The sequence below is a fragment of the Salvelinus alpinus genome, chromosome 26, assembly GCF_045679555.1.
Source record: "Salvelinus alpinus chromosome 26, SLU_Salpinus.1, whole genome shotgun sequence".
NCBI classification, from domain to species: Eukaryota; Metazoa; Chordata; class Actinopteri; order Salmoniformes; family Salmonidae; genus Salvelinus; species Salvelinus alpinus.
Genome location: NC_092111.1, coordinates 40,684,542 through 40,818,063, shown reverse-complemented (window position 1 = coordinate 40,818,063; position 133,522 = coordinate 40,684,542). Strand labels below are relative to the sequence as shown.

Below are 133,522 nucleotides of genomic sequence, written 5' to 3'. Positions count from 1 at the left end.
TGAGCACATCATAAACCTACTGCTGGGATATTCATAGTAGTGTTTTGTGTTGAGCACATCGTTAACCTACTGATATTCATAGTAGTGTTTTGTGTTGAGCACATCATAAACCTACTGATATTCATAGTAGTGTTTTGTGTTGAGCACATCATAAACCTACTGATATTCATAGTAGTGTTTTGTGTTGAGCACATCATAAACCTACTGATATTCATAGTAGTGTTTTGTGTTGAGCACATCATAAACCTACTGATATTCATAGTAGTGGTTTGTGTTGAGCACATCGTTAACCTACTGATATTCATAGTAGTGTTTTGTGTTGAGCACATCATAACCTACTGATATTCATAGTAGTGTTTTGTGTTGAGCACATCATAAACCTACTGATATTCATAGTAGTGTTTTGTGTTGAGCACATCATAAACCTACTGATATTCATAGTAGTGTTTTGTGTTGAGCACATCATAAACCTACTGATATTCATAGTAGTGTTTTGTGTTGAGCACATCATAAACCTACTGATATTCATAGTAGTGTTTTGTGTTGAGCACATCATAAACCTACTGATATTCATAGTAGTGTTTTGTGTTGAGCACATCATAAACCTACTGATATTCATAGTAGTGTTTTGTGTTGAGCACATCATAAACCTACTGATATTCATAGTAGTGTTTTGTGTTGAGCACATCATAAACCTACTGATATTCATAGTAGTGTTTTGTGTTGAGCACATCATAAACCTACTGATATTCATAGTAGTGTTTTGTGTTGAGCACATCATAAACCTACTGATATTCATAGTAGTGTTTTGTGTTGAGCACATCATAAACCTACTGATATTCATAGTAGTGTTTTGTGTTGAGCACATCATAAACCTACTGATATTCATAGTAGTGTTTTGTGTTGAGCACATCATAAACCTACTGATATTCATAGTAGTGTTTTGTGTTGAGCACATCATAAACCTACTGATATTCATAGTAGTGTTTTGTGTTGAGCACATCATAAACCTACTGATATTCATAGTAGTGTTTTGTGTTGAGCACATCATAAACCTACTGATATTCATAGTAGTGTTTTGTGTTGAGCACATCATAAACCTACTGATATTCATAGTAGTGTTTTGTGTTGAGCACATCATAAACCTACTGATATTCATAGTAGTGTTTTGTGTTGAGCACATCATAAACCTACTGATATTCATAGTAGTGTTTTGTGTTGAGCACATCATAACCTACTGATATTCATAGTAGTGTTTTGTGTTGAGCACATCGTAAACCTACTGATATTCATAGTAGTGTTTTGTGTTGAGCACATCGTAAACCTACTGATATTCATAGTAGTGTTTTGTGTTGAGCACATCATAAACCTACTGATATTCATAGTAGTGTTTTGTGTTGAGCACATCATAAACCTACTGATATTCATAGTAGTGTTTTGTGTTGAGCACATCATAAACCTACTGATATTCATAGTAGTGTTTTGTGTTGAGCACATCATAAACCTACTGATATTCATAGTAGTGTTTTGTGTTGAGCACATCATAAACCTACTGATATTCATAGTAGTGTTTTGTGTTGAGCACATCATAAACCTACTGATATTCATAGTAGTGTTTTGTGTTGAGCACATCATAAACCTACTGATATTCATAGTAGTGTTTTGTGTTGAGCACATCATAAACCTACTGATATTCATAGTAGTGTTTTGTGTTGAGCACATCATAAACCTACTGATATTCATAGTAGTGTTTTGTGTTGAGCACATCATAAACCTACTGATATTCATAGTAGTGTTTTGTGTTGAGCACATCATAAACCTACTGATATTCATAGTAGTGTTTTGTGTTGAGCACATCATAAACCTACTGATATTCATAGTAGTGTTTTGTGTTGAGCACATCATAAACCTACTGATATTCATAGTAGTGTTTTGTGTTGAGCACATCATAAACCTACTGATATTCATAGTAGTGTTTTGTGTTGAGCACATCATAAACCTACTGATATTCATAGTAGTGTTTTGTGTTGAGCACATCATAAACCTACTGATATTCATAGTAGTGTTTTGTGTTGAGCACATCATAAACCTACTGATATTCATAGTAGTGTTTTGTGTTGAGCACATCATAAACCTACTGATATTCATAGTAGTGTTTTGTGTTGAGCACATCATAAACCTACTGATATTCATAGTAGTGTTTTGTGTTGAGCACATCATAAACCTACTGATATTCATAGTAGTGTTTTGTGTTGAGCACATCATAAACCTACTGATATTCATAGTAGTGTTTTGTGTTGAGCACATCATAAACCTACTGATATTCATAGTAGTGTTTTGTGTTGAGCACATCATAAACCTACTGATATTCATAGTAGTGTTTTGTGTTGAGCACATCATAAACCTACCGATATTCATAGTAGTGTTTTGTGTTGAGCACATCATAAACCTACTGATATTCATAGTAGTGTTTTGTGTTGAGCACATCATAAACCTACTGATATTCATAGTAGTGTTTTGTGTTGAGCACATCATAACCTACTGATATTCATAGTAGTGTTTTGTGTTGAGCACATCGTAAACCTACTGATATTCATAGTAGTGTTTTGTGTTGAGCACATCGTAAACCTACTGATATTCATAGTAGTGTTTTGTGTTGAGCACATCGTAAACCTACTGATATTCATAGTAGTGTTTTGTGTTGAGCACATCATAAACCTACTGATATTCATAGTAGTGTTTTGTGTTGAGCACATCATAAACCTACTGATATTCATAGTAGTGTTTTGTGTTGAGCACATCATAAACCTACTGATATTCATAGTAGTGTTTTGTGTTGAGCACATCATAAACCTACTGATATTCATAGTAGTGTTTTGTGTTGAGCACATCATAAACCTACTGATATTCATAGTAGTGTTTTGTGTTGAGCACATCATAAACCTACTGATATTCATAGTAGTGTTTTGTGTTGAGCACATCATAAACCTACTGATATTCATAGTAGTGTTTTGTGTTGAGCACATCATAAACCTACTGATATTCATAGTAGTGTTTTGTGTTGAGCACATCATAAACCTACTGATATTCATAGTAGTGTTTTGTGTTGAGCACATCATAAACCTACTGATATTCATAGTAGTGTTTTGTGTTGAGCACATCATAAACCTACTGATATTCATAGTAGTGTTTTGTGTTGAGCACATCATAAACCTACTGATATTCATAGTAGTGTTTTGTGTTGAGCACATCATAAACCTACTGATATTCATAGTAGTGTTTTGTGTTGAGCACATCATAAACCTACTGATATTCATAGTAGTGTTTTGTGTTGAGCACATCATAAACCTACTGATATTCATAGTAGTGTTTTGTGTTGAGCACATCATAAACCTACTGATATTCATAGTAGTGTTTTGTGTTGAGCACATCATAAACCTACTGATATTCATAGTAGTGTTTTGTGTTGAGCACATCATAAACCTACTGATATTCATAGTAGTGTTTTGTGTTGAGCACATCATAAACCTACTGATATTCATAGTAGTGTTTTGTGTTGAGCACATCATAACCTACTGATATTCATAGTAGTGTTTTGTGTTGAGCACATCGTAAACCTACTGATATTCATAGTAGTGTTTTGTGTTGAGCACATCGTAAACCTACTGATATTCATAGTAGTGTTTTGTGTTGAGCACATCGTAAACCTACTGATATTCATAGTAGTGTTTTGTGTTGAGCACATCGTAAACCTACTGATATTCATAGTAGTGTTTTGTGTTGAGCACATCGTAAACCTACTGATATTCATAGTAGTGTTTTGTGTTGAGCACATCGTAAACCTACTGATATTCATAGTAGTGTTTTGTGTTGAGCACATCGTAAACCTACTGATATTCATAGTAGTGTTTTGTGTTGAGCACATCGTAAACCTACTGATATTCATAGTAGTGTTTTGTGTTGAGCACATCGTAAACCTACTGATATTCATAGTAGTGTTTTGTGTTGAGCACATCGTAAACCTACTGATATTCATAGTAGTGTTTTGTGTTGAGCACATCGTAAACCTACTGATATTCATAGTAGTGTTTTGTGTTGAGCACATCGTAAACCTACTGATATTCATAGTAGTGTTTTGTGTTGAGCACATCGTAAACCTACTGATATTCATAGTAGTGTTTTGTGTTGAGCACATCGTAAACCTACTGATATTCATAGTAGTGTTTTGTGTTGAGCACATCGTAAACCTACTGATATTCATAGTAGTGTTTTGTGTTGAGCACATCGTAAACCTACTGATATTCATAGTAGTGTTTTGTGTTGAGCACATCGTAAACCTACTGATATTCATAGTAGTGTTTTGTGTTGAGCACATCGTAAACCTACTGATATTCATAGTAGTGTTTTGTGTTGAGCACATCGTAAACCTACTGATATTCATAGTAGTGTTTTGTGTTGAGCACATCGTAAACCTACTGATATTCATAGTAGTGTTTTGTGTTGAGCACATCGTAAACCTACTGATATTCATAGTAGTGTTTTGTGTTGAGCACATCGTAAACCTACTGATATTCATAGTAGTGTTTTGTGTTGAGCACATCGTAAACCTACTGATATTCATAGTAGTGTTTTGTGTTGAGCACATCGTAAACCTACTGATATTCATAGTAGTGTTTTGTGTTGAGCACATCGTAAACCTACTGATATTCATAGTAGTGTTTTGTGTTGAGCACATCGTAAACCTACTGATATTCATAGTAGTGTTTTGTGTTGAGCACATCGTAAACCTACTGATATTCATAGTAGTGTTTTGTGTTGAGCACATCGTAAACCTACTGATATTCATAGTAGTGTTTTGTGTTGAGCACATCGTAAACCTACTGATATTCATAGTAGTGTTTTGTGTTGAGCACATCGTAAACCTACTGATATTCATAGTAGTGTTTTGTGTTGAGCACATCGTAAACCTACTGATATTCATAGTAGTGTTTTGTGTTGAGCACATCGTAAACCTACTGATATTCATAGTAGTGTTTTGTGTTGAGCACATCGTAAACCTACTGATATTCATAGTAGTGTTTTGTGTTGAGCACATCGTAAACCTACTGATATTCATAGTAGTGTTTTGTGTTGAGCACATCGTAAACCTACTGATATTCATAGTAGTGTTTTGTGTTGAGCACATCGTAAACCTACTGATATTCATAGTAGTGTTTTGTGTTGAGCACATCGTAAACCTACTGATATTCATAGTAGTGTTTTGTGTTGAGCACATCGTAAACCTACTGATATTCATAGTAGTGTTTTGTGTTGAGCACATCGTAAACCTACTGATATTCATAGTAGTGTTTTGTGTTGAGCACATCGTAAACCTACTGATATTCATAGTAGTGTTTTGTGTTGAGCACATCGTAAACCTACTGATATTCATAGTAGTGTTTTGTGTTGAGCACATCGTAAACCTACTGATATTCATAGTAGTGTTTTGTGTTGAGCACATCGTAAACCTACTGATATTCATAGTAGTGTTTTGTGTTGAGCACATCGTAAACCTACTGATATTCATAGTAGTGTTTTGTGTTGAGCACATCGTAAACCTACTGATATTCATAGTAGTGTTTTGTGTTGAGCACATCGTAAACCTACTGATATTCATAGTAGTGTTTTGTGTTGAGCACATCGTAAACCTACTGATATTCATAGTAGTGTTTTGTGTTGAGCACATCGTAAACCTACTGATATTCATAGTAGTGTTTTGTGTTGAGCACATCGTAAACCTACTGATATTCATAGTAGTGTTTTGTGTTGAGCACATCGTAAACCTACTGATATTCATAGTAGTGTTTTGTGTTGAGCACATCGTAAACCTACTGATATTCATAGTAGTGTTTTGTGTTGAGCACATCGTAAACCTACTGATATTCATAGTAGTGTTTTGTGTTGAGCACATCGTAAACCTACTGATATTCATAGTAGTGTTTTGTGTTGAGCACATCGTAAACCTACTGATATTCATAGTAGTGTTTTGTGTTGAGCACATCGTAAACCTACTGATATTCATAGTAGTGTTTTGTGTTGAGCACATCGTAAACCTACTGATATTCATAGTAGTGTTTTGTGTTGAGCACATCGTAAACCTACTGATATTCATAGTAGTGTTTTGTGTTGAGCACATCGTAAACCTACTGATATTCATAGTAGTGTTTTGTGTTGAGCACATCATAAACCTACTGATATTCATAGTAGTGTTTTGTGTTGAGCACATCATAAACCTACTGATATTCATAGTAGTGTTTTGTGTTGAGCACATCATAAACCTACCGATATTCATAGTAGTGTTTTGTGTTGAGCACATCATAAACCTACTGATATTCATAGTAGTGTTTTGTGTTGAGCACATCATAAACCTACTGATATTCATAGTAGTGTTTTGTGTTGAGCACATCATAACCTACTGATATTCATAGTAGTGTTTTGTGTTGAGCACATCGTAAACCTACTGATATTCATAGTAGTGTTTTGTGTTGAGCACATCATAAACCTACTGATATTCATAGTAGTGTTTTGTGTTGAGCACATCATAAACCTACTGATATTCATAGTAGTGTTTTGTGTTGAGCACATCATAAACCTACTGATATTCATAGTAGTGTTTTGTGTTGAGCACATCGTAAACCTACTGATATTCATAGTAGTGTTTTGTGTTGAGCACATCGTAAACCTACTGATATTCATAGTAGTGTTTTGTGTTGAGCACATCGTAAACCTACTGATATTCATAGTAGTGTTTTGTGTTGAGCACATCGTAAACCTACTGATATTCATAGTAGTGTTTTGTGTTGAGCACATCGTAAACCTACTGATATTCATAGTAGTGTTTTGTGTTGAGCACATCGTAAACCTACTGATATTCATAGTAGTGTTTTGTGTTGAGCACATCGTAAACCTACTGATATTCATAGTAGTGTTTTGTGTTGAGCACATCGTAAACCTACTGATATTCATAGTAGTGTTTTGTGTTGAGCACATCGTAAACCTACTGATATTCATAGTAGTGTTTTGTGTTGAGCACATCGTAAACCTACTGATATTCATAGTAGTGTTTTGTGTTGAGCACATCGTAAACCTACTGATATTCATAGTAGTGTTTTGTGTTGAGCACATCGTAAACCTACTGATATTCATAGTAGTGTTTTGTGTTGAGCACATCGTAAACCTACTGATATTCATAGTAGTGTTTTGTGTTGAGCACATCGTAAACCTACTGATATTCATAGTAGTGTTTTGTGTTGAGCACATCGTAAACCTACTGATATTCATAGTAGTGTTTTGTGTTGAGCACATCGTAAACCTACTGATATTCATAGTAGTGTTTTGTGTTGAGCACATCATAAACCTACTGATATTCATAGTAGTGTTTTGTGTTGAGCACATCATAAACCTACTGATATTCATAGTAGTGTTTTGTGTTGAGCACATCATAAACCTACCGATATTCATAGTAGTGTTTTGTGTTGAGCACATCATAAACCTACTGATATTCATAGTAGTGTTTTGTGTTGAGCACATCATAAACCTACTGATATTCATAGTAGTGTTTTGTGTTGAGCACATCATAACCTACTGATATTCATAGTAGTGTTTTGTGTTGAGCACATCGTAAACCTACTGATATTCATAGTAGTGTTTTGTGTTGAGCACATCATAAACCTACTGATATTCATAGTAGTGTTTTGTGTTGAGCACATCATAAACCTACTGATATTCATAGTAGTGTTTTGTGTTGAGCACATCATAAACCTACTGATATTCATAGTAGTGTTTTGTGTTGAGCACATCATAAACCTACTGATATTCATAGTAGTGTTTTGTGTTGAGCACATCATAAACCTACTGATATTCATAGTAGTGTTTTGTGTTGAGCACATCATAAACCTACTGATATTCATAGTAGTGTTTTGTGTTGAGCACATCATAAACCTACTGATATTCATAGTAGTGTTTTGTGTTGAGCACATCATAAACCTACTGATATTCATAGTAGTGTTTTGTGTTGAGCACATCATAAACCTACTGATATTCATAGTAGTGTTTTGTGTTGAGCACATCATAAACCTACTGATATTCATAGTAGTGTTTTGTGTTGAGCACATCATAAACCTACTGATATTCATAGTAGTGTTTTGTGTTGAGCACATCATAAACCTACTGATATTCATAGTAGTGTTTTGTGTTGAGCACATCATAAACCTACTGATATTCATAGTAGTGTTTTGTGTTGAGCACATCATAAACCTACTGATATTCATAGTAGTGTTTTGTGTTGAGCACATCATAAACCTACTGATATTCATAGTAGTGTTTTGTGTTGAGCACATCATAAACCTACTGATATTCATAGTAGTGTTTTGTGTTGAGCACATCATAAACCTACTGATATTCATAGTAGTGTTTTGTGTTGAGCACATCATAAACCTACTGATATTCATAGTAGTGTTTTGTGTTGAGCACATCATAAACCTACTGATATTCATAGTAGTGTTTTGTGTTGAGCACATCATAAACCTACTGATATTCATAGTAGTGTTTTGTGTTGAGCACATCATAACCTACTGATATTCATAGTAGTGTTTTGTGTTGAGCACATCGTAAACCTACTGATATTCATAGTAGTGTTTTGTGTTGAGCACATCGTAAACCTACTGATATTCATAGTAGTGTTTTGTGTTGAGCACATCGTAAACCTACTGATATTCATAGTAGTGTTTTGTGTTGAGCACATCGTAAACCTACTGATATTCATAGTAGTGTTTTGTGTTGAGCACATCGTAAACCTACTGATATTCATAGTAGTGTTTTGTGTTGAGCACATCGTAAACCTACTGATATTCATAGTAGTGTTTTGTGTTGAGCACATCGTAAACCTACTGATATTCATAGTAGTGTTTTGTGTTGAGCACATCGTAAACCTACTGATATTCATAGTAGTGTTTTGTGTTGAGCACATCGTAAACCTACTGATATTCATAGTAGTGTTTTGTGTTGAGCACATCGTAAACCTACTGATATTCATAGTAGTGTTTTGTGTTGAGCACATCGTAAACCTACTGATATTCATAGTAGTGTTTTGTGTTGAGCACATCGTAAACCTACTGATATTCATAGTAGTGTTTTGTGTTGAGCACATCGTAAACCTACTGATATTCATAGTAGTGTTTTGTGTTGAGCACATCGTAAACCTACTGATATTCATAGTAGTGTTTTGTGTTGAGCACATCGTAAACCTACTGATATTCATAGTAGTGTTTTGTGTTGAGCACATCGTAAACCTACTGATATTCATAGTAGTGTTTTGTGTTGAGCACATCGTAAACCTACTGATATTCATAGTAGTGTTTTGTGTTGAGCACATCGTAAACCTACTGATATTCATAGTAGTGTTTTGTGTTGAGCACATCGTAAACCTACTGATATTCATAGTAGTGTTTTGTGTTGAGCACATCGTAAACCTACTGATATTCATAGTAGTGTTTTGTGTTGAGCACATCGTAAACCTACTGATATTCATAGTAGTGTTTTGTGTTGAGCACATCGTAAACCTACTGATATTCATAGTAGTGTTTTGTGTTGAGCACATCGTAAACCTACTGATATTCATAGTAGTGTTTTGTGTTGAGCACATCGTAAACCTACTGATATTCATAGTAGTGTTTTGTGTTGAGCACATCGTAAACCTACTGATATTCATAGTAGTGTTTTGTGTTGAGCACATCGTAAACCTACTGATATTCATAGTAGTGTTTTGTGTTGAGCACATCGTAAACCTACTGATATTCATAGTAGTGTTTTGTGTTGAGCACATCGTAAACCTACTGATATTCATAGTAGTGTTTTGTGTTGAGCACATCGTAAACCTACTGATATTCATAGTAGTGTTTTGTGTTGAGCACATCGTAAACCTACTGATATTCATAGTAGTGTTTTGTGTTGAGCACATCGTAAACCTACTGATATTCATAGTAGTGTTTTGTGTTGAGCACATCGTAAACCTACTGATATTCATAGTAGTGTTTTGTGTTGAGCACATCGTAAACCTACTGATATTCATAGTAGTGTTTTGTGTTGAGCACATCGTAAACCTACTGATATTCATAGTAGTGTTTTGTGTTGAGCACATCGTAAACCTACTGATATTCATAGTAGTGTTTTGTGTTGAGCACATCGTAAACCTACTGATATTCATAGTAGTGTTTTGTGTTGAGCACATCGTAAACCTACTGATATTCATAGTAGTGTTTTGTGTTGAGCACATCGTAAACCTACTGATATTCATAGTAGTGTTTTGTGTTGAGCACATCGTAAACCTACTGATATTCATAGTAGTGTTTTGTGTTGAGCACATCGTAAACCTACTGATATTCATAGTAGTGTTTTGTGTTGAGCACATCGTAAACCTACTGATATTCATAGTAGTGTTTTGTGTTGAGCACATCGTAAACCTACTGATATTCATAGTAGTGTTTTGTGTTGAGCACATCGTAAACCTACTGATATTCATAGTAGTGTTTTGTGTTGAGCACATCGTAAACCTACTGATATTCATAGTAGTGTTTTGTGTTGAGCACATCGTAAACCTACTGATATTCATAGTAGTGTTTTGTGTTGAGCACATCGTAAACCTACTGATATTCATAGTAGTGTTTTGTGTTGAGCACATCGTAAACCTACTGATATTCATAGTAGTGTTTTGTGTTGAGCACATCGTAAACCTACTGATATTCATAGTAGTGTTTTGTGTTGAGCACATCGTAAACCTACTGATATTCATAGTAGTGTTTTGTGTTGAGCACATCGTAAACCTACTGATATTCATAGTAGTGTTTTGTGTTGAGCACATCGTAAACCTACTGATATTCATAGTAGTGTTTTGTGTTGAGCACATCGTAAACCTACTGATATTCATAGTAGTGTTTTGTGTTGAGCACATCGTAAACCTACTGATATTCATAGTAGTGTTTTGTGTTGAGCACATCGTAAACCTACTGATATTCATAGTAGTGTTTTGTGTTGAGCACATCGTAAACCTACTGATATTCATAGTAGTGTTTTGTGTTGAGCACATCGTAAACCTACTGATATTCATAGTAGTGTTTTGTGTTGAGCACATCGTAAACCTACTGATATTCATAGTAGTGTTTTGTGTTGAGCACATCGTAAACCTACTGATATTCATAGTAGTGTTTTGTGTTGAGCACATCGTAAACCTACTGATATTCATAGTAGTGTTTTGTGTTGAGCACATCGTAAACCTACTGATATTCATAGTAGTGTTTTGTGTTGAGCACATCGTAAACCTACTGATATTCATAGTAGTGTTTTGTGTTGAGCACATCGTAAACCTACTGATATTCATAGTAGTGTTTTGTGTTGAGCACATCGTAAACCTACTGATATTCATAGTAGTGTTTTGTGTTGAGCACATCATAAACCTACTGATATTCATAGTAGTGTTTTGTGTTGAGCACATCATAAACCTACTGATATTCATAGTAGTGTTTTGTGTTGAGCACATCATAAACCTACTGATATTCATAGTAGTGTTTTGTGTTGAGCACATCATAAACCTACTGATATTCATAGTAGTGTTTTGTGTTGAGCACATCATAAACCTACTGATATTCATAGTAGTGTTTTGTGTTGAGCACATCATAAACCTACTGATATTCATAGTAGTGTTTTGTGTTGAGCACATCATAAACCTACTGATATTCATAGTAGTGTTTTGTGTTGAGCACATCATAAACCTACTGATATTCATAGTAGTGTTTTGTGTTGAGCACATCATAAACCTACTGATATTCATAGTAGTGTTTTGTGTTGAGCACATCATAAACCTACTGATATTCATAGTAGTGTTTTGTGTTGAGCACATCATAAACCTACTGATATTCATAGTAGTGTTTTGTGTTGAGCACATCATAAACCTACTGATATTCATAGTAGTGTTTTGTGTTGAGCACATCATAAACCTACTGATATTCATAGTAGTGTTTTGTGTTGAGCACATCATAAACCTACTGATATTCATAGTAGTGTTTTGTGTTGAGCACATCATAAACCTACTGATATTCATAGTAGTGTTTTGTGTTGAGCACATCATAAACCTACTGATATTCATAGTAGTGTTTTGTGTTGAGCACATCATAAACCTACCGATATTCATAGTAGTGTTTTGTGTTGAGCACATCATAACCTACTGATATTCATAGTAGTGTTTTGTGTTGAGCACATCATAAACCTACTGATATTCATAGTAGTGTTTTGTGTTGAGCACATCATAAACCTACTGATATTCATAGTAGTGTTTTGTGTTGAGCACATCATAAACCTACTGATATTCATAGTAGTGTTTTGTGTTGAGCACATCATAAACCTACTGATATTCATAGTAGTGTTTTGTGTTGAGCACATCATAAACCTACTGATATTCATAGTAGTGTTTTGTGTTGAGCACATCATAACCTACTGATATTCATAGTAGTGTTTTGTGTTGAGCACATCATAAACCTACTGATATTCATAGTAGTGTTTTGTGTTGAGCACATCATAAACCTACTGATATTCATAGTAGTGTTTTGTGTTGAGCACATCATAAACCTACTGATATTCATAGTAGTGTTTTGTGTTGAGCACATCATAAACCTACTGATATTCATAGTAGTGTTTTGTGTTGAGCACATCAGTGTGGTGTTTGGTAGACAGCTCTATTCATATGATGTCATTTTGATGCAAAAAAACAACCATTTTGGAAAGAGCTAAAACTGTTTTGAATGCAGTGTTTGTTTTGCTAAGAATTTGTAGCGTTTTGTGTGTTTAGCGTTTTGGGGAAAATGGCCCAAAGATTCAGCAAACGTGTGTGTAAACAATTGTTGAAAAACTGTAAATATCTGCCTATTTCAAATCAAATGTATTTATAAAGCCCTTCTTACATCAGCCGATGTCACAAAGTGCTGTACAGAAACCCAGCCTAAAACCCCAAACAGCAAGCAATGCAGGTGTAGATGCACGGTATTTCAGCATACTGGAACTAAACAAAAAAACTCAACAAAATATGATAAACTGAAACTCTAAAAGGTTAAATCAAAGGCAAATTGTCTATTGATGAAATAAATATAGAGTAAAACAATTATATTTCAAAACTACAGTTTCCAACATTTCATCAAGATGATCCTGTGTTGGCCTGATTCCACCTCATTTTTGAGAAATGTTTCACCTAAATGTAGCACGTGATGTATGTTAGATTTAGTTGAGTTTTCTCGTAGTGGTTAACCAACACGTCCGGCTGGAGTGGTGTAAAGCTTTTCATGTGACAACACTGAAGAAATGACACTTTGCTACAATGTAAAGTAGTTAGTGTACAGCTTGTATAACAGTGTACATTTGCTGTCCCCTCAAAATAACTCAACACACAGCCATTAATGTCTAAACCGCTGGCAACAAAAGTGAGTACACCCCTAAGTGAAAATAACTCTGGACTCTGGAGTAGTGGAAACTCGTTCTCTGGAGTGATTAATCACGCTTCACCATCGGCAGTCCGACAAACGAATATGGGTTTGGCGGCTGCCAGGAGAAACCCTACCTGCCCCAGTGCATAGGGCCAACTGTAAAGTTTGGTGGAGGAGGAATAATGTACTGGAGCTGTTTTTCATGGTTCGGCCTAGGCCCCTCAGTTCCAGTGAAGGGAAATCTTAATGCTACAGCATACAATCACATTCTAGATTATTCTGTTCTTTCAACTTTGTGATAACAGTTTGGGGAAGGCCGTTTCTTGTTTCAGCATGACAATGACCCCGAGCACAAAGCGAGGTCCATAAAGAAATGGCTGGTTGACATCGGTGTGGAAGAACTTGACTGGCCTGCACAGAGCCCTGACATCAACCCCATCAAACACCTTTGGGATGATGTTCTTGTGGCTGAATGGAAGCAAGTCCCCGCAGCAAAGTTCCAACATCTAGTGGAAAGCCTTCCCAGAAGAGTGGAGGCTGTTATAGCAGCAATGTTCCAACATCTAGTGGAAAGCCTTCCCAGAAGAGTGGATGCTGTTATAGCAGCAATGTTCCAACATCTAGTGGAAAGCCTTCCCAGAAGAGTGGAGGCTGTTATAGCAGCAAAGAGGGGACCAACTCCATATTAATGCCCATGATTTTGGAATGAGATGTTGGATGAGCAGGTGTCCACATACTGTTTTGTAGTGTATATAACGTTAGGTTTGGCTGGCAGACTGTTTTGTAGTGTATATAACGTTAGGTTTGGCTGGCAGACTGTTTTGTAGTGTATATAACGTTAGGTTTGGCTGGCAGACTGTTTTGTAGTGTATATAACGTTAGGTTTGGCTGGCAGACTGTTTTGTAGTGTATATAACGTTAGGTTTGGCTGGCAGACTGTTTTGTAGTGTATATAACGTTAGGTTTGGCTGGCAGACTGTTTTGTAGTGTATATAACGTTAGGTTTGGCTGGCAGACTGTTTTGTAGTGTATATAACGTTAGGTTTGGCTGGCAGACTGTTTTGTAGTGTATATAACGTTAGGTTTGGCTGGCAGACTGTTTTGTAGTGTATATAACGTTAGGTTTGGCTGGCAGACTGTTTTGTAGTGTATATAACGTTAGGTTTGGCTGGCAGACTGCTTCAGATGAGATGATGACTTTATGGAATGAAAAATAATAAATAAATATACAAACAAACAAATCAAAACTATAAATAAAAACCCGTTTGAAATATTCTATTATTTTATAGTAATTTCCTATTGATGTCTACCCAATGTGGACCTGCCAGAGACAAGGGAATATTTTACATGTTTTGAATGATCTCAATTTTTTTGCTTTGGAATTTACATTTGAAAAGCTTTATTTCATAATAAACCGAACCAACCTTAAAAAGCACTTATCGCTCCGCATTAGTTTTCATCCAAAAACAATGAGGGACCACCATCTTAAGTGGGAGCAGAATTTAACACAACACAGAATAATTTTGATCTGGATTAAAAGTTTTTTTTTAAACTCACGGTTTCTCTTTGGTATAATAGGCAGAACTGACAGAGCAACTTGTTTCTGTTATCTTCTTACACCCTGGCAGGGAAGTGTACAGACCAAGGGCTGCCCACCCACTGGCTTCATAAAAAAATATTCTGATAAAACAATTACATTTAAATCACAATGAATTTGGCTAAAAAATACATTGATCATACAGTCGAATTCAGTTCACAACATTTAGTCAATAAAGATTTCCGTCAAATAAAACTTTGATTGTAAAAAACGTTTAATGTCTGACTTAAAAGATAGATGTACTCTTCTCCTCTATGTTGAAGCCGGCCTCGTTGCCCTTCTGGTAGTCTGCCGCCGGTGTCTGACACCCATCCCAGTCCGGCTCAGAGCACCTCTTCTTGGGGGAGGAATGGAGGCTTCCCCGGTGGCTGAGCCTCAGCACCCGGATGGCTATCAGGTAAAATATCTCACACACGTTGAGCACTATACACACAGCCGACGCTCCTACCATGAAGTAGGTAAACACCCTCTTCTCTGTGGGCCGGCCGATGTAGCAATCCACCTGGTTAGGACAAGGCCAAAGGTCGCACACGACGCGTCGCGGCAGGTCAAAGTTGTTGTAGATGAGATGCAGGAGGTAGAGGAACGCCACCTCGATGGCCGTCTTGAAGAAGAGGTTGAGGAGATATGTCCACCAGAGTCCTCCGTGCTTCTGTCCTGTGTTGTCGTAGAGACGGGCGTTCTCACCGTGTGTGATGCGGTACTTGCGCTCGCGTTCCTCGCGGTACGCCACGTGCATCACGACCATGAAAGAGGGGCAGGTGATGAAGATGAGCTGGATTGCCCAGATCCTGGTGTGGGAGACAGGGAAGAAGTGGTCGTAACAGGCGTTGGCGCAGCCGGGTTGACGGGTGTTGCAGTCAAAGTCTTTCTGATCGTCAATCCAGACACGTTCTGCAGCCACGACGAAGACCATGACTCGGAACACGAAGACCACGGAGAGCCAGATGCGTCCGAACACAGTGGAATATTTATTGACCCCGCTAAGCAGGGCCTCTAACATCTTCCAGTCCATGGTGAGATTGGAGTGGGATGCCTTCTTTCACCGTTGAACAGTCACCTGGATGCGTGGATGAGCTTCTGTCTTTGGACTTTAATGGAAAGCTGGAGGATGAAGAGAAGGTGATGAATTAATAAGTGTGTGAAACAACCATGGTATGGATTGAGCCAGTCCATCCGCCATTTCAGGGAAAGGGAACTACTTAAAATGAAGATCCTAACCTAACACTGGCATCGACATTGCCTGCCCTACTGGATGGCTACAGATTGATAGGTAGAAAAGCTTTGTAAATAAAGTTTTAAACAGTATGAAAAGTATACCGGCTAAACAACATATAATACAACTCTTCAATGTCACATAGAAATACATTTATTCAGGGTGCTAAAGTTTTTTTTCTTTTAAAAAGATCTGTTCACAGCCTTTTATTTAAACTCTGATCAAGCTTTTCATCCAAATCCCACTGTGACTCTCTCTCCATCTTCCGAAGCTGTTTTCTTAAAGGAAGGTCTTTGTTTTTTAAAGGAACGGCTGCTTTATCAAAACAATCTTTGCCTTCCATCAAGAGTCTAATGCTCACAAAGTCACATTTTGTTGTTGCAGGATTTCATAGAACATCTTGGGCATAGAACATCTTGGGCATAGAACATCTTGGGCATAGAACATCTTGGGCATAGAACATCTTGGGCATAGAACATCTTGGGCATAGACGTCAGTTCAACATCTTGGTTGAGTTTTGGTTTGGTTGAGTTGTCAATGTAAAATCAACCCCAAAAAATGTCAGTATGTCATTGGATTTAGGTGAAGTTGAGTGAAAAAAAAATATACAAAATGCCTTCATGTTGATTACTTTTTGCAAATCCAATCAGTTTTCATCGTAGATATAACGTCATCGCATTGATTGTTGTGGTTGAAATGACGTGGAAACAACATGCAATGATATTCAAAAACAAATAAATGATAATTTGCTTGTTGCTGCTGAATGCACATCCTTCTGAGGCATTTGGAAGTCATGTTAAAATGTTGTCATTCAAACACAAAAGTGACTCGTATCAATATTATTTATTGATTTAATAGCCCTACTTACAGTTGTTTCAGATCACTGAGCTGATGTTCCGTCCATCTTAGCTTGGCCCCGTCTCTCTGTTCCAACTCCAGTCTGATTTGACTATTGAATGCCGGGGCTTAACAAGGGCCGGTCTATGTCTGGACATTGTTGTTTAAACCACACTCTGGAGGTGTGGTCTGTAACGCTTCGGAATCAGTTCAGCTCTTTGTCACTAGCCAGTTAGTGATGCAATACCCTATTCAAATCAAATGCACGAATCAACATTGGAGTTGTCATGGTGACTAAGTGTCCCCACACAGGTGAGTATGGTTTGGTATCACCTTACGTCTGCCTAGACGCCCTCCTGTATCCGGCTTTGACACAGATTTCGAGATAAACACGATTCCAAACAGGAACGCTGATCCTTTAAATGCCAGGACAGCTGGAGCCATGGTACGGAGGTACCAGGATGTAGACACAGGGCACTCCAGTCCCACAGAGAACTGATATGGTGACCACTATGGTGATTCATATTATTCTATTATATATATATTTTTTCATACTCAAACAAATCTGGCTTGTCGGTGCAGTCAACCTCCCAAAGTGGTGTTCATGCCCATTGAACAATGTACACTTGTACATTTACATTTGAGTCATTCAGCAGACAAAGACGCCTCTTATCTCGACTGACTAGACAGTTCATTCAGCTAGGGAAGGTGTCACGGACTGGGCAGACTTCACGGACTGGGCAGACTTCACGGACTGGGCAGACTCCACGGACTGGGCAAGGCTTCACGGACTGGGCAGACTTCACGGACTGGGCAGACTTCACGGACTGGGCAGACTTCACGCACTGGGCAGACTTCACGGACTGGGCAGACTTCACGGACTGGGCAGATCACTTAGGAGTGGTCATTCAAACTATATAGTACAGTCTATCACCCTCCGCTTACTGACCACTTCCATCCTAATGCTGCCAACCTGTACCTTAATTAAACTATTATTTAATTAATTTCGTTATCAAGGTGTGTCATTTTGTGGTTCTCTTTCATTGCAGGTGTTTGCAAGCTGCATGCCATGTGCACAAAGGGGGAAAAAAACGTTGTTACATTAAGATCCATATGACATTTTTTAGAGGTGTTCTTGAGCAAACTTAATTAAAAGTTTATACATCATGTATGATCATTTTGTCTGTGAGCTTGTTTCATAAAATATGTGATCCAATTAATGACATTGTGTAAAGCGTACGACTCGATTCAACACCTTCTAGTGGAGCACTGTTTCACCTTCCGTCTGTGGTAGCAGACGGTGTGTAATGTAAAATGGCCTATAAATGATTTCTGGAATGAATAAGAGGCTTTGGATCCAATCTATAATTGTTTTTGTGCCCAATAGATCCAAGTCCACATTACTTAAGTTGAAAATCATTATGATATTTTAGCTGAAATTGAAAAAAATGACATTTATATTTACAGAAGACAAAGAAAATAGTTCATAGGTCATATTAAAATGTTTTATTTCAAATTAGAACAATCTTTATGCTTGAAATTATATTACACATGGTATCAAAGAGCATATCAATAACTGAAGACTACAAATCAATCAATCGATCAATCAAATTTATTTATAAAGCCCTTCGTACATCAGCTGATGTCACAAAGTGCTGTACAGAAACCCAGCCTAAAACCGCAAACAGCAAGCAATGCTGGTGTAGAAGCACGGTGGCTAGGAAATACTCCCTAGAAAGGTCAAAACCTAGGAAGAAACCTAGAGTGGAACCAGGCTCTGAGGGCTGGCCAGTCCTCTTCTGGCTGTGCCGGGTGGAGAACAGAACATGGCCAAGATGCTCAAACATTCATAGATGACCTGCAGGGTCCGATAAGAATAATCACAGTGGTTGTAGAGGGTGCAACAGGTCAGCACCTCAGGAGTAAATGTCAGTTGGCTTTTCATAGCCGATCATTCAGAGTTAGACAGCAGGTGGACTGTCCCAGTCCAAATAACAGATAACATGTAATTCTCTAATAATGAATTACTAAACATGTCAAAAAGACCACATTTTGTCAGTGACTTTACAAACAACATTTTGGAGTATCAGACTCCTTGAAATGTATCTTTATAGTCTAAACAGTACATGTGCCTTTGACAAAGACATGACAGAATGGTGTCACAGACATGACAGAATGGTGTCACAGACATGACAGAATGGTGTCACGGACATGACAGAATGGTGTGTGTCAAGGACATGACAGAATGGTGTCACAGACATGACAGAATGGTGTGTGTCAAGGACATGACAGAATGGTGTCACAGACATGACAGAATGGTGTGTGTCAAGGACATGACAGAATGGTGTCACGGACATGACAGAATGGTGTCACAGACATGACAGAATGGTGTCACAGACATTACAGAATGGTGTCACAGACATGCCAGAATGGTGTGTGTCAAGGACATGACAGAATGGTGTCACAGACATGACAGAATGGTGTGTGTCAAGGACATGACAGAATGGTATCACGGACATGATAGAATGGTATCACAGACATGACAGAATGGTATCACAGACATGACAGAATGGTGTCACGGACATGACAGAATGGTCTCACAAACATGACAGAACGGTGTCACAGACATGACATAATGGTGTGTGTCAAGGACATGACAGAATGGTATCACGGACATGACAGAATGGTATCACGGACATGACAGAATGGTATCACGGACATGACAGAATGGTATCACGGACATGATATAATGGTATCACGGACATGACATAATTGTATCACAGACAAGACAGAATGGTGTCACGGACATGGCAGAATGGTCTCACAGACATGACAGTCACAGACATGACAGAATGGTGTCACAGACTTGACAGAATGGTATCAAGGACATAACAGAATGGTGTCACAGACATGACAAAATGGTCTCACAAACAAGACAGAACGGTGTCACGGACGTGACAGAATGGTGTCAAGGACATGACAGAATGGTGACACAAACATGACAGAATGGTATCACAGACAGAATGGTATCACAGACAAGACAGAATGGTATCACAGAAATGACAGAATGGTCTCACAGAAATGACAGAATGGTATCACAGACATGACAGAATGGACTCCCGAGTGGCGCAGCTGTCTAAGGCACTGCATCTCAGTGCTAGAGGCGTCACTACAGACCCTGGTTCGATTTCAGTCTGTATCACAACCGGCCCGTGATTGGGAGTCCCATAGGGTGGTGAACAATTGGCTCAGAGTCGTCCAGGTTAGGGTTTGGCCGGGGTAGGCCGTCATTGTAAATAAGAATTTGTTCTTATCTCACTTGCCTAGTTAAATAAAGGTTAAATTAATACAAATCAAAAAATGTAAATAAACAATGGTCTCAAAGACATGACAGAATGGTTTCACAGACATGAGAGAATGGTTTCACAGACATGAGAGAATGGTTTCACAGACATGAGAGAATGGTTTCACAGACATGAGAGAATGGTTTCACAGACATGACAGAATGGTTTCACAGACATGACAGAATGGTTTCACAGACATGGCAGAATGGTTTCACAGATATGACAGAATGGTGTCACAGACATGACAGAATGGTGTCACAGACATGACAGAATGGTTTCACAGACATGACAGAATGGTTTCACAGACATGGCAGAATGGTTTCACAGACATGGCAGAATGGTTTCACAGACATGACAGAATGGTGTCACAGACATGACAGAATGGTGTCACAGACATGGCAGAATGGTTTCACAGACATGAGAGAATGGTTTCACAGATATGACAGAATGGTTTGTAGTGCCAAACTTTCCGGAGGCTTTCCATTAGCTTTTGTTCCAGACCAGTACTAACACACAACTGATCAACTAATCGTCAACACCTTGATTAGATGCATCTAATCATGTATTAGTACTGGGTTTGAACAAAAACCTGCTAAACCAGAATTAAAGATAACAGTCTTAGGAGATAACCACACTGTAACCCCAGTGCAGAGCTCTCTGTCTTAGTCACTCCACCAACCATCTTCATCTTCTCCAGTTCAGACCACTTTCAGACCACACATCTTTCCCTTTCAGGGATATGGTAGCTGGCATGGTGAACGGGGAGGGACCTCTCCCCGACGGCACGGGGCCCTCCACCACCGATACACTCTGGCATGGTGAACGGGGAGGGACCTCTCCCCGACGGCACGGGGCCCTCCACCACGATACACTCTGGCATGGTGAACGGGGAGGGACCTCTCCCCGACGGCACGGGGCCCTCCACCACGATACACTCTGGCATGGTGAACGGGGAGGGACCTCTCCCCGACGGCACGGGGCCCTCCACCACGATACACTCTGGCATGGTGAACGGGGAGGGACCTCTCCCCGACGGCACGGGGCCCTCCACCACGATACACTCTGGCATGGTGAACGGGGAGGGACCTCTCCCCGACGGCACGGGGCCCTCCACCACGATACACTCTGGCATGGTGAACGGGGAGGGATCTCTCCCCGACGGCACGGGGCCCTCCACCACCGATACACTCCCCTGCACCTCTTCCCCAAGAGGATTCACACAAAGCTAATCACCAGCATGAAGACTGTGGATACTCGCTTCTTTGTTGGCCTGTGGAACAGAAAGATCCATAGAATAATTTTCCTCTAGAACGTGAAATGAATCAATACAGTGGCTTGCCAAAGTATTCACCTCCCTTGGCATTTTCCCTATTTTGTTGCCTTACAACCTGGAATTAAAATAGATTTTAGGGGGGGTTGTATCATTTGATTTACACAACATGCTTACCACTTTGAAGATGCAAAATATGTATTATTGTGACACAAACAAGAAATAAGACAAAAAAAATGAAAACCTGAGCGTGCATAACTATTCACCCCCTCAAAGTCAATACTTTGTAGATCCACCTTTTGCAGCAATTACAGCTGTAAGTCTCTTGGGGTATGTCTCTATAAGCTTGGCACATCTAGCCACTGGAATTTTTGCCCATTCGTCAAGGCAAATCTGCTCCAGCTCCTTTTAGTTGGATGGGCTCCGCTGGTGTACAGCAATCTTTAAGTCATACCACAGATTCTCAATTGGATTGAGGTCTGGGCTTTGACTAGGCCATTCCCAGACATTTAACTTCTCTAGGATAGGGGACAGCATTTTCACGTTTGGATGAAAAGCATACCCAAATTCAACTGCCAGCTACTCATCCCCAGAAGATAAGATATGCATATTATTAGTATATTTGGAGAGAAAACACTCTGAAGTTTCTAAAACTGTTTGAATCATGTCTGCGAGTATAACAGAACTTATTTAGCAGGCGAAACCCTGAGGACAAACCATTCAGATTTTCTTTTTTTTGCGGTCACTCTTTTCAATGGGGTTTCATTGGGAATACAGATTTCTAATTGACCTTCTTGCAGTTCCTACCGCTTCCACTGGATGTCAACAGTCTTTAGAAATTGGTTGAGGTTTTTTCCTTTGTGTAATGAAGAAGTACGGCCATCTTGAACGAGGGTCACTTGAAGTGTACTGTTTGTTAGAGGTGCGTGACCAGAAAGCTAGCTACAGTTTGTTTTAATCCTGTATTGAACACAGATCATCCCGTCTTCAATTTTATCGATTTATTTACGTAAAAAAATACCTAAAGTTGTATTACAAAAGTAGTTTGAAATGTTTTGGCAAAGTTTACAGGTAACTTTTGAGATATTTTGCAGTCACGTTGCACAGGTTGGAACCGGTGCTTTTCTGGATCAAACGCTCCAAATAAATTGACATTTTGGATATATATCGACGGAATTAATCGAACAAAGGGACCATGTGTGATGTTTATGGGACATATTGGAGTGCCAACAACAGAAGCTCGTCAAAGGTAAGGCATGAATTATATTTGTATATCTGCGTTTTGTGTCGCGCCTGCAGTGTTGAAATATGCTTCTCTCTCTTTGTTTACTCTGTTGCTATCCTCAGATAATAGCATCGGTTGCTTTCGCCGAAAAGCCTATTTGAATTCTGACATGTTGGCTGGATTCACAACAAGTGTAGCTTTAATTTGGTATCTTTCATGTGTGATTTCATGAAAGTTAGATAATAGTAATAGTAGTAGTAGTAGTAATAATAGTAGTAGTGGTAGTAGTAGACAGTAGTAGTAGTAGTAGTAGTAGCAGTAGTAGAGGTGGTAGTAGTAGTAGAGGTAGTATTAGTAGTAGTAACAGTAGTAGTAGTAGTAGACAGTAGTAGTGCTAGTAGTAGTAGTAGTAGTAGTAGTGGTGGTAGTAGTGGTGGTAGTAGTAGTGGTAGTAGTTGTAGTAGACAGTAGTAGACAGTAGTAGTACTAGTAGTAGACAGTAGTAGTAGTAGTATTAGTAGTAGACAGTAGTAGTACTAGTAGTAGTAGTAGTAGTATTAGTAGTATCAGTAGTAGTAGTATTAGTAGTAGTAGTAGTAGTACTACTAGTAGTAGTAGTAGTAGTACTAGTAGTAGTAGTAGTACTAGTAGTAGTAGTAGTAGTAGTAGTGGCACTAGTAGTATTAGTAGTAGTACTAGTAGTAGTGGTAGTAGTAGTAGACAGTAGTAGTAGTACTAGTAGTAGTATTAGTAGTATCAGTAGTAGTAGTATCAGTAGTAGTAGTATTAGTAGTATCAGTAGTAGTAGTATTATTAGTAGTAGTAGTAGTAGTAGGCCAGCTTTTCTTCAGTTCTGTTCCAGGCAAGCCTCCAAAAGAACCGACAACTGGAGCTAAGCCTCTTGACACACGTGAAGTCAAAGTTGTAACTCTTGACACAACCGCCTCTCGTTGCCTGTGGACTTCTACCCCTTGGTAGAAAATACTCAAGTCAGGAAAAGTGTCTCTTTAATAAAACTTACTCAGATGTGCCACCTAGCTTGAGGGAGGGAAGTATTGCATGCCCATACTGAGTGGACTAGTTTAGGTAAACATACCTGCAACATCTTCTGCTTAGTGTTTGAGTAGATTAGGGAGTGGCTGATAACAATTTATGACGCTGCAATCATAGCCAAGTGGAATGTGGGAACTTACCGCATATGACTGGAGAAAATCTATTTGAACAACCCTCCAACTGGTAATTACTAGTGGGAAACTAGTCCATAATCCTGAGCTCCCACTTCTCCCACCTCTGATGTCAGTCACCTACTAAGGAAATTACCTTGGAAAACAAAATTTTCAGCAGAAAAACGCAATAACAAGACAAAAGCAATCTATTAATATGTTTTTTTTAACACTATAATTTGTTTGCTTTGATAGATGTACTTTTAGTTTATGATTTTTACGCAGCTTGTTGGCCATTAGCCAATCAAACGGCGTGAATGCATCCAACTGGTGTTTACGACATCACAACTGGCAAATTCTCACCTCCCATTTGGTTTATGAACGCTGCATTATAAAACTTTCAACATAGAGCGAAGGAGACTGATTCCAACTACAAAAATGAGAGTGGTGTGTAGTTTAGAGAGGAAGAGAGAGACAGAGAGAGAGAGATTTGTTGGGTTGGAGAGTGAACGAGAAAAATGCAACTTCAGCATTGGCATGGCAATTTCAATGGTGTGTGTGTGTGTCTCTCTCTCTGTGTGTGTGTGTCTCTCTCTGTGTGTGTGTGTGTGTCTCTGTGTGTGTGTGTGTGTGTGTGTGTGTGTGTATCTCTGTGGGTGTGGGTGTGTGCGTGTGTGTGTCTGTGTGTGCGTGTGTGTGGGGGGGGATATGGGATCATGCTGTGGGAACGACTTGATTAGTGTAGTGTCAACAACGCAGCCACTGCCAGCTAGCCTACAAAGTCAACAACGCAGCCACTGCCAGCTAGCCTACTTCAGCAGTACTGTATCATCTTAATCATTCTAGTCAATAATATTCTTGCTACGTAAGCTTAACTTTCTGAACATTCGAGACGCGTAGTCCACTTGTCATTCCAATCTCCTTTGCATTAGCTTAGTCTCTTCTGTAGCCTGTCAACTATGTGTCTGTCTATCCCTGTTCTCTCCTCTCTGCACAGACCATACAAACGCTCCACACCGCGTGGCCGCGGCCACCCTAATCTGGTGGTCCCAGCACGCACGACCCACGTGGAGTTCCAGGTCTCCGGTAGCCTCTGGAACTGCCGATCTGCGGCCAACAAGGCAGAGTTCATCTCAGCCTATGCCTCCCTCCAGTCCCTCGACTTCTTGGCACTGACGGAAACATGGATCACCACAGATAACACTGCTACTCCTACTGCTCTCTCTTCGTCCGCCCACGTGTTCTCGCACACCCCGAGAGCTTCTGGTCAGCGGGGTGGTGGCACCGGGATCCTCATCTCTCCCAAGTGGTCATTCTCTCTTTCTCCCCTTACCCATCTGTCTATCGCCTCCTTTGAATTCCATGCTGTCACAGTTACCAGCCCTTTCAAGCTTAACATCCTTATCATTTATCGCCCTCCAGGTTCCCTCGGAGAGTTCATCAATGAGCTTGATGCCTTGATAAGCTCCTTTCCTGAGGACGGCTCACCTCTCACAGTTCTGGGCGACTTTAACCTCCCCACGTCTACCTTTGACTCATTCCTCTCTGCCTCCTTCTTTCCACTCCTCTCCTCTTTTGACCTCACCCTCTCACCTTCCCCCCCTACTCACAAGGCAGGCAATACGCTCGACCTCATCTTTACTAGATGCTGTTCTTCCACTAACCTCATTGCAACTCCCCTCCAAGTCTCCGACCACTACCTTGTATCCTTTTCCTTCTCGCTCTCATCCAACACTTCCCACACTGCCCCTACTCGGATGGTATCGCGCCGTCCCAACCTTCGCTCTCTCTCCCCCGCTACCCTCTCCTCTTCCATCCTATCATCTCTTCCCTCTGCTCAAACCTTCTCCAACCTATCTCCTGATTCTGCCTCCTCAACCCTCCTCTCCTCCCTTTCTGCATCCTTTGATTCTCTATGTCCCCTATCCTCCAGGCCGGCTCGGTCCTCCCCTCCCGCTCCGTGGCTCGACGACTCATTGCGAGCTCACAGAACAGGGCTCCGGGCAGCCGAGCGGAAATGGAGGAAAACTCGCCTCCCTGCGGACCTGGCATCCTTTCACTCCCTCCTCTCTACATTTTCCTCTTCTGTCTCTGCTGCTAAAGCCACTTTCTACCACTCTAAATTCCAAGCATCTGCCTCTAACCCTAGGAAGCTCTTTGCCACCTTCTCCTCCCTCCTGAATCCTCCTCCCCCTCCCCCCCCCTCCTCCCTCTCTTCAGATGACTTCGTCAACCATTTTGAAAAGAAGGTCGACGACATCCGATCCTCGTTTGCTAAGTCAAACGACACCGCTGGTTCTGCTCACACTGCCCTACCCTGTGCTCTGACCTCTTTCTCCCCTCTCTCTCCAGATGAAATCTCGCGTCTTGTGACGGTCGGCCGCCCAACAACCTGCCCGCTTGACCCTATCCCCTCCTCTCTTCTCCAGACCATTTCCGGAGACCTTCTCCCTTACCTCACCTCGCTCATCAACTCATCCCTGACCGCTGGCTACGTCCCTTCCGTCTTCAAGAGAGCGAGAGTTGCACCCCTTCTGAAAAAACCTACACTCGATCCCTCCGATGTCAACAACTACAGACCAGTATCCCTTCTTTCTTTTCTCTCCAAAACTCTTGAACGTGCCGTCCTTGGCCAGCTCTCCCGCTATCTCTCTCAGAATGACCTTCTTGATCCAAATCAGTCAGGTTTCAAGACTAGTCATTCAACTGAGACTGCTCTTCTCTGTATCACGGAGGCGCTCCGCACTGCTAAAGCTAACTCTCTCTCCTCTGCTCTCACCCTTCTAGACCTATCGGCTGCCTTCGATACTGTGAACCATCAGATCCTCCTCTCCACCCTCTCCGAGTTGGGCATCTCCGGCGCGGCCCACGCTTGGATTGCGTCCTACCTGACAGGTCACTCCTACCAGGTGGCGTGGCGAGAATCTGTCTCCTCACCACGTGCTCTCACCACTGGTGTCCCCCAGGGCTCTGTTCTAGGCCCTCTCCTATTCTCGCTATACACCAAGTCACTTGGCTCTGTCATAACCTCACATGGTCTCTCCTATCATTGCTATGCAGACGACACACAACTAATCTTCTCCTTTCCCCCTTCTGATGACCAGGTGGCGAATCGCATCTCTGCATGTCTGGCAGACATATCAGTGTGGATGACGGATCACCACCTCAAGCTGAACCTCGGCAAGACGGAGCTGCTCTTCCTCCCGGGGAAGGACTGCCCGTTCCATGATCTCGCCATCACGGTTGACAACTCCATTGTGTCCTCCTCCCAGAGCGCTAAGAACCTTGGCGTGATCCTGGACAACACCCTGTCGTTCTCAACTAACATCAAGGCGGTGGCCCGTTCCTGTAGGTTCATGCTCTACAACATCCGCAGAGTACGACCCTGCCTCACACAGGAAGCGGCGCAGGTCCTAATCCAGGCACTTGTCATCTCCCGTCTGGATTACTGCAACTCGCTGTTGGCTGGGCTCCCTGCCTGTGCCATTAAACCCCTACAACTCATCCAGAACGCCGCAGCCCGTCTGGTGTTCAACCTTCCCAAGTTCTCTCACGTCACCCCGCTCCTCCGCTCTCTCCACTGGCTTCCAGTTGAAGCTCGCATCCGCTACAAGACCATGGTGCTTGCCTACGGAGCTGTGAGGGGAACGGCACCTCAGTACCTCCAGGCTCTGATCAGGCCCTACACCCAAACAAGGGCACTGCGTTCATCCACCTCTGGCCTGCTCGCCTCCCTACCACTGAGGAAGTACAGTTCCCGCTCAGCCCAGTCAAAACTGTTCGCTGCTCTGGCCCCCCAATGGTGGAACAAACTCCCTCACGACGCCAGGACAGCGGAGTCAATCACCACCTTCCGGAGACACCTGAAACCCCACCTCTTTAAGGAATACCTAGGATAGGATAAAGTAATCCTTCTCACCCCCCCCCCCCCCTCCCCCCTTAAAAGATTTAGATGCACTATTGTAAAGTGGCTGTTCCACTGGATGTCATAAGGTGAATGCACCAATTTGTAAGTCGCTCTGGATAAGAGCGTCTGCTAAATGACTTAAATGTAAATGTAAAAATCATGGTATGGGATCATGGTATGGGATCATGCTGTGGGATCATGGTATGGGATCATGCCGATGAAAATACATAGAGACATACACAGTGGGCAGTTTATTAGGTACACCCATCTAGTACCGGGTCGGATCCAGTTTCCCCCAGAACAGCCTGAATTATTCGGGGCATGGAAACGTTGCTCAAATGGTATCAAGGGACCTAACGTGTGCCAGGAAAACATTCTCCACACCATTACACCACCAGCCTGTACCGTTGACACCAGGCAGGATGGGGCCATGGACTCATGCTGCTTACGCCAAATCAGCATGAACAGGAACCGGGATTAGTCTGACCAGGCAATGTTTTTCCACTCCTCAATTGTGGAGTGTTAGTGATGTCCTGCCCACTGGAGCTGCTTCTTCTTCTTCTTGTTTTTAGCTGATAGGAGTGGAACCCCGGTGTGGTCGTCTGTTGCAACAGCCAATCCGTGACAAGGATCGTCAAGTTGTGCGTTCCGAGATGCCGTGTTGCACACCTCTATTGTACTGCGCCGTTATTTGCCTAGGGTGTGGCCCGCCTTATAGTTTTTCCCTATTCTTGCCATTCTGCTTCAATCTCTAATCAACTCGCCCACAAGACTTCCGCTGACTGGATGTTTTTTGTTTGTCACATTATCTATAATAATTTGGCTGCTCGAAATTATTTTGACCAGCTGGTGCCACTAGTGTCAACTGTGTTGGTCAAAGCCTCGAGTAGTGTAGTGAACCTATTTTCGACACAATATGCTGGAAAACCACAACGCTTGAGGAAGCTTCATTTCTCCCCAATACATTTACATACAGAATAATGCGAAATGCACTGAGACCAGGTTTACAATATAAACGTTTTTTTCAGCACTGAATGTCTTAATAATAAATTAATAACATTTTGAGTTTACCTCCCAGATGAATAACTTCCTATATCATTCCGGGGCAGTGTGGTGGGGTGAGAGGTCAGAAACTGAGACCGACTCCCTGTTTAGCGATTCGGTTTTTCTCCGGTGCTGCTGCATCCCGGGACAATGTGACCCTGCACGGATCACCTTCATTAGCTTGTTGGAAACCATTACGAAGTGGGTCGGTCGGTCGACGTGCACGGTTGAGTGAGCGTCAGCTGGTGTAGCTTGCCACAGCAGCGGGAGGTAAGGAAGGGGGGCTGCGGGTTAGCATTAACTAGCTACCGGTATCTGCATTAGTTAGAATGACATGATCTCACATCCACAATCGATAATTTTGGTGCAAGGTTCTCTGGTTTATGCCCTACAGTAGAAAGCTTGCTAGTTAGTCCGCGCTAGCTTCTGGTGCAAGATGCATGTAATGAACTAGCTATCCAACGTAGCGAAAGTTAGCTAGTGGGAGCTATTTTTAGTAGCTTGTTAATGCATCTGTGCTATAGTATAGGCAGTTGCAAGCTAGTGTCAACACATTAACTAGCAAGCTAATAATTAGCTAGCACGATAAGCTAACCGTACCAGACTGCAGCACGTCAGTGGAAGTGATTGGCAAGTCTCATTTGGCAGATGGCTAACTTGGTAGCTAGGTAACATATATTTAGCAACAGGCCATATTTACAAACTTTGATAATATCTGAATTACAGTTACTAGCTAGCTGACAAGCTATCTATTACAGATGCTAGCATTCCCTCCCAACACCGTACCATGTAAACTGTATCCTGCCTCTCTCTCCGGCAGCTCCATCGAGCCATGCGACAGTGGTGCCTCCCGGCTGCGGTCCCGCGAACCGAACCAATGCCCACAGGGCGCCTCTCACCCCCGCTATCAGGTAGGCAAGGCAGGCTGGCACTGTAAATGCCATGGGTCAATAACACATTGTTTTGTAGTCAGTGCACAGATTCAATGAATGTACCCATATGTAAAATTATCTCGCGAAAGTTTGTCATTTCTGTCCACGAGAGATTGATGTACAGTAGCCTTCATCATGGCATTAAATATATTTTTTTGCCCAAAATACGTTTGGTGTTTTTCTCATTTTCCAGACACCTTTTGTGAGTGAACTTGACAACAAAGTCCCGCGTATACAGTATTTCAATGTAATATTTTTATATGTTAGAGACCTATGGGAAGTGAGTGTGGACAAGTCATGTCTGTTTTAACCCGTTAGATGTCAGGATGGAGTGTTGTGAGGTGGAGCCACGCTATACCATCGAGCAGATCGACCTCCTCCAGCGTCTCCGTCTCTCAGGGATGACCAAGCCACAGATCATCCAGGCCTTGGAGTCCCTAGAGCGGCTAGATCCCGACCATCGGCCCCCGTACTGCAACGACACCCACACCGCCAACCCGACCAACGACACCACCCCTATCACAGCCTCCGCCCCAGCCCCCTCCTCCTCTTCCTCCTCCTCTTCTTCCTCCCTCTCCTTGGCCTCCGCCACAACGCAGACCCCTGGGCTGGACGGAGCCTCGCTGTCGCCTAGCAACAGCTATGAGGCCTCTCCCCCGCCGATGTACCCACACGGGGTTGGAGTTCAGAAGTCGCTTAGCTATGACATCATGGCAGAGGAGGACTGGGATCTGGAGGAGAAGGTGGAGGAGTACATGAGGTGAGGGAGGGACAGTAGACTGTGACGTGGAGGAGTACATGAGGTGAGGGAGGGACAGTAGACTGTGACGTGGAGGAGTACATAAGGGAGGGACAATAGACTGACCTGGAGGAGAAGGTGGAAGAGTACATGAGGTGAATGTGAGGGGAGGGAGGTAGTAGTGAACCCTGAAGAGAAAGTAGAGGATGAGGAGGGGTATTTGTGGTGAAGAGGAGGGAGTTAACATGAACAGAAAGTAGAGGGGTATTTGAGGTGAACGTAAGAGACGGCAGAGAATCTAGCTCTGGGAGAGGAAGATCATCAGGTAACAACAGCCAGTCTCTGGTGATGCTGGCTTATTCTCCTACTGTTAGACTGACTCATTTGGGTCAGGTGTGTAGGGAGGGATGGATTAGAAAGATGATTGCAGCCAGGCTTACATACAGGACCTAAAGAAAGCAGAAAGCTTTATGACAGTTTCTGGCAATATGGCGCCTTGTGCAAGTTAGTAGACGTTCCAGAAACCACAGTTAAATCAATGCAGAGAGAAAGAAAATAGAGAATGAGAAGTAGAACATGTAATAATAGATGTACAATTGGCAATGATTACTAGTCTATATACAAGGGCTACCGGCGCCTAGTCTATATACAAGGGGTACCGGTACCTAGTCTATATGCAAGGGCTACCGGCACCTAGTCTATATACAAGGGCTACCGGCACCTAGTCTATATACAAGGGCTACCGGCACCTAGTCTATATGCAAGGGGTACCGGTACCTAGTCTATATGCAAGGGGTACCGGTACCTAGTCTATATACAAGGGCTACCGGCACCTAGTCTATATACAAGGGGTACCGGTACCTAGTCTATATGCAAGGGCTACCGGTACCTAGTCTATATGCAAGGGGTACCGGTGCCTAGTCTATATACAAGGGCTACCGGCACCTAGTCTATATACAAGGGGTACCGGTGCCTAGTCTATATACAAGGGCTACCGGCGCCTAGTCTATATACAAGGGGTACAGGCTCCTAGTCTATATACAAGGGGTACCGGCGCCTAGTCTATATGCAAGGTGTACAGGCTCCTAGTCTATATGCAAGGGGTACCGGCGCCTAGTCTATATGCAAGGGGTACCGGCGCCTAGTCTATATGCAAGGGCTACCGGCGCCTAGTCTATATGCAAGGGGTACCGGCGCCTAGTCTATATGCAAGGGGTACCGGCGCCTAGTCTATATGCAAGGGGTACCGGCGCCTAGTCTATATGCAAGGGGTACCGGCGCCTAGTCTATATGCAAGGGGTACCGGTGCCTAGTCTATATGCAAGGGGTACCGGCGCCTAGTCTATATGCAAGGGGTACCGGCGCCTAGTCTATATGCAAGGGGTACCGGCGCCTAGTCTATATGCAAGGGGTACCGGCGCCTAGTCTATATGCAAGGGGTACCGGCGCCTAGTCTATATGCAAGGGCTACAGGCGCCTAGTCTATATGCAAGGGGTGCCGCCGGCGCCTAGTCTATATGCAAGGGGTACCGGGTTAATCTGATTGTGTGTATAGGATACATTATGGATAACCAGTCAACAAATGGTGGATCTGGAGTCATGTAAGCTAGGCCGATGGCTTCCCCTCCTCGTTTCTGTCTCTCCTTCATCAGCTTATCTGAAAAAAACATATGGTGTAGAATGTTTCACTCTTTGTTTGGTTCCACCAGTATATCCACATTACTGCAGATGTGATGAAGGATTGCAGATGAAGCAGATGAAGAATCTATTGAGTTGTACAGAAGTAGTGATGTCAGTTACTCTATCCACTGCTCACACCACAAACAGGAAGTGTGTTGTCTGTTCTTACTCTATGGTGTCTGTTGTTGTTGTTGGAGGGACAGTAAGTTTTGTTGTTGGAGGGACAGGAAGTGTGTTGTCTGTTCTTACTCTATGGTGTCTGTTGTTGTTGCAGGAGGGACAGTACGTTTTGTTGTTGGAGGGACAGGAAGTGTGTTGTCTGTTCTTACTCTATGGTGTCTGTTGTTGTTGCAGGAGGGACAGTACGTTTTGTTGTTGGAGGGACAGGAAGTGTGTTGTCTGTTCTTACTCTATGGTGTCTGTTGTTGTTGCAGGAGGGACAGTACGTTTTGTTGTTGGAGGGACAGGAAGTGTGTTGTCTGTTCTTACTCTATGGTGTCTGTTGTTGGAGGGACAGTACGTTTTGTTGTTGGAGGGACAGGAAGTGTGTTGTCTGTTCTTACTCTATGGTGTCTGTTGTTGTTGTTGGAGGGACAGTAAGTTTTGTTGTTGGAGGGACAGGAAGTGTGTTGTCTGTTCTTACTCTATGGTGTCTGTTGTTGTTGTTGGAGGGACAGTAAGTTTTGTTGTTGGAGGGACAGGAAGTGTGTTGTCTGTTCTTACTCTATGGTGTCTGTTGTTGTTGTTGGAGGGACAGTACGTTTTGTTGTTGGAGGGACAGGAAGTGTGTTGTCTGTTCTTACTCTATGGTGTCTGTTGTTGGAGGGACAGTACGTTTTGTTGTTGGAGGGACAGGAAGTGTGTTGTCTGTTCTTACTCTATGGTGTCTGTTGTTGTTGTTGGAGGGACAGTAAGTTTTGTTGTTGGAGGGACAGGAAGTGTGTTGTCTGTTCTTACTCTATGGTGTCTGTTGTTGGAGGGACAGTACGTTTTGTTGTTGGAGGGACAGGAAGTGTGTTGTCTGTTCTTACTCTATGGTGTCTGTTGTTGTTGTTGGAGGGACAGGAAGTGTGTTGTCTGTTCTTACTCTATGGTGTCTGTTGTTGGAGGGACAGTACGTTTTGTTGTTGGAGGGACAGGAAGTGTGTTGTCTGTTCTTACTCTATGGTGTCTGTTGTTGTTGTTGGAGGGACAGTAAGTTTTGTTGTTGGAGGGACAGGAAGTGTGCTGTCTGTTCTTACTCTGTGGTGCCTGTTGTGTTCTTCTAGGAGGGACAGTAACCTGGTGAAGGAGGAGATTAAAACCTTCCTCAACAATCGCAGGATCTCCCAGGCCATCGTGGGACAGGTCACAGGTAAATCAGTCATATATTCTGCTGAGACAGATTTTTAGTGAACCTGTGTCATCTGTTTTTAGTGTGCGCTGTTTACATTGTTTTGTATGAATATTAGTGTCTTTCCTTCTAGGATATTTTTTTTTATAATGCTCTCATTTGGCTTGTAAGTAAGCATTTCACGGTAAGGTCTACTACACCTGTTGTATTCGGCACATGTGACAAATAAGATTTGATTTGTTCCTACTCACACTCCTTCTCCATCTGTTTCTCCTCGCCTCCCATCTTTTTCTCCCTCCCCTATCTCCTACCTTCCTCTGCTTCTTATTTACCTTCCTCCTCCTCACTCCTCTCCCTCCCCTATCTCCTACCTTCCTCTGCTTCTTATTTACCTTCCTCCTCCTCACTCCTCTCCCTCCCCTATCTCCTACCTTCCTCTGCTTCTTATTTACCTTCCTCCTCCTCACTCCTCTCCCTCCCCTATCTCCTACCTTCCTCTGCTTCTTATTTACCTTCCTCCTCCTCACTCCTCTCCCTCCCCTATCTCCTACCTTCCTCTGCTTCTTATTTACCTTCCTCCTCCTCACTCCTCTCCCTCCCCTATCTCCTACCTTCCTCTGCTTCTTATTTACCTTCCTCCTCCTCACTCCTCTCCCTCCCCTATCTCCTACCTTCCTCTGCTTCTTATTTACCTTCCTCCTCCTCACTCCTCTCCCTCCCCTATCTCCTACCTTCCTCTGCTTCTTATTTACCTTCCTCCTCCTCACTCCTCTCCCTCCCCTATCTCCTACCTTCCTCTGCTTCTTATTTACCTTCCTCCTCCTCACTCCTCTCCCTCCCCTATCTCCTACCTTCCTCTGCTTCTTATTTACCTTCCTCCTCCTCACTCCTCTCCCTCCCCTATCTCCTACCTTCCTCTGCTTCTTATTTACCTTCCTCCTCCTCACTCCTCTCCCTCCCCTATCTCCTACCTTCCTCTGCTTCTTATTTACCTTCCTCCTCCTCACTCCTCTCCCTCCCCTATCTCCTACCTTCCTCTGCTTCTTATTTACCTTCCTCCTCCTCACTCCTCTCCCTCCCCTATCTCCTACCTTCCTCTGCTTCTTATTTACCTTCCTCCTCCTCACTCCTCTCCCTCCCCTATCTCCTACCTTCCTCTGCTTCTTATTTACCTTCCTCCTCCTCACTCCTCTCCCTCCCCTATCTCCTACCTTCCTCTGCTTCTTATTTACCTTCCTCCTCCTCACTCCTCTCCCTCACTCCTCTCCTCTCCCTAGGTATCACATTTGATTGATCACATACACATATTTACAGATGTTATTGCAGGTGTAGTGAAATCAGTCACTTCTGTCTCCTCGCCCAGAGTTACAGTACCACGAGAAATATTCATACCCCTTGACTTATTCCACATTTTGTTGTTACAGCCTGAATAAAATAAAAATGGATTACATTTTTTTTTTCTTCTCACCCATCTACACACAATACCTCCATAGTGAAAACATGTTTTTTTGACATTTTTGAAAATGTATTGTATATTTAAATACAGTATTCATTCCCCTGAGTCAATACTTTGTAGAAGCACCTTTGGCAGTGATTACAGCTGTGAGTGTTTTGGGGGGGGTAAATCTCTTAAGAGCTTTCCACACCTGGATTGTGCAACGTTTCCCACTGTTATTATTTTCAAAATTCTTCTATCTCTGTCAAATTGGTTGTTGATCATAGATTTTCAATCAGATTTATGTCAAACGGTAACTTGGCCACTCAGGAACATTCACTATATTCTTGGTAAGCAACTCCAGTGTAGATTTGGCCTTGTGTTTGAGGTCATTGTCCTGCTGAAAGGTGAATGAATCTCTGTGACTGAACCAGGTTTTCCCTCTAGGATTTTGCCTGTGCTTATCTCCATTCATTTTTTTTAATGTTTATCCTGAAAAATGATGACAAGCATACCCGTAACATGATGCAGCCACCACTATGCTTGAAAATATAGAGGTACTCAGTAATGTGTTGTATGTTTGGGGCAAACCCAATAACACTTTGTACTCGGGACATAAAGTGAATTGCTTTGCCACATTTCTTGCAGTATTACTTTAGTGCCTTGTTGCAAACAGGATGAATGTTTTGGAATATTTATATTCTGTACAGGCTTCCTTCTTTTCACTCTGTCATTTAGGTTAGTATTGTGGAGTAGCTACCATGTTGTTGATCCATCCTCAGTTTAATGGCTGCGATGAGAGGAAAATGCAACTTATGTGACTTGTTAAGCATATTTGTACATCTGAACTTATGTAAATTAAATGAGGAGAAAAAACCCGACGTATATTTTCTCACCCCTTTTGCTGTGACACACCGAATTAAGAGCAGGTGCACCCGATTTTCTATCAATCATCCTTGATGTCGCTACAACTTGATTGGAGTCCACCTGTGACCAATTGTTTAGGAAATGATTCAGAAAGAATAACCCCAGTCTGTCCCACAGGTGACGGTGCGCGTCAGAGCAGAAACTATCTAGAAGAAAAAGAAACGCACACCTATTTAGGCGAGGTGCTGGCTAGCGGAGTAGAACACTTGAAAATAAAGGCGAGCCGCACACCTTGGCTGAGATGGGAGAAGCTGTCAGAAGGTCAACAGTTTCTACAGTACCAATCTGGGCTTTATGGGGGAGTGGCCAAAACAGAAGCCACTTCTGAGGAAAAATGTCTGGAGTTTACAAAAAAGACAGAGCATGAGGCAAAATATTATGTGGTCTGATGACAAAGATTTAGCCTGAATGCAAAACGCTATGTCTGGGAAAACCAGGCACAGCTCATCCCCCATCGACCACCATCCCCACCATGAAGCATGGTGGTGGCCGCATCATGCTATGGGGATGTTTTTCAGCGGCAGGGACTGGGACACTTTTTTCCCCCCTCTTCTCTTTTTTTTAATGATGGAGAGAACAATGAGTGGAACCAAATACAGGCAAATCCATGATGAGAACCTGCTTCAGAGTGCAAACAACCTTAGACTGGGGGAGACGATTTTAAGTTCCAACAGTACAATGACCCCAATCTAAAACAATGCTGGAATGTCTTCAGAACAAGAATGTGAAAGTCCTTGAGTGGGCCAGCCAAAGCCCAGATTTGAATCCCATTGAAACATTTTTAAAACCATGTTTTCACTTTGTCATTATTCGGGTATTGTGTGTAGATGGGTGAGATATAAACAATAAAAAAAAGTTGAATTCAGGTTGCAACACAACAAACTGTGGATTAAGTCCAGGAGTATAAATAATTTCTGAAGCCTCTGTATATGTATATAGTTTTTGCTTTGTCATTATGGGGTATTGTGTGTAGATTGAGAAGGGGGGGGGGTGACTTAATCCATTTTAGAATAAGGCTGTAACAAAATGTGGGAAAAGTCAAGGGGTCTGACTAGTCTCCGAATGCGCTGTATAACCCTTCCCCTAGGTATCAGTCAGAGCTATATCTCTCAGTGGTTGCTGCAGCAGGGCTTGGAGATGAGCGACTCCAAACGCAGAGCCTTCTACCGTTGGTACCTGCTTGAGCGAAACAACCCAGGTAAGAACCAGTGTAGGAGGTGGCTAAGGGGAGGGAGCGGTTCATGTTGACTCCATTCTATTAGCTGGACTGCTGCTTGTTATTGTCATCTTTACCCTCTGTCCATCCTATGTCCCGTACCTCAAATCCTGCATTGTGAATCCACACACACACACACACACCTTTTCTGGTTCTAGAGGGCTGGAGAGTTCAGTGACGTACAGAGAGCAGGAGACCTGAGAGATCTATGACTGAGAGAACGTATACAGTAGGATTTAAAAACACACGCCACATTTTATACTTGGTCTAACGACATGTCCGTAGACAATTAAGAGTGCGCCAAGTGTCGCTAGTCAAAACAGGATTTAAATGTCTGTCAAGTTTCCTTGTCGCACAGACGTGGAAAACATGTGAAGTGTCTGCAACTGTCGCAATGTCCGTTGTCGTGGTTCGCCGGGCTGCCATGGCAACTATACCAAATCCTCCTGTGACAAGATGCAGGACTTCTAAAATTCTCCGAATTTATTACAGAAGTTATTCTGTCAGCTTGCCATTACCTTGGAAATAATTATGTTGTGTGTTTATTTTCTTGTAATAATGATTTTTATAAAGTAGCTCAAGTTAAGATGTTGTCAGCTATACACTGGTCATTATTTGAACTGGCTAGCCAGCTAGCTACCTGGCTAGCCAGCTAGCTACCTACAGTGACTTCAGAAAGTATTCATACACCTTGACTTATTCCACAGTTTTGTTGTTACAGCCTAAAATCCATTTTGAATTATAAAAAAAATCTCTCACCCATCTACACACAATACCCCATAATGGCAAAGTGGAAACATGTTTATAGAAATTGATTAAAAATAAAACACTAATATACTGTTTCTTGATCAGATAAATATTCAACACCCTCAATCAATACATGTTAGAATCACCTTTGGCAGTGATTACAGCTGTGAGTGTTTCTGGGTAAGTCTCTAAGAGTTTTCCACACCTGGATTGTGCAACATTTGCCCATTTAAAAAAATATATATATATATATATATTTTAAAAATTCTTATTTTCAAAATTCTTCAAGCTCTTTTAAATTGGTTGTTGATCATTGCTAGACAACCATTTTCAGGTCTTGCCATAGATTTTCAAGTAGATTTGAGTCAAAAACTGTAATTCGACCATTCAGGAACATTCACTGTCTTCTTGGTAAGCAACTCCAGTGTAGATTTGGCCTTGTGTTTGAGGTTATTGTCCTGCTGAAAGGTGAATGAATCTCCCAGAGTCTGATGGAAAGCAGACTGAACCAGGTTTTCCTCTAGGATTTTGTCTGTGCTTAGCTCCATTCCGTTAGATATTTTTGTCCTGAAAAACTCTCCAATCCTTAATGATTACAAACATAACACTTTGTATTCAGGCCAAGAAGTTAATTGCTTTGCCAATTTTTTTGCTGTATTACTTATTTTTTTATTTAGCCTTTATTTAACTAGGCAAGTCAGTTAAGAGCAAATTCCTATTTACAATGACTGCCTACCAAAAGGCAAAAGGCCTCCTGCGGGGACAAGGGCCTGGGATTAAAATAAATACAATATAAATAGGACAAAACACACATCACAACGAGAGAGACAACAAAACACAACATAGAGAATTTAGTGCCTTGTTGCGAACAGGATGCATGTTTTGGAATCTTTTTTTTCTGTACAGGCTTCCTCCTTTTATTCTGTCAATTAGGTCAGGATTGTTTAGTAACTAAAATGTTGATCCAGCTGTTAAACTGTTTATGAAGTGACCATTGACCTAATGCTGAAATCCTTGAGTGGTTTCCTTCCTCTCCGGCAACTGAGTTAGGAAGGACGCCTGTATCTTAGTAGTGACTCGGTGTATTGATACACCATCCAAAATGTAATTAATAACTTCACCATAATAAAAGGGGTATTCAATGTCTGCTTTTTATATTTGTACCCATCTACCAATAGGTGCTCTTTTTTGCGAGGCATTGGAAAACCTCCCTGGTCTTTGTGGTTGAATCTGGGTTTAAAATTCACTGCTCGACTGAGGAACCTTACAGATAATGAGGTAGTCATTCAAAACTCATGTTAAACACTTATTGCACACAGTGAGTCCATGCAATTTATGTGACTTGTTAAACACTTTTTTTTTTTTTTTTTCTGAACTTATTTAGGCTTGCCATTACAAAGGTGTTGAATAATATTAACTCAAGACATTTTAGCGTTTTCATTTTTAATTTGTAAACATTTTTAAAAACATAATTCCACTTTGACATTGTGTGTAGGCCAGTGACGACATCTCAATTTAATCCATGTTAAATTGTAAAACAACTTAATGTGGCAAAAGTCAAGGGGAATAAATACTTTTCTGAAGGCACTGTAGCTAACTAGCTAGCAACGAACCAAAACATTGTTTAGAAAATTGCTTTTAGTTGCCTAGCTTGCTAGGTTGACATTTCCTGAAATTTTTAAACGGATGGGTTTATTGGTGTTGAAGTAGACAGTGCCGTTTGGAGCGCACCGGGCTGCTGTTTTTGGTTTATTCGTTGTCATAACGACGACGACAAGTTTGACGTCGGACGACAATAGAATGTTCATGATGTCGCTACGTAATGTCTACAGACATGTCGATAGACGACTGTAAACCAGCCTTTAATGTCGATATTAATCAATTATGTTTAAAGTCATCTGGTTTGAAGTGAAACTCTAGTGGATGAGTGTGGTGTCTGTCCATCCATCTAAACCCAGGCTACAGGAACGTCGCGATTCGTCCATCTAAACCCAGGCTACAGGAACTTCGCGATCCCTCCCTCCAAACCCAGGCTGCTGGAACGTTGCGATCCCTCCATCTAAACCCAGGCTACAGGAACATTGTAGCGCTTCAAAACCCAGGCTACAGGAACGTCGCGATTCGTCCATCTAAACCCAGGCTACAGGAACATTGTAGCGCTTCTAAACCCAGGCTACAGGAACGTCGCGATCCGTCCATCTAAACCCAGGCTACAGGAACGTCGCGATCCGTCCATCTAAACCCAGGCTACAGGAACATTGTAGAACATCTAAACCCAGGCTACAGGAACATTGTAGAACATCTAAACCCAGGCTACAGGAACATTGTAGACCATCTAAACCCAGGCTACAGGAACATTGTAGAACATCTAAACCCAGGCTACAGGAACATTGTAGAACGTCTAAACCCAGGCTACAGGAACATTGTAGAACATCTAAACCCAGGCTACAGGAACATTGTAGAACATCTAAACCCAGGCTACAGGAACATTGTAGAACATCTAAACCCAGGCTACAGGAACGTCGCGATCCGTCCATCTAAACCCAGGCTACAGGAACATTGTAGAACATCTAAACCCAGGCTACAGGAACGTCACGACCTCATAAGAAGTCAACAATAAACATCCACACAGACCAATGTATAGATGCGCTAGAAGTGTTTTGAAAATGAAACTGTTTGCTCAATTCTACATCGGCAAAGACATTAGCCTAAATATTACAATGTTTAATCTGTCACTTTAGTGCTTCACTCCTATGTCACATGAGCAAAATGCATGAAAAGAAGCCTTCATGTACAATCTACCTACCCCACCCTTCTTCATGCCATCCCACTGTCCTTTCCTCCCTTCTTCACCAAGCTTTGATGCTGCTTCTGTGTGGTTCTCAGTCCTGATCCTGGAGAGGTAGAATTCCGGTGCTGGTTTTCATTCCTACATGGCTAACAGGCTAACCATAATAACCCCATCTAATACTAACAATGATGCTAATTCTCGATCCTAATGCTAACATGTTGCCTTTCTCTATGCCTTTCTACCTGGTGGGCACTTCACTACTAAACTTTTTGACCTGTCCGCTGTTTACCTATTCAGAACAGTAATCTCAAAGTTTCTCTTGTTAACTTAACTAACACCATTGTGGCCACAAAAATGATTGGATGAAGTCAGTAAGATTCAGTTATAAAACGTATTGTTAAAAAAATAAAAATACATAAAAGTAATGTCTGGCCTGGCATTTTAATGAACTACATTCCTGTTGATAGACATACAAACAGGTGATCTGATTTTGATTGACTGCAAGACTTAAACCAATATTGCCCAAACTCTGTATGTCTACTTAGATACGTCTGTGGCCTGACCTGACCACTGGTTTGGTTTTGTCCTTAATGAAGGGCTGAGATGGAGTGAAAGCCAGCACGGCCCAGCGGGTCTGGGCCCAGGGCTCTGTGGTCTCGGCCAGGGGTTGGGTCAGAACCTGGGCTCTGGACCCGCCAGGGGAGGGGACAGAGACGTCACGGGGATGGTGGGAAACGCCGCTACGGGCGCCACGGCCGCGGCCACGGCCGCCACCACCTGGGGCAGGCAGAGAGAGCTGCTGATGCACCTCCTCCCATGGTACACTGCTGCCGCACAGCCAGGTAACAGCCAGGTAACAGCCAGGTAACGGCCAGGTAACGGCCAGGTAACAGCCAGGTAACAGCAAGCCCCCCCCCCTGCCCACCCATGCCCATAACAGGCAACCACTCTTACAGGGCTCAACCCTTCCTCTCTCTCCTCAGTTCTGTCTGTGGCTGTTCAGGAACGAGGCAGGTGACGTTTTTACTAGTCCAGGTTTTAGGTCACGCTCTGAGTTCCATTACTAAAGTCAAAAGTTTTTTTTTTTTAAAGACTGCAGCCCTCAGTGACCACTGTCTGTCTGATACATCCTGTCATCACATAGCCTGCATGCCTGTCTTTGTGCCTTCCCACTGTCAGTCCGAGGGATGTCATGTATCCTAAAAGTTACCAAATCCTTATTAAAATACAACAGTCATGTGATTGAACCATCAGTTCTTTCTCATGACTAATAGTTACAATGGGTTACTTTCTCTGATGTTTAAACTTCCTCCCTCACCTTCCCTCACTACCCTCTCTCACTCCCTCTCTCACCTCCTTCCCTCACTCACTCCCTCCCTCACCTTCCCCCTCCCTTCCTTCCTCCCCTCTCACCTTCGTCTCGCCACCTCCCCCTCTCGTCCCTTTCTCTCGCCACCTCCCCCTCTCGTCCCTTTCTCTCGCCACCTCCCCCTCTCGTCCCTTTCTCTCGCCACCTCCCCCTCTCGTCCCTTTCTCTCGCCACCTCCCCCTCCCGTCCCTTTCTCTCGCCACCTCCCCCTCCCGTCCCTTTCTCTCGCCACCTCCCCCTCTCTTCCCTTTCTCTCGCCACCTCCCCCTCTCATTACGGCCCATGTAGGTGCTACCCTGTCGATGCGCTCCCTGGTGAAGGAGGAGCCTGATTGGAGGACGGGGGTCAGCCCCGGGGAGAGGGGCGGGGTGGTGGGCGGTCCTCTGAGGCTGCGGAGGGGAAGCAGGTTCACCTGGAGGAAGGAGTGCCAGTCAATCATGGAGAGGTGAGCCAATCAAAGAGCTCTGATTGGATTGGGTATCCATTACAATAGTGGTGCATTGTTTTCCATTTGACGAGCCAACTGTCTGCTTACGTAGAAAGAGCTTTATAAATACATTTGATTGATTATCTATGTTGACACACACCTGGAAGAACAGCACACTCGGAGAGCGACTGCTATTTACTCAAATAAAGTCAATCTAAATCAAATAAAAGAGAAACTAATAATTAAGTACAAATACTGTTGTAGAGTTAAAGAGATCCCCTCCAGCTATAGATGTATAGGAACTTCTTGTCTTATTATTAATAGTGGAGAACTTTCCTTAAACTAGAGGACATCATGTTACATTTTCAACAATGTTTCAATATTCAAATCCGATGTCCCCAACTGTCCCATAGTAATGAACGAGTCGGGACGAGACAGACAGGCAGCGTTTCTCAGCCAGTCGAAATCATGAATCAGCTGGCATAATTTGTATGGATATATGCAAAGAAATGTCCAATGAAACAATGTGCAGCTAGTTTTTCCAGCTTCAGTTTGAAGCGATTGTGTTAGTTGTGTTGTTGGCTGTGTTGTTGGCTAGCTCCTCTGAACAACAGTGTCCTGACGAGAGAACACATTTTCTACGCCAGGTGAAATCGTGCATCATTAGCTCATTGTTATGGATGTATCCAAATAAATGTCACTAGAAAACAGCTTAAACAAATGCAACTACTCTTATTCTGTCTGCACTTTTTGACGTGACTGTAAGTTAGCCGTAGTTGGCTGGCTAGCAAGCAAGGGATAAGAATGTTGCCAGCCAGTTACGGCAATGGAACATTTAGAACGAATGACTCGGTCGCTTCCATAGATACAGAACAAAAAGACTGAACGACTGGGTCGCGTCTCTGGCAACCAAACCAATAAAACGAAGAGACCAGCCAGCTTGTGTAGCAACCCTAGATTTGTGTCGGGACTTTATCTTGTGGAAGGATGAAATAGTATGAATAAATCCGTCTTTTTTTTTTGTTTTTTTTTAATGAATATGTTGGTAACCCGTTGTATAAACGTGATAATGCCCTTGAAGCCGGTGTTTGGAGGATATATTGGAACGTTTGCCGGCCCGAGACGATATATCCTCCAGACACAGGCTTCTCTGGCATTATCACTTAAATAATCTACTGTAATTTATTTAGGCAGCAGTCTTGTTTGTTTCTAGCTCATTCTATAGTAATGTTGAAATGTTTTTTTTGTTTTATTTAACATTTTGTTTGACACGATTCATGTTCATTTGGACATTTTGTTTTAATCATTTCACATGGTTCTCATTTTCCTGTGTATCCCGGGGTTGAAAACAACAGACATCTGAAACAGTTGACATGGGAAATAATCACATTGTTTTACTGGCTTTGTAGTTTAGAATTTTTATGACATACGTTTATTACATGTTAACTTTTACAGTACAAAGATATTACAAGCATTTTGCTACACTCACATTAACGTCTGCTAACCATGTGTACGTGACAAATAACATTTGATTTGATATTTGATGAAAAGGTACTATTTTGTATATTTGTTATGATACAGATTTGAATCGTAGGTGAAATATTGCTTAGTTGCAAATATTGCAAGACAATATTAGTGAACAATTTTTCAGTGTAATGGGTAAGAAGGCTAATGCCTCAACTTCCTGGGACAAGATCAGCCTAGTGTATCATTCCCTGGGAAAAATAAGTGTTTTAATAAATACTCCTCTGGGAACACACTTTGTTCACACAATATTGTATGTCTTTTGCCCAAATTTAAATTCAATGAATACGAATCTGTGTCAACATGGATATCACAGTATTCGGACATGGGGTTAAATCCATCGTGCTGAGATTCCTGTTAATTTGTTACAAATGCATGTCGGGAGACCGATTTCAAAACTGGTTAATCACAATTACTGCAGTGGTCAACAAACTTTTTCCTGGAGAGCTATAGGATGTCAAGGCTTTTGTTCTACCCCTGCACTAATTATTAGTGGTTGTGTCTATTGATGTTAGTGGTGGGTGATGTCATGACAAGCTGTTTCCCATCAAGGCCTTTGTGACATATCTGTTTTAGAAACTGGTATTCTTTATAACGGATTTCTAACCGATTTTAAAAAGCCAAGTATATCCTAAGTATAAGAATGATCTTTGTCGCACTGTTTCCTGAAGCGGGCGACTCTGCTGTGATGTTTTCTAAGCAGAGGTCACTCTCAGTAATGAGAACACAACAGGCACGTAGACCAGTCACACCGTCACACAGCTCTATGGATTACGCAATGCCACTGCAATGCCGCTTCTCTTTTATGGGCTAGTTTACACTCCCGTCGCGCTGAAGGGCGATACTGTAGGTTAGTGTGATGGGGGGGGGGGGGGGGGAGTGCTCCTGCTGTTTATTTGTAAAGGGAAGTTATTATTATTCAGACAGGGAAATGGAGGGGAAGGAGGAAGATGGAGGGTGGACTAAGTGGTGCAATAAATCTTTGTTTATGTAAAATGAGGTTGTTTTTAATTATTGCAGAGAAACGGAGAGTGAAAAACAGTGCTGAATGTAATCCACCTAATGTGTCCCATTAATCTACTGTACTACTTCAATGAGAGTGTCTGATTGGTTAGCAATGCAGTCAGGGATCTTTTAAGCACTTACAGATTTGTAACCTATACAAATTGCACATTTAAAAAAAGAAAGGAAATAGATGACGTAGTACACAATTTTCAGTGACCCGTTTTAGCTCGTGAGCACTACTTTCAGAACTACTGGCTGAAATGCTACAAAACTACTGGCTGAAACGATACAAAACTACTGGCTGAAATGATACAAAACTACTGGCTGAAACGTTACAAAACTACTGGCTGAAATGCTACAAAACTACTGGCTGAAATGCTACAAAACTACTGGCTGAAATGATACAAAACTACTGGCTGAAACGCTACAAAACTACTGGCTGAAACGCTACAAAACTACTGGCTGAAACGCTACAAAACTACTGGCTGAAACGCTACAAAACTACTGGCTGAAACGCTACAAAACTACTGGCTGAAACGCTACAAAACTACTGGCTGAAACGCTACAAAACTACTGGCTGAAACGCTACAAAACTACTGGCTGAAACGCTACAAAACTACTGGCCGAAATGCTACAAAACTACTGGCTGAAATGCTACAAAACTACTGGCTGAAACGCTACAAAACTACTGGCTGAAACGCTACAAAACTACTGGCTGAAACGATACAAAACTACTGGCTGAAACGCTACAAAACTACTGGCTGAAATGCTACAAAACTACTGGCTGAAATGCTACAAAACTACTGGCCGAAATGCTACAAAACTACTGGCTGAAACGCTACAAAACTACTGGCTGAAATGCTACAAAACTACTGGCTGAAATGCTACAAAACTACTGGCCGAAATGCTACAAAACTACTGGCCGAAATGCTACAAAACTACTGGCCGAAATGCTACAAAACTACTGGCTGAAACGATACAAAACTACTGGCTGAAACGATACAAAACTACTGGCCGAAACGCTACAAAGCTCTGGAGCATCACTTTAATTGCCGTGGGTGAGGCTAATCTAGCTGGATGTTTTCTCCTTCCTTCCTCCATTAAAGTGATGCTCCAGTAGTTTTGTAGCATTTCGTCCAGTAGTTTTGTATCGTTTCAGCCAGTAGTTTTGTATCGTTTCGGCCAGTAGTTTTGTAGCGTTTCGGCCAGTAGTTTTGTATCGTTTCAGCCAGTAGTTTTGTATCATTTCAGCCAGTAGTTTTGTAGCATTTCAGCCAGTAGTTTTGTAGCGTTTCGGCCAGTAGTTTTGTATCGTTTCGGCCAGTAGTTTTGTAGCATTTCGGCCAGTAGTTTTGTAGCGTTTCGGCCAGTAGTTTTGTAGCGTTTCGGCCAGTAGTTTTGTAGCGTTTCGGCCAGTAGTTTTGTAGCGTTTCAGCCAGTAGTTTTGTAGCGTTTCAGCCAGTAGTTTTGTAGCGTTTCAGCCAGTAGTTTTGTAGCGTTTCAGCCAGTAGTTTTGTAGCGTTTCAGCCAGTAGTTTTGTAGCGTTTCAGCCAGTAGTTTTGTAGCATTTCAGCCAGTAGTTTTGTAGCATTTCAGCCAGTAGTTTTGTAGCATTTCAGCCAGTAGTTTTGTAGCATTTCAGCCAGTAGTTTTGTATCGTTTCAGCCAGTAGTTTTGTATCGTTTCAGCCAGTAGTTTTGTATCGTTTCAGCCAGTAGTTTTGTAGCGTTTCAGCCAGTAGTTTTGTAGCGTTTCAGCCAGTAGTTTTGTAGCGTTTCAGCCAGTAGCATTTCAGCCAGTAGTTTTGTAGCGTTTCGGCCAGTAGTTTTGTATCGTTTCGCCCAGTAGTTTTGTTGCGTTTCGGCCAGTAGTAGCTTCTGATTGGTTAATGCCATGGGTGGGGGCGTTGTCTAACACTGTTCTAATTGGCTGGTTGTTGTGTCTGTCAGTTTCTTCATGGAGAACCAGTACCCTGATGAAGCGAAGAGAGAGGAGATCGCTAACGCCTGTAACTCAGTCATCCAGAAACCTGGTCAGTTTGGTTCAAGCACTGCCCACCCACACACCTGTAACCAATGTCTTAATTCTTAACCCAATCATCATGAATTCATATCTACCTTTTTCTTATGCCCCTTTTAAACAAGTTATTTTATTACCAATTAAGTCCTATGTTCAAAAGGCTCACCAAATGTCACCTATTCACTTGTCCATCTCTCCTCTGTCACTATTACCCAGGATGCAAGCTGTCCGAGTTTGAGCGTGTCACGGCTCTGAAAGTGTACAACTGGTTCGCCAACCGCCGGAAAGAGATGAAGAGACGGGCTAATATAGGTGAGAATCTCTAATACCAAAACACCCCCTTAGGTGTCAGCACTATGATAAGAGTTCAACGTTAGCCATTGTTAGGCTAGCTGGAATGTCTATTTTCAGATGTAGGAGATGTATCTACTGGTAGAGGGTCTGCATGTTACTAGAGATGTAGCTGCTGGTAGAGGGGCTGCGTGTTACTAGAGATGTAGCTGCTGGTAGAGGGGCTGCATGTTACTAGAGATGTAGCTGCTGGTAGAGGGGCTGCGTGTTACTAGAGATGTAGCTGCTGGTAGAGGGGCTGCGTGTTACTAGAGATGTAGCTGCTGGTAGAGGGGCTGCGTGTTACTAGAGATGTAGCTGCTGGTAGAGGGGCTGCGTGTTACTAGAGATGTAGCTGCTGGTAGAGGGGCTGCGTGTTACTAGAGATGTAGCTGCTGGTAGAGGGGCTGCGTGTTACTAGAGATGTAGCTGCTGGTAGAGGGGCTGCGTGTTACTAGAGATGTAGCTGCTGGTAGAGGGGCTGCGTGTTACTAGAGATGTAGCTGCTGGTAGAGGGGCTGCGTGTTACTAGAGATGTAGCTGCTGGTAGAGGGGCTGCGTGTTACTAGAGATGTAGCTGCTGGTAGAGGGGCTGCGTGTTACTAGAGATGTAGCTGCTGGTAGAGGGGCTGCATGTTACTAGAGATGTAGCTGCTGGTAGAGGGGCTGCGTGTTACTAGAGATGTAGCTGCTGGTAGAGGGGCTGCGTGTTACTAGAGATGTAGCTGCTGGTAGAGGGGCTGCGTGTTACTAGAGATGTAGCTGCTGGTAGAGGGGCTGCGTGTTACTAGAGATGTAGCTGCTGGTAGAGGGGCTGCCTGTTACTAGAGATGTAGCTGCTGGTAGAGGGGCTGCCTGTTACTAGAGATGTAGCTGCTGGTAGAGGGGCTGCCTGTTACTAGAGATGTAGCTGCTGGTAGAGGGGCTGCCTGTTACTAGAGATGTAGCTGCTGGTAGAGGGGCTGCCTGTTACTAGAGATGTAGCTGCTGGTAGAGGGGCTGCGTGTTACTAGAGATGTAGCTGCTGGTAGAGGGGCTGCGTGTTACTAGAGATGTAGCTGCTGGTAGAGGGGCTGCGTGTTACTAGAGATGTAGCTGCTGGTAGAGGGGCTGCGTGTTACTAGAGATGTAGCTGCTGGTAGAGGGGCTGCGTGTTACTAGAGATGTAGCTGCTGGTAGAGGGGCTGCGTGTTACTAGAGATGTAGCTGCTGGTAGAGGGGCTGCGTGTTACTAGAGATGTAGCTGCTGGTAGAGGGGCTGCGTGTTACTAGAGATGTAGCTGCTGGTAGAGGGGCTGCGTGTTACTAGAGATGTAGCTGCTGGTAGAGGGGCTGCGTGTTACTAGAGATGTAGCTGCTGGTAGAGGGGCTGCGTGTTACTAGAGATGTAGCTGCTGGTAGAGGGGCTGCGTGTTACTAGAGATGTAGCTGCTGGTAGAGGGGCTGCGTGTTACTAGAGATGTAGCTGCTGGTAGAGGGGCTGCGTGTTACTAGAGATGTAGCTGCTGGTAGAGGGGCTGCGTGTTACTAGAGATGTAGCTGCTGGTAGAGGGGCTGCGTGTTACTAGAGATGTAGCTGCTGGTAGAGGGGCTGCGTGTTACTAGAGATGTAGCTGCTGGTAGAGGGGCTGCATGTTACTAGAGATGTAGCTGCTGGTAGAGGGGCTGCATGTTACTAGAGATGTAGCTGCTGGTAGAGGGGCTGCGTGTTACTAGAGATGTAGCTGCTGGTAGAGGGGCTGCGTGTTACTAGAGATGTAGCTGCTGGTAGAGGGGCTGCGTGTTACTAGAGATGTAGCTGCTGGTAGAGGGGCTGCGTGTTACTAGAGATGTAGCTGCTGGTAGAGGGGCTGCGTGTTACTAGAGATGTAGCTGCTGGTAGAGGGGCTGCATGTTACTAGAGATGTAGCTGCTGGTAGAGGGGCTGCATGTTACTAGAGATGTAGCTGCTGGTAGAGGGGCTACGTGTAGCTGCTGGTAGAGGGGCTACGTGTAGCTGCTGGTAGAGGGGCTACGTGTAGCTGCTGGTAGAGGGGCTACGTGTAGCTGCTGGTAGAGGGGCTACTTGGATAAAGGACAGCATTTCCCTTTCTCTATCCCTGTTTCTACCTTTTTGTCTGCTTTCTTTCTCCTCCTTCCTTCTCCCTCTCGCCTTCTCCCCGTCAGAGGCAGCCATCTTGGAGAGTCATGGTATCGAGGTTCCAAGCCCGAGCTGTCAATCCAACGGGGAGGAGTTGGAACCACAGGACTTCGCAGAGCAAGTGAATCAACGATTCATCGAGCAAGTGAGTCAGTGAATCATAGAGCAGGTGAATCAACGATTCATAGAGCAGGTGAGTCAGTGAATCATAGAGCAGGTGAGTCAGTGAATCAACAATTCAGTCAGGGATTTTATCATTGAACTTGTACAATAAACTGCAACATGATGGCCAAATGACTGTCTTTCCACACCAGACGCGTTCATGACATAGAGGTTAAAATACCAAAACCAACTGTGAACCAACTTTATTCATTTGGAGACGGGTCAAAACACATTTGAAACGTTCATGGACACTTAGCTAGCTTACATTACCACCACCAACTGGACTGGAGTGTGGACCTCAGTCCATCTTTCAATCACCCACGTGGGTATATGCTCCTAAAAACCAATGAGGAGATGGGAGAGGCGGGACTTGTAGTGCGCGCGTGTGAGCTGTTTGGATGAAATGATTGAGTAACATGTATGTTTACATTTTATTTTGCGGGACACGTAACGCGGACTGTCTGGTCAGTACAATACTATCTAATCTTTTTCCTTTTACAGGAAGAGATCTCTTCCAGGAAGGACCTTGATCTACAAGACACCTCCTCATTGGCTGCCGTCGAGGTCCTTCCCCCTCCAAGCCCCACCTCTCAGGTTCTGGAACAGAAAGCTGACGAATCGAAGAGAGAGACAGTGGACGAGGAGTGACCAATGGGAGAGCGTGGATTTGAATATATAACGGCATATTAAAATATAATATTAATAATAGATGCTCTGAATGTCTTCAAGGGTTATGACAAGTCAGTGCGTTAATTGTTGAAAAGGGTGCTATAGCTCTCGGTGCCTCTAGTGGTAGGGAGGCCACTGTCTATACAGTAATCATGCTTTATAGTAATGTCAATATTTATCTCTTATCTCCTCTATGTAGTGCATTCCAAGACAGTCTTAAACGAAAGACGACTCCTTATAAAGAATAGGGGTCTTAAGTGGTTAAATCCTCTAGAAGCTCAACAGCCTTTTAACGTTTTCTTTGCTACTTGCTTTTTTATTTTTTTAAAAGGTTTTGACGAGTGGTTGCGGAATGTTTTGAACCTGCAGGTCAGGTGTGTTCGATGATGAGGTGAAGACGGGTGTGTTTGGTTGAGGCCAGTTGATCTTTTGCTGTGACGATAAGTGTTCCCGATTTTTAATATCAGCCTTCTCTGCTAGCTTGAATGTCTTTGACCCCAATCTTAGTAAGCTTGTTAGACTTTGGGATCAACCAATCAAGTCGTCCGGTCAGTGTTAAGAGTCCAACCCTGAGGGACAAATGGAATCTCAGGTAAACCCAAAGATGGTGGATGATAACAAGTCATCACGTTTCTCTCTCTCTAATAAGCTCGTTCAAAAGGATTGTTTCATATCGAATGTTGACTGTTTCTGCAACAACAACAAAAACATCTGTATTCTGTCTTTAATTGTAATGTCAGCAAGCCAAACTTACACAGAGTTTGATTTATTACGCTTCCTTATGGTCGTCTTTCCTCAACAAATGTTGATTGATCAAATGAACATTTTATTATGCATAAGTAGCGAACTAAATAATAATAATAATAATGAATTACTCATATCCCTTTTTCTCTTATCGACATGAACCACGAGTCCTCCACCCATCGAGAAGCTAGACTGTACTCAAAAGTCTGGTTTGGGTTTTTAAAAATATATATATATCTTCTAGGCCACATAAAATCATAGTTATTATAAAGGTTGTTAATCATGACGTGTAAATGTATCTGTGTTATAAGCAGCACCTTCTTTTTAGAATAAGCTCATCGTTATATATGTACTGAGTGACTGAACGCTGTCCTTCCTGCTCATTCCTTTTTAGTTCAGATAGTTCCAAGAAGAAGAACTTTATTAAAATGTCTTTCATGTTCATTTGATGTCAGCTGTGTGCTCCCGGTCATAAAAAAATGATTGCTAGCTGATGATGTTACAAGCATGACTATATAACTGAACATGAAACCCTCTGGATTTAAATGTAAATGGAGAGTGTTTGGGGAGCACTTTATTTCACATATGGATTTTACAGTTCTGCCCTAGCCCAAGGTCTTAATGGTTGTCATTATACTCACAGGGCTGAATCGTAACTGTAGATACACATGCCGAACTCTTGTGACCTCTGCCTAAATCATGCATTGAAGTCAATGGGAGAGATATGCCTGAATATGCAAGTAAAGTGCACAGACAGACCTCAAGTCCAGGGCTCACTTAAAAGTAAAAAGTCCCATTGAGACTTCCCTGGTTAAATGAAGGATAAATAAATACAAAGTTAGGATTCAGCCCTAAGATCAGGGGTGTTAAACTCATTCCATGGAAGACCTAGTGCAGTGTTTCCCAAACTTGGTCCTTGGGGCTCCAAGGGGTGCGTTGGTTTTTACTCAAATGCTACACAGCTGATTCAAATGATCTTATGTAGGCGAGGTCCTTACTGAGACCTAGACAACCAGGTGAGGGGAGGTCCTTACTAAACCTAGACAACCAGGTGAGGGGAGGTCCTTACTGAGACCTAGACAACCAGGTGAGGGGAGGTCCTTACTGAGACCTAGACAACCAGGTGAGGGGAGGTCCTTACTGAGACCTAGACAACCAGGTGAGGGGAGGTCCTTACTAAACCTAGACAACCAGGTGAGGGGAGTTCCTTACTGTGACCTAGACAACCAGGTGAGGGGAGTTCCTTACTGAGACCTAGACAACCAGGTGAGGGGAGGTCCTTACTGAGACCTAGACAACCAGGTGAGGGGAGGTCCTTACTAAACCTAGACAACCAGGTGAGGGGAGGTCCTTACTGAGACCTAGACAACCAGGTGAGGAGAGTTCCTTACTAAGACCTAGACAACCAGGTGAAGAGAGTTCCTTACTGAGACCTAGACAACCAGGTGAAGAGAGTTCCTTACTGAGACCTAGACAACCAGGTGAAGAGTTCCTTACTGAGACCTAGACAACCAGGTGAGGGGAGGTCCTTACTGAGACCTAGACAACCAGGTGAGGGGAGGTCCTTACTAAACCTAGACAACCAGGTGAGGGGAGTTCCTTACTGTGACCTAGACAACCAGGTGAGGGGAGTTCCTTACTGAGACCTAGACAACCAGGTGAGGGGAGGTCCTTACTGAGACCTAGACAACCAGGTGAGGGGAGGTCCTTACTAAACCTAGACAACCAGGTGAGGGGAGGTCCTTACTGAGACCTAGACAACCAGGTGAGGAGAGTTCCTTACTAAGACCTAGACAACCAGGTGAAGAGAGTTCCTTACTGAGACCTAGACAACCAGGTGAAGAGAGTTCCTTACTGAGACCTAGACAACCAGGTGAAGAGTTCCTTACTGAGACCTAGACAACCAGGTGAGGAGAGTTCCTTACTGAGACCTAGACAACCAGGTGAGGGGAGGTCCTTACTGAGACCTAGACAACCAGGTGAGGGGAGGTCCTTACTGAGACCTAGACAACCAGGTGAGGAGAGTTCCTTACTAAGACCTAAACAACCAGGTGAGGGGGAGTTCCTTACTGAGACCTAGACAACCAGGTGAGGAGAGTTCCTTACTGAGACCTAGACAACCAGGTGAGGGGAGGTCCTTACTGAGACCTAGACAACCAGGTGAGGGGAGGTCCTTACTAAACCTAGACAACCAGGTGAGGAGAGTTCCTTACTAAGACCTAGACAACCAGGTGAGGAGAGTTCCTTACTAAGACCTTGACAACCAGGTGAGGAGAGTTCCTTACTAAGACCTTGACAACCAGGTGAGGAGAGTTCCTTACTAAGACCTTGACAACCAGGTGAGGAGAGTTCCTTACTAAGACCTTGACAACCAGGTGAGGGGAGTTCCTTACTAAGACCTAGACAACCATGTGAGGAGAGTTCCTTACTAAGACCTAGACAACCAGGTGAGGAGAGTTCCTTACTGACACCTAGACAACCAGGTGAGGAGAGTTCCTTACTAAGACCTAGACAACCAGGTGAGGAGAGTTCCTTACTGACACCTAGACAACCAGGTGAGGGGAGGTCCTTACTAATCAGTGACCTTAATTCCTCAATCAAGTACAAGGTAGGAGCGAAAACCCGCAGCCACTCGGCCCTCCGTGGAATGAGTTTGACACCTGTGCCCTACCTAGATGGTCATGAAATACACCGAGCTGCCCCGCGGGTCGACCCGCCCTAGTTGTGGCCACCACCATTTGACCTCCTAATGACAAAGTTATGCCACGGTAGAGACGAGCAGTGAGGTCGACCTGCTCCTATAGGAACCAGTAAACATGCAGCTTATTTCACCTAACTTACCCCCTGTTATGACACATACCACTGTTTAGGTCAGCTCGTTAGCCCGGTATAGCCAATTGTGAATTCAGGGGGTAGGCCCAACCGGGATTCAAGCACAGGTCCAACGACTGTCATCCCAACACCTTAGTCGTTACGCCAAGTGATGGTAAAACTTTGAAGAGGTCGTTAAGCGTTGGTTGCTACAATATCCATAGTAACTGTAGCTGAGTAGCTGACCTCAATATCTACAGTAACTCTAGCCAAGGAGCTGACCACAATATCTACAGTAACTCTAGCCAAGTAGCTGACCTACAATATCTACAGTAACTCTAGCCAAGTAACTGACCTCCAATATCTACAGTAACTCTAGCCAAGTAGCTGACCTCAATATCTACAGTAACTCTGACCAAGTAGCTGGCCTCAATATCTACAGTAACTCTAGCTAAGTAGCTGACCTCAATATCTACAGTAACTCTAGTCAAGTAGCTGACCTCAATATCTACAGTAACTCTAGTCAAGTAGCTGACCTCAATATCTACAGTAACTCTAGCCAAGTACCTGACCTCCAATATCTACAGTAACTCTAGCCAAGTAGATGACCTCAATATCTACAGTAACTCTAGCCAAGTAGCTGACCTCAATATCTACAGTAACTCTAGCCAAGTAGCTGACCTCAATATCTACAGTAACTCTAGCCAAGTAGCTGACCTCCAATATCTACAGTAACTCTAGCCAAGTAGCTGACCTCAATATCTACAGTAACTCTAGCCAAGGAGCTGACCTCTATCTACAGTAACTCTGACCAAGTAGCTGACCTCAATATCTACAGTAACTCTAGCCAAGTAGCTGACCTCAATATCTACAGTAACTCTAGCTAAGTAGCTGACCTCAATATCTACAGTAACTCTAGCCAAGGAGCTGACCTCAATATCTACAGTAACTCTAGCCAAGTAGCTGACCTCAATATCTACAGTAACTCTAGCTAAGTAGCTGACCTCAATATCTACAGTAACTCTAGCTAAGTAGCTGACCTCAATATCTACAGTAACTCTTACCAAGTAGCTGACCTCAATATCTACAGTAACTCTAGCCAAGTAGCTGACCTCAATATCTACAGTAACTCTTACCAAGTAGCTGACCTCAATATCTACAGTCACTCTAGCCAAGTAGCTGACCTCAATATCTACAGTAACTCTAGCTAAGTAGCTGACCTCAATATCTACAGTAACTCTGACCAAGTAGCTGACCTCAATATCTACAGTAACTCTAGCTAAGTAGCTGACCTCAATATCTACAGTAACTCTGACCAAGTAGCTGACCTCAATATCTACATTAACTCTAGCCAAGGAGCTGACCTCAATATCTACAGTAACTCTGACCAATTAGCTGACCTCAATATCTACAGTAACTCTAGCCAAGTAGCTGACCTCAATATCTACAGTAACTCTAGCTAAGTAGCTGACCTCAATATCTACAGTAACTCTAGCCAAGTCGCTGACCTCCAATATCTACAGTAACTCTAGCCAAGGAGCTGACCTCCAATATCTACAGTAACTCTAGCCAAGTAGCTGACCTCAATATCTACAGTAACTCTAGCCAAGTAGCTGACCTCAATATCTACAGTAACTCTAGCCAAGTAGCTGACCTCAATATCTACAGTAACTCTAGCCAAGTAGCTGACCTCAATATCTACAGTAACTCTAGTCAAGTAGCTGACCTCAATATCTACAGTAACTCTAGCCAAGTAGCTGACCTCAATATCTACAGTAACTCTAGCCAAGTAGCTGACCTCAATATCTACAGTAACTCTAGCCAAGTAGCTGACCACAATATCTACAGTAACTCTAGTCAAGTAGCTGACCTCAATATCTACAGTAACTCTGACCAAGGAGCTGAACTCAAATCTGGGTTTGTGTCATAACAGTAGGCTGTTAAGTCAGTGGTCCTATGACTGTCTATGAGACCTGTTATTGTTATGATAGCGCCGCGTAGACCGGATTATAGAGGGTTGGTGTTAGGGTTGCAGAATTCCAATAACTTTTCCTGTGTTTAACAGAAATCCTGGTTGGAAATATGAGGTATAAGCAGGAAATTGGGGGAATCCTTCCAACTGGGATTTCAGGGAAAGTAAACCATACTGCTAACCCAGTCCAACTGAGTAGGATGGGGTTGAAGTTGACTAGAGAATGATCTGAAGTCAGTATTGTCTTCCTCCCTAATGGTTAAGGTTTGACTAGTCTAGGCAGACGAGTGGCCTCCCACATTAACAGTGTTGCCCTAGGTCTGGGATTTCCAAGACTAAGGTTTTTTTGTTTGATAAGAGAGGAATCTGATCCTAGATCTGTGGTTAAGGGCAACTTCTACCTCAAGCTCTCAGTACGGACAGACAGGACCCCTAAAGCTGCATGCTGTCACAGACTAAAGCACTTCTTCTCTCTGCTTTTACCTGACAAAAAAAATAAAACATATATAAACAAACTTTAGTGTTGTTTGGTTTCATCAGACTGACCTTTTGTAAGGTCATTTTATATGAAGTACCATGTGTATATCAGTACAGTTTAATTCCAGTGTAGGTACACATTGTTACCATAGTTCCCATTATTATGTCACTAGGTGTCAAACTCATTCCATTGAGGGCAGAGTGTCTTCAGGTTTTAACTCCACACTTGTACTTGATTGATCACTTACTGATTGTTTTTGCTCTAATACTTCACAGCTGATTTAAAATTATCAAAGCTTGATGATTAGTTGAATCAGCTGTGTAGTAAAAAGGCCAAAAAAAACGAAATGTGCCCCCCTTGGGGTACAGAGGACCGGGTTTTAAAAACCCTTATTTAAGAAATCCCCTCACCTGGGGTGTATTCATTCATTACGTCTCGCAACGGAAACCATTTACAGTTTAAGAATCAAACAGAGCAAACGGGGAGAGACCTACCTGAATTTGTCCAATAGAAACTCTTTGTTTTTGTTGCAAAACGTTTTCCATTTAGAGTGAACGATTTCTGTTGCAAAACGTTTTCCATTTAGAGTGAACGATTTCTGTTGCAAAATGTTTTGCAACAGAATCAGCGTAATGACTACACCCCTGGTACATTAGGTCTTAATTGGACACGAACTGGAAGGAAATAACTAAAACCAGTAGATGCTTGGCCCTCCGAAGGAATGAATTGGACAACTCTGGTCTATACTCTAGGGAATGAATTGGACAGCCCTGGTCTATACTCTCAGGAATGAATTGGACAGCCCTGGTCTAGACTCTAGGGAATCAATTGGACAACCCTGGTCTAGACTCTAGGGAATGAGTTAGACAACCCTGGTCTATACTCTAGGGAATGAGTTGGACAGCCCTGGTCTATACTCTAGGGAATGAGTTGGACAGCCCCGGTCTATACTCTAGGGAATGAGTTGGACAGCCCTGGTCTATACTCTAGGGAATGAGTTGGACAACCCTGATCTATACTCTCAGGAATGAGTTGGACAGCCCTGGTCTAGACTCTAAGGAATGAATTGGACAGCCCTGATCTATACTCTAGGGAATGAGTTGGACAGCCCTGGTCTATACTCTAGGGAATGAGTTGGACAGCCCCGGTCTATACTCTAGGGAATGAGTTGGACAACCCTGATCTATACTCTCAGGAATGAGTTGGACAACCCTGATCTATACTCTCAGGAATGAGTTGGACAGCCCTGGTCTATACTCTAGGGAATGAGTTGGACAACCCTGATCTATACTCTCAGGAATGAGTTGGACAGCCCTGGTCTAGACTCTAAGGAATGAATTGGACAGCCCTGATCTATACTCTAGGGAATGAATTGGACAGCCCTGATCTATACTCTAGGGAATGAATTGGACAGCCCTGATCTAGACTCTAGGGAATGAATTGGACAACCCTAGTCTAGACTCTAGGGAATGAATTGGACAACCCTGGTCTATACTCTAGGGAGACTATTGGCTAGGTATGTATTTTACTTACAATGTCTATCAGATTCATATTAATTTAATTTGGGCAAAAGACATACAACATGTACATTGTGTTCCCAGATTTATTAAAAAACGTATTTTGATACACTAGACCAATCTTGTCCCAGGAAGTTGAGGCATTAACCTTCTTACCCATTACACTGAATAATGGTTGACTAATATTGTCTTGCCTGTAAATAAGCAATATTTGCAATTAAGCAATATTTCACCTACGATTCAAAACCCGTATCATAACAAATATACAAATGGTACCTTTATTCATTAAATATCTTCGTAGATAAAAGTTAACATACAAAAATTGTCCGAAATGTATGTAACAAAATCAAAACTACAAAGCTAGTAAAACAATGTGATTCAGATGTCTGTTGTATTCAACCCCGGGATACACAGGAAAATAAATTAAAACCATGTGAAATGTTTAAAACAAAATGTCCAATGAACATGAATCGTGTCAAACGAAACATGAAAACATGTTACATTTAAAAAAAATAACACAAACCATTCTATAGTAAACAAGACAGCTGCCTAAATAAATTACACGGTGTCGGTCACTCCTCGTTCTCTCTCGCGGTGTGCCACAGTGCTCCTTTTATGTGGCCTCCACAGCTGGTTGGCACTTTCCCCTAATTACTTCCACTTGGAGCTATCCATGTCAGGGAGCCCAGCTCACGTACTCCCAGCAGAGGGAGCCAACGTCGCATCACGTACCTCCCCTCTATTACCATCCCCCGGGATACCACACACCCCCCCTTAGCCAGGGCTAGGTTTGCATCCCTCCTGGACAGGGTGTCCGCATTGCCGTGCTGGTTCCGCGACCTGTGGATGAGAGAGAACGAGAATTGCTGTAAGGACAGGAACCAGCGGGTGACACGGTCATTCATGTCCTTACCTCTTGCCATCCACACAAGGGGGCATGGTCAGTGATCAGGGGGAACTTCCTCCCGAGGAGGTAATACTTGAGGGTGTCCAGTGCCCACTTCACGGTGAGGCACTCTTCTCGACGATCGAGTATTTCTTCTCCCTCGGGAGGAGCTTCCTGCTGACATACATGATTGGGTGCTCTTCGCCTTCCTGCTCTTGGGACAAAACGGCCCCTACCGCTGTGTGAGACGCGTCTGTCTGGACCAGGAGGTTTTTTGAGAAGTCCGGGGTGACGAATACCGGGTGGGAACTTAGCGCATCCTTCGGGGCCTGGAACGCCGCCTCTGTGTTCTCCTTCCATCGCACAGTCTGGGGTAGTCGTGCCTTCGTTAAGTCTGTGAGGGGAGAAGCTATTGCGGGAAAGTTAGGTACAAATCTACTGCAGTATCCTGTTAACCCCAGGAATGACTTCACCTGCCTCTTTTCACATTTCCCCTCCCGATCTGATAGCCCAGGTACTCCACCTATAGCCCAGTTTGCACGTGTGGGGGTTCGAGGTCAGACCTGCATCCCCTTAGCGCATCAACCACTGCCTGTAACCTACAAAGATGTGACTCCCAATTGTCACTATGCACAATTATGTCATCCAGATAAGCTGCTGCGTACTCACTGTGCGGCCACAGGACGCGGTCCATGAGTCGCTGAAAGGTTTCTGGTGCCTTGTGGAGCCTGAAAGGCAGAACCCGGTAGTGGTATAGCCCCCCGGGGTGGAGAAGGCAGTCTTCTCCCGGGAGGCCGCTGCCAGTGGTACCCTTTTGTTAGGTCCAAGGTGCTGACGTATCTCGCCATCCCCAAGCGGTCGATCAGTTCATCCACCCAGAGCATGGGGTAGGCATCGAATTTACTGACCTCGTTCAGGCCCCGGAAGTCATTGCAGAAGCGGACGGTTCCGTACGGTTTCGGAACCAGCACTATGGGGCTAGACAACTCACTATGGGACTCATCCAGTACCCCCATTTCTAGCATTGTCGTCACTTCCCACTGGACCACCACCCTCCGGGCTTCTGGTATCCGGTATGGCCGTTTAAGCACTTTTTCTCCAAAAGGGGGAGATATGATGTTCCAAGAGACCAACTCTCTGTGCTCTTGTTGTTGGGTCGGGCTGAGGTCTTCCCCCATTGCAACTTCGACAGAGGCGCCTCGCATGCGTGCCACTTCTTCAGTAAGTTCACATGGTAAAGCTGGAGGGGTTTTCTCCGCCCAGGTTGGCGGACCTTATAGTTGACGTCGCCTACCCGCTCAACAATGTCATAGGGCCCATGCCATGTAGCCAGGAATTTACTCTCTGTTGGAGGGATCAGCACCAAGACCTTATCACCTGGTTGGAACTCTCGTGGTTGGGCCCCCTGGTTGTAGACACGCTCCTGGGCATGTGCTCTCTCAACACTGGCCAAATCGCCATCATCCTCTCCCTCGTCGCCTCCACATGTTCTACTACGCTGCGAAGGGGGGCCGGCTGCTCTTCCCAGACCTCCTTGGCTAGGTCCAGTAGCCCGTGGGGCCGATGGCCATACAGGAGCTCAAAGGGGGAGAACCCAGTGGTCGCTTGGGGTACCTCACGCACTAAAAACATCAGGTGCGGCAGCAGCTGGTTCCAGTTCCTCCCGTCTCTCTCGATAACCTTCTTCAGCATCTGTTTTAGGGTCTTATGGAAGCGTTCAACTAGCCCGTCCGTTTGTGGATGGTACACACCTGTTTTATTCATAACATATTGCAGACATCTTTCATCACACGAGACATGAACGCGGTGCCCTGGTCCATCAGGATTTCCCGCGGAATACCCACCTGGCTAAATAAATGGAAGAGCTCCCGTGCGATACCTTTTGTCCCCTCGCGGTCTTCACCAACGGACCCACCAGATCCATTGCCACCCGCTCGAATGGCACTCCTATGATGGGCAAGGGAACCAAAGGGTTTCTATACTGTACCCTCGGAGCTATGATCTGGCACTCCGGGCAACTACGGCAGTAGTCCTCCACGGCGCGCTTGACTCCGGGCCAGTGGAACCGGTTCCCGATCCGCTCCCTGGTTTTCTCCATCCCCAGGTGTGCCCCAAGCAGGTGGGTGTGGGCAAGCTGCAACACAGTCCTAACATACTGTCTGGGTATGAGTAACAAGTCTTTTGTCTCCCCATTATGCTTTACTACGCGCCTTCCCAGGTGCCTGGAAGAGGGCAGTCTCGACCGAGGAGAATGGACACGGGCAGGTTAGGAACAGCTCCCACGCGCATCCTCCCTTGAGGTGGTTATCCTCACCGGCACCGTTGGGTACCTCTTCGTGTCCCCGTGGACACAGGACACTGTCAACTCCTCATCCCCCGGTTTCTCCTTCCCCTCTCGTGTGAGCCACTGCGGGTGGGCCAGGATCACCATGCACCATGCTGCCGAATTCCAGACAGCCCCCCCAACACACCATATCTCCTCAAACATCTCCACACTTTTTATCATTCTATAGAACTCAAACTCAACCCTAAGGCGCGCAGAGACCATCCCATTAAACAATAGTAAAGGGTCTGTTATCCCCCCACCTTTGACCCTGTTCCTCCTTGTTAGCCAAATAGCCAACTTCACCTGAGCAATCAGAAAATGCAACAAAACACATTTGACCTTTCCCTTATTTGAATACCTGTATCCCATTATAAACATCCCAACAGTAAACCCCACCCCCAACCTCTCACACAGACATTCCAACAGTAAACCCCACCCCCAACCTCTCACACAGACATTCCAACAGTAAAAACCACCCCAACCTCTCACAAAGACATCCCAACAGTAAAAACCACCCCAACCTCTCACACAGACATTCCAACAGTAAACCCCACCCCCAACCTCTCACACAGACATTCCAACAGTAAAAACCACCCCAACCTCTCACAAAGACATCCCAACAGTAAAAACCACCCCAACCTCTCACACAGACATTCCAACAGAGACATTAATGGCATTAACCTGGTGCACACAGAAAACACATGAATCACAGTTTCTCTCATAACACAAAAAGGACACCCCTGCCCAATTCCCGGTTCAACCCGTACCAACCAGCTGTTAGTGGCCAGGGCTCAATGAAGAACCCTCCACTAGAGGTCCCCTGACCTCTTTGGTACTGGGGGTATGTAGATCCCCCTCCATCTAAAACCCACCATACTCTCCACCCCACATACCCCCTGCCACTGATGTGCATCCACTCCTGTTAGGCTCCTAATGTTCCTTACCTTAATGCAGAGGTTGTAGAGGGCTTTACCTCCCACCCCCTCCATCTCACCCAGGCTCAGAGTGTTAAAATCTAACAAGTCCTCCAGACCCCCTTGTCAGTCTCCAGTCTCTGCCGTCACCTGCAGTGGCGGAAACATTGGTGGCCCCTCCCCCTTAGGCCGCTCAAACACCCCCTTACCGGCTCAGACAGTGCCTCCTGGACCTCCTCCAGGAATCTCTCCAGCAGCCTAAGAGACGTTATTCCTGTTTGTTGTGCCAGGACTTCCGGTGTTTAACACCCCTCTTCCAGCAGTCGCAGGTCACCCAGCCTTTGTAAACCCGCTGCCATCAGTTTCCTCTGCTGGGTGGCCGACTGAACCAATCTCAAAGGGATGGCTGGGTTGTGGAAAATAGGCTCCTCTACACCCACAGCCGAGGCTCCACACCCCCTTCTCGTGTGGGCCTTAGCAGCTGCCAGGCCCTCAGCACTGCAGAGTAAAAATCTGAGAGACCTGCTGTACTCAGCCTCTCCAGCTTCATGAGGAACAGCTGCCGGTCCAACCCTAATCCGCCAGCTCTCCTCAGCAGCGAGCATGCTGGTTCCATCCAGCCAACATCAGTATGGTACAATAGTCTCTGCACCGCCTTTAGCCGGAAAGCAGCCATCCTGCTCTCCAGTTCCACCAGGCCCTGTCCTCCTTCGTGGACGGACATGTACAACACTGCCGCCCTCAGCCAGTGATGGCCCAACCAGAAAAAGTCCACCAGCTTGCGTTGCAGGTCTGCAAGCAGACCGGCTCGGGGGTTGAGGCCAGCCAATTTATGCCACAGGGAGGATGCCACCAGGTTGTTGATTATCAGCACCCTCTCTCTATATGACACTTGGGACAGGAGCCACCTCCACCTGGCCAGTCTTGACACCACTGCCTGTGACAGCCCCTCCCAGTTCTTGCTGACCCACCTCTCCGAGCCCAGGTACACCCCCAACACTTTAAGCCCCTCACAACCCCACTGCAAACCCCCTGGAAGCAGAGGGGCCCTATCCCCCCATGCCCCACATAACAGAGCTTTGCTCTTTCCCCAGTTTACCTTAGCTGATGAAGCTCCCTCGTACACCTTCAGACTGGTCTCTAGTTCCTGCATGTCTTGCCCATCCCTGACTATCACAGAAACATCATCTGCATATGCTGACACTGCTATGCCTGTCACCACACCCATGCCTGTCCAGCAGTCTCCTGCGTAGCAGTCCCAAAAAAGGCTCAATGGCTAGTGTATATAACTGCCCAAATAGAGGGCATCCTTGTCTAATGGCCCGTCTCACGCAGATTGGCCTACTGAGCCCCCTCCCTCCTTGACCATACATGACGCCCCAGCATACAACAGCTTCACACAGGTCACAAAACTCTTCCCAAACCCAAACACAGACATCACATTAAACAGATACTCATTATCCACTCTATCAAAAGCCTTCTCTTGATCTAAAGAGACAAGTCCAAAGTTCACATTAGAACCTCTCGACAAGTCCAACATGTCCCTGATTAACAACAAGTTGTCTGTGATTGAGCGTCCCGGTACACAATATGTTTGGTCCTTATGTACTATCGAGTCCAGATGGGACTTCAGTCTGTTAGAGAGGACCTTGGCAAATGTTTTGTAGTCCGCACAGAGCAATGCCACATGCCTCCAGTTCTGAAGTTCACACAAGTCCCCATTTTTGGGCAGGAGAGTCAGAGCTGAGTTCACAAACCTGTTCTACTAACACACTGAAGCCTCAGGACTAGAACATCCAATCAATCAGAATAAAACAAATTACAACACAGTCAAAACAAAACTACATTGCTTATTGGGAAACACAAGCACAAAGCAAAATGCAGTGCTATCTGGCCCTAAATCGACAGTACTCCGTAGCTAACTATTTGACCATGGTTACTGATCAAAACCTTAGAAAACCTTGACAAAGTACAGGCTCAGTGAGCACAGCATTGCCATTGAGAAGGGTAGACACAGGAAAACCTGGCTCCCTGTAGAGGAAAGGCTGTGCAACCACTGCACAACAGCAGAACCTGAGACAGAGCTGCATTTCCTGACAAAATGTCAAAAATATAAAACAGTTAAAGAGTGTCATTTCCCAAAATTTGAAACAATTATTCAAGGTTTCAAAGACCTCTATGATGAGAGTAGGCTACCCGTCCTGTTGGGGGAGGACGCAGAGAGCTGTGGGTTGGCAGCGCACTACATTGCTGCCTGCCATAAGATGAGGGACCGTGTCTGACAGACCAACCAACCTGCACATGTCCTCTATGCTTATTGTTATTGTTCAATGTATGGTTGTTTTGACCCTTGATTATTGTTGTTACTGTTGTCCTGTTGACAATTTGGATTCTTATTATTTTAATATTGTAAATATCCAAAGTAAGCTTTGGCAATATGTACATTATTACTTCATGCCAATAAAGAGAATTGGAGAGGGAGAGAGAATGAGAACTGCTGGTAACTCAAAGATGGTGAATATTGTTCTTGGGGAACGAACAGGAAAATGGCTTCCATGCCTTATTATACATTTCCATGAATAATTTCTCGTGATATTCAGAGTATGGCTGTGATAAATTACATTTGGGTACATTAATAGGGAACCAGACTCTCCTTTTTCTTTTCTCTCGTTCTTTGTCTCTCTCTTTATCTCTCTCTCTCCCTCTTTATCTCTTTCATTATCTCTCTCTCTCTTTATCTCTATCTCCCTCTTTATCTCTCTCTCTTTATCTCCCTCTCTTTCATCTCTATCTTTATCTCTCTCCTCTCTCTTAATCTATCTCTCTCTCTCTCTCTCTTTCTTTCTCTCTCTCTCTCTTTATCTATCTCTCTATCGCTTTCTTTCTCTCTCTATCTACCCCTCTCTCTCTCTCTTTATCTATCTCTCTCTCTCTCTCTCTCTCTCACTCTCTCTTCTCTCTCTTTTTGCATTTTTTAATGTTGGCGTGTCATTAATGATGAGGCACAGCATAGATCTTTATCACACACACACACACACACACACACACACACACACACGCCACAGGCAGACACACCATGATCAAAGAGAAACCTAAAAAGCAGCTCATCCAGAGGATAGTTATTTTCCCGCTTCCTCTATGTTTTAAAGGAAGCTACACTACCGGTCAAATGTTTTAGAACACCTACTCATTCAAGGGTTTTTATTTTATTTGTACTATTTTCTACATTATGGAACCATATAGTAACCAAAAAAGTGTTAAACAAATCAAAATACATTTTAGATTTTAGATTCTTTAAAGTAGCCACCCTTGATGACAGCATTGCACACTCTTGGCATTCTCTCAACCAGCTTCATGAGGAATGCTTTTCAAATAGCCCCCCTTTGCCTTGATGACACTACTTTTGACCAGATCCCATTAAAATTGAAACATGGATCTCTCAGGGTATACTGTCCTCGTCCATACAGCCAGCTGGGTTCTCAGCACATCGCGCAGACAGGAATAAAGAACTCTCCGGGAAGAAGAAAGGTGGGGGTGTATGTTTCATGATTAGCTACTCATGGTGTGATTGTGATAACATACAGAAAACTCAAGTCCTTTTGTTCACCCAACCTAGAATACCTCACAATGAAATATCAAATCAAATTTGAGGAAAACGCTACTGAAGTTCTACCAACACATTGACTGTAGTACTCGCTCTGGAAAAACATTGTACCATTGTTACTCAACTTTTCGAAATGCCTAGAAGGCCCTCCCCCGCCCTCCCTTCGGCAAATCAGATCACGACTCCATATTGCTCCTCCCTTGCTATAGGCAGAAACTCAACCAAGAAGTACCCGTACTAAGGACTATTCAACGCTGGTCTGACCAATCGGAATCCATGTTTCAAGATTATTTTGATCACGCGGACTGGGATATGTTCCGGGTAGCCTGAGAATAATATCAACAAATACACGGATATGGTGACTGAGTTAATCCGGAAGTGTTTAGGAGATGGTGTACCCACTGTGACTATTAAAACCTACCCTAACCAGAAACCGTGGATAGATGGCAGCATTTGTGCAAAACTGAAAGCGCGAACCACCGCATTTAACCATGGCAAGGTGACTGGAAATATGGTCGAAAACAAACAGTGTAGTTACTCCCTCCGTAAGGCAATCAAACCGGCAAAACGTCAGTACAGACAAAGAGTCGCAACCAGAGAGAAGAGGAGGAGAACCGTGGATAGGAGGAGAGGAAACGGGAAGGGACGCCTGCCTGCCTGCCTGACTCTCTGTGTTTGAAGGAGCCTCCTCCATGATGAGAGGTCACTGTGAACGTCCTTGCCTGTCCATCATCCAGATACCACAGGGACCATCCACACTGCTCTCAGCAATTCGACGGCACAGACACGAGACGTATGTGACAGGGCCTACAGAAAATCACAGATTATAAAAGGAAAACCATCCACGTCGCGGACACTGACGTCTTGCTTCCGGACAAGCTAAACACCTTCTTTGCCCGCTTAGAGGATAACACCGTGCCACCGACGCGGCCCGCTACCAAGGACTGTGGGCTGGACATATATTCAATCTCTCCCTATCCCAGTCTGCTGTCCCCACATGCTTCAAGATGGCCACCATTGTTCCTGTACCCAAGAATGCAAAGGTAACTGAACTAAATGACTATCGCGCCGTAGTACTCACTTCTGTCATCATAAAGTTCTTTGAGAGGCTAGTTAAGGATCATATCACCTCCACCTTACCTGACACCCTAGAACCACTTCAATTTTCTTACCGCCCCAATAGACTCACAGGCGTTGCAATCGCCATCACACTTCACACTGCCATATCCCATCTGGACAAGAGGAACACCTATGTAAGAATGTTGTTAATTGACTAGCTCAGCATTCAACACCATAGTACCCTCCAAGCTCATCATTAAGTTTGGGGCCCTGTGCAACTGGGTCCTAGACTTCCTGACGGTCCATTCCCAGGTGGTGAAGGGAGAAAACAACACCTCCTCTTCGCTGATCCTCAACACAGGGGCCCCACAAGGGTGCGTGCTCAGTCCCCTCCTGTACTCCCTGTTCACCCACGACTGCGTGGCCATGCACGCCTCCAACTCAATCATCAAGTTTGCAGACGACACAACAGTAGTATGCCTGGTTACCAACAATGATGAGACAGCCTACAGGGAAGAGGTGAGGGTCCTGGGAGAGTGGTTCCAGGAAAATAACCTCTCACTCAACGTCAACAAAACAAAGGAGCTGATCAAGGACCACGACGGGACCACAGTGGAGAAGGTGGAAAGATTCAAGCTCCTCACCATGCACATCACTGACGATCTGAAATGGTCCACCCACACAGACAGTGTGGGGAAGGCACAACAGTGCCTTTTCAACCTCCGGAGGCTGAAGAAATTTGGCTTGGCCCCTAAGACCCTCACAAACCTTTACAGATGCACAACTGACAGCATCCTGTCAGGCTGTATCACCGCCTGGTACGGCAACTGCACCACCCACAACCGCAGGGCTTTCCAGAGGGTGGTGCGGTCTGCAAAATGCATCACCAGGGGCAAACTACCTGCCCTCCAGGACACCTACAGAACCCGATGTCACAGGAAGGTCAAAAAGATCAAGGATATCAACCACCCGAGCCACGGCTTGTTCACCCCGCTATCATCCAGAAGGCGAGGTCAGTACAGGTGCATCAAAGCTGGGACATCAGACTGTTAAATAGCCAACATTTCCACCTGGTTACTCAACCCTGCACCTTAGAGGTTGCTGCACAATATACATAGACTTGGAATCACTGGCCATTTCAACAATAGATCACTAGTCACTTTAATAATGTTCACATACTGCTTTACTCATGTCATATGTAGATACTGTATTCTATTCTACTATATTTTAGTCAATGCCACTAGCTCAATCTAATATTTATATATTTCTTAATTCCATTCTTTTACTTTTAGGTTTGTGTGTATTTGTTACGTGTACGCTGTGAGTCGGGAAGGGAGTGAATAATGGAACAAAGCAAGAAACTAGAAAAGCGTACAGATATGAAACAAGAATAGAGTCAATAACTCCCAGGGAAAGCATCAAAGGGAGTGACATATATAAGGAAGGTAATCAAGCAGGTGATTGAGTCCAGGTGAGTCTAATGAGGTGCTGATGCACGTAACGATGGTGACAGGTGTGTAATAATGAGCAGCCTGGCGACCTCGAGCGCCGGAGAGGGAGTGTACGTGACAGTACCCCCTTCCTGACACGTGGCTCCAGCCGCAGGACACCGACCAGAGGGACGATCCAGGGGACCAGGAGCAGGACGATCGCTTCTGCTGAAGCGCGGGATCCTGACGAACCAGCCGAGCCGCGGGAGCCTGTCGAGCTGGCCGAGACGCGGGAGCCTGTCGAGCAGGTGAGTCTGATGAGACGCTGATGCACATAACGATGGTGACAGGTGTGCGTAATAATGAGCACCCTGATGACCTCAAGTGCCGGAGAGGGAGTACACATGACAGTATTGTTGTGAATTGTTAGTTACTACTGCATTGTTGGAGCTAGGAACACACGCATTTCGCTACACCTGATTCTGACCAATTCTGCTACTTCGCTATTACTAGGCGCTGATGTTGACTTTTTTGAAAATGTTTCCCACATCGTTTCCTAAGAGCGAAAAAAGCTTCTGGACATCAGAACAGCGATCAATAACGTAAATTTGGATGAGCACTTCTACTTCAATAAGTCAGAGGCAAAGGACATATTGATTATCCCGGACCAGGCCCAAATCCCTGACACTCAGAGAACGAGAAGGCGGCGCTATAGAGGCCGGCGAGTGGGATACCTTACCAGACTATGTCGGATAGTGTATAAAGCACAGTTACCCTCCATTCTATTAGCTCAATCTGCAATCACTGGAGAATAAACCGGACGAGCTCCGTTCTAGACTATCCTTTTCACGTGATCTGAAGAACCGATCTCTGATATTATTAACTTGTTATGGCTGCAAGCCCGACGCCGGTACACCTATGACAACATCCAGCTCAAGTGCAGGGCGCGAAATTCAAAATCTATTTGTTTTTAATATTTAACTTTCACACATTAACAAGTCCAATACAGCATTTGAAAGATAAACATCTTGTCAATCCAGCCAACATGTCCGATGTTTTAAATGTTTTACAGAGAAAACACCACATATATTTATGTTAGCTCACCACCAAATAAAAAAGAGGACAGACATTTTTCACAGCACAAGTAGGATGCAAGTAGCATGCACAAGCCAACCTAACTAACCTAGAACCAACCTAAATAACCTAGAAAAAACTACCTCAGATGACAGTCCTATAACATGTTACACAATAAATCTATGTTTTGTTCAAAAAATGTGCATATTTTAGCTATACAATCAGTTTTACATTACTGCTACCATCATAGCTACAGTCAGAAATCGCACGGGAGTAGCCAGAGAAAATACAGACACCAACGTCAACTACTAATTACACATCATAAAACATTTCAGAACAATATATGGTGGATAGCTAATGAAAGAGAAAGATCTTGTGAATAGAGCCAATATTTCCGATTTTTGAAGTGTTTTACAGCGAAAACACCACATATATTTATGTTAGTTCACCACCAAATACAAAAGACACAGACATTTTTCACAGCAACGGTAGCATGCAAGTAGCATGCACAAAGCTAACCTAACTAACCTAGAACCAACCTAGAACCAACCTAAATAACCTAGAAAAAACTCCCTCAGATGACAGTCCTATAACATGTTACACAATAAATCTATGTTTTGTTCGAAAAATGTGCATATTTTAGCTATAAATCAGTTTTACATTACTGCTACCATCATAGCCACCATCACAGCTACAGTCAGAAATCGCACGGGAGTAGCCAGAGAAAATACAGACACCAACGTCAACTACTAATTACACATCATAAAACATTTCAGAACAATATATGGTGGATAGCTAATGAAAGAATAAGATCTTGTGAATAGAGCCAATATTTCCGATTTTTGAAGTGTTTTACAGCGAAAACACAATATATCGTTATATTAGCTTACTACAATAGCTAGCACACAGCAGCATTGATTCTAGTCAAACGGTAGCATAGCACAGTTCGACAGATATATGAAAAAGCATCCCAAATTGGGTCCTTATCTTTGTTGATCTTCCATCAGAATGTTCTCCAAGGGGTCCTTTGTTCAGAAACGTCTTTATTTCGATCCAGAACGAACAATTTCCCTCTTGAATTAGCAAGCACACTGGCAGTGCGACGCTACCTCTCCATCTTGAAAAAATTATTGCTTCGCATCACGTCTAAAGTCCAGAATAAATTTCAATAATATAATTAAACTATATTGAAAAAACATACTTTAGGATGATATTGTGACATGTATCAAATAAAATCGAAGCCAGAGATCATATTCAGCGTTAACGAGTGTTTTCCAGGAGCAGAGTCCAGGTCCTACTTCGTGCCCAGAAAAAAAAATTAAGTGCGCAAGCCTCACTCCAAGAGGTTGTGTTCAATCCCAGGACGAGATAATCAAGTGATTTCTTCTCTCACTTCCGCATGACACCCAGGGGAAGGTGTATGACGTGTTTCTACAGTCCTAAGTGACATGCCCTTTTATAGACAAGCTCTTGAAGAGCGACATCGATTTTGGAAATCTCACTTCCGGATAGGACATTGGCTGTAAAAAGAGTTCTGTTCCACTTAGAGAAATAATTCAAACGTTTTTAGAAACTAGAGACTGTTTTCTATCCAATAGTAATAATAATATGCATATTGTACGAGCAAAAATTGAGTAAGAGGCCGTTTGAAAATGGGCACATATTTTCAATTTTTCAATACGCCCCAAGCAGCCATAACAAGTTAAGGAAGTCTCAAGATACTGCTCGCCTGAGTTAGAATACCTCATGATAAGCTATAGTCCATACTATTTACCAGGAGAGTTTTCGTAGCAGTCTATGTACCACCACAAACCGCTGCTGGCACTAAGATCGCACTCAGCGAGCTGTATAAGGCCATAAGCAAATAAGAAAATGCTCCTCCAGAGGCGGCGCTGCTAGTGGCCGGTAATTTTAATGCAGATAAAACTGAAATAGGTTTTACCTCATTTCTACCAGCATGTCACCTGTGCAGCTACAGGTAAAACAACTCTAGATCATCATTTCTCCACACACAGAAACGCATACAAAGCTCACCCTCCCACGCCCTCAATTTTGGCAAATCTGACCGTAACTCTATCCTCCTGATTCCTGCGTACAAGCAAAAACTCAAACAGAAAGTTGTCTGATGAAGCAGATGGTAAGCTGCAGGACTGTTTCGCTAGCACAGACTGAAATATGTTCCAGGATTCATCCGATGGCATTGAGGAATCAGTCACCGGCTTCATTAATAAGTGCATGTCACGATCGTTATAAGGAGTGGACCAAGATGCAGCGTGGTATGTTTCCATCCTTTTATTAGGAAGAGAAAACTTAAAGCACAAAAACAATAAAGCGAATAAACGAAACGTGAAGCTACATGCAGTGCAGAAAGCAACTACACACAAACATAGTCAAGATCCTACAAAGCACAATGGGAAAATGGCTACCTAAATATGATCCCCAATCATAGACAACGATAAACAGCTGCCTCTGATTGGAAACCATACTAGGCCAACATAGAAATATAATTCACCTAGATAACCCACCCTTAAATCACACGCCAACCTAACCAACATAGAGAATAAAAGTTCTCTATGGTCAGGGCATGACAGTGCATTGAAGACGTCATCCCCAAAGTGACCGTACATACATATCCCAACCAGAAGCCATGGATTACAGGCAACAACTGTTCTAAAGGCTAGAGCTACAAGTAAGCAACACTGAACCACACATGAGAGCAAAAGCTGTTCCGGAGGACGGTGTGTTCACTCTCTCCGTAGCCAATGTTAGTAAGACCATTAAACAGTTTAACATTTACAAGGCCGCAGGGCCAGATGGATTACCAGGACGTGTACTCAGAGCATGCGTTGACCAGCTGGCAAGTGTATTCACTGACATTTTCATCCTCTCCCTGACCCAGTCTGTAATACCTACATGTTTCAATCAGATCACCATATCCCTGTGCTCTAGGAACAGCAAGGTAACATGTCTAAATTACTATCGAAGGTAATTAAATAACGTTACGAGAACATGTTTCAATAAGACTTTTAATAACACTACTATCTTATTTTGGGTTGACAGTTTTGAACTCCTAACACAGATAGGACACACGGAAATTAATTTGCTTAGGCACTAATCAAGCAAACACTTTTTTTTGTACACCGTAAGCTAAACTTTCCCTTCCGTTCACAGAACGTTTTAAAAAGCTTTCAATTTGGATGAGGACGTCAGGCTTGGTTCCCAGAATCAATGGAGAAAAAAAAAAAGAAAGTACATTCCCTCATCTTACAAGGAACCAAATGTGCTAGCTGGGACACATATACACACGCCAATACACACATCACAATCAGAGGAAACAAAGCATCCTAGATCTGGGTGAGCCCCGGTGAAAAGACGAGAGAGCATGCGATAAGCCCTCAGGGTGGCTTTCCTAGTTTCTCATACTGCAGCAGATTCATCATACACACACACACACACACACACACACAGACATTCATCATACCAGAGAAGGAGGAATATGACAATTCATGGAATGAAATGATCCTATCGCGTTGAAGATGACAGTTCATGGATTATCGGCAGACGCTGAAGACCAACATTAATTTACTGTCACTGCCAACACTAGCTCCATATACCGGCTACAGTACGTGTGTTTCATTCAAAACTAGAGGTCTGGTGTTTTCATATTCTACTTTGCTAGACTAGTGGTCTGGTGTTTTCATATTCTGCTTTCCAAGACTCGAGGTCTGGTGTTTTCATATTCTACTATCCAAGACTCGTGGTCTGGTGTTTTCATATTCTACTATCCAAGACTCGAGGTCTGGTGTTTTCATATTCTACTATCCAAGACTCGAGGTCTGGTGTTTTCATATTCTACTATCCAAGACTCGAGGTCTGGTGTTTTCATATTCTACTATCCAAGACTCGTGGTCTGGTGTTTTCATATTCTACTGTCCAAGACTCGTGGTCTGGTGTTTTCATATTCTACTATCCAAGACTCGTGGTCTGGTGTTTTCATATTCTGCTTTCTTCACTCTCACTTATTCACCCTATCACGTATTCACTATATCACTTATTCACTATATCGCTTATTCACTTATTCACTATATCACTTATTGACTATATCGCTTATTCACTTATTCACTATATCACTTATTCAATATATCACTAAATCACTTATTCACTTATTCACTTACTCACGTATTCACCATATCACTTATTCACTACATCACTTAATCACTTATTCACTATATCACTAAATCACTTATTCACTATATCACTAAATCACTTATTTACTTATTCACTATCACTTATTCACTATATAACTTATTCACTATGTCAATTATTCACTTATTCACTATCACTTGTTCACTCTATATCTTGTTCACTCAATCACTACATCTCTTAATCACTATATCACTTGTTCACTTATTCACTTATTCACTTATTCACTATATCACTTATTCAGTCAATCTCTTATTCACTCTATCACTTGTTCACTTGTTCACTTGTTCACTTGTTCACTATATCACTTATTCACTATATCACTTGTTCACTATATCACTTGTTCACTATATCACTTGTTCACTCTATCACTTGTTCACTTGTTCACTATATCACTTATTCACTATATCACTTGTTCACTTGTTCACTTGTTCACTTGTTCACTTGTTCACTTGTTCACTTGATCACTTATTCACTATATCACTTGTTCACTCTATCACATGTTCACTTATTCACTTGTTCACTTGTTCACTTGTTCACTTGTTCACTTGTTCACTTGTTCACTTGTTCACTTTTTCACTTGTTCACTCTATCACTTATTCACTTGTTTACTACATCACTTATTCACTTATTCACTATATCACTTATTCACTTATTCACTATATCACTTGTTCACTATATCACTATATCACTTGTTCACTCTATCACTTGTTCACTCTATCACTTGTTCACTTATTCACTTATTCACTTGTTCACTATATCACTTATTCACTTGTTCACTTATTCACTTGTTCACTTTTTCACTTGTTCACTCTATCACTTGTTCACTTATTCACTTATTCACTTGTTCACTATATCACTTATTCACTTGTTCACTTATTCACTTGTTTACTACATCATTTATTCACTTAATCATTCTATTTTTAACAAGTACTTAGTTTATATGGGGCGGTGCCAACTCATCTTAGATACAGCAAGGCCCTGTTTATATGGGGCGGTGCCAACTCATCTTAGATACAGCAAGGCCCTGTTTATATGGGGCGGTGCCAACTCATCTTAGATACAGCAAGGCCCTGTTTATATGGGGCGGTGCCAACTCATCTTAGATACAGCAAGGCCCTGTTTATATGGGGCGGTGCCAACTCATCTTAGATACAGCAAGGCCCTGTTTATATGGGGCGGTGCCAACTCATCTTAGATACAGCAAGGCCCTGTTTATATGGGGCGGTGCCAACTCATCTTAGATACAGCAAGGCCCTGTTTATATGGGGCGGTGCCAACTCATCTTAGATACAGCAAGGCCCTGTTTATTTGGGGCGGTGCCAACTCATCTTAGATACAGCAAGGCCCTGTTTATATGGGGCGGTGCCAACTCATCTTAGATACAGCAAGGCCCTGTTTATATGGGGCGGTGCCAACTCATCTTAGATACAGCAAGGCCCTGTTTATATGGGGCGGTGCCAACTCATCTTAGATACAGCAAGGCCCTGTTTATATGGGGCGGTGCCAACTCATCTTAGATACAGCAAGGCCCTGTTTATATGGGGCGGTGCCAACTCATCTTAGATACAGCAAGGCCCTGTTTATATGGGGCGGTGCCAACTCATCTTAGATACAGCAAGGCCCTGTTTATATGGGGCGGTGCCAACTCATCTTAGATACAGCAAGGCCCTGTTTGCATGTTCACAGGTGGGCGTGTCCTTGGGGAGACCTGAGTAAAACTCTAGTCTCCAAGCAATGGAACATTAGGACCCCTAGTAGTCTTTCAGACATTAATTCATGATGAAAGATGAGCGATTCTTCTTTCTTCACACGTATTTTGGGAGATCTTAAAAGTGGCGCATGCTAACCAAACTTTGTGCTTGCATCAACATCGTTTTTTTACTCGAACAACTCAAACAACCTTTATGTAAAACCAGGAAAATCTACAATTATTCTCCCTCTGTCTTCAGTAGCAGCTGCCTCTGACTCCTCAGCATCGTGACACAAACCAAAGAACACTCATATTCAGAGAGGGAGAGAGGGAGAGACGGAGAGAGCGAGGGGGAATACCTGACCACTGTTACTGACCCAAACGTAAGGAAAGCTTTGACTATGTACAGACTCAGTGAGCATAGCCTTGCTATTGAGAGAGGCCACCGTAGGCAGACATGGCTCTCAAGAGAAGACAGGCTATGTGCACACTGCCCAAAAAATGAGGTGGAAACTGAGGTGCACTTCCTAACCTCCTGCCAAATGTATGACCATATTAGAGACACATATTTCCCTCAGATTACACAGATCCACAAAGAATTCGAAAACAAATCCAATTTTGATAAACTCCCATATCTATTGGGTGAAATACCACAGTGTGCAATCACAGCAGCAAGATTTGTGACCTGTTGCCACAAGAAAAGGGCAACCAGTGAAGAACATACACCATTGTAAATACAACCTATATTTATGTAAACATATGTTTCCCATGCCAACAAAGCCCCTGAAATTGAAATTGAGAGAGAGAGAGATATAGATGTGCGAAACAGGAGAGAGAGAGAGAGAGATGCCGAGAGAGGGGGTAGAGACAGAGAGGTGCAGAGAGAGACAGAGAGAGAGAGACAGAGAGATGCAGAGAGAGACAGAGAGATGCAGAGAGAGGGGGTAGAGACAGAGATGCAGAGAGAGACAGAGATGCAGAGAGATGCAGAGAGAGCGAGAGAGAGAGAGAAAACAGAGAGAGAGATAGAAGCTGGGGGGTAGTGTGTGTGTTAAAGAGCTAAACAGGTGTGACAGGACAGAAAGGTTCTTGTGTCCTCGTAGCGATGCTAAACTGAGCATGACCCCTCTCCTGACCCTGGCTAGTACTCTCACTGCTATGCCTTTTTGTCCTTTTAATGGGAGGTGAAGGGGAAGACTGTGCTTATTCTTTATTTTTCATACAAATTTCAAATTCAAGAACATTCACTTTTCCGTCTGCCCTTGTTGACTCCTCCTAGCACCCTTGCTGACTTCTCTGTGAGGACCTAAAGGGAGTGAAAGGGAGCGAAAGAGGATCACTAAGGGCAGACTGAAGGCAAAGGAGAGATTTATCTGATTTGGGACTGCACCCACCTGCCAAGAAAAAGTAATTCCTTCTTTTTATGAGCCAATTGAAATTCAGTTCCAGGCAGGCCACCCGTGATACAAGGAAGACCGGACTAATAAATCATAACTCTCCCCCCCTTCACGGCACACCATGACATTCTGTAAACAAATCTGTGCACCAAAATGTATTTCGATGCGTGGTAAATTTAGCAGTTGAATATAAAGCCCCTTTATAATAAAACCATGATAACATGTGTTATGTGACATAGCATACAGTTTTTAGGATTTCCACACATGAGCGTTTTAAAGACATTAGCATTTTTTTTTTTTTTGACCACACGATAAGTGGCTATTCTGACAAACTGAGATCGATCTGGGGCCTGTTGCACAAAAGTAGAATTAAGACATCCGGGATAAATGACTCAGCTGAGCTCAATGAAGCCAAAACATGTGCGTCCAGGCTTAATTGGTTGCACAAAGACCAAGCCAGGATGAGCAGACACGGATTCATTAAGCCAGGTGAAACCAATCCTGGATAGGTGCGCGCTCACGGCTCACTCAAATAGACCCCGCCACAGATCACAGATTAACTGATTTACCATGGCAACTAGAGCCGCGTACTTTTCCCCGTCGGAAGCACAAATCCTCATGGAGGCATAGGAGGAGGTAAAAGATATAATTAAGAAGAAAGGCAACACCGCCACAGTGATAAAGCAAAGAGAAAAAGCGTGGCAAAGTATTGCAGACCGCCTGAATGCGTAAGTAGTGCACAATTACACACTCACCGCTCCGCTGAAACATCACAATTACAATTCAAATATTTAATTCACATCTCCAAAAATGCAGTTGTACTGTAATTATGAAACGGTTAAATTTTTAATTGAAATGCACTGCAGATATGAGTGAAATTGTGTAAAGTAACTCCATCACACTGTATAAAGCTATGATAAATTTTTTGATATTTTTACTGAAAACAAGACAAAAATACCAAGTAATTTTTTGCAGTGTGACTCCATTAAATGTGTGTGTGTGTGTGTGTGTGTGTAGATTAAACATGAACGGGCCAAAACGGACATGGCAGCAGGTCAAAATCAAATACAAGAACATTCTGCAGAATGGTATGGTCCCTGACTAATATTTAACAAAGCACAAGCATATATTGTACCCAGAAGGTGCCTGCTCACACATTGTCTGTACTGTTTTAGCAGTGAAAAAGAATACCCACAGACAAGGCACGGGTGGTGGGTCACCAAAGGCTGACCTTACCCCTAGCAGAGGACATGGCCTTGGAGCTAAATAAAGGCAGGCCCGTCTTAGAGGGGATCCCTGGGGGGAAAGAGACGAGCATAGGTTCCTCCCAAGATGCCACCCGCTTCATTCAAGGTATGTCCTTCCATCTCTACATGGGATACAACCACATTCATATTGAATCAATTTGGACTGTCTGACTTTGGTTTACCTATTGCCTTGCAGTGTCTGGCAGCACTGTGTTCCTGTTAGAGCCACCAGCACAAGCACCAGACGATGCTGATCCAGTGAGTACTCCATCAAAGGCATACTGTAGGTGTGGCATGTCTTGTCTACTAGCTTCAATATGAATCCGATTAAATGTGATAGGGTGAAGGCCCCAGTGCAGCAGCAACAGCACATGATGGAGACGATGATGAGGAGGAGACCATCTCTCTGGATTCCAGAAGGCATGAGGTATCATGTTAAGACTGTGAAAGTACTATTTACTCTACAATGGTGAGGAGTCCTCATCAAAATCAAAAAATCTAATTTCTTTTACAGGACCCAGATGCTATACAGTGGGAAAACCAGCCTGGCAACATAGTGCGTATTAATAAAAGGACACCACATCCTGCCAAATTCCAGCTGCGCTAATTGTATTGTGTTCACAGAGCTCACAAGCTATCAGAAAGTTGTATGGCAACCACCTCCGGCGCCAAATAGAACTGGCAGACATAGACATTCAGTACAAGAAGAAAAAGATGGAAAATCTTGCACTGGAGTCCGAAATAAAAAAGAGGACAATTAGGAAACTGGACCTTGAAATAAAAAAACTTGAGAGGGAGGTGAGATATGCCTTCAATGTACACTGTATGCTAACTGTAACACAAATGTATTAATCATTATTTTTCTTTCCTCCCCCAGCTCCAAGAAGATGACACAGCTCAAAATAAAAATTAGGTATATTCTCGTAAAGTCAAGTGAGCCATGACATATGAGCTCTTATTGTGAGCACACAGGACGGTGGCATCTTTCTAAGTTTTTTTTTATTTTCCCAGCAATCAGTACAACCAAGTCATCGTTATAAGGCATCGCCCTCTTTTGCCCACCCCCCCAGCACCAGGTGTGGCCACTAGCCTATATGAAGGCCCAAAATTGTGTGTTCCTTTCTGCTCTGACAATGGCATGCCCATTCGTGCGAGATGTGGTGGATGAAGAAGCACTTGTGCTGAGGAGAGCCTTCAGGCGAGAAAGGGTCTTCAGGGACCGGTTGGACCCACTGGCCTTCCCTGATGACCATCTATATGAAAGATACAGGTTTTCTGCAGATGGCATCAGGTATCTATGCAGACTACTGGGTCCCAGGATTAAGCACCGCACTGCACGGAGCCATGCACTGAGTGTGGAGCAAATGGTTTGTGTGGCCTTGCGCTTTTTTGCTAGTGGAGCCTTCCTGTACTCAGTGGGGGATGCAGAACAGCTGAACAAGGCCACAATTTGCCGCACAATAAGGAGTGTGTGTCTGGCTATCAAAGCATTAGCAGATGTCTTCATCTCCTTCCCTGGCCACAGAAGACTCTGTGACATCAAAGAGGAGTTCTATAGGATTGCAGGTAAGAGGATCTACAAATTACAGGACAACTGTTAACACATAGTAGGATACTCATTACTTTGTGTGACAGGTTTCCCCAATGTCATTGGTGCAGTGGACTGCACACACATAAGGATAAAAGCCCCCTCAGGTGCCCATGAGGCCGATTTTGTGAATAGGAAATCCTTTCACAGCATTAATGTTCAGGTGAACATAACTTTTTGATATTGTCCATTGACGAACACTCTGCATTGCCAGTGATGTGCATTGATTGGTGTAATATTCCTCATCTTATGATTTCAGATGGTCTGCAATGCTGACTGTGTGATCAGCAATGTTGTGGCAAAATGGCCTGGCTCAGTCCATGACTCCAGAATCTTTCGGGCCTCTGAAATCTATCAGTGCCTATCACAAGGTAAGCCACACAACCCCTATTTATAACCATCATGGCTGTGTCAAGAATATCACTGTGTTTATGAGGTAGTAATGATGAGATTTTGTGTTGACAGGTGAATGATCTCTGGTGTGTTGCTGGGAGACAGGGGGTATGGCTGCCAGCCTTTTCTCCTGACACCTTTCACAGACCCCCAGGAAGCACAGCAGGCCTACAACCATGCCCATGCCAGGACCAGGGCCAGAGTTGAAATGACCTTTGGCCTCCTGAAGGCACGCTTTCACTGCCTTCACAAATTAAGGGTCAGCCCTGTTAGGGCATGTGATATTACTGTGGCTTGTGCTGTCCTCCACAATGTGGCCTGCCTGAGGAAGGAGAGGGCCCCCAGAGTGCCACCAGCCATGGACTGGGACAATCCGGCAATCTTCCCTGATGACGACAGTGGTCGGCTGCTGAGGGACCAATATGTGTTGAATTATTTTAGTTAGTATGTGTGCTTTCAATTTTGGTTAAATATGTCCTGCGGTGGCAGAGGAATTTGGGTTTTTTTGGGTTCGTTTTTTGACGAATTTGGCCTCTTATGATGTTTGTGCGGTATACTGTGTGTAATACAAGGCTGCAGGGAGGCTACTGCATCCATTCATTTGTCTGTTCAGTTGATGTGTATGGATTTGTCCTGCATTTATTTTAGTGTGCAGACATGCAGGGTGTGTTATATACAGACCTTTGAATGTGTATGTATCATTTTGTATAATATGCTTGGATTCTGTGCTTTCCATCTTGTAGAGTCACTGTGACTTCAGTTTCGAAAGGAGCTGATGGTTTACCTGCTTTGTTTTGTCCTTATTCAATAAAGGAACATAATGTTACACATTGTGTTTTTATATTCATATGGAATGTGTATTTGTTTATATGACAGAGTACTAGGGCCACACTGAAGAAAAAGGATAAAGTCATAAATTTATGAGGCTGGTTCTTTCTGCAGAAAAGCTACATATTGTTTTTACAGTTTTGATACTTATGACAATGTGATACTTAATATTCTGGCACATCAGCATGTCTTTGTTTATGAAACCATACTGAAGTACAATTTCACGAAATGCCCCACATCTGTCATTTTAACAACTGTCCTCCTTTAAAACAACTGGTTACAATATTATGACTTGTGTTTTTTTCCCCTCTGTGGCCCTAATATTCTATCATTTTATATATAGCCTTATTTATTTATTTATTTATTTTATTTTATTTATTTAACCTTTATTTAACCAGGTAGGCAAATTGAGAACACGTTCTCATTTACAATTGCGACCTGGCCAAGATAAAGCAAAGCAGTTCGACACATACAACAACACATAGTTACACATGGAGTAAAACAAACATATAGTCAATAATACAGTGAAAAAAATAAAAAAAAATAAGTCTATATACAATGTGAGCAAGTGAGGTGAGATAAGGGAGGTGAAGGCAAACAAATATATGTATAAATAAATAAAAATATAAAAGGCCATGGAGGCGAAGTGAGTACAACACAGCAAGTAAAATAAAAACTAAAAAAAACAATGGAATGGTTGGTTTGCAGTGGAAGAAAGTGCAAAGTAGAGACAGAAATAATGGGGTGCAAAGGAGCAAAATAAATTAATAAATAAATACAGTAGGTAAAGAGGTAGTTGTTTGGGCTAAATTGTAGATGGGTTATATACAGGTGCAGTAATCTATGAGCTGCTCTGACAGCTGGTGCTTAAAGCTAGTGAGGGAGATAGGTGTTTCCAGTTTCAGAGATTTTTGTAGTTCGTTCCAGTCATTGGCAGCAGAGAACTGGAAGGAGAGGCGTCCAAAGGAAGAATTGGTTTTGGGGGTGACTAGAGAGATATACCTGCTGGAGCGCGTGCTACAGGTAGGTGCTGCTATGGTGACCAGCGAGCTGAGATAAGGGGGGACTTTACCTAGCAGGGTCTTGTAGATGACCTGGAACCAGTGGGTTTGGCGACGAGTATGAAGCGAGGGCCAGCCAACGAGAGTGTACAGGTCGCAGTGGTGGGTAGTATATGGGGCTTTGGTGACAAAACGGATGGCACTGTGATAGACTGCATCCAATTTATTGAGTAGGGTTTTGGAGGCTATTTTGTAAATGACATCACCGAAGTCGAGGATTGGTAGGATGGTCAGTTTTACAAGGGTATGTTTGGCAGCATGAGTAAAGGATGCTTTGTTGCGGAATAGGAAGCCAATTCTAGATTTGACTTTGGATTGGAGATGTTTGATGTGAGTCTGGAAGGAGAGTTTACAGTCTAACCAGACACCTAGGTATTTGTAGGTGTCCACATATTCTAAGTCAGAGCCGTCCAAAGTAGTGATGTTGGACAGGCGGGCAGGAGCAGGCAGCGATCGGTTGAAGAGCATGCATTTGGTTTTACTTGTATTTAAGAGCAGTTGGAGGCCACGGAAGGAGAGTTGTATGGCATTGAAGCTCGCCTGGAGGGTTGTTAACACAGTGTCAAAAGAAGGGCCAGAAGTATACAGAATAGTGTCGTCTGCGTAGAGGTGGATCAGAGAATCACCAGCAGCAAGAGCGACATCATTGATGTAAACAGAGAAGAGAGTCGGTCCAAGAATTGAACCCTGTGGCACCCCCATAGAGACTGCCAGAGGCCCGGACAACAGACCCTCCGATTTGACACACTGAACTCGATCAGAGAAGTAGTTGGTGAACCAGGCGAGGCAATCATTAGAGAAACCAAGGCTGTCGAGTCTGCCAATGAGGATGTGGTGATTGACAGAGTCAAAGGCCTTGGCCAGGTCAATGAATACGGCTGCACAGTATTGTTTCCTATCGATGGCGGTTACGATATCGTTTATGACCTTGAGCGTGGCTGAGGTGCACCCATGACCAGCTCTGAAACCAGATTGCATTGCGGAGAAGGTGTGGTGGGATTCGAAATGGTCGGTAATCTGTTTGTTGACTTGGCTTTCGAAGACCTTAGAAAGGCAGGGTAGGATAGATATAGGTCTGTAGCAGTTAGGGTCAAGGGTGTCCCCCCCTTTGAAGAGGGGGATAACCGCAGCTGCTTTCCAATCTTTGGGGATCTCAGACGACACGAAAGAGAGGTTGAAGAGGCTAGTAATAGGGGTGGCAACAATTTCAGCAGATAGTTTTAGAAAGAAAGGGTCCAGATTATCTAGCCCGGCTGATTTGTAAGGGTCCAGATTTTGCAGCTCATTTAGAACATCAGCTGACTGTATTTGGGAGAAAGAGAAATGGGGAAGGCTTGGGCGAGTAGCAGAGGGGAGGGCAGTGCTGTTGTCCGGGGTGGGGGTAGCCAGGTGGAAAGCATGGCCAGCCGTAGAAAAATGCTTATTGAAATTCTCAATTATAGTGGATTTGTCGGTGGTGACAGTGTTTCCTATCTTCAGAGCGGTTGGAAGCTGGGAGGAGGTGTTCTTATTCTCCATGGACTTTACGGTGTCCCAGAACTTTTTTGAATTTGTGTTGCAGGAAGCAAATTTCTGCTTGAAATAGCTAGCCTTGGCTGTTCTAACTGCCTGTGTATATTGGTTTCTGGCTTCCCTGAAAAGTTGCATATCACGGGGGCTGTTCGATGCTAATGCAGAACGCCATAGGATGTTTTTCTGTTGGTTAAGGGCAGTCAGGTCAGGAGAGAACCAAGGGCTATATCTGTTCCTGGTTCTAAATTTCTTGAATGGGGCATGCTTATTCAAGATGGTGAGGAAGGCATTTTAAAAAAATGACCAGGCATCCTCTACTGACGGGATGAGATCAATATCCTTCCAGGATACCCCGGCCAGGTCGATTAGAAAGGCCTGCTCGCTGAAGTGTTTCAGGGAGCGTTTGACAGTGATGAGTGGAGGTCGTTTGACCGCTGACCCATTACGGATGCAGGCAATGAGGCAGTGATCGCTGAGATCTTGGTTGAAAACAGCAGAGGTGTATTTGGAGGGCAAGTTTGTTAGGATGATATCTATGAGGGTACCCGTGTTTACGGAATTGGGGTGGTACCTGGTAGGTTCATTTATAATTTGTGTGAGATTGAGGGCATCAAGCTTAGATTGTAGGGTGGCTGGGGTGTTGAGCATGTTCAAATTTAGGTCGCCTAGCAGCACGAGCTCAGAAGATAGATGGGGGGCAATCAGTTCACATATAGTGTCCAGAGCACAGCTGGGGGCAGAGGGTGGTCTATAGCAGGCGGCAACGGTGAGAGACTTGTTTTTAGAGAGGTGGATTTTTAAAAGTAGAAGTTCAAATTGTTTGGGAACAGACCTGGATAGTATAACAGAACTCTGCAGGCAGTCTTTGCAGTAGATTGCAACACCGCCCCCTTTGGCCGTTCTATCTTGTCTGAAAATCTTGTAATTGGGGATGAAAATGTCTGAATTTTTGGTGGTCTTTCTAAGCCAGGATTCAGACACGGCTAAAACATCCGGGTTGGCAGAGTGTGCTAAAGCAGTGAACAAAACAAACTTAGGGAGGAGGCTTCTAATGTTAACATGCATGAAGCCAAGGCTATTACGGTTACAGAAGTCATCAAAAGAGAGCGCCTGGGGAATAGGAGTGGAGCCAGGTACTGCAGGGCCTGGATTCACCTCTACATCACCAGAGGAACAGAGGAGGAGTAGGATAAGGGTACGGCTAAAAGCTATGAGAATTGGTCGCCTAGAGCTACTAGAGCAGAGAGTAAAAGGAGGTTTCTGGGGGCGATAAAATAGTTTAAAGGAATAATGTACAGACAAAGGTATGGTAGGATGTGAATACAGTGGAGGTAAACCTAGGTATTGAGTGATGATGAGAGAGATATTGTCTCTAGAAACATCATTGAAACCAGGTGATGTCATCGCATATGTGGGTGGTGGAACTGAGAGGTTGGATATGGTATAGAGAGCAGGGCTAGAGTCTCTACAGTGAAATAAGCCAATAAACACTAACCAGAACAGCAATGGACAAGGCATATTTACATTAAGGAGAGGCATGCTAATCGAGTGATCAATAAGGGTCCAGTGAGTAGAGGTTGGTTGGGGTCGTGGCGATCCAGACAGCTGGCCGGGTATATGGCTATCGGTAGCAGCATAGGATGGAGGTCTGTTTGTAGATACCTCGTGCGTTTCCGTCGGTAGGTTAGTGGGGTTCCGTGTAGTGGGGTTCCGTGTGGTAGAGGGGATCAATCCAAATTGGCAAAATAGATATAGTGACCCAAGGAAAAAATAAAATAAATAAATAATAATAATAATAATAGTTGTCCAATATACTTGTTCAAATAGCAGCCGATAAGACAGCTAACGATTAGCGGGCCTCAGATGAGCGTTCAGGTAACGTCGGGACGGAGGTGCCAGTTGGATAAATCCCTCGGGCAGATAACGTCGGCAGTCAGTCGCGGCAGTCAGTCGTGAAGGCCCGGTGGGGTTCCGTATCTGCAGCAGCAACAAAAGAAACGGGTCCGGATGGTGATGGAACTCCTCAGCTGGCTAGCTCCAGGATGATTAGAGTTTGCTCCGGGGTCGACGTAAGCCAATAGTCACACGGTTTGCAGCTAGCTAGCTGCGAAATCAAGGTACAAGTGTCCAGAGCCTGCGGCTGGAATCCGGGGAAACTGAGAGAGAAAAAAAAAAAAAAAAAGAGTCCCGGAATGCTCCGGTCCGAGTCGCACAAAAGTGCCGGTAGATTATCGAGCTAAAGGAATAGCTGATGACCACTAAACGTGGGCAGCTGAAACACCAACGCTAGCCAGCAAACCGGCTAATTTCGGGGCAGCTACAGATTAGCTTCTGGCTAGCTATCGGAGTAGCTTCTGGTTAAGCTTTCAGGCTAGCTTCTGAATTAGCCCCTGGCTAGCTTCCACGATGGATTTTCAGATTGAGGTAAGTAATACTTTTGTAATTGGTGAAGCGGGTTGCAGGAAAGCTTTTGCAGGAAAGCTTTTGTAGTTGAGTTCTTGGATAATAATAGATAAAAGATATGCGAAGAAAGGTGTAAATATATATATATACAGGACACGAACAATACGGAACAGAAAAAGACGTCTGAACTGCTAAGCCACCTTGGATGCTACAGTCTATGGGAAACTGTAAATTATCTAATGATAGCAACATCATCTAAAAATCATTTTTTATCCAAAATCATTGAAATTAATGATCACAAACGTTTAAATAATAACAGTGGGTCTAGTTATATGTGATAACAATGTATAGTGAGCAGTGAAATAACTATTGGTTTCCATTTGTGGTGACTGCTGACTGACATTAGGGATGAGATTAAATAGATCCTGGAATTTAGCCAGGTCTGGAGCAGGCTAGCTCCACAGAATAAATCTCCATGGTAATTTATACCATAACATATCCTCCTGCCCCCTATCCATCTTTAGTGCAACCGGATTACGGATCAATTGAGCCAGGATCACCAAGATATCCTGGCTTAATCCCTTATCCTAGTTTTGTGCAACAGGCCCCCGGTCTTGAATTCAAACAAACAATAGCCCAGGATAATAAAGCGACGCACAGATTGTACAGTATCCAGAGGCAATATGCTGTGTACACAGTACCAGTCAAAAGTTTGGATACACCTACTCATTCAAGGGTTTTCCTTTATTTGGATTATTTTCTACATTGTAGAATAATAGTGAAGACATCAGAACTATGAAATAACACATATGGAATCATGTAGTAACCAAAAAAGTGTTAAACATATCAAAATATATTTTATATTTGAGATTCTTCAAAGTAGCCACCCTTTGCCTTGATGACAGCTTTGCATACTCTTGGTATTCTCTCAACCAGCTTCATGAGGTAGTCACCTGGAATGCATTTCAAATAACAGGTGTGCCTTTTTAAAAGTTAATTTGTGGAATTTCTTTCCTTAATGCGTTTGAGCCAATCAGTTGTGACCAGGTAGGGGGTGGTATACAGGAGATAACCCTATTTGGTAAAAGACCAAGGCTATATTTTTGGGCTCCCGAGTGGCGCAGCAGTCTAGAGCACTGCATATCAGTGCAAGAGATGTCCCTACAGTCCCTCGAATCCAGGCTGTGTCACATCTGGCCGTGATTGGGAGTCCCATAGGGCAGCGCACAATTGGCCCAGGGTTGTCTGGGTTTGGCCTGGTAGGCCGTCGTTGTAAATAAGAATTTGTTCTTAACTGACTTGCCTAGTTAAATAAGAAATTATGTCAAGAACAGCTTAAATAAGCAAAGAGAAACAACAGTCCATCATTACTTTAAGACATGAAGGCCAGTCAATCCAGAAAATTTCAAGAACTTTTCAAGTTTATTCAAGTGCAGTCGCAAAAACCATCAAGCGCTATGATGAAACTGGCTCTCGTGAGGACCGCCACAGGAAAGGAAGACCCAGAGTTACCTCTGCTGCAGAGGATAAGTTCATTACAGTTAACTACACCTCAGATTGCAGCCCAAATAAATGCTTCACAGAGTTCAAGTAACAGACACATCTCAACATCAACTGTTCAGAGGAGACTGCGCGAATCAGGCCTTCATTTATTTAGAATTCAATGCACACTTAACCAGCATGGCTACCACAGCATTCTGCAGCGATACGCCATCCCATCTGGTTTGTGCTTTGTGGGACTATCATTTGTTTTTCAACATGACAATGACCCAACACACCTCCAGGCTGTGTAAGGGCTATTTGACCAAGAAGGAGAGTGATGGAGTGCTGCATCAGATGACCAGTAGGCTACAATAGGTTACAGTAGACTACAGTAGGCTACAGTAGGTTACAGTAGGCTAAAGTAAGATACAGTAGGCTACAGTAGGTTACAGTAGGCTACAGTAGGTTACAGTAGGCTAAAGTAAGTTACAGTAGGCTACAGTGGGTTACAGTAGGTTACTGTAGGTTACAGGCTACAGTAGACTACAGTAGAACACAGTAGGCTACAGTAGATTACAGTAGGCTACATGAAGCTACAGTAGGTTACAGTAGGTCAGAGGCTACAGTAGGATACATTAGGTTACAGTAGAGTAGTTGCATTGCAGATGGTCCAGGAGCACAAGGAAGACAGGACAATGCCAAAGGACCAGCCATCCCTTCCCCTCTGGGGGGCTAAAATGTATCTCTCTGTTACAGTGTCCAGAGGACTGACTATTGAACAGGTGAATAATACTGCAGTATCCATGTTTAGCATCTATCCATGTTTAGCATCTATCCATGTTTAGCATCTATACATGTTTAGCATCTATCCGTATCCATGTTTAGCATCTATCCATGTTTAGCATCTATCCATGTTTAGCATCTATCCATGTTTAGCATCTATCCATCTTTAGCATCTATCCGTATCCATGTTTAGCATCTATCCATGTTTAGCATCTATCCATGTTTAGCATCTATCCATCTTTAGCATCTATCCATCTTTAGCATCTATCTGTATCCATCTTTAGCATCTATCTGTATCCATCTTTAGCATCTATCCATGTTTAGCATCTATCTGTATCCATGTTTAGCATCTATCCATCTTTAGCATCTATCCATCTTTAGCATCTATCCATGTTTGGCATCTATCTGTATCCATGTTTAGCATCTATCCATCTTTAGCATCTATCCATGTTCAGCATCTATCTGTATCCATGTTTAGCATATATCCATGTTTAGCATCTATCCATCTTTAGCATCTATTTGTATCCATGTTTAGCATCTATCCATGTTTAGCATCTATCTGTATCCATCTTTAGCATCTATCCATGTTTAGCATCTATCCATGTTTAGCATCTATCCATGTTTAGCATCTATCCATGTTTAGCATCTATCTGTATCCATCTTTAGCATCTATCTGTATCCATGTTTAGCATGTATCCATGTTTAGCATCTATCCATGTTTAGCATCTATCTGTATCCATCTTTAGCATTTATCCATGTTTAGCATCTATCTGTATCCATCATCTATCCATGTTTAGCATCTATCTGGATAACTCTGATGCTATCTACAGTATATGGATGTATGATCTCTGTGGTTACTTGTATCTGTACAGAGTGAACTCTGAATTACTATTTGCAAGATGTTTTATGGTCGTCTCAGGAATTCCGTCTTATTTACATTGGCCTCCTCCCCTACACAATCCTTTAAATGCTGTGACGCTATAGGTTTCGGTTGTGTGTCAGCAATATTTTAGCTATTTTCAGTATCATAATTATCGGCGTACTTGCAGGCATTGGTACGAAAAGGCTGGGTTTTGATGAATTAACAAGTTGTCTGTGTGTCAAGTCTTGGCCCCTCACTGGCCAATCAGAATGTGCTCCATGGCGAAAGATGTGGTTGCTTCAAGGTGTGAACTTACTTACTCTTTCATGTAATACATTGGAAGCAACTCCCATTCCAATGTTAGTCAGTTATAGTTTGTTAAATGGCTTACTGAAACAAAATAACAAATGTAGACCTATATTGGCTAAATACAATAACTTAAACCCATCTGCAGTCCACATTGTTCTTAGTTCTTAGAGATGGGCACCTTTGATGGAGGTTGGGGCCCACAAAGAAACAACCTTGTGAGCAGAACAGTTTATCAGCCCCCCCTTGTGAGAATGAAGAGAACATTTTTGAGATTTTAAAGGTCATTTCCTGTAATTCTACACATTCTTTCCATAGGGTGGAGGCAAATATTTGCAGTTTTTAATATGATGACTGGTGGATCAACGGGCCCCACCCTGGTCGGTTAATTCGACCATGCTTACTACAAGTTTAGATAGCTGGCCGCTAGTCTAACTCACCAATCAAAATATATATCTCACTGGTCATCCCCAAAGCCAACACCTCCTTTGGCCGCCTTTCCTTCCAGTTCTCTGCTGCCAGTGACTGGAACGAATTGCAAACATCGCTGAAGCTGGAGACTTACATTTCCCTCACTAACTTGAAACATCAGCTATCTGAGCAGCTAACCGATCGCTGCAGCTGTACATAGTCCACCTGTAAATAGCCCATCCAATCTACCTACCTCATCCCCATATTGTTTTTATTTACTTTGCTGCTCTTTTGCAAACCAGTATAACTACTTACACACCATCATCTGCTCATCATCATCTGCTCATCTATCACTCCAGTGTTAATCTGTTAAATTGTAATTACTTTGCTACTATGGCCTATTTATTGCCTTACCTCCTCACGCCATTTACACACACTATATGTAGACTTTCTTTTTTCTTTTTTTCTTTTTTCTATTGTGTTATTGACTGTACGCTTGTTTATTCCATGTGTAACTCTGTGTTGTTGTTTCTGTCACACTGCTTTGCTTTATCTTGGCCAGGTCTCAGTTGTAAATGAGAACTTGTTCTCAAGTGGCCTACCTGGTTAAATAAAGGTGAAATTATTTATTTATTTTTTAATAATTAAAAAATGGCCGACGGGGTAACTGAGTGACTGCTGATGCACAACCACATTTCAAAATAGCACCTTGTGTTTTCTATTATTCTGCCTCTCAACCGTACGTTGAGACCCCGACTGAGTTCCAAAAACAAAAATGCCTTGGCAGCAGCTAATGGGGATCCTTAATAAATACAAATATAAAAGGGGGTACACGGGCCGCCAGTTGCCTATCCCTGTTCTAAGTAATTGCTTGGCTTCAATAGCATTCAGTGATATAGGGGCTAGGCCTACTGTAAATTGCATTATGGCTGAGCATGGACGTGCCAAACATTGTCTATTAGCTAGATTAAATTCATTATTGATTAGGCCTAAAAAGAGGACGAATAATTCTAAACAAAACGAAACTCCAACTTCCCCCTCAAGAGACTGAAAAGATTTTGGCATGGGTCCTGAGATCCTCAAAAGGTTTTACAGCTGCACCATGGAGAGCATCCTGACGGGTTGCATCACTGGCAACTGCAGGGCCTCCGACCGCAAGCTGGACAAAGATCCAGTATAAAGAGAAAGGGAGAACATCCAGTCTGTGATATTTTTTTATTTGACCTTTATTTAACTAGGCAAGTCATTTAAGAACAAATTCTTATTTAGGAACAGTGGGTTAACTTCAGGGGCAGAACAACAGATTTTTACCTTGTCAACTCGGGGATTCACTCTAGCAACCTTTCACTTACTGGCCCAACACTCTAACTACTAGGCTGCCTGCTACCTGCTGGTTACTAGTCCAACACTCTAACCACTAGGCTGCCTGCTACCTGCTGGTTACTAGTCCAACACTCTAATCACTAGGCTGCCTGCTGGTTACTAGTCCAACACTCTAACCACTAGACTACCTGCTGGTTACTAGTCCAACACTCTAACCACTAGACTATCTGCGGGTTACTAGTCCAACACTCTAACCACTAGGATACCTGCTGGTTACTAGTCCAACACTCTAACCACTAGACTACCTGCTACCTGCTGGTTACTAGTCCAACACTCTAACCACTAGGATACCTGCTGGTTACTAGTCCAACACTCTAACTACTGGATACCTGCTGGTTACTAGTCCAACACTCTAACCACTAGACTACCTGCTACCTGCTGGTTACTAGTCCAACACTCTAACCACTAGGATACCTGCTGGTTACTAGTCCAACACTCTAACCACTAGACTATCTGCTGGTTACTAGTCCAACACTCTAACCACTAGGATACCTGCTGGTTACTAGTCCAACACTCTAACCACTAGGATACCTGCTGGTTACTGGTCCAACACTCTAACTACTAGGATACCTGCTGGTTACTAGTCCAACACTCTAACCACTAGGATACCTGCTGGTTACTAGTCCAACACTCTAACCACTATACTACCTGCTGGTTACTAGTCCAACACTCTAACCACTAGACTACCTGCTGGTTACTAGTCCAACACTCTAACCACTAGACTACCTGCTGGTTACTAGTCCAACACTCTAACCACTAGGATACCTGCTGGTTACTAGTCCAACACTCTAACCACTAGACTACCTGCTACCTGCTGGTTACTAGTCCAACACTCTAACCACTAGGCTACCTGCTACCTGCTGGTTACTAGTCCAACACTCTAACCACTAGACTACCTGCTACCTGCTGGTTACTAGTCCAAAACTCTAACCACTAGGCTGCCTGCTACCTGCTGGTTACTAGTCCAACACTCTAACCACTAGGCTGCCTGCTGCTTACTGGCCCAACACTCTAACCACTAGGCTACCTGCTGGTTACTAGTCCAACACTCTAACCACTAGGCTACCTGCTGGTTACTAGTCCAACACTCTAACCGCTAGGCTGCCTGCTGGTTACTAGTCGAACACTCTAACCACTAGGCTGCCTGCTGGTTACTAGTCCAACACTCTAACCACTAGGCTGCCTGCTGGTTACTAGTCCAACACTCTAACCACTAGGCTGCCTGCTGGTTACTAGTCCAACACTCTAACCACTAGACTATCTGCTGGTTACTAGTCCAACACTCTAACCACTAGGATACCTGCTGGTTACTAGTCCAACACTCTAACCACTAGACTACCTGCTGGTTACTAGTCCAACACTCTAACCACTAAACTATTTGCTGGTTACTAGTCCAACACTCTAACCACTAGGATACCTGCTGGTTACTAGTCCAACACTCTAACCACTAGACTACCTGCTACCTGCTGGTTACTAGTCCAACACTCTAACCACTAGGATACCTGCTGGTTACTAGTCCAACACTCTAACTACTAGGATACCTGCTGGTTACTAGTACAACACTCTAACCACTAGACTACCTGCTACCTGCTGGTTACTAGTCCAACACTCTAACCACTAGGATACCTGCTGGTTACTAGTCCAACACTCTAACCACTAGACTATCTGCTGGTTACTAGTCCAACACTCTAAACACTAGGATACCTGCTGGTTACTGGTCCAACACTCTAACTACTAGGATACCTGCTGGTTACTAGTCCAACACTCTAACCACTAGACTACCTGCTGGTTACTAGTCCAACACTCTAACCACTAGACTACCTGCTGGTTACTAGTCCAACACTCTAACTACTAGGATACCTGCTGGTTACTAGTCCAACACTCTAACCACTAGGATACCTGCTACCTGCTGGTTACTAGTCCAACACTCTAACCACTAGGATACCTGCTGGTTACTAGTCCAACACTCTAACCACTAGGCTACCTGCTACCTGCTGGTTACTAGTCCAACACTCTAACCACTAGGATACCTGCTGGTTACTAGTCCAACACTCTAACCACTAGGCTACCTGCTACCTGCTGGTTACTAGTCCAACACTCTAACCACTAGACTACCTGCTACCTGCTGGTTACTATTCCAACACTCTAACCACTAGGCTGCCTGCTACCTGCTGGTTACTAGTCCAACACTCTAACCACTAGGCTGCCTGCTGCTTACTGGCCCAACACTCTAACCACTAGGCTACCTGCTGGTTACTAGTCCAACACTCTAACCACTAGGCTACCTGCTGGTTACTAGTCCAACACTCTAACCGCTAGGCTGCCTGCTGGTTACTAGTCGAACACTCTAACCACTAGGCTGCCTGCTGGTTACTAGTCCAACACTCTAACCACTAGGCTGCCTGCTGGTTACTAGTCCAACACTCTAACCACTAGGCTGCCTGCTGGTTACTAGTCGAACACTCTAACCACTAGGCTGCCTGCTGGTTACTAGTCCAACACTCTAACCACTAGGCTGCCTGCTGGTTACTAGTCCAACACTCTAACCACTAGGCTGCCTGCTGGTTACTAGTCCAACACTCTAACCACTAGGCTGCCTGCTGGTTACTGGTCCAACACTCTAACCACTAGGCTACCTGCTACCTGCTGGTTACTGGCCCAACACTCTAACCACTAGGCTACCTGCTGGTTACTAGTCCAACACTCTAACCACTAGGCTGCCTGCTGGTTACTAGTCCAACACTCTAACCAATAGGCTACCTGCTACCTGCTGGTTACTGGCCCAACACTCTAACCACTAGGCTACCTGCTGGTTACTAGTCCAACACTCTAACCACTAGGCTGCCTGCTGGTTACTGGTCCAACACTCTAACCACTAGGCTGCCTGCTGGTTACTAGTCCAACACTCTAACCACTAGGCTGCCTGCTGGTTACTAGTCCAACGCTCTAACCACTAGGCTACCTGCTACCTGCTGGTTACTGGCCCAACACTCTAACCACTAGGCTACCTGCCGTCCCTACATTCTAACCACTAGGCTGCCTGCCGTCCCTACACTCTAACCACTAGGCTGCCTGCCGTCCCTACACTCTAACCACTAGGCTGCCTGCTGGTTACTAGTCCAACACTCTAACCACTAGGCTGCCTGCTGGTTACTGGTCCAACACTCTAACCACTAGGCTGCCTGCTGGTTACTGGTCCAACACTCTAACCACTAGGCTACCTGCTACCTGCTGGTTACTAGTCCAACACTCTAACCACTAGGCTACCTGCTACCTGCTGGTTACTGGCCCAACACTCTAACCACTAGGCTACCTGCTGGTTACTAGTCCAACACTCTAACCACTAGGCTACCTGCTGGTTACTAGTCCAACACTCTAACCACTAGGCTGCCTGCTGGTTACTGGTCCAACACTCTAACCACTAGGCTACCTGCTACCTGCTGGTTACTAGTCCAACGCTCTAACCACTAGGCTACCTGCTACCTGCTGGTTACTAGTCCAACGCTCTAACCTCTAGGCTACCTGCTACCTGCTGGTTACTAGTCCAACACTCTAACCACTAGGCTGCCTGCTGGTTACAAGTCCAACGCTCTAACCACTAGGCTACCTGCTGGTTACTAGTCCAACGCTCTAACCACTAGACTACCTGCTGGTTACTAGTCCAACGCTCTAACCACTAGACTACCTGCTGGTTACTAGTCCAACACTAACCACTAGGCTACCTGCTGGTTACTAGTCCAACACTCTAACCACTAGGCTACCTGCTGGTTACTAGTCCAACACTCTAACCACTAGGCTGCCTGATGGTTACTGGTCCAACACTCTAACCACTAGGCTACCTGCTACCTGCTGGTTACTAGTCCAACGCTCTAAACACTAGGCTACCTGCTACCTGCTGGTTACTGGCCCAACACTCTAACCACTAGGCTACCTGCCGGTTACTAGTCCAACACTCTAACCACTAGGCTGCCTGCTGGTTACTGGTCCAACACTCTAACCACTAGGCTACCTGCTACCTGCTGGTTACTAGTCCAACGCTCTAAACACTAGGCTACCTGCTACCTGCTGGTTACTGGCCCAACACTCTAACCACTAGGCTACCTGCCGGTTACTAGTCCAACACTCTAACCACTAGGCTGCCTGCTGGTTACTGGCCCAACACTCTAACCACTAGGCTGCCTGCTGGTTACTGGCCCAACACTCTAACCACTAGGCTGCCTGCTGGTTACTAGTCCAACACTCTAACCACTAGGCTGCCTGCTGGTTACTAGTCCAACACTCTAACCACTAGGCTGCCTGCTGGTTACTAGTCCAACACTCTAACCACTAGGCTGCCTGCTGGTTACTAGTCCAACACTCTAACCGCTAGGCTGCCTGCTGGTTACTGGCCCAACACTCTAACCACTAGGCTGCCTGCTACCTGCTGGTTACTAGTCCAACGCTCTAACCACTAGGCTACCTGCTGGTTACTGGTCCAACACTCTAACCACTAGGCTACCTGCTACCTGCTGGTTACTAGTCCAACGCTCTAACCACTAGGCTACCTGCTACCTGCTGGTTACTAGTCCAACGCTCTAACCTCTAGGCTACCTGCTACCTGCTGGTTACTAGTCCAACACTCTAACCACTAGGCTGCCTGCTGGTTACAAGTCCAACGCTCTAACCACTAGGCTACCTGCTGGTTACTAGTCCAACGCTCTAACCACTAGACTACCTGCTGGTTACTAGTCCAACGCTCTAACCACTAGACTACCTGCTGGTTACTAGTCCAACACTAACCACTAGGCTACCTGCTGGTTACTAGTCCAACACTCTAACCACTAGGCTACCTGCTGGTTACTAGTCCAACACTCTAACCACTAGGCTGCCTGATGGTTACTGGTCCAACACTCTAACCACTAGGCTACCTGCTACCTGCTGGTTACTAGTCCAACGCTCTAAACACTAGGCTACCTGCTACCTGCTGGTTACTGGCCCAACACTCTAACCACTAGGCTACCTGCCGGTTACTAGTCCAACACTCTAACCACTAGGCTGCCTGCTGGTTACTAGTCCAACACTCTAACCACTAGGCTGCCTGCTGGTTACTAGTCCAACACTCTAACCGCTAGGCTGCCTGCTGGTTACTGGCCCAACACTCTAACCACTAGGCTACCTGCTGGTTACTAGTCCAACACTCTAACCACTAGGCTGCCTGCTGGTTACTGGTCCAACACTCTAACCACTAGGCTACCTGCTACCTGCTGGTTACTAGTCCAACGCTCTAACCACTAGGCTACCTGCTACCTGCTGGTTACTAGTCCAACGCTCTAACCTCTAGGCTACCTGCTACCTGCTGGTTACTAGTCCAACACTCTAACCACTAGGCTGCCTGCTGGTTACAAGTCCAACGCTCTAACCACTAGGCTACCTGCTGGTTACTAGTCCAACGCTCTAACCACTAGACTACCTGCTGGTTACTAGTCCAACGCTCTAACCACTAGACTACCTGCTGGTTACTAGTCCAACACTAACCACTAGGCTACCTGCTGGTTACTAGTCCAACACTCTAACCACTAGGCTACCTGCTGGTTACTAGTCCAACACTCTAACCACTAGGCTGCCTGATGGTTACTGGTCCAACACTCTAACCACTAGGCTACCTGCTACCTGCTGGTTACTAGTCCAACGCTCTAAACACTAGGCTACCTGCTACCTGCTGGTTACTGGCCCAACACTCTAACCACTAGGCTACCTGCCGGTTACTAGTCCAACACTCTAACCACTAGGCTGCCTGCTGGTTACTGGTCCAACACTCTAACCACTAGGCTACCTGCTACCTGCTGGTTACTAGTCCAACGCTCTAAACACTAGGCTACCTGCTACCTGCTGGTTACTGGCCCAACACTCTAACCACTAGGCTACCTGCCGGTTACTAGTCCAACACTCTAACCACTAGGCTGCCTGCTGGTTACTGGCCCAACACTCTAACCACTAGGCTGCCTGCTGGTTACTGGCCCAACACTCTAACCACTAGGCTGCCTGCTGGTTACTAGTCCAACACTCTAACCACTAGGCTGCCTGCTGGTTACTAGTCCAACACTCTAACCACTAGGCTGCCTGCTGGTTACTAGTCCAACACTCTAACCACTAGGCTGCCTGCTGGTTACTGGCCCAACACTCTAACCACTAGGCTACTTGCTGGTTACTAGTCCAACACTCTAACCACTAGGCTGCCTGCTGGTTACTAGTCCAACACTCTAACCACTAGACTACCTGCTGGTTACTAGTCCAACACTCTAACCACTAGGCTGCCTGCTGGTTACTGGCCCAACACTCTAACCACTAGGCTGCCTGCCGTCCCTACACTCTAACCACTAGGCTACCTGCCGTCCCTACACTCTAACCACTAGGCTACCTGCCGTCCCTACACTCTAACCACTAGGCTACCTGCCGTCCCTACACTCTAACCACTAGGCTACCTGCCGTCCCTACACTCTAACCACTAGGCTACCTGCCGTCCCTACACACTAACCACTAGGCTACCTGCCGTCCCTACACTCTAACCACTAGGCTGCCTGCCGTCCCTACACTCTAACCACTAGGCTGCCTGCCGTCCCTACACTCTAACCACTAGGCTACCTGCCACCCCGTTTTTCTGCTCCCCAATAGGCCTGTGTTTTATATACGTAATCAGAACCATCTTGCAGATAAGATCACATTCACACTTCTCCAGACGTTGCTTTGCTCCACGGACGTTGTCACCGTAATACCAGGACGATGAATCATTCTAATTGCTCTGGTGTTGGAATTCCCTCCAAGCAGACCTCAAACTACAGGACCGGGTCGGCCGTGGCTTTTGACCCCTGGACGAGGTCAAAGGACAAATACATGAACAGGTTGTTGAGACATGTAGTTGTTTCTAGTTGTCACTAGTTTGCGTTGTCTTACGTAAGGAAGCATGTTGCTATACTTCACACCCACACACACATCCACTGTTTGTTTCCTGTTGTATTTGTGTGATTGTCTTCTGTCTGTCTTGTCCGTTTGTCTTACATTGTTTATTGTTTTGTTTTTTTTTAAATCCCAGCCCCCGTCCCCACAGTAGACCTTTTGCCTCTTGCCAGGCCGTCATCGTAAATAAGAATTTGTTTTTAATTGACTAGCCTGGTTAAATAAAGATTACATTAAAATAAATGTAACTGGGGGAGTAATGACTGTTTTGACCACACTGGGGCAGCATACATTCTAAAATGAATTCTGTCTGCGGCTTCCTGGTCAGGCCACCAGTCATCCTGTAGCCCACCTCGACAACAAGCCAGGGTTTAAATCCTGGGGGCTCCCAGGGTTGTTGGATATTCCCAGTACATATCAGGGGCGGAGCAACACTAACACTAACACTTTATATATATGTATATATATATATATAGAGAGAGAGAGAGAGAGAGAGAGAGAGAGAGAGAGAGAGAGAGAGAGAGAGAGAGAGAGAGAGAGAGAGAGAGAGAGAGAGAGAGAGAGAGAGAGAGAGAGAGAGAGAGAGAGAGAGAGAGAGAGAGAGAGAGAGAGAGAGAGAGAGAGAGAGAGAGAGAGAGAGAGAGAGAGATTCTAAATGCTGCACATACCTAAACACACCCCATTCAGAACCAAGGTGCTAGGTCCATCCTGAGGAGCTGCTCTCTGAGTTTTCCTGGACCTGACTGTGACATGAGAGTTGACCAGTGGCTTGGAGGTAGAGTTGACCAGTGGCTTAGAGGTAGAGTTGACCAGTGGCTTAGAGGTAGAGTTGACCAGTGGCTTGGAGGTAGAGTTGACCAGTGGCTTGGAGGTAGAATTAACAAGTAGCTTGGCAGTAGAGTTGACCAATGGCGTGTATTCATGCTTCCACCAACAACAAAAAATCTTTGTTTTTATCATTTTCCTTTCATTCGCAACAGGCTCAATGTATCTCACCGGAGAAAGCATCCGAGCGAGCGAGACAGCGCCCCTCTGTCTCTGTATGTGTAGGACATCTATCTGATGCTGTCTGGTCAAAAAGAGGATGACACTGTTGCCGCCCGTAGCGTTGAATGTGAGGGAAGCCAGCAAGCTTTTGGTCTCCCTTGATAAAAAAAATCAATAATTCAATGATAGCCAATTAGCATTGAGCTAAACTGAATGAGCTGATGTGAATGGTCCTGGCGCACAAAAAGAAAAGTGTAATGGGAAGCCAGTTTGAATTTGGCTTCACTCCTATCGCATTTAGAGAAATAGTCTGAAAATGTTGGAAACATTAACTTGCTTGACCACGCTGTAGGTCATGTAACTGTTTGTTACATGCAATATGCTTTCTGGACTTCACGGACAGATGTTGCTCTCCGGATTTCTGCTGAAACAAAGGTGTGGTTGAATTTATTCTGCCACTTTTTCTTCATATTGTCTCATGGTGTAAGGACAGATGCTGAGAGACGAGAAACAAGTACAGGGAGTGAACATTTAATGGATAATAGACAAGAAACGAACAAGGACAGCGTTCTGGACAGGGGAAAACATAACGACATCAATGCTGACACCGGGATGAGACACAGGAACAGACAGATATATGGAAGGCAATCAAAACGTGATGGAGTCCAGGTGAGTCCAATGAAGCGCTGATGCGCGCAACGAAAGTGACAGGTGTGCGTAATGATGAGCACAGTGCCGGGGAGCAGGCGTGACAGTACTATCCCCCCCCCTCTAGGGGCGCCACCCGGCGTACCAGTCAAAAGTTTGGACACACCAACTCATTCAAGTTATTATTATTATTATTTATTTTTTTACTATTTTCCCCATTGTAGAATAATATTGAAGATGAGGCAAAGGGTGGCAACTTTAAAGAATCTCAAATATATTTTGGATTTGTTTGAGAGAGAGAGGGGGGAGGAGGGGGGGAGAGGAGAGAGAGAGAGAGGGGGGGGAGAGAGAGAGAGAGAGAGAGGGGGGTGAGGAGAGAGAGAGACTCTTCTTCCCACCCACCTCCCTATAGGTAGACCATGAACTATATAGACTATGACTAGGCTACTTGACCATCTCCATTGGTCAGGTGTAGGTTGTACCAGACTCTAAAGCCATAAATAACCATTATCCCACAGACTCTGAAGCCACAAATAACCATTATCCCACAGCCTCTGAAGCCATAAATAACCATTATCCCACAGGCTCTGAAGCCATAAATAACCATTATCCCACAGGCTCTGAAGCCATAAATAACCATTATCCCACAGCCTCTGAAGCCATAAATAACCATTATCCCACAGGCTCTGAAGCCATAAATAACCATTATCCCACAGGCTCTGAAGCCATAAATAACCATTATCCCACAGGCTCTGAAGCCATAAATAACCATTATCCCACAGACTCTGACGCCATAAATAATCATTATCCCACAGCCTCTGAAGCCACAAATAACCATTATCCCACAGGCTCTGAAGCCATAAATAACCATTATCCCACAGCCTCTGAAGCCATAAATAACCATTATCCCACAGGCTCTGAAGCCATAAATAACCATTATCCCACAGGCTCTGACGCCATAAATAACCATTATCCCACAGGCTCTGAAGCCATAAATAACCATTATCCCACAGACTCTGACGCCATAAATAATCATTATCCCACAGGCTCTGAAGCCATAAATAACCATTATCGCACAGGCTCTGAAGCCATAAATAACCATTATCCCACAGGCTCTGAAGCCATAAATAACCATTATCCCACAGGCTCTGAAGCCATAAATAACCATTATCCCACAGGCTCTGAAGCCATAAATAACCATTATCCCACAGGCTCTGAAGCCATAAATAACCATTATCCCACAGGCTCTGAATCCACAAATAACCATTATCCCACAGACTAAAGCCATAAATAACCATTATCCCACAGACTGAATCCACAAATAACCATTATCCCACAGGCTCTGAAGCCATATATAACCATTATCCCACAGGCTCTGAAGCCATAAATAACCATTATCCCACAGACTGAATCCATAAATAACCATTATCCCATAGGCTCTGAAGCCATATATAACCATTATCCCACAGGCTCTGTGCAGAAATTACCTTTAAAAATTGGCCATGTTTAATCTAATAGAGATTCCCAAGTGGCACAGCGGTCTAAGGCACTGCATCTCAGTGCTAGAGGCATCACTACAGACCCTGGTTCGATTCCAGGCTGTATCATAACCGGCCGTGATTGGGAGTCCCATAGGACGGCGCGCAATTGGCCCAGCGTCGTACGTGTTAGGGTTTGGCCGGGGTATGCTGTCATTGTAAATAAGATTTTTTTCTTAATAACTGACTGTCCTAGTTAAATAAAGGTTAAATAAAGGTTAAATAAAATGTTTTAAATAAACAAACACCTTATTGCATACTTTGAAAATATATTAGGCTATGTAAGCTAAATATACAAACAATAAATATATTAAACAAATATCCTAAAGTATCATCTTTTCGAAAGTACTAATGTTACTGTCCCCACTACAACATAAATACATGTCATTTTGTCCTTGAAACATTGAAATGAAGCACTGTAGAAGTCCATTCATTCCTATGGGACTGTGTTTCTGAGGAGTGCCAATATGTCCGTCCAGTGGGTTTAAGGCCTCTCATTGGCCAACACATGGATTTCAGCGATCCATGGTTTATATACATCATTGGCTGCATCGCGCTGAGCTCACTTCCGTGTATTCTTTATTCGACGGGCGCATGCTTCCTTCTCCATTTTCATAAGTCAAGGCGCCGCGACAGGAGCGCTCATCCGCCGTCGTCAGTAGCCGTGCGGTATAGCAGCGAGAGCTCTACATGCGAAGAAGTGGACATTTACACACCTGCGTACATAACTGGACAAATTTTTCCTTCTGTTTATTTAATTTTTCTATCCACTCAAAGCTTGATTTTAATTGCACATTTTTGTATTACGAACTGATATAAACTCAAAATGGAGAATCAAGAAAGCAAGTATCTCCCCGAGCTTCTCGCTGAGAAGGACAGTATGGATGTGTCGTTTACGCACGCTATGAAACTTTTATCTACAGGTAAAATCACATTTTATTGTCAAATGTCCTGCCTCGAGCAAAAGTATTGATATTTTAGCCATTGTGATAAGATGTTTTTACATTTTATTTTTTTAAATCTGGCGTTTTGAAAACGACGCACCGTGGCTAGACGGGACTGCTAACGGGGGTCTGCAAACAGTAGACCCTTTCTTTTCTTCGTCTGTGCTACGACCCGTCACCCCACTGCACTTACAGGGAGACACGGTCTAGACACGGTTTAACAACCCCGTTGAATGAAACCGTGAAATATAGCTTTGTGGATTTCCATGCGCACATGGTAACCTATCCGAAATCTCGCCCTATCGCATGCTCAAAGCTGCAACCGCTCTATTGTCACAGTGGTCTTTCTGTGCGCTCAAACCAGAGGGAGAGAGACAACGATAGGACGTTCTGGCGTCTTTGTGTGGCAGATAACTCCCTTATTGTGTGGTCGTTGCCCACAGCAAACAAACACAAAATACAATTTTTTCTGTCCCCTCGGCAGGTGGTCCAGAAACCCTTTGTATTTCCAATGTGGGTGATTGCACAGAGGGGGAAAACTATTCATAGTTGCATGTAGGTCGCTTTTAAAACGTTTTATAAATCACATATTACCAATTGTGGTTTATTTTGAGTAGCCTACTATTGAAGCAAAAGTTGTGGGTGTGGCGAGACAGGCACGTTTTGGTTTTGACTAGCAAACAACCGCACAAGGGCAGATTTATGGAAGTTTAACCATAAAGAGAAGAGAAAAATAAGCATTTGAAATGTATTTCTGGAATGTATTTTACATTTGCCAAATACATTTAAAAATGCATCAAAACATATGTTAATACTTGACGTACATCTGTAAATGTATTTGGAATACATGCGTTTGGTATGGGAATTATTATTTTATTTTTTATGACGGCGGGGTTCGAGGTCAGTTTGATACTGTGTGACGATAGCACTGTAAGAATTAAGCAGTTTGTCTGCCTAAACACGATTGTTGTAGTTATTCGGTCAGTTTCGAGATGCTACCATTTGTGGGTTTATTTTTGTTTTTTTGTGGGGGGGGGGGCTAGTTTCACGAACACATTTTAAGCCTAGTCCTGGACTAAATAGCACGCTCAGTGGGGATTCTCCAAGGAAATAACGGTTACTCTGTGTCCGGGAAACAGGCCCTTTCAGTGAAGTCAAATGTGTAAAATATTACAGCTGAGCTCTATTTTGAAAGGCTGTAAAAGAAGCACAGCAATGAGTGGTTTAACATTGCTGAAACGTGTGTAGCCTGATATTCCAGCTGGATCTGACACACTTTTACATGGGGAAATGTGTTTTTCCCTCGGTCCTTTCTACCCATGTGTTCCGCATTATAATACAGACCTCCTGGAATGGAAATCTAGTACAGTACCGTAACCTACCACTAGGTGGAGGTGGTTTATAGATTGTTTAGCCGTATGACCTTATCAAGACCCTCTGGTGGCTGTCAGTCAGTACCTTTTTGAGATCACATATTTAGGAATGATGTTTCATTGTTGCTAGAAAAGTGTCTGGGTTTATTGTCTCGTAACATACTGTGTACTCAAAACGTACTGTGTACTCAAAACGTACTGTGTACTCAAAACGTTTCAGGTGGGTTGCCACTAGGTCTCAGTGAGTCACAATGCAAAAAAAAAAAAAAGCTTCTGTATATCTCACCTGGCCTTTGTCCCTCATAGAGCTTTTGTCCAGTACTGCTAATAATTACCATTGTAAAACGTCTTCTCTTTATAGTGCTAGATATGGCTAGCCTGCTAGATATGGCTAGAGTGCCTTTAGGCTACTGTAGTGGGACAATGCAACTTGTCAGTGTGTCACTGGCTGGTCAAAGGAGAGTATAGAACAATACACATGCCTTTGAGTGGTACAGTGCCTGTGTGTCAGTGTGTGGCAGGTCAATGAAGTTTAGATTAGTAGAGAAGACACCGCCGCTAGAGAACCTCTGGCTCCCGGCTGTCAGTGTAGTCCAAATCAAATGTTATTTGTCACATACACATGGTTAGCAGATGTTAATGCGAGTGTAGCGAAATGCTTGTGCTTCTAGTTCCGACAATGCAGTAATAACCAACGAGTAATCTAACCTAACAATTCCACAACTACTACCTTATACACACAAGTGTAAAGGGATAAAGAATATGTACATAAAGATATATTAATGAGTGATGGTACAGAACGACATAGGCAAGATGCAGTAGATGGTATAGAGTACGGTATATACATATGAGATGAGTAATGTAGGGTATGTAAACATAAAGTGGCATAGTTTAAAGTGGCTAGTGATGCATGTATTATATAAAGATGGCAAGATGCAGTAGATGATATAGAGTACAGAATATACATATGAGATGAGTAATGTAGGGTATGTAAACATTTGCACGTGGCATACTGAGGCGCTGTCATGACTTAAGGCTCTTTTCACGTGTATGACTTCTAACGGTAAACTACATTGTTATAACATAGTAAGATTTCGTGTTTTGAATCGGTTGAATTCTCCCTTTGTAGAAATCGAGAGAATCCAGAAAGGTGAACCCAAGAAGGAAGGAGGAGACGCGTACCTGGACCTTTTCACCGTCAAGAATATCAAACTGAAGGAGCGCGTGCTCATACCTGTCAAACAGTATCCGAGGGTAAGCCTTCTACCTCTCTGCTCCTGTCCTTCATTCAGCAGCAGGGCTTGAATTACATGGGTGACTGGGGGGGGTCAAACAGTATCCGAGGGTAAGTCTTCTACCTCTCTACTCCTGTCCTTCATTCAGCAGCAGGGCTTGAATTACATGGGTGACTGGGGGGGGTCAAACAGTATCCGAGGGTAAGCCTTCTACCTCTACTCCTGTCCTTCATTCAGCGGCAGGGCTTGAATTACATGGGTGACTGGGGGGGGTCAAACAGTATCCGAGGTTAAGTCTTCTACCTCTCTACTCCTGTCCTTCATTCAGCAGCAGGGCTTGAATTACATGGGTGACTGGGGGGGTCAAACAGTATCCGAGGGTAAGTCTTCTACCTCTCTACTCCTGTCCTTCATTCAGCAGCAGGGCTTGAATTACATGGGTGACTGGGGGGGGTCAAACAGTATCCGAGGGTAAGCCTTCTACCTCTACTCCTGTCCTTCATTCAGCAGCAGGGCTTGAATTACATGGGTGACTGGGAGTATGCAAGCTCTCAGCCATGCTTTAGGCGACTCCAAATCAAACTTTATTTGTCACATGCGCCGAGTACAAGTGTAGACCTTACCGGGAAATGCTTACTTACAAGCTCTTAACCAACAGCTCTAAGGGCTTGTAATTAAGCGTTTCAGGGAGGCAACACATGTCACCGTAAAATGTTTCTCCCCGAGGGACAATGATCAGCGTTTTTAATAGATTTCCTCCACCCTCATTATTTAAAGTGGTACTAAACCTCTGTATTTACATGGTGATTACATGGCTGGCGGAAACTTTCGTGTAACCACAGCGTGTCCTCAACCCTTCGACCAGTCTGCGGCACAATTGTTTCCGTTATAGTCGCTTCATGTTAGTTCATGTCTAGTTCCTTACACTAGGGAAGGTCTTCCACATGTTGTATTGGATTAGTTGTGTCAACGTTGTTTCCATGTCATATTGGAAAAGGTCATATGAACCACTGCTGAAACACTGCTTTAAGCAACAGGTACAGAACACACAGCATCTTCAACACTCTAGAAGCCTTATTCACAGTGACTCATCCGTGACTCATCCGCTGGGACCCCCAAAAAACCCAGTTGTATCAACGTTATTTCCATGTCATTTCAACAAAAAACATTCAATGTGCCTGGCGTTTAATCAATTTGGAAAACCCATTCGATTTGAAGAAATTCCCTTCAAACTAAGGGAATTTCGTATTGTTTTCACCCAAATTTTAACTCTAAAATCCAATGACGTGAACTGTTTTGATTTCACATTTAATTCACGTTAGTTGACAACCAAATGTGTAAAAAAAAAAAAGTTCAAATACCGAGTGGGAAATCATATTGTTCGGCTATGATTCTTTTGTAGATGTCCTGTAATGTTTAAACGGGTTTCATTTGTTGGCTGACCTGGTCTTGTTTGTCCTGTCTCAAGTAACATACCAACACCTCCAGACTTTTGACGCCGTATGCTTCCCCCGCATGCTGTTACACAAGGAAGCGTGTTCTGTAGTCTGAACCTGTCTTGTTTGTCCTGTTTCAGTTCAACTTTGTGGGGAAGATTCTTGGCCCTCAGGGCAACACAATCAAACGGCTTCAGGAAGAGACTGGGGCCAAGATCTCTGTACTGGGCAAAGGCTCCATGAGGGACAAAGCCAAGGTGAGAGAGAGCTGACATGTATACCTCACACACCTGCTATCCACCTGTATACCTCACACACCTGCTATCCACCTGTATACCTCACACACCTGCTATCCACCTGTTACGCACACACACCTGCTATCCACCTGTTACACACACACACCTGCTATCCACCTGTTACACACACACCTGCTATCCACCTGTATACCTCACACACCTGCTATCCACCTGTTACGCACACACACCTGCTATCCACCTGTTACGCACACACACCTGCTATCCACCTGTTACACACACACCTGCTATCCACCTGTATACCTCACACACCTGCTATCCACCTGTTACGCACACACACCTGCTATCCACCTGTTACACACACACACCTGCTATCCACCTGTTACACACACACCTGCTATCCACCTGTATACCTCACACACCTGCTATCCACCTGTTACGCACACACACCTGCTATCCACCTGTTACGCACACACACCTGCTATCCACCTGTTACACACACACCTGCTATCCACCTGTATACCTCACACACCTGCTATCCACCTGTTACGCACACACACACACACCTGCTATCCACCTGTTACGCACACACACACACATTATCCACCTGTTACACACACACACATTATCCACCTGTTACGCACACACACACACACATTATCCACCTGTTACGCACACACACACACATTATCCACCTGTTACGCACACACACACATTATCCACCTGTTACGCACACACACACATTATCCACCTGTTACGCACACACACACATTATCCACCTGTTACGCACACACACACATTATCCACCTGTTACGCACACACACACATTATCCACCTGTTACGCACACACACACATTATCCACCTGTTACGCACACACACACATTATCCACCTGTTACGCACACACACACATTATCCACCTGTTACGCACACACACACATTATCCACCTGTTACGCACACACACACATTATCCACCTGTTACGCACACACACACATTATCCACCTGTTACGCACACACACACACACACACACATTATCCACCTGTTACGCACACACACACACATTATACACCTGTTACGCACACACACATTATACACTTGTTACGCACACACACACATTATACACCTGTTACGCAGGTTACGCAGGGAATCTGGCCACAGCTGTCCTACGGCGGAGGGAGAGAGGGAGGGAAATCTGGCCACAGCTGTCCTACGGCAGAGGGAGAGAGGGAGGGAAATCTGGCCACAGCTGTCCTACGGCAGAGGGAGAGAGGGAGGGAAATCTGGCCACAGCTGTCCTACGGCAGAGGGAGAGAGGGAGGGGAATTTGGCCACAGCTGTCCTACGGCAGAGGGAGAGAGGGAGGGGAATCTGGCCACAGCTGTCCTACGGCAGAGGGAGAGAGGGAGGGGAATCTGGCCACAGCTGTCCTACGGCAGAGGGAGAGAGGGAGGGAAATCTGGCCACAGCTGTCCTACGGCAGAGGGAGAGAGGGAGGGGAATCTGGCCACAGCTGTCCTACGGCAGAGGGAGAGAGGGAGGGAAATCTGGCCACAGCTGTCCTACGGCAGAGGGAGAGAGGGAGGGGAATCTGGCCACAGCTGTCCTACAGCAGAGGGAGGGAAATCTGGCCACAGCTGTCCTACAGCAGAGGGAGAGAGGGAGGGGAATCTGGCCACAGCTGTCCTACAGCAGAGGGAGAGAGGGAGGGAAATCTGGCCACAGCTGTCCTACAGCAGAGGGAGAGAGGGAGGGGAATCTGGCCACAGCTGTCCTACAGCAGAGGGAGGGAAATCTGGCCACAGCTGTCCTACAGCAGAGGGAGTGAGGGAGGGAGGGGAATCTGGCCACAGCTGTCCTGCAGCAGAGAGAGAGAGGGAGGGGAATTTGGCTACAGCTGTCCTACAGCAGAGGGAGAGAGGGAGGGGAATCTGGCCACAGCTGTCCTACAGCAGAGGGAGAGAGGGAGGGAAATCTGGCCACAGCTGTCCTACAGCAGAGGGAGAGAGGGAGGGGAATCTGGCCACAGCTGTCCTACAGCAGAGGGAGAGAGGGAGGGAGGGGAATCTGGCCACAGCTGTCCTACAGCAGAGAGAGAGAGGGAGGGGAATTTGGCTACAGCTGTCCTACAGCAGAGGGAGAGAGGGAGGGAAATCTGGCCACAGCTGTCCTACAGCAGAGGGAGAGAGGGAGGGAAATCTGGCCACAGCTGTCCTACAGCAGAGGGAGAGAGGGAGGGGAATCTGGCCACAGCTGTCCTACAGCAGAGGGAGGGGAATCTGGCCACAGCTGTCCTACGGCAGAGGGAGAGAGGGAGGGAAATCTGGCCACAGCTGTCCTACAGCAGAGGGAGAGAGGGAGGGAAATCTGGCCACAGCTGTCCTACAGCAGAGGGAGAGAGGGAGGGGAATCTGGCCACAGCTGTCCTACGGCAGAGGGAGAGAGGGAGGGAAATCTGGCCACAGCTGTCCTACAGCAGAGGGAGAGAGGGAGGGGAATCTGGCCACAGCTGTCCTACGGCAGAGGGAGGGAAATCTGGCCACAGCTGTCCTACAGCAGAGGGAGAGAGGGAGGGGAATCTGGCCACAGCTGTCCTACAGCAGAGGGAGGGAAATCTGGCCACAGCTGTCCTACAGCAGAGGGAGAGAGGGAGGGGAATCTGGCCACAGCTGTCCTACGGCAGAGGGAGAGAGGGAGGGGAATCTGGCCACAGCTGTCCTACAGCAGAGGGAGAGAGGGAGGGGAATCTGGCCACAGCTGTCCTACAGCAGAGGGAGAGAGGGAGGGGAATCTGGCCACAGCTGTCCTACGGCAGAGGGAGGGGAATCTGGCTACAGCTGTCCTACAGCAGAGGGAGAGAGGGAGGGGAATCTGGCCACAGCTGTCCTACGGCAGAGGGAGAGAGGGAGGGGAATCTGGCCAGAGCTGTCCTACGGCAGAGGGAGAGAGAGAGGGGAATCTGGCCACAGCTGTCCTACGGCAGAGGGAGAGAGGGAGGGAGGGGAATCTGGCCACAGCTGTCCTACAGCGGAGGGAGAGAGGGAGGGGAATCTGGCTACAGCTGTCCTACAGCAGAGGGAGAGAGGGAGGGGAATCTGGCCACAGCTGTCCTACGGCAGAGGGAGAGAGGGAGGGGAATCTGGCCAGAGCTGTCCTACGGCAGAGGGAGAGAGAGAGGGGAATCTGGCCACAGCTGTCCTACGGCAGAGGGAGAGAGGGAGGGAGGGGAATCTGGCCACAGCTGTCCTACAGCGGAGGGAGAGAGGGAGGGGAATCTGGCCACAGCTGTCCTACGGCAGAGGGAGAGAGGGAGGGAGGGGAATCTGGCCACAGCTGTCCTACAGCGGAGGGAGAGAGAGAGGGAGGGGAATCTGGCCACAGCTGTCCTACGGCAGAGGGAGGGGAATCTGGCCACAGCTGTCCTACAGCAGAGGGAGAGAGGGAGGGGAATCTGGCCACAGCTGTCCTACGGCAGAGAGAGAGAGGGAGGGGAATCTGGCCACAGCTGTCCTACGGCAGAGGGAGAGAGAGAGGGGAATCTGGCCACAGCTGTCCTACAGCAGAGAGAGAGAGGGAGGGAATCTGGCCACAGCTGTATGAAGGGATGGTTAGTTGCACCTGCCTAGCCCTGAAAGTGAGGTTAGATTTATCTCACCTGGTTAACACCTTTTTGGGGGTTTTGAACTGTCCATGGTCACCTGATAAAGGCCATGTTGTCTAAAAGACTGTGTGATAGGTTACATAGACCCAGACCGCGGTGGCTTCCTCAATAAGCTCTCCAACTGTCCTGTGTTGTGTTTCAGGAGGAGGGTCTGAGGAAAGGGGCTGAGGCCAAGTACGCACACCTGTCCATGGAGCTGCATGTCTTCATCGAGGTGTTTGCCCCCGTGCCCGAGGCTTACCTACGCATGGCACACGCCATGGAGGAAGTCAAGAAGTTCCTGTTTCCTGTGAGTGGATTAGACTCTTAGATGTGGCGGTTCTGTGTTGTCACCTTTCGTTTCCTTGTCCGACCCTGCAGTACACTCTTACAAATAAAGCTGCAAGTTGAAACCAAATAAGGTTGGAATAGGAAACCATTTTTTAGGCTCTCCGAAGAACCATAAATGGGATGGTTCTTTTGAAGAACCATAAAATAAATGTTTCTGCCATCCGGAATTGAATAGCCCTGCTGTAGTGTTTTAGTCTTATTTGCATATTTCCCAGTGTGCCTTTGGAGTGAATTTTAAAGGTACCAGCTGTGACTGGGTTTGCTAGTGGCACGTGTTTGTAGCATTCATTCATTTTCAGTCCTGGTGCTTCACCAAGTGAAATCCTAAGTGAATATGTTATCATTAAACTGACATTTCTTTAAGACGTTACAGTACATCTCATGAGGCCCTCCTTTTGAGGTTGTAGTTTTACCCTAATACAGTGGCATAAAACTGATAGTTTACAGGCCACATCAAACTACAAGTCCCATAATGCTGGCTTTCAGTGCTCTGTGATTCCTATTGGAATCCGGCCAGACTGGGGATATTAAACATTTAGACTTTTCATTCACCCGCGTTCAGAATGACTGCCAGGATTAAGAAGACTAATGTATGAAACGACCTAAACCAAATCATCTGGAAAAATAATTTCAGAATGATTTAGAAAAATTTGTATTTATATTTGAGTAGCATAAGATGACTCTAGCAATCAATTTCCATGCAACAAACAATAAAACATATCTACCTGCAATAGATAATGCTGGGAAATATAATAATGATGGGTGTTTTTTGTTTGACCAGTGGTTACTGGGGCTGTTTTACACCACTGAGTGTTAATGTAAACTCTTAACAGGGTTAATGTAACTGAATCCACACTAGAAAAGTTACACAGAAAAATCAACAATATTTTATACTGACCATTGTGCTATGAAAGGGACACATCTGTATACTTCTGTAGAACTGTAGATTCCATTTCAAGAATGTATTATGGATCCACATTAGTTCCTGCCAAGGCAGCAGCTACTCTTCCTGGGGTTTATTATGGATCCACATTAGTTCCTGCCAAGGCAGCAGCTACTCTTCCTGGGGTTTATTATGGATCCCCATTAGTTCCTGCCAAGGCAGCAGCTACTCTTCCTGGGGTTTATTATGGATCCCCATTAGTTCCTGCCAAGGCAGCAGCTACTCTTCCTGGGGTTTATTATGGATCCCCATTAGTTCCTGCCAAGGCAGCAGCTACTCTTCCTGGGGTTTATTATGGATCCCCATTAGTTCCTGCCAAGGCATCATCTACTCTTCCTGGGGTTTATTATGGATCCACATTAGTTCCTGCCAAGGCATCATCTACTCTTCCTGGGGTTTATTATGGATCCCCATTAGTTCCTGCCAAGGCATCATCTACTCTTCCTGGGGTTTATTATGGATCCCCATTAGTTCCTGCCAAGGCATCATCTACTCTTCCTGGGGTTTATTATGGATCCACATTAGTTCCTGCCAAGGCAGCAGCTACTCTTCCTGGGGTTTATAATGGAATCACATTAGGTGCTGCCAAGGCATCATCTACTCTTCCTGGGGTTTATTATGGATCCCCATTAGTTCCTGCCAAGGCATCATCTACTCTTCCTGGGGTTTATTATGGATCCACATTAGTTCCTGCCAAGGCTTCATCTACTCTTCCTGGGGTTTATTATGGATCCCCATTAGTTCCTGCCAAGGCAGCAGCTACTCTTCCTGGGGTTTATTATGGATCCCCATTAGTTCCTGTCAAGGCAGTGGCTACTCTTCCTGGGGTTTATTATGGATCCCCATTAGGTCCTGCCAAGACAGCAGCTACTCTTCCTGGGGTTTATTATGGGTCCCCATTAGTTCCTGCCAAGGCATCATCTACTCTTCCTGGGGTTTATTATGGATCCACATTAGGTGCTGCCAAGGCAGCAGCTACTCTTCCTGGGGTTTATTATGGATCCCCATTAGTTCCTGCCAAGGCAGCAGCTACTCTTCCTGGGGTTTATTATGGATCCCCATTAGGTCCTGCCAAGACAGCAGCTACTCTTCCTGGGGTTTATTATGGATCCACATTAGGTCCTGCCAAGACAGCAGCTACTCTTCCTGGGGTTTATTATGGATCCCCATTAGTTCCTGCCAAGGCATCATCTACTCTTCCTGGGGTTTATTATGGATCCCCATTAGTTCCTGCCAAGGCAGCAGCTACTCTTCCTGGGGTTTATTATGGATCCCCATTAGTTCCTGCCAAGGCAGCAGCTACTCTTCCTGGGGTTTATTATGGATCCCCATTAGTTCCTGCCAAGGCAGCAGCTACTCTTCCTGGGGTTTATTATGGATCCCCATTAGTTCCTGCCAAGGCAGCAGCTACTCTTCCTGGGGTTTATTATGGATCCCCATTAGTTCCTGCCAAGGCATCATCTACTCTTCCTGGGGTTTATTATGGATCCACATTAGTTCCTGCCAAGGCATCATCTACTCTTCCTGGGGTTTATTATGGATCCCCATTAGTTCCTGCCAAGGCATCATCTACTCTTCCTGGGGTTTATTATGGATCCCCATTAGTTCCTGCCAAGGCATCATCTACTCTTCCTGGGGTTTATTATGGATCCACATTAGTTCCTGCCAAGGCAGCAGCTACTCTTCCTGGGGTTTATAATGGAATCACATTAGGTGCTGCCAAGGCATCATCTACTCTTCCTGGGGTTTATTATGGATCCCCATTAGTTCCTGTCAAGGCATCATCTACTCTTCCTGGGGTTTATTATGGATCCACATTAGTTCCTGCCAAGGCTTCATCTACTCTTCCTGGGGTTTATTATGGATCCCCATTAGTTCCTGCCAAGGCAGCAGCTACTCTTCCTGGGGTTTATTATGGATCCCCATTAGTTCCTGTCAAGGCAGTGGCTACTCTTCCTGGGGTTTATTATGGATCCCCATTAGGTCCTGCCAAGACAGCAGCTACTCTTCCTGGGGTTTATTATGGGTCCCCATTAGTTCCTGCCAAGGCATCATCTACTCTTCCTGGGGTTTATTATGGATCCACATTAGGTGCTGCCAAGGCAGCAGCTACTCTTCCTGGGGTTTATTATGGATCCCCATTAGTTCCTGCCAAGGCAGCAGCTACTCTTCCTGGGGTTTATTATGGATCCCCATTAGGTCCTGCCAAGACAGCAGCTACTCTTCCTGGGGTTTATTATGGATCCACATTAGGTCCTGCCAAGACAGCAGCTACTCTTCCTGGGGTTTATTATGGATCCCCATTAGTTCCTGCCAAGGCATCATCTACTCTTCCTGGGGTTTATTATGGATCCCCATTAGTTCCTGCCAAGGCAGCAGCTACTCTTCCTGGGGTTTATTATGGATCCCCATTAGTTCCTGCCAAGGCAGCAGCTACTCTTCCTGGGGTTTATTATGGATCCCCATTAGTTCCTGCCAAGGCAGCAGCTACTCTTCCTGGGGTTTATTATGGATCCCCATTAGTTCCTGCCAAGGCAGCAGCTACTCTTCCTGGGGTTTATTATGGATCCCCATTAGTTCCTGCCAAGGCAGCAGCTACTCTTCCTGGGGTTTATTATGGATCCCCATTAGTTCCTGCCAAGGCAGCAGCTACTCTTCCTGGGGTTTATTATGGATCCCCATTAGTTCCTGCCAAGGCATCATCTACTCTTCCTGGGGTTTATTATGGATCCACATTAGTTCCTGCCAAGGCATCATCTACTCTTCCTGGGGTTTATTATGGATCCCCATTAGTTCCTGCCAAGGCAGCAGCTACTCTTCCTGGGGTTTATTATGGATCCCCATTAGTTCCTGTCAAGGCAGTGGCTACTCTTCCTGGGGTTTATTATGGATCCCCATTAGTTCCTGCCAAGGCAGCAGCTACTCTTCCTGGGGTTTATTATGGATCCCCATTAGTTCCTGCCAAGGCAGCAGCTACTCTTCCTGGGGTTTATTATGGATCCCCATTAGTTCCTGCCAAGGCAGCAGCTACTCTTCCTGGGGTCCGGTAATATTAAGGCAATTAAAAAATATATATATATGTTTTTTAACATTACATTCATAACAGATTTCCCAACACACTAAGTATAAATGAGGACCCACTGTATACAGTATTTCCATAGACTGTTGTGGTGGGTTACCTACAGTACTATATAATCGGCAGGACTTGTTTGGTTATTGCTAGTCTAGCTATGAAGAAACTTAATTTCCCTGGAAAGACTATGCATGAATCATGAAGGTTAGACGGGTTTGTTTGGTTCGTATGTGTCAATGTAAATCAGTGATTTAGTTATTGTGATCAGAAGTTATTGTGTATTACAGCTATTTTCCCTCTGAAAATAATTCTAGGTTAGCGAGCTTCATTTGTCTGGGTTGATTTTTCCTAAACTGGGGAATGTGTTTTGATATGGCTGTTACTCTGCAAAGGCAGTCTGTTCTTCTCCTTGGCCCCCCCCAAATAATCTTTCCATGTTAGTTGGCATAGGTAGGAACGGTTTAATGTTTAGCGGCATATTAGCGGTCTATCTTGTTAAACGAAGGCGACGCCGTGTTGCACTTGCTGATGGATTAATGATGGAATCAGACAAAAGGTTGTTTTCAGCGAGTTGTCACTCTAGAGATGAATAGAGCGCAGCCTGCCTGCATATTATAGTATCACACCTACGTCCCAAATGGCTCCCTATATAGTGCACTACTTTTGACCAGAGCCCTATGGAACCCTATTCCCTATATAGTGCACTACTTTAGACCAGAACCCTATGGACCCTATTCCCTATATAGTGCACTATTTTTGACCAGAGCCCTATGGAACCCTATTCCCTATATAGTGCACTACTTTTGACCCGAGCTCTATGGGGAATAGGGTGCCATTTGGGACAGAACACTGAATATTTCCTTTTGGCTGTCGGGATCACCAGAGGAGAGTCAGGTTCTCAAATAGAACCCTATTAAATAGTGCACTGTGCACTGTTCCCCTGCATGGGAACAGATTTATGAAAAGCATTGATCGGGGTCAGGGTTTAACATCCAGGCTGTATCACATCCGGCTGTGATTGAGAGTCCCATAGGGTGGCGTACAATTGGCCCAGTGTTGTCCGGGTTTGTCCCCAGTAGGCCATCAGTGTAAAATAAGAATTTGTTCTTAACTGACTTGCCTAGTTTACTTAAAGAAAAAATAAAATAAAAAAATGTACCCCCAAAAAGGACTGGAGAAAGACTGTTTGATGCTGGTTGTCAATGGTTGTCTACTGCAGGAGTCTGTCATTATGTATCGGTCGGGTCCAACCTCTCCACTAAACTGAGGAAGATTTACCATTAGGGTACATGCACTAGGTATTTTACCTGCTTGCATACGTAGAGACGAGGGAGACACGCGCACACACCCACACAAGGGTTTAAGGGCTTTTTGAGACCGGCTCTCATTGCCTTGCTTTTATAGTCATTAGTGGCTTAGTGGCTCAGGATACTGAACACAGGGCCGTGGGGTGAGACAGGGATGCAGCTTGAGCCCCACCCTCTTCTATCTATCGATATATATTAGAACCAAAATATAAGTGCAACATGTAAAGTGTTGGTCCCATGTTTCATGAGCTGAAATAAAAGATCCCAGAAATGTTCCCTACACACACAAATTATTATAGTATTTCTCTCATTTTCTGCACGCATTTGTTTACATCCCTGTTAGTGAGCATTTTATCCTTTGTCAAGATAATCCGTCCACCTGACAGGTGTGGCATATCAAGGTGTATCTAGAAGTTGATTTTAACAACATGATCATTACACGGGTGCACCTTGTCATGCAACACAATGTCACAGATGTCTCAAGTTTTCAGGGAGTTGGCATGGTAACTGTTGCCAGCTCTGGTCACTGATGTACAGTTGAAGTCGGAAATGTACATACACTTAGGTTGGAGTCATTTAAAACTCGTTTTTCAACCACTCCACAAATTTCTTGTTAAACTATAGTTTTGGCAAGTCGGTTAGGATATCTACTTTGTGCATGACAAGTAATTTTTACAACAATTGTTTAGACAGATAATTTCACATATAATACACTAAGTTGACTGTGCCTTTCAACAGCTTGGAAAATTCTAGAAAATTATGTCATGGCTTTAGAAGCTTCTGATAGGCTAATTGACATCATTTGAGTCAATTGGAGGTAAACCTGTTGATGTATTTCAAGGCCTACCTTCAAACTCGGTGCCTCTTTGCTTGACATCATGGGAAAATCAAAAGAAATCAGACAAGACCTCAGAAAAAAAATTGTAGACCTCCACAAGTCTGGTTCATCCTTGGGAACAATTTCCAAACGCCTGAAGGTTCCACGTTCATCTGTACAAACAATAGTACGCAAGTATAAACACCATGGGACCACGCAGCCGTCATACCGCTCAGGAAGGAGACGCGTTCTGTCTCCTAGAGATGAATGTACGTTGGTGCAAAAAGTGCAAATCAATCCCAGAACAACAGCAAAGGACCTTGTGAAGATGCTAGAGGAAACAGGTACAAAAGTATCTATTTCCACAGTAAAACGAGTCCTATATCGACAACCTGAAAGGCCGCTCAGCAAGGAAGAAGCCACTGCTCCAAAACCGCTATAAAAAGCCAGACTATGGTTTGCAACTGCACATGGGGACAAAGATCGTACTTTTTGGAATAGTGTCCTCTGATTCGATGAAACAAAAATAAAACTGTTTGGCCATAATGACCATCGTTATGTTTGGACGAAAAACGGAGAGGCTTGCAAGCCGAAGGACACCATCCCAACCATGAAGCACGGGGGTGGCAGCATCATGTTGTGGGGGTGCTTTGCTGCAGGAGGGGCTGGTGCACTTCACAAAATAGATGGCATCATGAGGCAGGACAATTATGTGGATATATTCAAGCAACATCTCAAGTCATCAGTCAGGAAGTTAAAGCTTGGTCGCAAATGGATCTTTCAAATGGACAATGACCCCAAGCATACTTCCAATGATGTGGCAAAATGGCTTAAGGACAGCTAAGTCAAGGTATTGGAGTGGCCATCACAAAGCCCTGACCTCAATCCTATAGAAAACTTGTGGGCAGAACTGAAAAAGCGTGTGCGAGCAAGGAGGCCTACAAACCTGACTCAGTTACACCAGCTCTGTCAGGAGGAATGGGCAAAAATTCACCCAACTTATTGTGAGAAGCTTGTGGAAGGCTACCCGAAACGTTTGACCCAAGTTAAACAATTGAAAGGCAATGCTTCCAAATACTAATTGACTGTGATGAAAGAAATAAAAGCTGAAATAAATCATTCTCTACTATTATTCTGACATTTCACATTCTTACAATAAAGTGGTTATCCTTACTGACCTAAGACAGGGAATTTTTACTAGGATTAAATGTCAGGAATTGTGAAACTAAGTTTTTAAATGTATTTGCTGAGGTGTATGTTAATTTCTGTACCATAAGCCAAACATAATTTTAGAGAAGTTGGCGGTACATCCAACCGGCCTCGCAACCGCAGACCACGTGTAACCACGCCAGCCCAGGACCTCCACATCCTGCTTCTTCGCCTGTGCGATCGTCTGGGTTCAGCATCCAAGACGGCTGATGAAACTGATGCGTATTTCTATCTGTAATAAAGACCTTTTGTGGGGAAGCACTCATTCTGATTGGGTGGGCCTATGCCCTCCCAGGCCCACCCATGGCTGTGCCCCTACCCAGTTATGTGAAATCCATAGATTAGGGCCTAATGCAGTTATTTCCTTATGAACTAACTCAGTAAAATTTGACCGTGTTGCATTTTAGATTTGTTCAGTATAATTACCTTTTCCCTCCTTCCCTATCCTCCCATCTTTACTACCAACCCTCATCCATTTTGTCTGTCCTCTCTGTCTCTCTTTCTCTCAGGACATGATGGATGACATCTGTCAGGAACAGTTCATGGAGATGGGTTATCTGAACGGGGGCCAAGAGCACGGGCCAGGGGCCCCACGAGGCAGAGGAGGACCACCGGGCCCTAGGGGCCGAGGAGGGCCTCCGGGACAACCAGGGGCACCCAGGTAAACAGACTCAGGATGAAATGAATCAAGGTGGCTGATGTGAAGTTATTGTCTGGTCTATCTACAGTATGTTTGTTCAAATAACACTTCACCCTCTGTCTCATTCCTCTTTTCTGTCTGCATTATCTTCTCTACTCTCTCGTTTGCTCGCTCTGTCTCTCTTCCGCCGTCTTTCCAGGGGTAGGGGTATGCCCCAACGTGGAGGTACACCCAGGGGAGGTCCCGCCAGAGGCGGTGTAGCGAGGGGGGCACCAGCAGGAAGAGGAGGACCTCCAGCAACCCCTGCCAGAGGGGCAACAGCGCCCCGAGCCAGACTCGCTGCCCCTGGTGGGCCTCTGAGAATGCCCCTTCCACCCCCCCACCAACACGCACCAGCACCGGAACAATATGAGGAATATGTAAGTCGAAATAACTTTATTATTCCATGACGTTTTAGGATCTTAAACATCTCTAATATATGTTTAATATTATCCAGCTAATTCGAGTTTTTATGTTATAATGATCAAGTTACATTGTAACAATGCCCATGCTTGAATTCAGAGAACACGTAGGGTTAAACCGTCATCGTGTAACGCTTTGAAGCCTGTAATTAACTATTTAAAAGTCCAATCTGGTTATTTATTTAGCCTTTAATTTATCCCGGTTCGTTCTCTATTTCACCAGGGGAGATCAGATCTAGGTCAAGACAGCAGTAGTAGCTGGAGCCGACTAGTAATGTGTTATTGTAGAGAGCAACAGCGTTGCTAGGTCTACCTTTTCATAAGACATTTGTACAATGGCAATTATAATGACGTTTTTAAGAACTACCCCTGTTTATAATTGTATTCACCTTTTATTTTATGGGTTAAGGGTTGGTAACGGTGGCTCGTGGTAACGGCGGCTCGTGGTCCCTCCTGGGTTAAGGGTTGGTAACGGCGGCTCGTTGTCCCTCCTGGGTTAAGGGTTGGTAACGGCGGCTCGTGGTCCCTCCTGGGTTAAGGGTTGGTAACGGCGGCTCGTTGTCCCTCCTGGGTTAAGGGTTGGTAACGGCGGCTCGTGGTAACGGCTGCTCGTTGTCCCTCCTGGGTTAAGGGTTGGTAACGGCGGCTCGTGGTAACGGCTGCTCGTGGTCCCTCCTGGGTTAAGGGTTGGTAACGGCTGCTCGTTGTCCCTCCTGGGTTAAGGGTTGGTAACGGCGGCTCGTGGTCCCTCCTGGGTTAAGGGTTGGTAACGGCTGCTCGTGGTACACAGCATTGCAGCTCCTTAGTTAATGAAAGTTCTTCCTTTTTTTGCCAACTTATTTACCGTCTAGATCTCAAACATCAACTGGTGAATGAAATTCACTTCACAGGCCGAGGAGGACCTCTAACATGTTTATTTTGTTCTCTCTCTCTGCTCCTCCTTCTGACCCCCACCCTATTCTCCTCTCTCTCTCTCACTCTCTCCCCTTCTCACTAGGCCTATGATGAGAGCTACACTGAGCCAGCGTACGAGGCATACGACTGTTACTACAGTCAGCCACAGGCGTGAGTCACCCATCTCTCCATCTATTGGCAACAAACTACACACACACACACACACCACGCATTGGCTGTCACATCCTTGCTCTTCACGGTTACACATACCCTACTTACTAACTGGATTATCGAGTTATGGAGAATGTTGGGACTGAAATAGTTCTGAATTCATAAGGATAAACTTTCCCTGTGGTAGGATTGTTTTGAGTCTGTGTGTGTTTTAAGTTGGTTAGTTCAGCTAACCTTCGCTATGTTTGAAATCGGATGACATCAGTTATTAAAGATATTATTTGATATTTTTTTTTTATTCGTTTTATTCTATCTTATCTATTAAGTGAGAGCATATTTTATTAATGTAATGTATATTGAACATGACTGCTGGTTAGCTTGGTTTGCTGGCTGGGTAGGTTTTTCTGGTTAGCTTGGTTTGCTGGCATGCAGCAATTTCAACAATTTTACTGAGTTACAGTCCATATAAGGAAATCAGTCAACTTACATTCATTAGGCCCTAATCTATGGATGGGTTGACCTGGGAGGGCATAGGCCCATCCACTTGTGAGCCAGGCCCACCCACGTTTTTCCCCACAAAAGGGCTTTATTACAGACAGAAATACTCCTTAGTTTCATCAGCTGTCCGGGTGGCTGGTCTCAGACGATCCCGCAGGTGAAGAAGCCAGATGTGGAGGTCCTGGCCTGGCGTGGTTACACGTAGTCTGCGGTTGTAAGGCCAGTTGGATGTACTGCCAAATTCTATAAATTATAAATTCTATACGATGTTGGAGGCGGGCTTATGGTAGAGAAATGAACATTCAATTATATGGCAACAGCTCTGCTGGACATTCCTGCAGTCAGCGTGCCAATTGCACGCTCCCTCAAAACATGAACGATCTGTGGCATTGTGGTGTGTGACAAGTGCACATTTTAGTGGCCTTTTATTGTCCCAAGGACAAGGTGCACCTGTGTAATGATCATGCTATTTATCCAGCTTCTTGATATGCCACACCTGTCAGGTGGATGGATTATCTTGGCAAAGGAGAAATGCTCACTAAAATGGATATGAACAAATTTGTGCACAACATTTGAGAGAAATAAGCTTTTTGTGAGGTTGGAACATTTCGTTTCAGCTCATGAATCATAGGACCAACACTACAAGTTGCGTTCATATTTTTGTTCAGTATATATTTGTCATTTATTTAATCCAGAGCGATTTACATTTTCATACTTATTTTCGTACTTTGTTAGCTTGTTCTAATTTGAAATGTTCTTTCTCCTCTGTTCTTCTCTTAGAGAGCCAGAGTACTATGACTACGGACACGGAGAAACACAGGAAGCATATGAACCCTACGGTAAGACATCAATACTCCACTCTCAAGCCAAACCTCTCGTCCTCACCCTGCATGGACTGGGATATCCTTAATTCTGTCTTGATTATTGGTTCTGTAATTGGTAAATTTACATGAATAATGCTGATGGCAACATGTCTTCAATACGTCCTCGTTGAAATGCTTGGGAAACAGAATTCCCGAGTTTCAAACGGGAAATTTAGTGTTTTGTTGGAGTTTTCTACTTGTCATCCGAGCTCATTTTGTAATGACATTTTATGTTTGTCTGTTCTGTCCGTCTCTGTCGTGTGTGTTCATCCCTCTAGCCCAGGACAACTGGAATGGGACCCAGAGAGCGGCACCGGGGGGAAAGGCCCTCCCTGCCAGAGCGGCTAAGGGCCCTTACCGAGAACACCCCTATAGACAATACTGAACTCACCATGCCAACGCCTAGCGACCAACGCTACCACTGTTAACGCGTTGCCCCGACAACCAACCACCAACCTGTCTACCACGGCAGCTCTTGCTCTAAGCAACCCTCGACAAAAGTAATTGTCCATTTTTTTGTTTTTGGAATTTTTTACTAAACTGGACTTTTATGAACTGAAAATCAGGATCATAACTGATCGAACCTGGTTTGATATTTAATTCAGACCTTAAAGTGTTTTTTTGGGGGGGAGAGCTTTGAAGTTTCAGTTGATTTCTGTTTTTCTCTCTGACCCTGTCTCCCTCTTGGCTTTTCTTTGTACTGTTGACCGTTATTTTATTTTTAATGTTTGGATTTAAACTCACATCTAGTGGAGTCTGACTACTTATCCACTTGTTGTCGTCTTTAAAGGGACATTTCAAAAATCGTTCTGCTTCATATTCATTATTTCCAGTTCAACATCAACATATGTGAACATGGTGCGTTTCTACGTTTTGTAGTTTAAAAAAACTACAACTGTTTCCGATGACGACACCGGTGTGATTGGAAGCAATTATCTTCTTATAAACGCATCGTTTTCACAAGTATTGATGTTGGTTTTGGTGATGGTGAATATAAAGTAGAACCATTCATTATTTTGTTTAAAACTATACTTTGAGGGACAGTTGCAGATTCCTATTTAGGCTACATTTCAAAAATCTTTTTAATTTTTTTTTTTTTTTTTTTTTAAATATAGTAATGTAAAATAAACTTCAAACACTGTTTCAATTATGTAATATAGACCAAACAAAAACGGCAAGTCGAAAGGAAACAGTAAAAACAAACAAATGTTAATGGAATTTGATTTAGTATTCCCATTTGTTTTAAATAGTCTTTAATTAAAAGTTGTCAATGTAGACTTAGGCAGCAGCGATTTTTTTTTTTTTTTAAATATAATGACATTTTCTCATTGTACATTTAGAGTTTTGAAATATAGCCCTGATATCCCCTGTTGAGATGGACTGTCCTCACATACTTCATTGTTTAAAAAAAAATTAAAGTTGGTTCAACAGTAAGTTCATTTTTATTATGTCTCTATAGCCGATGTCTTTTTTTATAAGTAGAATATGGCCTTAGATTGGCCTCATGTCATGATAAATGACATCACGTGTCGGTACAGGATCTTATTGGTTGAATCTGATTCTATAAACTGCATGTAAAAACGATGCAATGAAGGATTGAGACAAAAATCTCTACATGAAGGGATCCTGCAGCTTTTCAATCTGATCTCTTGTACATACTTTAAATCGTCCAAAGTGCACATCCACTATTCTGCCACTGGTATATGTACCCTCCACATTAAAATGCATTATGCTCTATGTGTAAGGCTTGACCTAAATAGGTAACTACTAAATCTGTTCCAAAAGATGTTTTTCAGCAATTTGTCAATAAAGACTAGTTTGTTTTTCTATGAAACTTCCGTAACTTGGTTTATTTATTTTCCTGTTCTAGTCAAATTTGAAATGTCATTTTTAAATAGCATTTAACAGCCTGATAGTTAGAGGTGTTTTTCTTGTTATTTCTCTTCAAAAACACATTTAAAATTTTTAAATGAATTGTATTGTAGTCTGAGGACGTTAAACGTATACTAAATGATGTCTTGATTGATTTTTTTTTTTGATTTTTTTAAACAGCACGACTTATTCTTTCTCTCTTTCTATACTTTTAAAAAGGAACCAGAGGTAAAACCTGTTAAATAACCTGGATAGCTTCCTAATGTGTTTTAAAGCTCTAAAGCATTGAGTGCCTGGGTATGTATAAAGACTTTTTCAATCTATCTTACCTGTGGTCGTAGAACAACTTTAATGAGAAATGCATTGCTAGACTCTTGTTCGTAAAATTTAACTGAACTCCCAACCATTTTAAGTCTTAGGTTTCAGGGTTTGACCTCGACGTTCGTGTCATGTGTAGTGGCCGACGCGGTGGCTACTGTAGTAGAGAGTAATGGCAGTGCAAAGGAGACGATGGTTTTAACCGTAATCACTCCACTATAAAGGTAACCCTAAATGAGTAAGTTGATAGTGTGTTTACACAGTGAATTAAACTGCTGGTAAATACGTGCAATTTAGTAAAAGAAGAATTCTAGTCATGCAAAATATTTTTAAAAAGACCAAAAATACGGGGGGGAAAATTTAACTTTAAATATTATTGCAGTTGTAAGATTTTAATTTACTAAAATAACTTTGCTGTGTACTTTACAAAATATCCTATAATAGTTTTATTCGTTTTTATTAATGCTAAAATGAAAATCTGCAAAGCCGAAACTCTTAATATCTTCTGAACCACTTGAGCTCATGCTACTTTTTCTTTGGCAACGTGTTTGTAAACGTTGCATATATTACTGTAGTGGTGAACATGTTATGACTTCTAGAAAGTTCTGGACAAAAAGCTTGAGTTGCATGACTACAACTACTCTCTAGACTGCATGATTTTATTATTATTATTTTTTCAAATCTGAACTATCCACTAGTGTTTTTTCATTGGTTATTGATTTAATATCTCTTCCATCAGGTCCAGCTATTAGTCAGTGAAGAACCAATCAGAGGTCGGCTTACTGGAGAGATGAAACCATGCATACCTCAGGTAGGAATTTGTATTTTTTTTGCTTAAGGGGGATTTGCAACCATGTTTGCCAAGGCCGATATTCATAAACCATCTCAGAGTAGCATAGCTGATCTAAGATCAGTTGTACCTTTTAAAAAAATATATATATATATAAATGTGATTTTATACGGACAGGAAGGACCTGATCCTAGATCGGCGCTCCTACTCTTAGACACTTTATGAATACAGGCCCAGATTTATAGCCATACTGGGAATCAACATTCCAGGAGTGTGTGGCTAATAAACCAATAGTCAAGTTACTACTTATGTAGAACCATACACACTGGCCAGAACCATATAGACTGGCTGTCAGTCTTCTATAAGGCTCTTGTGGGGGTTAGGTTCTAAGTTGTCACAGCCAGGTTAGCATGTTACAATTTACACTTTTGGTACATTTCGTAACAAGCCACCCTTTAGAGCCAAGGATCACGCTTCAATCAGTGATCCTTGGCCTCCGGAGCCCCGGAGGGTTGTGACAGGACGGTAACCGTGGAGCCCCGGAGGGTCGTGACAGGACGGTAACCGTGGAGCCCCGGAGGGTCGTGACAGGACGGTAACCGTGGAGCCCCGGAGGGTCGTGACAGGACGGTAACCGTGGAGCCCCGGAGGGTCGTGACAGGACGTAACCGTGGAGCCCCGGAGGGTTGTGACAGGACGGTAACCGTGGAGCCCCGGAGGGTCGTGACAGGACGGTAACCGTGGAGCCCCGGAGGGTCGTGACAGGACGGTAACGTGGAGCCCCGGAGGGTCGTGACAGGACGTAACCGTGGAGCCCCGGAGGGTCGTGACAGGACGGTAACCGTGGAGCCCCGGGGGTGGGTCGTGACAGGACGGTAACCGTGGAGCCCCGGGGGTGGTCGTGACAGGACGGTAACCGTGGAGCCCCGGAGGGTCGTGACAGGACGGTAACCGTGGAGCCCCGGGGGTGGGTCGTGACAGGACGGTAACCGTGGAGCCCCCGGGGGTGGGTCGTGACAGGACGGTAACCGTGGAGCCCCCGGGGGTGGGTCGTGACAGGACGGTAACCGTGGAGCCCCGGGGGTGGGTCGTGACAGGACGGTAACCGTGGAGCCCCGGAGGGTCGTGACAGGACGGTAACCGTGGAGCCCCGGGGGTGGGTCGTGACAGGACGGTAACCGTGGAGCCCCGGGGGGTGGGTCGTGACAGGACGGTAACCGTGGAGACCCCGGGGGTGGGTCGTGACAGGACGGTAACCGTGGAGCCCACGGGGGTCGGTCGTGACAGGACGGTAACCGTGGAGCCCACGGGGGTGGGTCGTGACAGGACGGTAACCGTGGAGCCCCGGGGGGTGGGTCGTGACAGGACGGTAACCGTGGAGACCCCGGGGGTGGGTCGTGACAGGACGGTAACCGTGGAGCCCCCGGGGGTGGGTCGTGACAGGACGGTAACCGTGGAGCCCCCGGGGGAGGGTCGTGACAGGACGGTAACCGTGGAGCCCCGGGGGGTGGGTCGTGACAGGACGGTAACCGTGGAGCCCCCGGTCGGTTGTGAAATAGAACCTACAGGAAGTGAAGGGCTACTAGGTGATGATAACATCAGAACTATGTTGAGAAGCTAGTTTTGGGGGGTGGAGATTTTACATGAGCTCTACTTCAGTCCTTCCTAGTACAGATAGATGGCTGTTAGGGGAGGAGTGACCAACCATCCTCCTGGTGAGATACAGGATTTCCTTCCAGCCCTGATCCAATGCTCATTTATACTGTCAATAAAGATCCTGGTCAGCTAGTAGTCTAAAACTTGAGTGGAGGGAATGTTGAATATATCACATTGGAATTATAAATTTAAGGTTTAGGACACCAGCTTAATTCCTGTTAGTTATATGTATTACTGATGTGTTTTGGAGCCAACTCCTTCCTCAAGGCATGTTGAATATATCAATGTAGATTGGTTTTGGTTCTTCTTCCTCAAAGTGTGTTGAATATACCAATGCAGATTGGTTCTTGTAAAAATTAATGCTAAAGTGATTGAATGGTTGTGTTTTCTGTGTTCCCCCTCTGCAGTGAGGTGGTGCAGCAAGGTCTGACATGACCGAGCCCCATTAGGCTCCACAGTGAAGGACCGACCCAGTGGAGAGCACCGATCCTGGGGGGGAAGGCAGGCTGCCAAGAGGACCAGAGAGCAGAAGGGTGCCTTGGCCCCGTTAGAAGAAGAGGGGTGGATTCTAGCTACAGGCTCTATATGAGGGGGAAATAGTCTGGCTCAAATGACTGGAATGTGGACTATGACACTAGCTGTGAGACTATGACACTAGCTGTGAGACTATGACACTAGCTGTGAGACTATGACACGAGCTGTGAGACTATGACACGAGCTGTGAGACTATGACACGAGCTGTGAGACTATGACACGAGCTGTGAGACTATGACGCTAGCTGTGAGACTATGACGCTAGCTGTGAGACTATGACGCTATGACACGAGCTGTGAGACTATGACACGAGCTGTGAGACTATGACACGAGCTGTGAGACTATGACGCTATGACACGAGCTGTGAGACTATGCCACGAGCTGTGAGACTATGCCACGAGCTGTGAGACTATGCCACGAGCTGTGAGACTATGACGCGAGCTGTGAGACTATGACGCGAGCTGTGACTACGACGCGAGCTGCGAGACTACGACGCGAGCTGCGAGACTACGACGCGAGCTGCGAGACTACGACGCGAGCTGCGAGACTACGACGCGAGCTGCGAGACTACGACGCGAGCTGCGAGACTACGACGCGAGCTGCGAGACTACGACGCGAGCTGCGAGACTACGACGCGAGCTGCGAGACTACGACGCGAGCTGCGAGACTACGTCGCGAGCTGCGAGACTACGACGCGAGCTGCGAGACTACGACGCGAGCTGCGAGACTACGACGCGAGCTGCGAGACTACGACGCGAGCTGCGAGACTACGACGCGAGCTGCGAGACTACGACGCGAGCTGCGAGACTACGACGCGAGCTGCGAGACTACGACGCTAGCTGCGAGACTACGACGCTAGCTGCGAGACTACGACGCTAGCTGCGAGACTACGACGCTAGCTGCGAGACTACGACGCTAGCTGTGAGACTATGCAAGCATGCTTTCTATTTTAGGTCTGTGTGTTTAACTGTGGCGTTTTGATATTGCTCTGCTTATGTATTGTATATAACTTTTTTGTATTGGGTTTCAACAAATGTTAGTTTCTAGTAAGTGAATCTTTATTGTTATGAAAATACCCTCCCAGGCTGTAAGGAGCTGTGGAATTGAATCTTATCTTATTTTTTTGTTGAGGCGTTGAGCACATGTTTACTCTCTGCAAGGCAAGCTGTATTTCTTTTCACCCTCATAGACATACTTTGGTTAATTCAGTCTACAGAATGTTCATTATACTCTTTAACAGAGACAGCCTGTGTCCATGTCTGTTCCTTTGTCTTCATGGTGAATTATGCTCTCTGTATCTGTTCTGCTAGAGTCCTCTGCTGCTGCTAGCTACATCGTTCACACACTGAGTATCACACACACCCTGGCATAAAACAGTCTATTTTGCTCTGAGGAGATGAAATGCTAATGTGAAATGCATTTGCATGTACTTTTCCCCCTAAATGTGCAAAGCTTTCGCAACTAATGTTGGCTTGCTCACCTCAGTTTAACGTCCAAGTATGATATGCTGGAGGGAAGTGTGTCTGAGAGCGAAAGTGCCAGCATCTGCTCCTCCCCCCGACTCCCCCCTGTCTCTCCTCTCCCCCCTTGTCTCTCCTCCCCCTTGTCCTTCCACACCCCCGACTCCCCCTTGTCTCTCCTCCCCCCTGTCTCTCTGGGACCAGGTCAACAAGCTGTCTCATTGCAGAATTAGACATTTATCCAAATGTCAAATTTCGAAGTTGCTCCAAATTGTCAAATTTCCATGGGTAAAATAATAAAGACTTTTCACCACAGGGATAGAGCACACAACCTTCAGATCCAGTGTCAAGGAATTACCCCCATCTGCCACCATGTGTAAAACGCCCTAGCATAACCCAAGCCTACTTGATTGTAGTAGCGCTCATTGTTGCCCCTAGTGACCGGTTTTGAATGCATTTCCTGATGTCCTCCAGACATGGACAGACATCCAATTTTGAAGTCACTCTTGAGCGATCTGTTTGAGCTCTGTCTGGGCGGAAGAGTCCAACTCTGCCTGGGCGGAAGAGTCCAACTCTGTCTGGGCGGAAGAGTCCAACTCTGTCTGGGCGGAAGAGTCCAACTCTGTCTGGGCGCGTTGGTCAGGGGCAGAATTAGTGGTTTGGAGGCCCCGCTCTGACAGCGCTTCATTGCTGCAGCTTAATTTCAATAAAAGTCACGTTTGCGTAAAACAATGCAAAAAAAACTCTGTCCGGGTGGAATAATCCAACTCTGTCCGGGTGGAATAATCCATTATTGTGAGCCAGTCTGTGGGTGATTAATGACACTTGTTTCTACTATTAGGAGAAACACTTGGATTATTTTCATATTGATATGAAATATATCTATACAAATATTAAATATGAATTATTATGCGGCTGTATGGATTCATTTTCTTTTTTGGAGGCCTTTTTTGTCAACAATGTGGCCTCATTAACCTGGGCCAGTAAAAAAAGAAAACCTCCCTCCCCATGTCCTTTGCAACTTTGAAACTTCCTGCAGATTTTGCTGCTGCTGAAAAAACCTGCTGAAGCAAGACATAATGAGAGAGATGAGCTGAGCAGCCCACGACAGCAGGTCGTTTGTCGGGGGAAGGGTTGGGGGGGGGGGACCTCAAGAGAAGAAAAGTGTATGTATATTTTATTATGCTCACGAGGCCCCTTCATGATGTGAGGCCTGAGGCAATTGCCTCTCTTGCATAATGGTAAATCCGCCACCGGGGTTGGTGATAGGATGGTGCAATTTATTCCTAACACATTCACAGCTTGATATTACACTGAGGAAGAGGACGATGAAGATGTTCAAAGTCACTTCTTTTCAGCTCCTCTTCCTCATGCCTTTTTACTCTAGATACAAAACCTACCCTGATCTAAGCTCAGTTAACCTATTCAAGTCCTAACCTAATCCTTGAGGGAGGAAATCACAAAACTGACCTTAGATCAGGGACTAGGAACAAACTTCATTCTACTCTCTGTTTTAAAAGTTAGCAACAACCTCACCGGTAACTAAACGCAGCTTCCACCCAGAGTTACACATGACAGGAGCAGCGTTTAGATAGTTGTCTTAATGATGTATTGTATAGAACAGAGAAAAACAGCACCAAGCTACATCTATCAATCATACACACCATAGATTACATTTTTATCTGCTGTCTCAACGCGATGGGAAAATGCCCTTAAGCTAATAGTCATCTTTTAATTAGGCGAGTCAAATGGAGGCAATGAAGACGCTGAGTCATCTCTCTACAGTATACACAGAACGTCATCTCTCTACAGTATACACAGAACGTCATCTCTCTACAGTATACACAGAACGTCATCTCTCTACAGTATACACATAGTCATCTCTCTACAGTATACACAGAACGTCATCTCTCTACAGTATACACATAGTCATCTCTCTACAGTATACACATAGTCATCTCTACAGTATACACAGTCATCTCTACAGTATACACAGAGCCATCTCTACAGTATACACAGAGCCATCTCTACAGTATACACAGAGTCATCTCTCTACAGTATACACAGAGTCATCTCTCTACAGTATACACAGAGCCATCTCTACAGTATACACACAGTCATCTCTCTACAGTATACACATAGTCATCTCTACAGTATACACACAGTCATCTCTACAGTATACACATAGCCATCTCTACAGTATACACATAGTCATCTCTACAGTATACACACAGTCATCTCTCTACAGTATACACATAGTCATCTCTACAGTATACACACAGTCATCTCTACAGTATACACATAGTCATCTCTACAGTATACACAGAGCCATCTCTACAGTATACACACATACAGTGCCTTGCAGAAGTATTCACCCCCCTTGCCATTTTTCCTATTTTGTTCCATTACAAACTGTAATTTAAATTGATTTTTATTTGTATTCCATGTAATAGACCTAGACAAAATAGTCCAAATTGGTGAAGTGAAAAAAAAAAAAAACTTGTTTCAAAAAATGGAAAAGTGGTGCGTGTTTATGTATTCACCCCCTTTGCTATGAAGCCTGTAAATAAGATCTGGTGCAACCAATTATCTAGAGTAGTAGTCTAGTAGTAGCCTAGTAGTCTATTAGTAGTCTACAAGTAGTCTAGTATCCTGGTGGTAGTCTAGTTATAGCCTAGTAGTCTAGTGGTCTAGTAGTAGCATAGTCTAGTAGCCTAGTAGTAGCATAGTATTAGTCTTGTAGTAGCATAGTATTAGTCTAGTAGTAGCCTAGTAATAGCCTAGTAGTCTAGTAGTAGTCAAGTTGTAGTAGTCTAGTTGAGAAATATGAAGACAGACACTCTTATTCAGAACAAATAAAACAAGGTGCTAAATATAATAACAAGATGAACAACAATCATTTGTTCTTAGTGAGGAAAAGAACATCTATTTATTTTTATCTTTGCATTTTAATATACATATTGTATAATTAGAAATAGGCATATTTTTTTAATTATTTATTTAATTTCCATAATCATTGCAAAATAAATTCCTCCATTTCTGTCCATGATGTTCATATTCCCCAAGTAGCCATACAACAAATTAGCATGCGCATCTCATTTATTTGGGACTATTAGATAGGCTATTAGATTTTTACATTTTTGCTCTATGCATTCGACAGGCAGAACAGTTTAAAACGTAGAGTAGAATTGAACAGGTGAAAAGTTTATTTTTCTAGGCTACTGTATCACTGTAAGTACTGTAGTACAATGTTTAATAATTCGAGTGCAGTGCAGCATATTTAGTTTCGGTAAAAAGTGAATGCAAAACATTATTGCGTTCAAACCATCTGTTTACAGGTCACCAACAACTTACAATTGGTAGCCTAGTTGGTAGCCTAGTAGCCTAGTAGTAACCAAGTACCCCAGTAGTAGCCCAGTAATAGTCTAGTAGTAGCCCAGTAGTAGTCTAGTAGTAGCCTAGTAGCCAAGTAGTAACCCAGTAGTAGCCCAGTAGTACCCAGTAGTAGTCTAGTAGTAGCCTAGTAGTAGTCTAGTAGTAGCCTAGTAGTAACCCAGTAGTAGCCCAGTAGTAGTCTAGTAGTAGTCTAGTAGTAGCCTAGTAGTAGCCCAGTAGTAGCCCAGTAGTAGTCTAGTAGTAGCCTAGTAGTAGCCCAGTAGTAGTCTAGTAGTAGCCTAGTAGTAACCCAGTAGTAGCCCAGTAGTAGTCTAGTAGTAGTCTAGTAGTAGCCCAGTAGTAGTCTAGTAGTAGCCTAGTAGTAACCCAGTAGTAGCCCAGTAGTAGTCTAGTAGTAGTCTAGTAGTAGCCTAGTAGTAGTCTAGTAGTAGTCTAGTAGTAACCCAGTAGTAGCCTAGTAGTAGCCCAGTAGTAGTCTAGTAGTAGCCTAGTAGTAACCCAGTAGTAGCCTAGTAGTAGTCTAGTAGTAGTCTAGTAGTAGCCCAGTAGTAGTCTAGTAGTAGCCTAGTAGTAACCCAGTAGTAGCCCAGTAGTAGTCTAGTAGTAGCCCAGTAGTAGTCTAGTAGTAGTCTAGTAGTAGCCTAGTAGTAGTCTAGTAGTAGCCTAGTAGTAGTCTAGTAGTAGCCTAGTAGTAGCCTAGTAGTAGTCTAGTAGTAGCCTAGTAGTAGCCTAGTGGTAGTCTAGTGGTAGTCTAGTAGTAGCCTAGTAGTAGCCTAGTAGTAGCCTAGTAGTAGTCTAGTAGTAGCCTAGTAGTAGTCTAGTAGTAGCCTAGTAGTAGTCTAGTAGTAGCCTAGGATACGTGGTATGTCTTTTCATAAATGGTGAATGCAGATGTTTTGTTGTAAATGTATGCAACGATTATAAATGAGGTCCCTGCTGTTGATGGACCCAAGGATAGCCGGAAGCCCAGAGATCTGTTAGAGACACTAGGTTAGCCCAGAGCCATGTTAGACACTAGGATAGGCCAGAGCCCTGAACCATGTTAGACACTAGGATAGCCCAGAGCCCTGAACCATGTTAGACACTAGGAGAGCCCAGAGCCCTGAACCATGTTAGACACTAGGAGAGCCCAGAGCCCTGAACCATGTTAGACACTAGGATAGCCCAGAACACTAACCATGTTAGACACCAGGATAGCCCAGAGCCCTGAACCATGTTAGACACTAGGATAGCCCTGAACCATGTTAGACACTAGGATAGCCCAGAACACTAACCATGTTAGACACCAGGATAGCCCAGAGCCCTGAACCATGTTAGACACTAGGATAGCCCAGAACACTAACCATGTTAGACACCAGGATTGCCCAGAGCCCTGAACCATGTTAGACACTAGGATAGTCCAGAGCCCTGAACGATGTTAGACACTAGGATAGCCCTGAACCATGTTAGACACTAGGATAGCCCAGAGCCCTGAACCATGTTAGACACTAGGATAGCCCAGAGCCCTGAACGATGTTAGACACTAGGATTGCCCAGAGCCCTGAACCATGTTAGACACTAGGATAGCCCAGAGCCCTGAACCATGTTAGACACTAGGAGAGCCCAGAGCCCTGAACCATGTTAGACACTAGGATAGCCCAGAACACTAACCATGTTAGACACTAGGATAGCCCAGAGCCCTGAACGATGTTAGACACTAGGATTGCCCAGAGCCCTGAACCATGTTAGACACTAGGATAGCCCAGAGCCCTGAACCATGTTAGACACTAGGAGAGCCCAGAGCCCTGAACCATGTTAGACACTAGGATAGCCCAGAGCCCTGAACCATGTTAGACACTAGGATAGCCCGGAGCACTAACCATGTTAGACACTAGGAGAGCCCAGAGCCCTGAACCATGTTAGACACTAGGATAGCCCGGAGCACTAACCATGTTAGACACTAGGATAGCCCGGAGCACTAACCATGTTAGACACTAGGATAGCCCGGAGCACTAACCATGTTAGACACTAGGATAGCCCTGAACCATGTTAGACACTAGGATAGCCCAGAGCCCTGAACCATGTTAGATACTAGGATAGTCCAGAGCCCTGAACCATGTTAGACACTAGGATAGCCCAGCGCCCTGAACCATGTTAGACACTAGGATAGCCCAGAGCCCTGAACCATGTTAGACACTAGGATAGCCCAGAGCCCTGAACCATGTTAGACACTAGGATAGCCCAGAGCCCTGAACCATGTTAGACACTAGGATAGCCCAGAGCCCTGAACCATGTTAGACACTAGGATATCCCAGAGCCCTGAACCATGTTAGACACTAGGATAGCCCAGAGCCCTGAACCATGTTAGACACTAGGATAGCCCA

At 44.1% G+C, this 133,522-nt stretch overlaps 3 protein-coding genes across 13 annotated transcripts; 2 read left to right on the top strand and 1 right to left on the bottom strand.

Moving 5' to 3' along the window:
- Positions 1 to 15,050: 15,050 nt before the first annotated feature.
- On the bottom strand, positions 15,051 to 17,940 carry LOC139555313 (gap junction beta-3 protein-like). Its single transcript, XM_071369016.1, has 2 exons — positions 17,187 to 17,940; positions 15,051 to 16,206 (listed from the first exon to the last, which is right to left on the bottom strand). The coding sequence occupies exon 2, from the start codon at positions 16,115 to 16,117 to the stop codon at positions 15,329 to 15,331; it is 789 nt and encodes a 262-aa protein (XP_071225117.1). The 5' UTR covers positions 16,118 to 16,206; positions 17,187 to 17,940; the 3' UTR covers positions 15,051 to 15,328.
- Positions 17,941 to 29,160: 11,220 nt separating this feature from the next.
- On the top strand, positions 29,161 to 56,595 carry LOC139555312 (homeobox-containing protein 1-like). 11 transcript variants are annotated; one of them, XR_011670975.1, is made up of 12 exons: positions 29,161 to 29,378; positions 29,929 to 30,019; positions 30,359 to 30,800; positions 33,728 to 33,813; positions 37,242 to 37,352; positions 41,505 to 41,750; positions 42,566 to 42,722; positions 47,183 to 47,265; positions 47,469 to 47,564; positions 49,749 to 49,867; positions 50,386 to 52,394; positions 52,467 to 56,595. XR_011670975.1 is itself a non-coding variant. In XM_071369011.1 (11 exons), the coding sequence occupies exons 2-11, from the start codon at positions 29,941 to 29,943 to the stop codon at positions 50,530 to 50,532; spliced, it is 1,566 nt and encodes a 521-aa protein (XP_071225112.1). In that variant the 5' UTR covers positions 29,161 to 29,378; positions 29,929 to 29,940; the 3' UTR covers positions 50,533 to 56,595. The 11 variants fall into 11 exon arrangements, 4 of the variants coding, with proteins under 4 accessions (XP_071225112.1, XP_071225115.1, XP_071225116.1 ...); XR_011670976.1 differs by having other exon boundaries at positions 50,386 to 52,491; positions 52,564 to 56,595; XR_011670978.1 differs by having other exon boundaries at positions 50,386 to 52,634; positions 52,671 to 56,595.
- A 45,014-nt stretch (positions 56,596 to 101,609) lies between these two features.
- On the top strand, positions 101,610 to 122,968 carry khdrbs1b (KH domain containing, RNA binding, signal transduction associated 1b). The gene is made up of 9 exons (XM_071369010.1): positions 101,610 to 101,949; positions 104,473 to 104,597; positions 106,155 to 106,271; positions 110,071 to 110,217; positions 118,117 to 118,268; positions 118,447 to 118,666; positions 119,706 to 119,773; positions 121,052 to 121,110; positions 121,413 to 122,968. The coding sequence occupies exons 1-9, from the start codon at positions 101,853 to 101,855 to the stop codon at positions 121,517 to 121,519; spliced, it is 1,092 nt and encodes a 363-aa protein (XP_071225111.1). The 5' UTR covers positions 101,610 to 101,852; the 3' UTR covers positions 121,520 to 122,968.
- Positions 122,969 to 133,522: the final 10,554 nt, after the last annotated feature.

Excerpts from the sequence above, each read along its gene's own strand:
- khdrbs1b (XM_071369010.1), top strand. The coding sequence starts at position 101,853 with ATGGAGAATCAAGAAAGCAAGTATCTCCCCGAGCTTCTCGCTGAGAAG. Across the intron at positions 106,272-110,070 it reads CCATGAGGGACAAAGCCAAG|GAGGAGGGTCTGAGGAAAGG; the intron begins GTGAGAGAGAGC and ends GTTGTGTTTCAG. Across the intron at positions 118,667-119,705 it reads CGGAACAATATGAGGAATAT|GCCTATGATGAGAGCTACAC; the intron begins GTAAGTCGAAAT and ends CCTTCTCACTAG.
- LOC139555313 (XM_071369016.1), bottom strand. The coding sequence starts at position 16,117 with ATGGACTGGAAGATGTTAGAGGCCCTGCTTAGCGGGGTCAATAAATAT.
- LOC139555312 (XM_071369011.1), top strand. The coding sequence starts at position 29,941 with ATGCGACAGTGGTGCCTCCCGGCTGCGGTCCCGCGAACCGAACCAATG. Across the intron at positions 42,723-47,182 it reads TGCCAGTCAATCATGGAGAG|TTTCTTCATGGAGAACCAGT; the intron begins GTGAGCCAATCA and ends TGTGTCTGTCAG. Across the intron at positions 49,868-50,385 it reads ATCAACGATTCATCGAGCAA|GAAGAGATCTCTTCCAGGAA; the intron begins GTGAGTCAGTGA and ends TTCCTTTTACAG.